This window comes from Salmo trutta, chromosome 9 (assembly GCF_901001165.1).
Source record: "Salmo trutta chromosome 9, fSalTru1.1, whole genome shotgun sequence".
NCBI lineage: Eukaryota > Metazoa > Chordata > Actinopteri > Salmoniformes > Salmonidae > Salmo > Salmo trutta.
The window spans coordinates 32,063,687-32,207,865 of record NC_042965.1 but is presented as its reverse complement, the minus strand read 5'-3'; the positions used below and the strand labels follow the sequence as shown (position 1 = coordinate 32,207,865).

General features: G+C 44.8%; 6 protein-coding genes across 9 annotated transcripts in view; 3 read left to right on the top strand and 3 right to left on the bottom strand.

The window, feature by feature from the left end:
• Positions 1-13,278, top strand: part of LOC115200409 (zinc finger SWIM domain-containing protein 6) — a gene marked incomplete in the record, with an annotated part of 70,223 nt that extends 56,945 nt beyond the window's left edge. Inside the window, 6 exon segments of the mRNA XM_029763471.1 lie at positions 552-812; positions 1,877-2,012; positions 5,949-6,106; positions 6,208-6,371; positions 6,440-6,521; positions 9,150-13,278. Of these exon segments, the coding sequence (XP_029619331.1) occupies positions 552-812; positions 1,877-2,012; positions 5,949-6,106; positions 6,208-6,371; positions 6,440-6,521; positions 9,150-10,015 (1,667 nt within the window).
• Positions 13,279-46,999: 33,721 nt separating this feature from the next.
• LOC115199639 (transmembrane protein 252-like) lies at positions 47,000-48,878 on the top strand. Its single transcript, XM_029761956.1, has 2 exons — positions 47,000-47,434; positions 48,067-48,878. Exons 1-2 carry the CDS (start codon positions 47,157-47,159, stop codon positions 48,368-48,370), a joined length of 582 nt encoding a protein of 193 aa, XP_029617816.1. The 5' UTR covers positions 47,000-47,156; the 3' UTR covers positions 48,371-48,878.
• A 10,534-nt stretch (positions 48,879-59,412) lies between these two features.
• LOC115200408 (phosphoglucomutase-like protein 5) lies at positions 59,413-109,457 on the bottom strand. Its single transcript, XM_029763470.1, has 11 exons — positions 108,727-109,457; positions 98,888-99,050; positions 96,232-96,378; positions 95,918-96,043; positions 95,617-95,807; positions 94,768-94,922; positions 76,849-76,964; positions 68,182-68,317; positions 67,414-67,597; positions 61,941-62,078; positions 59,413-60,424 (listed from the first exon to the last, which is right to left on the bottom strand). Exons 1-11 carry the CDS (start codon positions 108,982-108,984, stop codon positions 60,335-60,337), a joined length of 1,704 nt encoding a protein of 567 aa, XP_029619330.1. The 5' UTR covers positions 108,985-109,457; the 3' UTR covers positions 59,413-60,334.
• Positions 109,458-110,757: 1,300 nt separating this feature from the next.
• Positions 110,758-112,306, bottom strand: LOC115199638 (forkhead box protein D5-B-like). Its single transcript, XM_029761955.1, has one exon. It carries the CDS (start codon positions 112,233-112,235, stop codon positions 111,090-111,092), a length of 1,146 nt encoding a protein of 381 aa, XP_029617815.1. The 5' UTR covers positions 112,236-112,306; the 3' UTR covers positions 110,758-111,089.
• A 1,440-nt stretch (positions 112,307-113,746) lies between these two features.
• Positions 113,747-131,299, bottom strand: cbwd (COBW domain containing). The gene is made up of 16 exons (XM_029763469.1): positions 131,181-131,299; positions 130,701-130,842; positions 130,257-130,343; positions 127,062-127,158; positions 126,407-126,498; positions 124,583-124,642; positions 124,317-124,354; positions 122,940-122,986; positions 122,484-122,570; positions 122,269-122,313; positions 121,390-121,446; positions 117,022-117,073; positions 115,513-115,581; positions 115,212-115,277; positions 114,841-114,967; positions 113,747-114,713 (listed from the first exon to the last, which is right to left on the bottom strand). Exons 2-16 carry the CDS (start codon positions 130,813-130,815, stop codon positions 114,640-114,642), a joined length of 1,113 nt encoding a protein of 370 aa, XP_029619329.1. The 5' UTR covers positions 130,816-130,842; positions 131,181-131,299; the 3' UTR covers positions 113,747-114,639.
• A 3,594-nt stretch (positions 131,300-134,893) lies between these two features.
• Positions 134,894-144,179, top strand: part of LOC115200406 (dedicator of cytokinesis protein 8) — an 85,856-nt gene continuing 76,570 nt past the window's right edge. For 2 of the 4 annotated variants that reach the window (XM_029763463.1, XM_029763462.1), the window contains exon 1: positions 134,894-135,137. In XM_029763463.1, the coding sequence (XP_029619323.1) occupies positions 135,085-135,137 (53 nt within the window). In that variant the 5' untranslated portion in view covers positions 134,894-135,084. The remainder of the gene's footprint in view (positions 135,138-144,179) is intronic. The other 2 variants (XM_029763467.1, XM_029763466.1) reach the window with 1 other exon arrangement.

The following is a 144,179-nucleotide window of genomic DNA, read 5'->3' as shown; positions in this document are numbered from 1 at the left end:
CCTCACCATTCCTCCCCCTCTCACCCCTCACCATTCCTCCCCCTCTCACCCCTCACCATTCCTCCCCCTCTCACCCCTCACCATTCCTCCCCCTCTCACCCCTCACCATTCCCCCCCCTCTCACCCCTCACCATTCCCCCCCCTCTCACCCCTCACCATTCCCCCCTCGCCTGACCCTCAGTGGTGTGGAATAGGGTTCTATTTGGGACAGCCTGACCCTCAGGGGTGTGGAATAGGGTTCTATTTGGGACAGCCTGACCCTCAGGGGTGTGGAATAGGGTTCTATTTGGGACAGCCTGACCCTCAGGGGTGTGGAATAGGGTTCTATTTGGGACAGCCTGACCCTCAGGGGTGTGGAATAGGGTTCTATTTGGGACAGCCTGACCCTCAGGGGTGTGGAATAGGGTTCTATTTGGGACAGCCTGACCCTCAGGGGTGTGGAATAGGGTTCTATAGGAGGGAACCTCCAAACCTCAAAGAACCAGATAAACTGACTACTGGACATTGACCTCTCTCTCCTCTCTTTCTCTTGTTTTTCTCTTCTCTCTCAGACTGTTCCAGCGTGGTGAGTCGTGCGGAGCTGCAGCGGTTGCCAGTGCAGCGTTTGCTAGGTGAGGGGGAATCGTACGTGGCGCTGGCCGTGGAGACTGCTCTGATTGGCTTAGGCCAGCAGCGGGTGATGCCTGACGGGCTGTACGCCCAGGAGAAGGTGTGTCGCAATGAAGAGCAGCTATTAGCCAAGCTGCAGGAAGTGGAGCTGGATGACACGCTGGTCAAGATCTTCCGCAAGCAAGCCGTCTTCCTGTTAGAGAGTGAGGACACACTATTGGTTAAAGTGTAAAATAAGCTTCCGTAAGGTTGCGTTGGATATGTGTGTTACTGTAGCTGTGAAAGCAGAAAGGGCTTTTTCTCTTTCCTTCCTCTCTCTCCTAGTCTCTCCTTTCCTCTCTTCGAGTCTGTCTTCTTCTCTCTCCATAGCTTCTCCTTCCCTCTCTCCAAGTCTCTCTCCTCACTCCGTAGTCTCTCCTTCCCTCGCCTCACAAAGTAACACCGGGGACATTGTGTCGAGACAGACACAGACAGACTACTATAATCTTGTACTGGGACAGAATGTGACTGCTGTGGTTTGGTTATGGGAGTGGGAGAGATGGTGGCCATCTCGGAGACCCAGCACTCAAACTGCCAGTCCCACACTAACCCCTGCCTCTTCCCGAGGACAACCAACTACCTCTGTCCTGGTTGGTAATTGAGTCCCAGGCTGTAAGGGGTCGGGGGGCCTGTTCAGTGTAAAATAACCCAGTGGAGGCCTAGTCTTCCATTCAACACGTCATGGAGATGGCTTTGTGATGCGCGTGACCCTTTCTCGTCTGGACTAGGAGGAGGAAACTATGATAGCCACTGTCTAGCTACTTAAAAACACACAAATATATATATATATATATATATATATATATATATATATATATATATATATATAACCAGGTATGCCAGTTGAGAACAAGTTCTCATTTACAACGGCGACCTGACCAAGATAAAGCAAAGCAGTGCGACACAAACAACATCACAGATTTACACATGGAATATACAAACATACAGTCAATAGGGGGAACAAATCTATATACATTGTGTGCAAATGAGGTAAGATTAGGGAGGTAAGGCAATAAATAGGCTGTTGTGGCGAAGTAATTACAATTTAGTAATTAACACATTCTCCTTAACTCCACCAACGTTAAATGAAATGCATTTCCTGTTTTTGCAACTGATATTTCTGTCTTTGATTGTTCCATCAGCAAACTGTTTCACCCTGTCTTCCTGTCTGAACCACGTGTCTTCTGTCCCGTGTTAACATGTTCCTCTTCTCTCCCTGTACCTCCAGGTGGGCCGTACAGCGGCCACGGAGAGATTGTCCACAGAGAGAGTGTTCCCATGCACACCTTCACCCGCTACCTCTTCACCTCTCTCCTACCTCACGACGCTGAACTGGCATACAAGATTGCACTCAGAGCCATGCGGTGAGGCTCTCTTTTATCATTACTTGTGTGTGCGGAGTGGCTCTGTTTTGATATTGTTTTGGAAGGGGGAGCTGGATCAGTGAACATTAATGATGTTAATGAGATTTTAATGACTGTGTAATGAGTAGACTCTCACACACCTGGTCTACAGTGTCAGGACAGCTACATGGCTAACACCAAAACCTCTCTGCCATTGGCTTCTCATTGAGATGCTCTGTGAACACGGCTAACACTGGCAACACTTAATGATCGATAATGAATGAGTACTACGTCACGTATCATTGGGCACTGAAATATGCAATTCGAAAAACTTTGGCTTGAGTAGTGCCCAAACTGTACCTTAGTCAGGCCTCGCCTCCCGCCCTCCCAACCCACCTCTCTCCCCCCCAACCCACCTCTCTCCCCACCCAGCCCTGTGGAAGGAGAGGGTGCGGTGCAATATTGTGGCCACGTCTAGCTACTCCAGGGACCCGGGTGTCTGTCTGTCTGTCACATAGTGAATGTGTTAAATGTGGTGCTGGTGTAATATATCAGCGTATACCTTCCTACTCCCACGGGACAGGGGCTGCTGGTTAAATATACAGGCCAGGTAAAAGGACTGGCTTTTATCAACCCATTAGAACATGATCATAGTCTTACACAGCCTCTCCTTATTCACACCACTGCTTAGTGCTAAGGAGTTCTATTCAGCTCAAGGAAGTAGTGTGTATGTACTGAACACTGATTTCACTAGTGCAGGGGTTGGTATATCACAGGAATTTATGAAGATTGGTATCCAGCTAATGTGAAATGACTGTTCCATGTGGCCTCGACTGATAGTCTGCAGTGGCTTGGGGAGCTTTTGTATATAAGGAAGATGTCTTGAGTAGAGGTCTTCCAGCGGCTGCTGTGATGGATAGATTGGGGAAGTGAAATTATGTTTGTGAAGTGTTTACTTTGTCTGAGGGTGAAAACCAGGAGGTAAAGAGTTCAGTAGTCTCACTGATGTTCACCAGAATCCAGGACCAGACTATGAAATAACTGGATATATAGTTACTCTCTTTCACTTCTATTTTGCATTCGGAAAGTATTCAGACCCCCTCCCCTTTTCCACATTTTGTTACGTTACAGCCTTATTCTAAAATAGATTAAATACATGTTTTTCCTCATCAATCTACTCACAATACCCCATAATGACATCACAATACCCCATAATGACATCACAATACCCCATAATGACATCACAATATCCCATAATGACAAAGCAAAAACAGTTTTTTTAAACATTTTTGCTAATGTAAAAAACAGAAATACCCTATTTACATAACTATTCAGACCCTTTGCTATGAGACTCGAAATTGAGCTCAGGTGCATCCTGTTTCTACTGATCATCCTTGAGATGTTCCTACAACTTGTTTGGAATCCACCTGTGGTAAATTACGTTGTTTGGACATGGTTTGGAAAGGCACACACCTGTCTATATAAGGTCCCACAGTTGACAGTGCATGTCAGAGCAAAAACCAAGCCATGAGGTTGAAGGAATCGTCCGTAGAGCTCCGAGACAGGATTGTCGGCACAGATATGGGGAAAGGTAACAAAGAATGTTTGCAGCAATGAAGGTCAGCAAGAACACAGTGGCCTCCATCATTCTTAAACGGAAGAAGTTTGGAACCACCAAGACTCTTCCTAGAGCTGGCCGCCTGGCCAAACTGAGAAATCAGGGGGGTGGTCACGTGTGCTAGCAAGGCAGAGGTCCCAAGTTTGCTCTCGGTATGGGAGGAAGTGAGCAGTACTTTACACTAGCAATGTTTTTATGTGGAATAGATGATGCTGCTTCTGTGTCATTACATTGAACAACAATATATCAATTTTTTTTATTTAACCTTTATTTAACTTGGCAAGTCAGTTAAGAACAAATTCTTATTTACAATGACGGCCTACCAAAAAGCAAAAGGCCTCCTGCGGGGACGGAGGCCTGGGATTAAAATAAATGTAATACAATATAAATATAGGACAAAACACCGAAGACAACATAGCAAGGCAGCAACACATGACAGCACAGCATGGTAGCAACACAACATGACAACAACATGGTAGCAACACAACATGGTAGCAGCACAAAACAGGGAACAAACATTGTTGGGCACAGACGGCAGTGCAAATAGCAAGAAGGTAGAGACAACAATACATCACACAAAGCAGTCACAACTGTCAGTAAGTGTCTTTGAATGAAGAGATTGACATAAAACAGTCCAGTTTGAGTGTTTGTTGCAGCTCGTTCCAGTCGCTAGCTGCAGCGAATTGAAAAGAGGAGCGACCCAGGGATGTGTGTGCTTTGGGGACCTTTAACAGAATGTGACTGGCAGAACGGGTGTTGTATGTGGAGGATGAGGGCTGCAGTAGATATCTCAGATAGGGGGAGTGAGGCCTAAGGGTTTTCTAAATAAGCATCAACTAGTGGGTCTTGCGACGGGTATACAGAGATGACCAGTTTACAGAGGAGTGTAGAGTGCAGTGATGTGTCCTATAAGGAGCATTGGTGGCAAATATGATGGCCTATAGCCCAGACAGTTAGGATCTTCACTCAAACATTGAGTACTTTCCAAGCTTGGCTTATAAAATGTCCACAATCAGTCCCCACCAGTGGTTCTCTGTAAGTCACACAAAGGTAGGAATGTTGACGAGGATTCCATCTTTAGGGAGAGACTTTTTGCTTAGTTCCACCACAGCAATGGTCCAGAATCCCCCAGTGTTTTAGCAGATCTTTAGATGTGTTTGGAACGAAACCCTTGTCGCTATTGCATCGGCACGTCTCCATTTCACACCAAGTCTCGTCTTGCTTTCTCTCCCCTTTATCTAGTCAGACTTTTGGCCAGGCCTTCCCTTTTACCTTGTCTGGGCCCGACACACTTCAGTTAATAATCAACGTTAGAGCCCGACTTGGTGTTCCTCACATAGCTATAGTGTCTCTGGCCCTTTTCTCTGAAATCAAACTGCCATTTAGCATAGCCTTGTAACATTGCTTTTATGTGTGTGGGTGGGTGGGTGGGTGTGTGGGTGGGTGGGTGGGTGCGTGGGTGGGTGGGTGGGTGGGTGGGTGTGTGTGTGGGTGGGTGGGTGCGTGGGTGGGTGCGTATGGGTTTGATGTGTGTCCAGGCATCGAAGGCCGGAAGGTGAATCCGCTCATTTCCCCATGGACTCAATTAGCTTTGTGATTGGTTGAGATCTGCCCAGGTTCTCTTCTCTTTCAACGGCAGCGAGAGAGACCTTTGCAACTGGGCTGGAAGATGAGGTTTGAATTTGAGATGAGCTGCCCACAGTAGCAGACACAAGGAGAAGAATACTGTGTACTCCAATGTCTGTCTGTCTGCAGATGCGTAAGACCTATAAAGCCTGTTTACACTAGGGCTGGGTGATGCGTCGTCTTTTAATGTACACCGGTATGGATCTTTACAATACTGTCTAACGGTATTTGTGTACAGTGCTAAGTAATTGAAAAGTTCTACAAATTGGACTACTTAACTGTCAGTTTGGTTGAGTATAAAACCATCAGAATAGAGAAAGACATTAAACAACTTATAATTAATTTACTGCCTTCCTAGGGTCATGCACTACTCATAAAGCATATTTAGACTTTTATTATTCAGAAACAGAAAATACCATCAAAAAGAAGAAAAATATTGTGATATATTTTGGCCATTTCGCCCTGCACTATTCTACACCAGCAGGTGTAACAGGCCTATGTTCTTAATTACCAGTAACTCAAGTCAAGAAAACAGTCATCATACTACTGTTGCTTCAGGTCTGTAATGAAGGACTTGGTTGGAAGTAAATTGCAGTAGGCCAACACCTTTAATGTACTCCAGAACACTGACAAAATCTTGCTGATTATACTTTGTGCTTGTGTTTGTGTGTGTGTGATCCAAATCAGCCTTGTGGTTTTTCTGTGCTCCTCAGGTTGCCTGTGTTGGAGTCCACAGCCTCGTCAGTTGACCTGTCGCGACCCCATCACATGGTGTCTGTGGTCCCTAACCGTTACCCACGCTGGTTCACACTCACCCACATAGAGTCCCAGCAGTGTGAACTGGCCTCCACCATGCTCACCGCAGCCAAAGGTACACACACACACACACACACACACACACACACACACACACACACACATACATTTTGGTCCCTTTGTCATTGTACTGTATGTGTTGTTCTGTTGGTCCAGGTGATAGTCGTAAGCTGGAGACTGTACTAGAGTCCATCCAGAAGAACATCCATTCCTCATCTCACATCTTTAAACTGGGCCAGGATGCCTTCAAGATCGCTACTCTGATGGACAGCCTGCCAGACATCACACTGCTGAAAGTCTCACTGGAGCTGGGGCTACAGGTACACCCACACACACACAAACACACACACACACACCTCTGTACCATCCCTAACTGTCTCATTCCCAGGTGATGAGGATAACCCTGTCTACGTTGAACTGGAGGAGGAGGGAGATGGTACGGTGGTTAGTTACCTGTGCCACTGAAGTAGGTAAGTCTACACCGTTTTCCCTTCCTATGATATACCACTTACAGTGAGCTCCAGAAGAACCAGCACAGTGACACAAGTTGGATTGTTTTGGCTCTCTACGCCAGCACTTTGGATTTGAAATAATACATAATAAATATCATACCCCCAAAAAATGCTAACCTCCCCTGTTATTGAAATGGTGAGAGGTTAGCATGTCTTGGGGGTATGATATAAAATGCTAACCTCTCCTGTTATTGTAATGGTGCGAGGTTAGCATGTCTTGGGGGTATGATATAAAATGCTAACCTCCACTGTTATTGTAATGGTGCGAGGTTAGCATGTCTTGGGGGTATGATATAAAATGCTAACCTCTCCTGTTATTGTAATGGTGCGAGGTTAGCATGTCTTGGGGGTATGATATAAAATGCTAACCTCCACTGTTATTGTAATGGTGCGAGGTTAGCATGTCTTGGGGGTATGATATAAAATGCTAACCTCCCCTGTTATTGTAATGGTGAGAGGTTAGCATGTCTTGGGGGTATGATATAAAATGCTAACCTCCCCTGTTATTGTAATGGTGAGAGGTTAGCATGTCTTGGAGGTATGATATAAAATGCTAACCTCCCCTGTTATTGTAATGGTGAGAGGTTAGCATGTCTTGGGGGTATGATATAAAATACTAACCTCCCCTGTTATTGTAATGGTGCGAGGTTAGCATGTCTTGGGGGTATGATATAAAATGCTAACTTCTCCTGTTATTGTAATGGTGCGAGGTTAGCATGTCTTGGGGGTATGATATAAAATGCTAACCTCCCCTGTTATTGTAATGGTGAGAGGTTAGCATGTCTTGGGGGTATGATATAAAATGCTAACCTCTCCTGTTATTGTAATGGTGAGAGGTTAGCATGTCTTGGGGGTATGATATAAAATACTAACCTCCCCTGTTATTGTAATGGTGAGAGGTTAGCATGTCTTGGGGGTATGATATAAAATGCTAACCTCTCCTGTTATTGTAATGGTGCGAGGTTAGCATGTCTTGGGGGTATGATATAAAATGCTAACCTCCACTGTTATTGTAATGGTGCGAGGTTAGCATGTCTTGGGGGTATGATATAAAATGCTAACCTCCACTGTTATTGTAATGGTGCGAGGTTAGCATGTCTTGGGTTATGATATTTGTGCCTCTAACTTTCTCCCTCATCATTATTCACAATTCATTCAGGATTATCTGTAATCATGGTAATATCCACATTAATGTAGAAGTGTCAAACATGTTCTATTCTTATTTACAATAAAAGTGACTTCAAAATGACACAATACATTATTTACCATTCATTTCTATTGGGCGTAAAAAATAATCTGAAACACAACCAAAACAAACCTGACAAATTTGTGGAGTCACAAGGTTGATGTAATTATTGTGTGCTATGAATATGGGACCAAATATGAGACTTTACTTTTTTTTTTAATACACAAGTGAATTTGTCCCATTTTTAGTTTTGGTCCCCTAAAATGGGGGACTATGTACAAAAAGTGCTTTCATTTCTAAACGGTTCACCCGATATGGATAAAAATACCCTCAAATTAAAGCTGACAATTTCCCTGGCCCCGCGGAAATCGAATTAACTTAATAGAAAAATCCCCATGAACACCCGTCTGTTTAAGCTAGAGATATCTGCTATTTTGCATGGGCTCAATCTACTGCATCCGCCGATATCGCCCTTCCGCATCTGTGGTAAAAGGTGGCAGAGCTAGAGCGGTGTTTGTCAGACCATGAGACGTCCTGAAAATCTGTCTTCTCACGAAAATGTCTGTAGTATCCGAACGGTTTGGCCTACAAAGATGAAACTCTCGCGAACTTGATGGTATTCTCCGTTTTGCTCTACGACCCCTACAAGCGTCTTGGGACTGGTCTGAAGTCGGTACAGCCAATCTGCCAACTTCTGTCTGTAGTGTTTGAGCTACACACTAATATGACCCCTCTGAGGAAAGGTGAGTCTCTCAAGAACACGTACATGTTGGTTGTTTTGCTCTACAAGCCCGCAAGACTCGTCTAATGGTCCCCGGTACCAGTTTTTAAAAAATTATGGAAGAATATAGGGATATAGTTTAGTGCCTAAAATAAGGGGTTAAATGTAAATTTTATATATATATACAGTGAGGGAAAAAAGTATTTGATCCCCTATATCCCCTATATATATATATATATAAAATAGAATGTTTCCTGATCTTTCTTATACTGTGTCACTTCAGAACAAACTTCTTTTAGATTTTTTGTGGGACTATCTTGTTCCATGTAGTGAATCTGTTAATAGCAGTGATGCCAAATTCAATGTTTCATCAAATAAACCCCTTAAGGGGTCTTACATTTCAAAATCAAATAGCTAAATGATACTTGCTATGGCCATCTTAAAACAATTCCGTACATTAGTTTAGTAGAACCCCCTTGTATTATTTCAAATCCAAAGTGCTGGAGTACAGAGCCAAAACAACATAATGTGTCACTGTCCCAATACTTTGAGCTCACTGTATTTAGTTCATATTTAGTTAAGTATATATTTAGTTCAGTATGAGGGCTTCAAAATAAATATTATTATTCAAATTACTCTGCTAATCCTCTGACTTCTCGATCTTGTGTGTGTGTCCCAGGGGTGTATGCGTTGGACAGCATCATGCAGAGTTGGTACACCCTCTTCACCCCGACCGAGGCCACCAGCATCGTGGCCACCACCGTTATGTCCAACACCACCATCGTTCGGCTGCACCTGGACTGTCACCAGCAGGAGAACCTGGCCTCCTCCGCCCGGACCCTGGCCCTGCAGTGTGCCATGAAGGACCCCCAGAACTGTGCCCTCTCCGCCCTCACGCTCTGCGAGAAGGACCACATCGCCTTCGAGACGGCCTACCAGATCGTTCTGGATGCGGCCGCCACGGGGATGAGCTACACACAGCTGTTCACGATAGCCAGGTACATGGAGCACAGGGGGTACCCTATGAGGGCATACAAGCTAGCCACGCTAGCCATGGCTCATCTAAACCTTAGCTACAACCAGGATACCCACCCAGCCATCAATGACGTGCTGTGGGCCTGCGCTCTGAGTCACTCGCTGGGAAAGAACGAGCTGGCTGCCGTCATCCCCCTGGTGGTGAAGAGCGTGAAGTGCGCCACGGTGCTGTCGGATATTTTGCGGCGGTGCACACTGACCACGCCGGGGCTGGTGTCAGTGCTGCACAGCCGCAGGAACTCTGGGAAGCTGATGTCACTGGACAAAGCTCCTCTCAGGCAGCTGCTAGATGCTACCATCGGGGCCTACATCAACACCACGCACTCTCGCCTCACGCACATCAGCCCACGCCACTACAGCGAGTTCATAGAGTTCCTGGGGAAGACCCGGGAGACGTTCCTCATGGCCCAGGACGGACACATCCAGTTTACCCAGTTCATAGACAACCTCAAACAGATCTACAAGGGAAAGAAGAAACTCATGATGCTGGTGAGGGAGAGGTTCGGCTGACCAGGGTCGGCCCCTAGGGGGAGGTTCGGCTGACCAGGGTCGGCCCCTAGGGGGAGGTTCGGCTGACCAGGGTCGGCCCCTAGGGGGAGGTTCGGCTGACCAGGGTCGGCCCCTAGGGGGAGGTTCGGCTGACCAGGGTCGGCCCCTAGGGGGAGGTTCGGCTGACCAGGGTCGGCCCCTAGGGGGAGGTTCGGCTGACCAGGGTCGGCCCCTAGGGGGAGGTTCGGCTGACCAGGGTCGGCCCCGAGGGGGAGATTTGGCTGACCAGGGTCGGCCCCTAGGGGGAGATTCGGCTGACCAGGGTCGGCCCCTAGGGGGAGGTTCGGCTGACCAGGGTCGGCCCCTAGGGGGAGGTTCGGCTGACCAGGGTCGGCCCCGAGGGGGAGGTTCGGCTGACCAGGGTCGGCCCCTAGGGGGAGGTTCGGCTGACCAGGGTCGGCCCCTAGTACTTTTATATTAACTTGAGTCTGCCTTTTAAACTTCTTTGGACTTAAACATGGACAAGTAAAGAGTTGGAAGACAAAACAAAAGAAGGAAAAAAATCTTTCCAGAGCCACACAGTATTATCGTTCTTGCTGTTGTTATTGTTATAAACATTATTACTGTTATTATTATTACTGTGTACAGTACTATGTGTGTTTTATTTTCAGAAGAGGAAATGTCATGTAGTGAATGTTGTGTGTGTTTTTCTTTGTGTGTGCGAGAGGAAAAAGCAGATAACAGAAATCTTTATTATTATTAGCATCTCCCTGTTTTATATCTTGGTTTTATACTGAGTATATGTCAACTGGCTTAAAGTCCCTTGTGCGAAAGCGCTCGTGTAAAAACACATTGGCAGCCTCAAGAGACCCTATGGCTTTAAAACCACACATACCTGACTATTGGAAGCACTGCACAGCTCGGCTTCATGAGAAAACCACCATTAGCATTTCTGTTGACTCGTCACTTGTGTTTTCTCTGAGTCATAGGTATTAGTTAGATTCTAGTTTTGGAATAATTGTCTTAACAGACTGGTGTTGTTTCAGATGCAGTAATCATAACTATCTGTGTTAGATTAAGGTCAACAATGCAGGACTACAGTAATGGCACATGGACCATAAGATGAGGATATGGAGTATTATCAAAGAGTACCAGCATTTGATGTATTATGCCAGAAATATCCCACACTGTAAAAACAAATCCTGTTTACAGTAAAGTTTAGAGTAATGTACTGTTAAACAAAAGTATTTTTTTGAATTTACGGTAACTTTTTTTTTTTTTTTTTACAGTAACTTACAGGTAACTAACTGGCTGCCAGTAAGTTACCGTAAAAACAACAGGATATTTTTTTTTTTACAGTGCACAATGTACTTAGAACCAACAAACTTGTAATTGTGGGTTAGTTACTGGTTCAAGTCTTACGATGAACAGTTGCTGGAGACTAGCCTGGTTACCTGACTGTTTCTGTATTCACAAGACTAGCCGGGTTACCTGACTGTTTATGTATTCACAAAACTAAACTGGTGACCTTGCTGTTTCTGTGTTCACAAGAATACAGGCTGGGTAACTAATTACAGTGCCAAAGTTACCAGGGTTCTAGTTGTACAGATGTAGGATCTTAATTGGATCACCTGCAATACAGGAAATGTTTTACTTGTATTTTGAGGTTTAAAGTTGTTTAATTTCCACTTTTCCACAATTTCGGACTTGATTTTCCCTTAAGAAAAATGTATCAACCCCTACAAAAAGGTCAATTTATTTTATACATAGTTCATATTTCCTGTTGCTGCAGGATTATTTTCCTGCTGTAGCAAACAGGCTCAAATTAGGATCTCACATCTGTAGAATCGGTGAGTGTAGCTCCAGAATGGGCCAGTGTCAATGCTTCTGTGCATGTGGAACCATAGGATAATTAGAATCCCATTATAATACTGTTTTAATAGGCCTATTCTATGTGTATAACCTTCAGCAACTTTCAAGACGTTCTCAGGGATTTCTCTAAAACTAACAGGAAGAAGGAACGAGTACAGGAAACAATTATACGAGCAAGCATGTATTGTACTGTGTATATATACGATAGTGTAAGTCTGAGTATGGAGGATTCAAAAGTATATGTTAACTAATTTACACAGAGTATTCTATGTAATGTGAAATACTTGAAGCCGCTGTAGCTTGCTCTTTTTCTCTTTAGTGTTTTTTCTTTCTATTTTTTTTATACCACAGAACACATCAGAAACTGAATTGGCCTTGCTAATGGTGGGTTACTGTAGGCTGACAAGGGTAGTGTCAGTACTAAGACATTGGTTCAGATTATTGAACTGCTATCAGTTTGATTTGGTATCTATTCAAGGTATTGGAGCACAGTGAAAATATTATCTTGTTCTCTCAAGGGTCACTTTTCACAATGAACAGATTTATGTATTTAACTGATGTACAGTATTCCATTGATATGTCATATGATAACCTGAGCATTGATTTTTCATTACGTGGTATCATAACATTGATCAGCTATTGAGAAATGACCAACATGCAGTTGTGTATAACTCTGGTCCTCGAAGGCCACGGGGTCTGCTGGTTCTCTTTACCTGGAAATCCCAGACTTTAGCGTTATACCTGGCTAATCAGGGGTGTGAAAGCTAGGTCGGTCAGTGATACTAATTGATCTATTAAAACCAGCAGGGCTGTCACCCTTCAGGAAGAGTTGTGCTCAGCTGAAATGTCCGCTTGCATCTGAACACGCCACAGACCAGTGTGTCTCTTCCTGTACGAGGTCCGGCTATTGTACTAATAACTTGTCTTGTTTCTTTATTTTTCTGGTTTTTGTTGAAGTGCTTTCTCTTTTGTTCTTTAAAGAATAAATAGCCTTTTCTCTTGCCTTGTTTTGAAGTAACCAAGCAGGAGTTCTAACAACCAAACACGTTCCAAGAAGTGAAAGCCAAGCCACCTTGGTCCCAGCTTTAGTGTCCTTAATTAGTAACTGAATGGCTCTGTAAACGCTGTGCTTTTAACGAAGCATTTCCTCGTGTGTTTGATGGAAAACTTTGCCCCGTGTGTCTCGTCCTCTAATGAATGGATTTCCTCTGTTTCTTTCTAGCTGGTTTTTTTCTGTTCGTGTAGGAAATGGAATCTTCTGTTTTCCCACTTTATTTATTACACTGATCCATGTATACATGCTTATGGAATTAAGATTTGATACACCGATATCAATTTATTTATGTAACTAAAATCACTGTTTTATAATCTTTTTTTGTTGTTTTAATTAAAGTTCGTTTTTTTTAAAGGTACAGTTTGGGCTCCTTGGTTTTGTATTGGATGGTTACAGTACATCTCATTCTGATACACAAGGTTGCTCGAAAGGATGGTCGGCATAGAAACAGACCAGCAAGTGGAGCTCGATCAGGAAAATCACTAAGAATCACTCACTGAATCCAGTTGTTCTGTATGCAGTTTTCAACTCTATCACAATAGTATTCAATGACATCCATAGTTTGTGAATCAAATTTGGACCAGTCTATATACCACATACCTGTTTACAGGTATGTAGCATTGACAATGTTGCCACAGCATCCCCAATTCCCCACAGTGTTGAGAGAACATGGTTTATTAGTTAGTGTGTGTGTGTGTTTGGGGGATTGGGAACAGGTGGTACCTCCAGACAGACTCCTGACAGCCGTGGGGTCCCCAGACTCCCGTCCCTCATTAAATATTGACACAAACACTGAAACTGTCTGTGTGTGAACAGTAATAAGGCACAAACACACAGAGGTGGGTACAGCAACACAGCAGCACAAACTGTGTGTGTGTGTGTCTGTGTCTGTGTCTGTGAGTGTGTGTAACCAGTGCATTTGGAAAGTATTCAGATCGCTTCATTTTTTTCCACATTGTTACGATACAGCCTTATTCTCTTATTCTTATTCTCGATACAGCCTTATTCCCCTCATCAATAATGACAAAGCAAGAACAGTTTAAGTATTCAGACCTTTTACTTATTACTTTGTTGAAGCACCTTTAGTAGCGATTACAGCCTCTAGTCTTCTGGGGTATGATGCTACAAGCTTGGCACACCTGTATTTGGGGAGTTTCTTCCATTCTTCTCTGCAGATCCTCTCAAGTTCTATTAGGTTGGATGGGGAGCGTCGCTGCATAGCTATTTTCAGATCTATCCAGAGATGTTTGATAAGGTTCATGTCTGGGCTCTGGCTGGGCCACTCAAGGACATTCAGAGACTTTGGCCGATGCCACTCCTTCAGTGTCTTGGCTGTGAGCTTAGCGTCGTTGTCCTGTTGGAAGGTGAACCTTCGCCCCAGTCTGAGGTCCTGATTGCTCTGGAGCAAGTTTTCATCAAGGATCTCTCTGTACTTTGCTCCGTTCCTCTTTCCCTTGATCCTGACTAGTCTCCCAGTCCCTGCCGCTGAAAAACATCCCCAATGAATGATGCTGCCACCACCATGCTTGGGATGGTATTGGCCAGGTGATGAGCGGTGCCTGGTTTCCGCCAGATGTGACGCTTGGCATTCAGGCCAAAGAGTTCAATCTTAGTTTCATCAGACCAGAGAATTGTATTTCTCATGGTCTGAGAGTCCTTTTAGCTACCTTTTTGGCAAACTCCAAGCATGCTGTCATGTGCCTTTTACTGAGGAGTGGCTTCCGTCTGGCCACTACCATAAAGGCCTGATTGGTAGAGTGCTGCAGAGAGGGTTGTCCTTCTGGATGGTTCTCCCATCTCCACAGAGGAACTTTGGAGCTCTGTCAGAGTGACCATTGGGTTCTTGGTCACCTCCCTGACCAAGGCCCTTCTCCCTCAATTGCTCAGTTTGGCCGGGCGGCCAGCTCTAGGAAGAGTCTTGGTGGTTCCAAACTTCTTCCATTTAAGAATGATGGAGGCCACTGTGTTCTTGGGGACCTTCAATGCTGCAGAAATGTTTTGGTACCCTTCCCCAGATCTGTGCCTCGACACCATCCTGTCTCGGAGCTCTACAGACAATTCCTTCAACCTCATGGCTTGGTTTTTGCTCTGATATGTACTGTCAACTGTGGGACCTTATATAGACAGGTGTGTGCCTTTCCAAATCATGTCCAAACAACGTAATTTACCACAGGTGGACTCCAAACAAGTTGTAGAAACATCTCAAGGATGATCAATGGAAACAGGATGCGCCTGAGCTCAATTTCAAGTTTCATAGCGAAGGGTCTGAATAGTTATGTAAATATGGTACATTTCTAAAAACCTGTTTTCGCTTTGTCATTATGGGGAATTGTGTGTAGATTGAATCCATTTTAGAGTAAAGCTGTAACGTAACAATGTGGAAAATGTGAAGGGGTCTGAATACTTTCCAAATGTAGGCCTACTGTGTGTGTGTGTGTGTGTGTGTGTGTGTGTGTGTGTGTGTGTGTGTGTGTGTTGGTACTATAATTAGGTTAATTTGTTGGCAGTGCACATGGATACTCAGAATGTATATCTTCCTGATTAATTATTATCGCTCACCGACAATAACATTGTCACGTATACTCCCTCCCTGGTGCTCTAGGTCACCAGGCTGCTCATTATTACGCACACCTGTCACCATCGTTACACGCACCAGCGCCTCACCAGACTCACCTGGACTCCACCACCTTGATTACCTTCCCTAAATATGTCACTCCCTTTGGTTCCTTCCCCAGACGTTGTTTCTGTTTGTGTTTCATGTCTGTGCATTGCGTGTGTTTTTTTGTTTTGTCCATGTTTGTTTATTCATTAAATATTCACTCCCTGAAGGTGCTTCCCGACTCCCAGCGTACACGTTACAAACATCAGTCAAAGAGAAGTTAGACCTGTCCATTGGTTGTTATCTTGATGCATGTAACATTGACGGCGCTGAGAGAAAGTGGCTTGTCAGTTAGCTGTGTTCTTGTGTCTGTGCGTATGTCCATGTGTGTATGTGGTACTGACCATAGCATAGGACCCTGTTCAGTAACAGGTGTTAATGACGTCCCTACAGTACGGCAGCCTGAACAAACCGGTCACACTATATCTCTAATGACATTATCACACATGGCCCTCTTGTGCCAAAAGTCCTTTTCCTCCCCATCACCATCAACTCACACATGTCACTCACTCACTCACTCAAACATCCGCCAAATCACTTTCAGATTTCACCCGAATCCTACATGTCTAGTGGGGAGAAAACCATTAGTTCTACACTAGAAACATTTTGCAGAGACAGACATACCTAATGCATCTTGTCACAGGTGTCAGGGTGAAATCAAGGATACTACATTAGAAAGGGTAAAGGTATATGGTGAGTCTTGATGCATGTCTTTGAGTCTATCCTCTCTGGAAATGAGTGACACCTTGTACAATGACTTTGTAATATGACGACCTGTTAATTCGGGGGACTCCGAAAGAGGTGTCGATGGTTTCAAGGTGGCATCAGTTTTTCCTGGTCCTTTGATCCAGATTTAAAACCAGGAACCTACCCAAGGACAGCATACAACAACCTCTGAAAAGCTAGTGTGCATGCTCACTAGGGCTACTCCACAGCAGTGCGTATTGTTCTGGTCACCAGTGGGATCTCCTCCTCTTCTCTGGCTGTTTAAATTTGATAGACCTTTATATTAGGTCTGGATCTTTATGGCACAAGAGATTAGTTACCTAGCCTTTGTACTAATCTAAACCACCATACACAAGGAGAGATCATAGGCCTCTTCATGATATGCTAGTGATCAGTGCTCCCAGCTGTTTGGTCACCAGTGGGACTGTCTTCTTCCTCTTCTATGGCTGTTACAGTTTGATCTTCTCCTCTCCCCTCCAACGGCCCCGGGGCGTCTGATTAAATGCTAATTAAAGCCGTTAGCCGTGCTATCACTGGCGCTAACTCCTCTCCCTGTCATGGAGATTAATGCCCCTCGTTTATCATTCCACCTCTTCGGCCCGGGGTACCTGCCCACAAAACTCGATCAAGACATCCGCTCCCCACTCTCCACACCCCACCTGCCTCACGGAGATCGAGAAGGGTTTTGAAAATTTAATTTGAAAATTGCCCTCAATTACATTTGCGGAGAGCGACCACTTGCTAGAGCGCTCTCTCTGGTTGAGTGGGAAGGGGCGAGACGGGTCAGTGAGCGCGATGAGCGATAAGGGGACATTAATAAAAGCGAGAAGTTAATTTCAAGCCGAAGGGGGGACTTCAGGGCGGGAGCAGCTCTCATTATTTAACTCCAGCTTTATTTAAAGGACTTTATTTAAGGGTACCAAATGAAGATGTCCTCCAGGACAGCGAGTTAAAGCACCTGACACAGTGAGAAAGTTATGTCCATAAGTTATACCCCGTGGAAACACAACAGAGTCATATTTTTATTCCTTTGACAAATAAACCTTTCAAATAGCCAGGATAACATTTTAGAGGCCTATAAACTTGATAGAACAGCGTTACATGTTGCATTTATTTTTATACTTTCACAATCATTGGGTCACAAAGGTCAAACCTGTTCCATTAAAGCTAGTCAGAATGGGTAGGCCTAGATGCTATGCATAGTAACAGGGCAGCCAAGTGCAGTTTCAACATCCCCAGGATGGTCATTTGGACAAGAGGACCTTGTCCTTCAAAGTAATGTGATGAATCTCAATTTCTGTTTCTCACATTCGTTCTGTGAGTTGCTATGACATGGTTTCCAAGGACAATTAACAAATATACTGTAAGGAGATATATGCTGCAGTGACCTGTTCCCTGTAACAGTTTCTCACTTTAACACTGTCAGTGCCAGGACACTCCTGATCTCCGTTCAAGCCTCCAAATCTCTCCTAGATACCCATACATTTTGGTATTTTATTAGGATCCCCATTACCTGTTGCAAAAGCAGCAGCTTCTCTTCCTGGGGTCCACACAAAACATGAAACATAATACAGAATGACATAATACAGAACATCAATACACAATAGCACAGTTCAAGAACAGAACTACAAATTGTATTAAAAAGGCACACGTAGACTACATATCCATTCCAATACATGCACACAAACTATCTGGGTCAAATAGGGGAGAGGCGTTGTGCCGCGAGGTGTTGCTTTTTCTGTTTTTTTAAACCAGGTTTGCTGTTTATTTGAGCAATATGAGATGGAAGGAAGTTCCATGCAATAAGGGCTCCATATTATACTGTATGTTTTCTTGAATTTGTTCTGGATCTGGGGACTGTGAAAAGACCCCTGGTGGCATGTCTGGTGGGATAAGTGTGTGTGTCAGAGCTGTGTGTAAGTTGACTACGCAAACAATTTGGGATTTTCAACACGTTAATGTTTCTTATAAAAAGAAGAAGTGATGCAGTCAGTCTCTCCTCAACTCTTAGCCAAGAGAGACTGGCATGCATAGTATTTATATCAGCCCTCTGATTACAGTGAAGAGCAAGACATGCAGCTCTGTTCTGGGCCAGCTGCAGCTTAACTAGGTCTTTCCTTGCAGCCCTGGACCACACGACTGGACAATAATCAAGATAAGACTAAACTAGAGCCTGAAGGACTTTCTTTTTAGAATGTGGTGTCAAAAAAGAATCATGTTATATGATAATCGTGTTATATGATAATCGTGTTATATGATAATCGTGTTATATGAAAAGGGAGAAATAGAGGAAAAACACTCCTCGCTCCTCAATGCCTTTCTGCCACTTGGCCCTAACAGTCCTATTGCTCACAGTAAAGGACCACAGTAAAGATTCTTTTTTTTTTTTAAATGTATAGAAGTTACGCTGTGTTCAGTTATTGACTAGATGGATTTTTATTAGAAAATGTGTGATACAAACGCTGAGTTGCAGAGGTGATATCTAGAACCTAAAAGTGTTCTTCGGCTGTCCCCATAGGAGAACCCTTTGAAGAACCCTTTTGGTTCTAGGTAAAACCCTTTTGGCTTCCATGTAGAACCCTTTCCACAGAGGGTTCTATATGGAACCCAAAAGGGTTTTCTATGGGGACAGCCGAAGAACCCTTTAGGAACCATTTTTTGTAATAGTGTAGATAAGAGAAGTCAGACTTTATACTGTACATGTATTCAGGGTATGGTGATTGGCCAAAGGCATGATAAATAACACAGTGAATAATACACTGAGTATACCAAACATTATGAACACCTTCCTAATATTGAGTTGCACCCCATTTGCCCTCAGAACAGCCTCAAATCGTCAGGGCATGGAGTCTACAAGGTGTTGAAAGCTTCCACAGAGATGCTGGCCCATGTTGAATCCAATGCTTCCCAAAGGTGTGTCCTTTGGGAGTGGATGTCCTTTTGGTGGCGGACCACTCTAGATACACACGGGAACTGTTGAGCGTGAAAAACCCAGCAGTGTTGCAGTTCTTGACACAAACTGGTGCACCTGGAACCTCCTACCCAGTGGTGGAAAAAGTACTCAATTGTCATACTTGAGTAAAAGTAAAGATACCTTAATAGAAAATGACTCAAGTAAAAGTCACCCAGTAAAATACTACTTGAGTAAAAGTCTAAAACGATTTGGTTTTAAATATACTTACGTATCAAAAGTATATGTAACTGCTAAAATATACTTAAGTTTCAAAAGTAAAAGTATAAATAATTGCAAATTCCTTATAATAAGAAACCAGATGGCAACATTATCTTGTTTTATTTTATATACGGATAGCCAGGGGAACACTCCAACATCTTTACAAACAAAGCATTTGTGTTTAGTGAGTCCGCCAGATCAGAGGCAGTAGGGATGACCAGGGATGTCCTCTTGATAAGTGCGTGAATTTGACAATTTCCCTGTCCTGTTAAGCATTCAAAATGTCTTCTAATTTTAAAAATGAATCTCTCCAGAAATAAGTCTCTCACTGCTGCCGGCTGTTATAGACCCCCCTCAGCTCCCAGCTGTGCCCTGGACACCATATGTGAATTGATTGCCCCTCATCTATCTTCAGAGTTTGTTCTGTTAGGTGACCTAAACTGGGATATGCTTAACACCTTGGCAGTCCTACAATCTAAGCTAGATGCCCTCAATCTCACACAAATCATCAAGGAACCCACCAGGTACAACCCTAAATCCATAAACATAGGCACCCTCATAGATATTATCCTGACCAACTTGCCCTCCAAATACATCTCTGCTGTTTTCAATTAGGATCTCAGTGATCACTGCCTCATTGCCAGCATCCGCTATGGGTCCGCGGTCAAACGACCACCCCTCATCACTGTCAAACGCTCCCTAAAACACTTCTGCAAGCAGCCCTTTCTAATTGACCTGGCCCGGGTATCCTGGAAGGATATTGACCTCATCCCGTCAGTCGAGGATGCCTGGTCTCGTTCTTTAAAAGTAATTTCCTCACCATCTTAAATAAGCATGCCTCTTTCAAAAAATGTAGAACTAAGAACAGATATAGCCCTTGGTTCACTCCAGACCTGACTGCCCTTGACCAGCACAAAAACATCCTGTGGCAGACTGCAATTGCATCGAATAGTCCCCGCGATATGCAACTGTTCAGGGAAGTCAGGAACCAATACACACAGTCAGTCAGGAAAGCAAAGGCTAGCTTTTTCAAACAGAAATTTGCATCCTGTAGCTCTAACTCCAAAAGGTTTTGGGACACTGTAAATTCCATGAAGAACAAGAGCACCTCCTCCCAGCTGCCCACTGCTCTGAGGCTAGGGAACACTGTCACCACCGATAAATCCATGATAATCAAAATTTCAATAAGCATTTCGCTACGGCTGGCCATGCTTTCCTCCTGGCTACTCCAACCCTTGCCAACAGCCCCCCCCCCCCCCCCCCCCCCCCCCCCCGCAGCTACTTGCCCGAGCCTCCCCAGCTTCTCCTTCACCCAAATCCAGATAGCAGATGTTCTGAAAGAGCTGCAAAATCTGGACCCGTACAAATCAGCTGGGCTAGACAATCTGGACCCTCTCTTTCTAAAACTATCTGCCGCCATTGTTGCAACCCCTTTTACCAGTCTGTTCAACCTCTTTCGTATCGTCCGAAATTCCTAAAGATTGGAAAGCTGCCGTGGTCATCCACCTCTTCAAAGGGGGTGACACTCTAGACCCAAACTGTTATAGACCTATATCCATCCTGCCCTGCCTCTCTAAAGTCTTCGAAAGCCAAGTTAATAAACAGATCACTGACCATTTCGAATCCCACCGTACCTTCTCCGCTGTGTCATCCGGTTTCCGAGCTGGTCACAGGTGCACCTCAGCCACTCTCAAAGTACCCAACGATATCATAACTGCCATCGATAAAAAACAATACTGTGCAGCCGTCTTCATCGACCTGGCCAAGGCTTTCGACTCTGTCAATCACCACATTCTTATTGGCAGACTCAACAGCCTTGGTTTCTCAAATGACTGCCTCGCCTGGTTCACCAACTACTTTGCAGACAGAGTTCAGTGTGTAAAATTGGAGGGCCTGTTGTCTGGGCCTCTGGCAGTCTCTATGGGGGTACCACAGGGTTCAATTCTTGGGCCGACTCTTTTCTCTGTATATATCAATGATGTCGCTCTTGCTGTGGGTAATTCCCTGATCCACCTCTATGCAGACGACACCATTCTGTATACATCTGGCCCTTCTTTGGACACTGTGTTAACTAACCTCCAAATGAGCTTCAATGCCATACAACACTCCTTCCGTGGCCTCCAACGGCTCTTAAATGCTAGTAAAACCGAATGCATGCTTTTCAACCCGCTGCCCGCACCCGCCCGCCGGACTAGCACCACCACCCTGGACGGTTCTGACTTAGAATATGTGGACCACTACAAATACCTAGGTGTCTGGCTAGACTGTAAACTCTCCTTCCAGACTCATATCAAACATCTCCAATCCAAAATCAAATCTAGAATCGGCTTCCTATTTTGCAACAAAGCCTCCTTCACTCACGCCGCCAAATTCACCCTAGTAAAACTGACTATCCTACCGATCCTCGAGTTCGGCGACGTCATCTGTAAAATAGCTTCCAATACTCTACTCAGCAAACTGGATGCAGTCTATCACAGTGCCATCCATTTTGTTACCAAGCCCCATATACCACCCACCACTGCGACCTGTATGCTCTAGTCGGCTGGCCCTCGCTACATATTCGTCGCCAGACCCACTGGCTCCAGGTCATCTATAAGTCTATGCTAGGTAAAGCTCTGCCTTATCTCAGTTCACTGGTCACGATAACAACACCCAGCCGTAGCACGCTCTCCAGCAGGTATATCTCACTGGTCATCCCCAAAGCCAACACCTACTTTGGCCGCCTTTCCTTCCTTGTCTCTGCTGCCAGAGGCCCAGAACGAACTTCAAATATCGCTGAAGCTGGAGACTTATATTTCCCTCACTAACTTTAAACATCAGCTATCTGAGCAGCTAACCGATCGCTGCAGCTGTACATAGTCCATCTGTAAATAGACCACCCAATCTATCTACCTCATCCCCATATTGTTTTTATTAACTTTTCTGCTCTTTTGCACACCAGTATTTCTACTTGCACATCATCATCTGCTCATTTATCACTCCAGTGTTAATCTGCTATATTGTAATTAGTTCGCTACTATGGCCTATTTATTGCCTACCTCCTCACGCCATTTGCATACACTGTATATAGACTCTTTTTTATATTGTGTTCTTGACTTGTTTATTGTGTTATTGACTGTACGCTTGTTTATTCCATGTGTAACTCTGTGTTGTTGTTTGTGTCGCACTGCTTTGCTTTATCTTGGCCAGGTCGCAGTTGTAAATGATAACCAGGTGGGCTAGTTGAAAACAAGTTAAATAAAGGTGAAAAAAGGCACTTAAATCTTTTGTCTTGCTCATTCACTCTCTGAATGGCACACATAGTACATAATCCATGTCTCAAGGCTTAAAAATCCTTCTTTAACCTGTTGGGGCTAGGGGGCAGTATTTGCACGGCCGGATAAAAAACGTACCCGATTTAATCTGGTTACTACTCCTGCCCAGTATCTAGAATATGCATATAATTGTTTGATTTGGATAGAAAACACCCTAAAGTTTCTAAAACTGTTTGAATGGTGTCTGTGAGTATAACAGAACTCATTTGGCAGGCCAAAACCTGAGAAGATTCCAAACAGGAAGCGCTCTCTCTGACCATTTCATGGCCTTCTTGATCATCTCTAACCAAAACAGGGGATCTCTGGCATGACGTGACATTTTCTAACGCTCCCATAGGCTCTCAGAAGGCGCCAGAAAGCTGAATGGTGGCTTTGCAGGCCCTGGCTGAAAAACATTAGCACATTTTGTAAGTGGTCGATCTGAGAACAATGAGACTGGGGCGCGCGTGCCCGAGCTGACACCATGTTTACTTTCTCTCTCTTTGAACGAAAACAACGACTCCCGGTCGGAATATTATCGCTTTTTTTTACGAGAAAAATAGCATAAAAATTGATTTTAAACAGCGGTTGACATGCTTCGAAGTACGGTAATGGAATATTTAGAATTTTTTTGTCACGAAACGCGTAGGGCGCGTCACCCTTCTGAGTTCTGTTATACTCACAGACACCATTCAAACAGTTTTAGAACCTTTAGGGTGTTTTCTATCCAAATCAAACAATTATGTGCATATTCTAGTTACTGGGCAGGAGTAGTAACCAGATTAAATCGGGTACGTTTTTTATCCGGCCGTGCAAATACTGCCCCCTAGCCCCAACAGGTTAAGGCAAGGGCTGATTTCAAGGTTTTACTGCTAACCTACAAAGCATTACATGGGCTTGCTCCTACCTATCTTTCCGATTTGGTCCTGCCGTACATACCTACACGTACGCTACGGTCAAAAGACACGGGCCTCCTAATTGTTCCTAGAATTTCTAAGCAAACAGCTGGAGGCAGGGCTTTCTCCTATAGAGCTCCATTTTTATGGAATAGTCTGCCTACCCATGTGAGAGACGCAAACTCAGTCGCAACCTTTAAGTCTTTATTGAAGACACATCTCTTCAGTAGGTCCTATGATTAAGTGTAGTCTGGCCCAGGGGTGTGAAGGTGAACGGAAAGGCTGGAGCAATGAACCACCCTTGCTGTCTCTGCCTGGCCGGTTTCCCCTCTTTCCACTGGGATTCTCTGCCTCTACCCCTATTACGGGGGCTGAGTCACTGGCTTCTGGTGTTCTTCCATGCCGTCCCTGGGAGGGGTGCGTCACTTGAGTGGGTTGAGTCACTGACGTGGTCTTCCTGTCTGGGTTGGCGCCCCCCCTTGGGCTGTGCCGTGGCGGAGATCTTTGTGGGCTATACTCGGCCTTGTCCCGGGATGGTATGTTGGTGGTTGGAGATATCCCTCCAGTGGTGTGGAGGCTGTGCTTTGGCAAAGTGGGTGGGGTTATATCCTACCTGTTTGGCCCTGTCCGGGGGTTTCATCGGATGGGGCCACAGTGTCTCCTGACCCCTCCTGTCTCAGCCTCCAGTATTTATGCTGCAGTAGTTTATGTGTCGGGGGGCTAGGGTCAGTCTGTCACATCTGGAGTATTTCTCTTGTCTTTTCCAGTGTCCTGTGTGAATTTAAATATGCTCTCTCTAATTCTCTCTTTCTCTTTCTTTCTCTCTCTCGGGAGCCCTAGGACCATGCCTCAGGACTACCTGGCTTGATGACTCCTTGCTGTCCCCAGTTCACCTGGCCGTGCTGCTGCTCCAGTTCCAACTGCTCTGCCTGCAGCTATGGAACCCTGACCTGTTCGCCGGACGTGCTACCTGTCCCAGACCTGCTGTCCCAGACCTGCTGGAACCCTGACCTATTCACCGCAGGTCTGGGACAGCAGGTCTGGGACAGGTAGGTCTGGGACAGCAGGTCTGGGACAGGTTATGTGCTACCTGTCCCAGACCTGCTGTTTTCAACTCTCTAGAGACAGCAGGAGCGGTAGAGATGCTCTCAAAGATCGGCTATGAAAAAGCCAACTGACACTTACTCTTGTGTTACTGACTTGTTGCACCCTCGACAACTACTATGATTATTATTATTTGACCATGCTGGTCATTTATGAACATTTGAACATCTAGGCCATGTGCTGTTATAATCTCCACCCGGCACAGCCAGAAGAGGACTGGCCACCCCTCATAGCCTGGTTCCTCTCTAGGTTTCTTCCTAGGTTTTGGCCTTTCTAGGGAGTTTTTCCTAGCCACCGTGCTTCTACACCTACATTGCTTGCTGTTTGGGGTTTTAGGCTGGGTTTCTGTACAGCACTTTGAGATATCAGCTGATGTAAGAAGGGCTATATAAATAAATGTGATTTGATTTGATTATAGTTATTTGTATGAAATGCATGGGCTTGTTGCTGTTCCACAGATATGACACATAGTAAAGAATTTAGAACTTGCATGGTTCACACGCTTTTCACACTACCGTACCAACCCAAATTTGGATATCCTATACCGCTGACATGCTGTGCCTCCCTACCAGTCACCGTCTTCTCTTGCTCTGCTGTACAGAGATACGGAGTCAAAGGGATGCAAATTTCATCACTACCCCATTCCCTCTCCCACCCGCAAACGCAGATGGCCCCAGGCTAGTCCCATGCTTCTCTATTATGCAGAACCAGTGACAGGACTTACACACCATTTCCCCCCACGGTTAAAAACTGTTCCCCTTAACAAGCTGCCACTGTGTCCCTCTGGAAGTCACTCACTCAGTATGGAGGGTTGTGATTGGACCAGGCACCCTGATGAAGGCTTTTAATGAGGAAACATGTAGTTTTTTAATGGTGGCTGAATATTTCCTGTACTTTCAGTCTGTCATTCAATTAATGGACATTTATTGACTGTGAGGAAACAAAAGTATAATGTTTCATTTAGCCACAGCATAAGAATGTAACAATGCTCTACTTGTACTCTCTGTGGGTGCGTAAATTCTCTCTGGCTATCTACTCCGATTTCAGAGCACTCATCTGAGTGTGCCAGCTAGCAGAATAACTGATGAATTTAAGAACGAACGCTCAACACAAGTTGAATATGGCTGGTGTCAGTAAATGTCTGCAAAAAAACATAATTAAATAGTTGCCAATAGCACAGTTACAGTCACCAACGCTCTACATAACATGAAAAGAGCCAGCTCTGCTAGGGCGAGTAAAATAGTCAGAGTGAGGATTCTGTAATTTGTGTCTGGAAGTAGCTACATAGCAAGCTATCCAAATTTAGCCAGTTAGCTTGGGTGCTTGACTGCCATTGTGAGGTCAAAACGCTCTGATCAACCCTACTCCTCGGCCAGAGCGTCCAGTGTGCGCTCTGAACGCTCTGAGAGCAAAACACTCTGAATTTATGAACAATGCTCTGAATTAATGAAGGCCCAGAGCGCACTCTGGCACTCCAGAGTGAATTTACGAACACACCCTATATGTAGATACTGCATTTCATTTCTACTCCTCCCTTTAATTCTCCTTGATTCTCTATCACTAATTCCTATTTTTAAACTTCCCTATCCTCTTCTCCTCTCCTTTTATTTTCACTGAGAGATAAGGTGACCATGTGTTTGTGTGAATGAGTGTGTCGACGCAAGCTTGTGCCAGTGTACGTGTGTGTGAGTGCGCCTGGTGCCAGATCCAGGTTTATTACTTTAGATTGTCTCTGGGACAGGTGATAATCCATGTCTTCTACAGGAAGATATCCAAACGTACTAATTCAATCCTAGGCGGGAGATGGAAAGAAAAGGACAAGTAGGTTAAGAGAGGGAAGGGGAAAGAAAAGGACAAGTAGGATGAGAGAGGGAAGGGGAAAGAAAAGGACAAGTAGGATGAGAGAGGGAAGGGGAAAGAAAAGGACAAGTAGGATGAGAGAGGGAAGGGGAAAGAAAAGGACAAGTAGATTGAGAGAGGGAAGGGGGAAGAAAAGGACAGGAAAAGGGAGAAAGAGAGAGGGTGGAGGAAGTGAATAGAGGAAAAGGAAAAAGATGAGAACTAGAGAGAGAGAACATAAAGTGGGGTATTGAATAGAGGAGGAGAACATAAAGTGGGGTATTGAATAGAAGAGGAGAACATAAAGTGGGGTATTGAATAGAGGAGAACATAAAGTGGGGTATTGAATAGAGGAGAGAGAGAAGAGGAGAACATAAAGTGGGGTATTGAATAGAGGAGAGAGAGAAGAGGAGAACATAAAGTGGGGTATTGAATAGAGGAGGAGAACATAAAGTGGGGTATTGAATAGAGGAGAGAGAGAAGAGGAGAACATAAAGTGGGGTATTGAATAGAAGAGGAGAACATAAAGTGGGGTATTGAATAGAGGAGAGAGAGAAGAGGAGAACATAAAGTGGGGTATTGAATAGAAGAGGAGAACATAAAGTGGGGTATTGAATAGAGGAGAGAGAAGAGGAGAACATAAAGTGGGGTATTGAATAGAGGAGAGAGAAGAGGAGAACAAAGTGGGGTATTGAATAGAGGAGAGAGAGAAGAGGAGAACATAAAGTGGGGTATTGAATAGAAGAGGAGAACATAAAGTGGGGTATTGAATAGAGGAGAGAGAGAAGAAGAGAACAAAGTGGGGTATTGAATAGAGGAGGAGAACATAAAGTGGGGTATTGAATAGAGGAGAGAGAGAAGAGGAGAACAACGTGGGGTATTGAATAAAGGAGGAGAACATAAAGTGGGGTATTGAATAGAGGAGGAGAACATAAAGTGGGGTATTGAATAGAGGAGAGAGAGAAGAGGAGAACATAAAGTGGGGTATTGAATAGAGGAGAGAGAGAAGAGGAGAACATAAAGTGGGGTATTGAATAGAGGAGAGAGAGAAGAGGAGAACATAAAGTGGGGTATTGAATAGAGGAGAGAGAGAAGAGGAGAACATAAAGTGGGGTATTGAATAGAGGAGAGAGAGAAGAGGAGAACAAAGTGGGGTATTGAATAGAGGAGGAGAACATAAAGTGGGGTATTGAATAGAGGAGAGAGAGAAGAGGAGAACATAAAGTGAGGTATTGAATAGAGGAGAGAGAGAAGAGGAGAACATAAAGTGGGGTATTGAATAGAGGAGAGAGAGAAGAGGAGAACAAAGTGGGGTATTGAATAGAGGAGGAGAACATAAAGTGGGGTATTGAATAGAGGAGAGAGAGAAGAGGAGAACAAAGTGGGGTATTGAATAGAGGAGGAGAACATAAAGTGGGGTATTGAATAGAGGAGGAGAACATAAAGTGGGGTATTGAATAGAGGAGGAGAACATAAAGTGGGGTATTGAATAGAGGAGAGAGAGAAGAGGAGAACAAAGTGGGGTATTGAATAGAGGAGGAGAACATAAAGTGGGGTATTGAATAGAGGAGGAGAACATAAAGTGGGGTATTGAATAGAGGAGGAGAACATAAAGGGGGGTATTGAATAGAGGAGAGAGAGAAGAGGAGAACAAAGTGGGGTATTGAATAGAGGAGGAGAACATAAAGTGGGGTATTGAATAGAGGAGGAGAACATAAAGTGGGGTATTGAATAGAGGAGAGAGAGAGGAGGAGAACATAAAGTGGGGTATTGAATAGAGGAGAGAGAGAAGAGGAGAACATAAAGTGGGGTATTGAATAGAGGAGAGAGAGAAGAGGAGAACATAAAGTGGGGTATTGAATAGAGGAGAGAGAGAAGAGGAGAACAAAGTGGGGTATTGAATAGAGGAGAAGAACATAAAGTGGGGTATTGAATAGAGGAGAGAGAGAAGATGATAACATAAAGTGGGGTATTGAATAGAGGAGGAGAACATAAAGTGGGGTATTGAGGAGAGAGAGAAGAGGAGAACATAAAGTGGGGTATTGAGGAGAGAGAGGAGGATAACATAAAGTGGGGTATTGAATAGAGGAGAGAGGGCAGAGTAAACAGAGAAATCGAGACAGCGTCGGCTTTCTCCAGTGTCTGTGCTCTCTGACACATTAGTCTTGACTTGAATAGGACTCAGGCCCAGAGCCATTCTCCGTCAGGGATGCACTCGCCCCTGGGATTGGATTAGGGTAACCCCATTATACTGTTGCCATGGTGTCCCTGACACCTCCACTGATGAAGTGAGTGTTTGAGAGCAATAACAAGAATGAGTTGCAGAGGTCTGTGTGTGTGTGTGTGTTCATGCAACTCAATTATCCAAACTTAAAACATTTGAGTTGATAGTATTATATTTCAGATAATTTTGATTTCAATCCCCTCAATGACCTTTCTTTGACTATTGAAATGTGGCCAATACAGTAAAACCGTTCACAGAAGAACAATGATCTTCAATCATGCCTGGTCCTGGGGAATTCAGCTAATCAAGGGCTTGATAATTCGTTGACTAGTTGAATCTGGTTTGTTATGGCTGGGCTAGAACAAAACCCTGCACAGCCTGTCTTTGGATGGCTGGAAAAGAGATGCCACCCAATGCACCATCTGGCTAATGCAAGAATAAAATATACAATATCCCCTAGTTTTAATGGATGGTATTTATCCAGTACCTTTCCTTTAGCTTTGACATGGATTTGCATTGTGTGAGGAGGGTGAATAACTCACCCGCCCACCATTGATGTGTTAGATAGCATCCTGGTCTGGTGAAGCATCACAAACAACAGCCATTTTGTGCAAGAACCCAGACCACCCAGACCTGAAAGTGCTTTACATTGGAAAGAGGAGTAACTCACCTCACCGATCCGTTATGTGTAGCACCCACCTGGAGGACGCACGGCAGCCATTTTGTGGCGGAACGTTCTCCGCATCACGTGTGAGTGAGCCATTGTTAGCTATCGCAATGGACCACAGTGAGGTATCTCATCTGTCTATTTCTCCATACATCCCAGTGTTACTGGTAATAAAGACTGGGCTCCCTCAGTGAGTGACTGGGGGATAGAGAAGCCCAATAGGGAGAGATGTGGACAGGAGAACTGGTCTGTTTTTGAATTCACTACATTGTTCTGTGGCCAGGCAGATGGGGGAGGTGGAGGTGAGGATAAAACATGCACGAGTCGTCTGCAGCCCAGGAAAAGAATTACTGTCATTTAGCAGACATGTAGAGGGAGCAGAACAGCAAGACCCTGCCTGCATACCGATGAACAGAGAGCGAGGGGGAGAGAGAATAGCCACTCAATAGGAGAACAATGGAGTTACACGTGTGTGTGCTTCCGTCTGTGTGTGTGTGCTTCCGTCTGTGTGTGTGTGTGTGTGTGTGTGTGTGCTTCCGTGTGCTTGTTACCCTGTAGAGGAATAAAGTGTACTGTTTTTATCCTAGTGGAAATACTGATAATACCAAGCCAAATGCACTAGATTTAATCCTAATTCTCAACTCCAATTCTATGACGGCATGTACTCATCACCTGAGAAAATCACTCTCACTCACTCACTCACTCACTCACTCACTCACTCACTCACTCACTCACTCACTCACTCACTCACACTCTCTCTCTCAGCCTGAACCTGAGTCACTACAGATTTATACTACATGGAGTCCTGCCAACGTAGGTCAAATTCATGAGCTGGTTCCTAGTGACTCCCTATCATTCTTTATGGTTGATCAACTGGTCCTGTGTTCATTAACCTGAGTTATACAATGTGATTATTACCTTCCCCAGCCATCGCCTCAGCCATCCCCTCAGCCCCAGCCTCAGCCATCCCCTAGCCTAAGCCATCACCCCAGCCTCAGCCATCCCCCCAGCCTCAGCCATCCGCCTCAGCCCCAGCCTCAGCCATCCCCCCAGCCTCAGCCAGCCCCAGCCTCAGCCATCCCCCCTGCCCAGCACCAGCCATCCCTTCAGCACAAGCCTCAGCCATCAATGTGATTATTGATCACATGCCCTAGCCATCCCCCAGCCTCATCCTTAGCTTCAGCCTCAGCCCCAGCCATCCCCCAGCCTTAGCTTCAGTCTCAACCCCTGCCAGGTCTGTCTCTCAGATGGCACCATATTCTCTAAATAGTGCACTGTACAGGGAATAGGGTGACATTTAGGAAGCAGCCCAGGTGTAGTAACTATACATCTCTTCACCTCCATGGTATGTATGACTGATCAGAGAACATCCAAGGATACTTTTTTGAGATACGTAGCTGAGTAAGGAGCAACAGACTTAAAGCATTGGCAACAAACAGTTAGACTTTAATACCCTACCCTTACAAATGCACATGTTAATGTAAACCACTGTGGTATAGAATGTTGCAGGGTGTCATGAAAAGTGTCAATAGAGAACCCAGTGTGTGTGACATCTGTCTGCCGAGCCCCCTGCTGAGTGTGTGTGTGTGTGTGTGTGTGTGTGTGTGTGTGTGTGTGTGTGTGTGTGTGTGTGTGTGTGTGTGTGTGTGTGTGTGTGTGTGTGTGTGTGTGTATGTTTGTGTATGGACCAGCTGGAAAGCAGTAGCAGGACTATTAGGACTCCCTGGGATTCCATCGATCTCCACATTGATCCTCTACTGCTCCTGCCTCCACCTAACAGGGACCATCTAGATCAGTGGGGTGTTGAATGGGGACCATAGATTTTTTGAGGGAGAACCACTGATTCTCCCTCAAAAAAAACTCCTGTGGCTTATTTTTCAAATTGCCGTGTTTTGTTTCTAAATGTCTGCGCAAGAGTGAAGGTTTCATTGAGTTGTGAGATAGTACTTTTGCACATATAACACACTGTGGCTGAGGAAAGGCACTACTCCCAATATAAGTGAAACCCAAATCAATGTAGTTCTCATCATATTTGTGCCTCTTCGATGGCTGAACGTCCCTGTCTGTTGTTTGGTGCTTTGCCGGGTAAGAGGGCATTAGCTCTTCGGCTTCATCAGATTCACAACTGTCAGTGTCTATGCTAGCTGGGCTAACAACAAATGTAGAATTACTGATGCTAGCAATGGATGTGCTCGTGGAAGCAGAACAGTAGCAGTACTACCAGTAGATCTGGTATGTGTCTCTATGGACGCGGGCCTTACTTTTTAACCATTAATCAATTTTCAAGCAAACAGAATGAGCCGCAGCTACGTTTGGCTACATACGGCCTTTGGTGGAATTCCCGTGAGAGAGTAACAGTTAATGTGATTGGATGTTAATTATTTGACTAGGCTACCTGTATTTGACACTAGATGGTTTCATTTGATTTTTGGCAGTGAAATGAGGCTACTCAGGCAAGGAAAAACCCTCACCCAAATGTATAGCCCGTTGGATTATATAAATGGGCTGTTTGAAAATGTGGAGATTTTTTGTTGTAAAAAAATATAAAATAATATTTTAAAAAAATGTGAATCACAATTGTATTTGCCATACCCCTGACGGCATTGCTCATAACTCAGTTTGGGAATACCTGGTCTAGATAACTAAAAGCCTGGATATCCTCCACTGCTAGAGGGGGAAGCAATGTTCCACAATACCATGGTCCCCATTCAACACCCTACACACAATACCATGGTCCCCATTCAACACCCTACACACAATACCATGGTCACCATTCAACACCCTACACACAATACCATGGTCCCCATTCAACACCATGGTCCCCATTCAACACCCTCCACACAATACCATGGTCCCCATTCAACACCCTACACACAATACCATGGTCCCCATTCAACACCATGGTCCCCATTCAACACCCTCCACACAATACCATGGTCCCCATTCAACACCCTACACATAATACCATGGTCCCCATTCAACACCCTACACATAATACCATGGTCCCCATTCAACACCCTACACACAACACCATGGTCCCCATTCAACACCCTCCACACAATACCATGGTCCCCATTCAACACCCTACACATAATACCATGGTCCCCATTCAACACCCTACACATAATACCATGGTCCCCATTCAACACCCTACACACAACACCATGGTCCCCATTCAACACCCTACACACAACACCATGGTCCCCATTCAATACCATGGTCCCCATTCAACACCCTACACACAATACCATGGTCCCCATTCAATACCATGGTCCCCATTCAACACCCTACACACAACACCATGGTCCCCATTCAACACACTACACACAATACCATGGTCCCCATTCAATACCACGGTCCCCATTCAACACCCTACACACAACACCATGGTCCCCATTCAACACCCTACACACAATACCATGGTCCCCATTCAACACCCTACACACAATACCATGGTCCCCATTCAACACCCTACACACAATACCATGGTCCCCATTCAACACCCTACACACAATACCATGGTCCCCATTCAACACCCTACACACAATACCATGGTCCCCATTCAACACCCTCCACACAATACCATGGTCCCCATTCAACACACTCCACACAATACCATGGTCCCCATTCAATACCATGGTCCCCATTCAACACCCTACACACAATACCATGGTCCCCATTCAACACCCTACACACAATACCATGGTCCCCATTCAACACCCTCCACACAATACCATGGTCCCAATTCAATACCATGGTCCCAATTCAACACCCTACACACAATACCATGGTCCCCATTCAACACCCTACACACAATACCATGGTCCCCATTCAATACCATGGTCCCCATTCAACACCCTACACACAATACCATGGTCCCCATTCAACACACTACACAATACCATGGTCCCCATTCAATACCACGGTCCCCATTCAACACCCTACACTCAACACCATGGTCCCCATTCAACACCCTACACACAATACCATGGTCCCCATTCGACACCCTACACACAATACCATGGTCCCCATTCAACACCCTACACACAATACCATGGTCCCCATTCAACACCCTACACACAATACCATGGTCCCCATTCAACACCCTACACACAATACCATGGTCCCCATTCAACACCCTCCACACAATACCATGGTCCCCATTCAACACCCTCCACACAATACCATGGTCCCCATTCAATACCATGGTCCCCATTCAACACCCTACACACAATACCACGGTCCCCATTCAACACCCTACACATAATACCATGGTCCCCTTTCAACACCCTACACACAATACCATGGTCCCCATTCAACACCCTCCACACAATACCATGGTCCCCATTCAATACCATGGTCCCCATTCAACACCCTACACACAATACCATGGTCCCCATTCAACACCCTACACACAATACCATGGTCCCCATTCAACACCCTACACACAATACCATGGTCCCCATTCAACACCCTACACACAATACCATGGTCCCCATTCAACACCCTACACACAATACCATGGTCCCCATTCAACACCATGGTCCCCATTCAACACCCTCCACACAATACCATGGTCCCCATTCAATACCATGGTCCCCATTCAACACCCTACACACAATACCATGGTCCCCATTCAACACCCTACACACAATACCATGGTCCCCATTCAACACCCTACACACAATACCATGGTCCCCATTCAACACCCTACACACAATACCATGGTCCCCATTCAACACCCTACACACAATACCATGGTCCCCATTCAACACCCTCCACACAATACCATGGTCCCCATTCAACACCCTACACACAATACCATGGTCCCCATTCAACACCCTACACACAATACCATGGTCCCCGTTCAACACCCTACACACAATTCCATGGTCCGAAATTCAACACCCTACACACAATACCATGGTCCCCATTCAACACCCTCCACACAATACCATGGTCCCCATTCAACACACTCCACACAATACCATGGTCCCCATTCAATACCATGGTCCCCATTCAACACCCTACACACAATACCATGGTCCCCATTCAACACCCTACACACAATACCATGGTCCCCATTCAACACCCTACACACAATACCATGGTCCCCATTCAATACCATGGTCCCCATTCAACACCCTCCACACAATACCATGGTCCCAATTCAATACCATGGTCCCAATTCAACACCCTACACACAATACCATGGTCCCCATTCAACACCCTACACACAATACCATGGTCCCCATTCAATACCATGGTCCCCATTCAACACCCTACACACAATACCATGGTCCCCCATTCAACACACTACACAATACCATGGTCCCCATTCAATACCACGGTCCCCATTCAACACCCTACACTCAACACCATGGTCCCCATTCAACACCCTACACACAATACCATGGTCCCCATTCGACACCCTACACACAATACCATGGTCCCCATTCAACACCCTACACACAATACCATGGTCCCCATTCAACACCCTACACACAATACCATGGTCCCCATTCAACACCCTCCACACAATACCATGGTCCCCATTCAACACCCTCCACACAATACCATGGTCCCCATTCAATACCATGGTCCCCATTCAACACCCTACACACAATACCACGGTCCCCATTCAACACCCTACACATAATACCATGGTCCCCTTTCAACACCCTACACACAATACCATGGTCCCCATTCAACACCCTCCACACAATACCATGGTCCCCATTCAATACCATGGTCCCCATTCAACACCCTACACACAATACCATGGTCCCCATTCAACACCCTACACACAATACCATGGTCCCCATTCAACACCCTACACACAATACCATGGTCCCCATTCAACACCCTACACACAATACCATGGTCCCCATTCAACACCATGGTCCCCATTCAACACCCTCCACACAATACCATGGTCCCCATTCAATACCATGGTCCCCATTCAACACCCTACACACAATACCATGGTCCCCATTCAACACACTACACACAATACCATGGTCCCCATTCAACACCCTACACACAATACCACGGTCCCCATTCAACACCCTACACATAATACCATGGTCCCCTTTCAACACCCTACACACAATACCATGGTCCCCATTCAACACCCTCCACACAATACCATGGTCCCCATTCAATACCATGGTCCCCATTCAACACCCTACACACAATACCATGGTCCCCATTCAACACCCTACACACAATACCATGGTCCCCATTCAACACCCTACACACAATACCATGGTCCCCATTCAACACCCTACACACAATACCATGGTCCCCATTCAACACCATGGTCCCCATTCAACACCCTCCACACAATACCATGGTCCCCATTCAATACCATGGTCCCCATTCAACACCCTACACACAATACCATGGTCCCCATTCAACACACTACACACAATACCATGGTCCCCATTCAATACCACGGTCCCCATTCAACACCCTACACACAACACCATGGTCCCCATTCAACACCCTACACACAATACCATGGTCCCCATTCAACACCCTACACACAATACCATGGTCCCCATTCAACACCCTACACACAATACCATGGTCCCCATTCAACACCCTACACACAATACCATGGTCCCCATTCAATACCATGGTCCCCATTCAACACCATGGTCCCCATTCAACACCCTACACACAATACCATGGTCCCCATTCAACACCCTCCACACAATACCATGGTCCCCATTCAACACCATGGTCCCCATTCAACACCCTACACACAATACCATGGTCCCCATTCAACACCCTACACACAATACCATGGTCCCCATTCAACACCCTACACACAATACCATGGTCCCCATTCAACACCATGGTCCCCATTCAACACCCTACACACAATACCATGGTCCCCATTCAACACACTACACACAATAACATGGTCCCCATTCAACACCCTACACACAATACCATGGTCCCCATTCAACACCCTACACACAATACCATGGTCCTCATTCAACACCCTACACACAATACCATGGCACATGAGGGGTAGCCTAATAGAAAAAGTGCATTGTGTGGACACAGCGCCTCAGTGTTTGAGAGTGCGACAATATTTCAAGTTGCTTGTGACAGGGATAATGCAAACATATCCAGAGTGTTGATATCTTATTGTTGAAAAAATATTTACTTATACTACAAATCTGCCACACAAACTGTCAAGAAACATTATGATCATTCTGTGTCACTTTACTTGAACTAAGAAAATACACTTTAAGACACCATCAACAAGCATCATGACCATCATAATCATATCAGCCAGATAGGCCCATCACGTACATGCCCTTATATCAGTTGCATAATGACATCATCCTCGCCTCCCATGTTCATGGTTGAGTGATAAGACATTTCTCCATGGTAATAAAGAATCACAGGTCTGTAAACCAAGTGCATAGTTTCTGACAGACGTTATCTGGAAGCTGGAACCCAATAAACTGAACCACAATGTGTTGGACATTAGCTAGCTGTTAAAACCAGATTGACAGCGTCCACCACATGCTCTCGAATGGTTCTGATTTGTCCCATAGAACTTAAGGTGTCATTACATTGACAGTTATGAAGATCATCTTTTGGTTTGCTTGTAATTTAGTTGATAAGAGACAGTAGGCTACTTTGGTATGGATGCAACACAATCGTGACACTGCTTCCAGCAGATCATGAATGCTTGATGGTTATAGTTGATCACACATATATATTGCACACCCCCCTGACCAAACGGGCCTTGCAGTAGAAGTCACAAGTTTGTCTAATATTGCCCCCTATGGAGCTCTGTAGGTAACTGCAGGTATTGCAGGAACCTGATGTAGGCCCTTCTCCACTCATCTCTTCTCCACTCATTGTGTGTGTGTGTGTGTGTGCACGTTGTGTGTACAGTATGTGACTGCCTCTATGTGACATCCATGTATACTGTACTACAGTACTGTCTAGCACTGGATATGTCTGGTCTGTCTGTGTTCCCACAACAGTCTCTGTGCTGTGTCTCCGTATCACTGCCGCGTCTCTGTGCCGCGTCTCAGTGCCGCGTCTCGGCGTCTCTGTGCCGCGTCTCGGCGTCTCTGTGCCGCGTCTCGGCGTCTCTGTGCCACGTCTGTGCCGCGTCTCTGTTCCGCGTCTCGGCGTCTCTGTGCCGCGTCTCTGTGCCGCGTCTCGGCGTCTCTGTTCCGCGTCTCGGCGTCTCTGTGCCGCGTCTCTGCGTCTCTGTTCCGCGTCTCGGCGTCTCTGTGCCGCGTCTCGGCGTCTCTGTGCCGCGTCTCGGCGTCTCTGTGCCACGTCTGTGCCGCGTCTCTGTTCCGCGTCTCGGCGTCTCTGTGCCGCGTCTCGGCGTCTCTGTTCCGCGTCTCGGCGTCTCTGTGCCGCGTCTCTGCGTCTCTGTTCCGCGTCTCGGCGTCTCTGTTCCGCGTCTCGGCGTCTCTGTGCCGCGTCTCGGCGTCTCTGTGCCGCGTCTCGGCGTCTCTGTGCCGCGTCTCGGCGTCTCTGTGCCGCGTCTCGGCGTCTCTGTGCCGCGTCTCTGTGCCGCGTCTCTGTGCCGCGTCTCTGTGCCGCGTCTCTGTGCCGCATCGTGCCATGTCATGATGTGTGTACGACAGTATAACAGATGAGTACTATAAATATATATATATGGCTGAGTGTGCATGAGTGACTGTCATGTGTATTAATGACATTGGGAGGGATAGAGGAAGGGCAGGTCTTCATCACGGTCCAGCTGATTAATGAACAGTCCTTCAGCTCTGTCCCTGTCCCCAACACTAATGGGACTGGCTGCCTGATGGATCTCCATACATCTATAATTATAACTCAATAATCAGCCCTACATCAACTTCTGAAGACTGGCGCTGAGCTCACACCAATGTTGTGTAGTGATTGTGTGTCTAGATGTTTGTTTAAGTTGTTGTAATTTTCATCCTGGTTGTAATCAGGGGTTGAATTGGGGATTTGGAGGCAGGGGAGCTCTATTTGGAGGGGTTAGAGATATGGCTAGGGTAAAGGTTGAACCGGGGTGTGGACATAGGGTTACGGTTAGGGCTAGGGTAAAGGTTGAACCGGGGTGTGGACATAGGGTTACGGTTAGGGCTAGGGTAAAGGTTGAACCGGGGTGTGGACATAGGGTTACGGTTAGGGCTAGGGTAAAGGTTGAACCGGGGTGTGGACATACGGTTACGGCTAGGGTTACGGTTAGGGCTAGGGTTAGGACTAGGGTTACGGCTACATTTAGTCAAACCAGTGAACAGGGTTAGGGTTAGAGTTGAGGCTACATTTAGTCAAACCAGGGTTAGGATTAGTCAAACCAGGGAACAGGCCAGAGTATTGCAACTGTTAGGGTTGGGGGGGGGGGGGGACGACGACGACGACTAGGGTTAGTCATTAGAGATAAATAGTCTGCTCCACTGATAAAGAGCCTCATTATCAGTTACTTTATTGACCACTAATCACTAGCTACAGGTCAAAACTGTCTCATTTCAACCGATAGGCTAAAGTCAAAATGATTGAGATTTGAAATGGATGTTTATTGGTTTAGAGCTAAACCGTGGTTGATATGTCTATGGTCGAGGCTATAGGATGCATTTGAGGTGCAGGACAACATTGCTTGTTGAATACTAGGCCTTGGACCTGCTGTTCAAATCAGCAATAAACACAGGTCATTGAATTTTATTCTGTGATCATTCCATCTTCTTCCAGCAGGTCCAATAATATCCAGTTCACTGTTTCTTTTATAATGCCCTTATTAATTAGCCTTATCTATCAGTCTCCACACCTTACATTCATTGCTAATACACTCAGAAAAAAGGGTTCCAAAAGGGTTCTTCGGCTGTCCCAATAGGATAACCGTTTTTGGTTCTAGGGAGAAACCTTTGTGGATCCACGTAGAGCCCTTTTGCGTTCCATATAGAACCCTCTGTGGTTCTACATGGAACCCAAAATGGTTCTAACTGGAAGCAAAAAAAAGGTTCTCCTATGGGGACTGCCGAAGAACCATTTTAGGTCCTAGATAAAAATAAAAAAAGATGCTAAGAGTGCAGAACATTCAAGTTATCTTATTATAATCATTGAGTAAAGTTCTACCAAGGCTACACTTCAGGTTCCTTCGAACAAATTAATTGATTAAAGTCATTTGATTATTCATTCACAACATTGCCGGTGTAAACTAAACTCAACGAATCAGGGGTGAGTAAAAGCTTGAAGTAACACTACAGTATTGAAACATTGAAAATGTACACTGAGTGTACAAAACATTAAGAACCCCCCTGATAAGAGCAGGTCTTATAAAGCCTCTCACTGGGCACAAACTGGTTAAATCAACGTTGTTTCAACGTATTTTGTGAACGTATTGTGAAGTGGAATCTACATGGAAAATACATTGGATTTGAAAAAGTAATCAACGTAAAAGTGCTTTTAGATGGTTTATGGGTTGTTCACTCTTACAGGCATCGGGACCAAAGTATATGGTTCAAGGTCATCACAACATGCCTTCAAACATCCAAATATATGATTCAAGACTCAACACTGCCACATTCTTAGAATTGTATGTAACACAAACTCTAATAATAAACCCTTTCCCCCAAAAAAGTATACAAAACAATTGCAAAAGCGAAGCCACTCTGTCCTGAAGGGAGATAAAAGAAAGACTGATACAGTTCATAAGTGTGACATACCTGGAATACACCCTCAATGGCTGATTCAGTAATATGTTTTGATGACACTATTAAGTAACACTGTTACATATTAAATCACATTTTGTCATGAAACGCTTGCTTACGAGCCCTTTCCAACGATGCAGAGTAAAACAATAAATATATACATATTGTCGGAACTAGAAGCACAAGCATTTCACTACACTCGCATTAACATCTGCTAACCATGTGTATGTGACAAATTTGATTTGATTTGATTACAGTACCATTCAAAGTTTGGACACACCTGTCACATGGAATGACGTTGGAGAGACAAAGCAGGTACGGGGAGTCAAACATTTAATAAAGAACTGCCATGGAACAAGACAGGAACAGCATCAGCAAACTAGTAACAAACAAAAAAGCTATTAATGCAGAAGCGGGGAACAGAGCTGGGGAACTGACAAATATAGGGAGGTAATAACAGGTGATGAGTGAGACCAGGTGAGTCCAATATTACTGATGCGCGTGATGAGGGTAGGCAGGTGTGTGTAATGGATGATAGGAGTGCGTGATGCAGTGCAGCCTGGCGCCCTCAAGCACCAGGGGGGGGAGAGCGGGAGCAGACATGGCAACACCTACTCATTCAAGGGTTTTTCTTTATTTTTTACTATTTTCTACATTGTAGAATAATAATGGAAACATCAAAACTATGAAATAACACACATGGAGTAACCAAAAAAGTGTTAAACAAATCTAAATATATTTTATCTTTGAGATTCTTTAAAGTTGCCACCCTTTTCCTTGATGACTGCTTTGCACTCTTGGCATTCTCTCAACCAGCTTCATGGGGTAGTCACCTGGAATGCATTTCAATTAACAGGTGTGCCTTGTTAAAAGTTAATTTGTGGAATTTCTTTCCTTCTTAATGCGTTTGAGCCAATCAGTTGTGTTGTGACAAGGTAAGGTTGGCATACAGAAGATAGCCCTATTTGGTAAAAGACCAAGTCCATATTATAGCAAGAACAGCTGAAATAAGCAAAGAGAAATGACAGTCCATCATTACTTTAAGACATGAAGGTCAGTCAATATGGAACATTTCAAGAACTTTGAAAGTTTCTTCAAGCGCAGTCGCAAAAACAATCAAGCGCTATGATGAAACTGGCTCTCATGAGGACCGCCACAGGAAAGGAAGACCCAGAGTTACCTCTGCTGCAGAGGATACGTTCATGAGAGTTACCAGCCTCAGATATTGCAGCCCAAATAAATGCTTCACAGAGTTCAAGTAACAGACACATCTCAACATCAACTGTTCAGAGGAGACTGCGTGAATCAGGCCTTCATGGTCGAATTGCTGCAAAGAAACCACTACTGAAGGACACCAATAAGAAGAAGAGACTTGCTTTGTGAGACACAGAGTAGGTGAACAGATGAATTGCCGATAGTGTGGTTGCCACCGTGAAGCATGGAGTAGGAGGTGTGATGGTGTGGGGGTGCTTTGCTGGTGACACTGTCGGTGATTTATTCAAATTCAAGGTACACTTAACCAGTATGGCTACCACAGAATTCTGCAGCGATACGTCATCCAATCTGGTTTGCGCTTAGTGGGACTATCATTTGTTTTTCAACAGGTCGATGACCTAAAACACACCTCCAGGCTTTTTAAGGGCTATTTGACCAACGAGAGTGATGGAGTGTTGCATCAGATGACCTGGCCTCCACAATCACCCAACCTTAACCCAATTGAGATGGTTTGGGATGAGTTGGACCGCAGTGTGAAAGAAAAGCAGCCAACAAGTGCTCAGCATATGTGGGAACTCTTTCAAGCTGTCATCAAGGCTAAGGGTGGCTACTTTGAAGAATCTCAAATATAACATATATTTTGGTTTGTTTAACACTTTTTTGGTTACTACGTGATTCCATATGTATTATTTCATAGTTTTGTTGTCTTCACTATTATTCTACAATGTAGAAAATAGCAAAAATAAAGAAAAACCCTTGAATGAGTAGGTGTGTCTAAACTTGTGACTGGTACTGTACATATAAAAAAAGTATAATTCAAGAGGAATGATGGGCAAAAAGGTTTATTGACTTTTTGGACAATTATTGAGTCTTATCTCCTTGGTATTCATGATCATTTTCAATCTCTCCTTGTCCCAGTCTGTAATCCCCACATTTTAAGATGACCACAATCCTCCCTGTTCCTAAGAACTCTAAGGCTTCACGCCACAATGATTACTGCCCTGTAACAGTCACTTCTGTAATCAAGTGCTTTGAGAGGCTGGTTATGGCACACATTAACTCCACCATCCCAGACACCCTGGACACACTCCAATTTGCATACCGCCCCAACAGATCCTTAGATGACGCAATCGCAATTGCTCTCCACACAGCCCTCACCCACCTAGAAAAGTGGAATACCTATGTGAGAATGCTGTTAATTGACTACAGCTCAGCGTTCAACACCATTATCCTTTCAAACACCTCCCTCTGCAACTGGATCCTGGACTTCCTTACGGGCCGACCACAGGTGGTGAGGGTGGGTAACATCACCTCCACCACGCTGCCCCTCAACACAGGGGCCCCACAGGTGTGTGTGCTTAGTCCCCTCCTGTACTCCCAGTTCACCCACGACTGTGTGGCCACACACGACTCCAACACCATTATCAAGTTCGCTGACGACACGACAGTGGTAGGCCTAATCACCAGCGGCAATGAGTCAGCCTACAGGGAGGTGGTCAGTGACCTGGCAGTGTGGTATTGGAACAACAACCTCTCCCTCAAAGTCAGCAAGACTAAGGAGCTGATCTACCAAGGGCAGTGGAGCAGGTAGACAGCTTCAAGTTCCTCAGTGTCCAAATAAATCACAATGGTCCAAACACACACACACACAGTCGGTTGAAAAAGTTTGGCATGGGCAATGAAATCCTGAAAAGGTTCTACAGCTGTTCCATTGAGAGCATATTGACTGGCTGCTTGGTATGGCAATAGCACCGCCCTCGATCGCATGGCGCTAGAGATGGTTGTGCGGACAGCCCAGTACATCACTGGGGCCGAGCTCCTTGCCATCAAGAAGGCTCGGAAAATTGTGAAAGACCCCAACCACCCAAGCCATAAACGATTTTATTTGCTGCCACACTGCAAGAGGTAACGAAATCTGGCACCAACAGCCTATTGAACAGCTTCTATCCCTTCTAAATTCGACTGATAAATAGCTAACAAAATAGTTACACTGACCAAGTTTACCTTGTATCTTTATTGACCTTTTATTTTCTCTATGTACTCTCACAGGCCCTACACACTCACACACACACTCACTCCATCATCTGCTCAGTTTGCTCACTCACACATACATTTACACTCACATACAAGCTGCTGCTACTCTGTTTAACTTATATCCTGTTGCCTAATCACCTTACCCCTATACATATCTACCTCCATCCCTCCAGTATCCCTGCACATGTAAATATGGTATTGGAACTGACTTTTTAAATATTTCCTGTATATTGTATGCTTACTTACATACTTTATTGTGTATTTCATATTTCTTATTCTTATTTCTCTTGTGTTTTTTTCTAGTAATACTTTGCTTTTGATTATTGCATTGTTGCGTTTAGAGTTAGCCAGAAAAGCATTTCACTGTACTTGTTCATGTGACATTAAAACTCATAACTTGAAACTTTCATTATTCATGATCTGTAAAAAAAACTTTTGGTCCCACAAAATGGGGAACTACAGTTGAAGTCGTAAGTTTACATACACTTAGTCATTAAAACTTGTTTTTCAACCACTCCACAAATTTCTTGTTAACAAACTATAGTTTTGGCAAGTCGGTTAGGACATCTACTTTGAGCATGACACAAGTAATTTTTCCAACAATTGTTTACAGACAGATTATTTCACTTATATTCACTGTATCACAATTCCAGTGGGTCAGAAGTGTACATACACTAAGTTGACTGTGCCTTTAAACAGCTAGGCTAATTGACATAATTTGAGTTAATTGGAGATGTACCTGTGGATGTATTTCAAGGCCAACCTTCAAATTCAGTGCCTCTTTGCTTGACATCATGAGAAAATTTTTAAAAATCAGCCAAGACCTCCACAACTGTGGTTCATCCTTGAGAGCAAAAGCCTGAAGGTACCACGTTCATCTGTACAAACAATAGTACGCAAGTATAAACTGTCATATTCGTGTATGTAGGTGGCAGGGAAGTCAGGCGCAGGAGAAACCAAGTTGGTTAATATGGAGTATTTAATGAAAAACAAACTCCAAAACCAAAGTACAAAATAAAATGGGTAAAGGATATTCGTCGCACACCGATACACAAACCCACATAACATAACATACAAACATTCCCCGACAAGGACATGAGGGAGGGTTAAATACACAAGTAATTAATGGGATTGGAAACAGGTGTAATGGAAGACAAGACAAAACCAATGGAACATGCCTGTGCCATTAAACCCCTACAACTCATCCAGAAAGCTGCAGCCCGTCTGGTGTTCAACCTTCCCAAGTTCTCTCACGTCACCCCGCTCCTCCGCACACTCCACTGGCTTCCAGTTGAAGCTCGCATCTGCCACAAGACCATGGTGCTCGCCTACGGAGCTGTGAGGGGAACGGCACCTCCGTACCTTCAGGCTCTGATCAGGCCCTACACCCAAAGAAGGGCACTGCGTTCATCCACCTCTGGCCTGCTCGCCTCCCTACCTCTGCGGAAGCACAGTTCCCGCTCAGCCCAGTCAAAACTGTTCGCTGCTCTGGCACCCCAATGGTGGAACAAGCTCCCTCATGACGCCAGGACAGCGGAGTCAATCCCCACCTTCCGGAGACACCTGAAACCCCACCTCTTTAAGGAATACCTGGGATAGGATTAAGTAATCCTTCTAACCCCCCCCTTAAAAGATTTAGATGCACTATTGTAAAGTGGTTGTTCCACTGGATATCATAAGGTGAATGCTCCAATTTGTAAGTCGCTCTGGATAAGAGTGTCTGCTAAATGACGTAAATGTAATGTAAATGAAAATGAAAAACTGATCAATGACGGCTAGAAGACCGGTGACGTCAACCGCCGAGCACCACCCGTGCAAGGAGGGGCATCGACTTCGGCAGAAGTCGTGACAATAAACACCATGGGACCACGCAGCCGTCATACCGCTCAGGAAGGAGACGCGTTCTGTCTTCTAGAGATGAATGTACTTTGGTGCGAAAAGTGCAAATCAATCCCAGAACAACAGCAAAGGACGTGAAGATGCTGGAGGAAACAGGTAGAAAAGTATCCATATCCACAGTAAAATGAGTCCTATATCGACATAACCTGAAAGGCTGCTCAGCAAGGAAGAAGCCACTGCTCCAAAACCGCCATAAAAAAGGCAGACTATGGTTTGCAACTGGACATGGGGACAAAGATCGTACTTTTTGGAGAAATGTCCTCTGGTCTGATGAAACAAAAATAGCCATAATGGCCATAATGACCATCGTTATGTTTGGAGGAAAAAGGGGGAGGATTGCAAGCCGAAGAACACCATCCGAAACGTGAAGCATGGGGGTGGCAGCATCATGTTGTGGGTGTGCTTTGCTGCAGGAGGGACTGGTGCACTTCACAAAATAGATGGCATTATTATGAAGGAAAATTAGGTGGATATATTGAAGCAACTTCAAAAGACATCAGTCAGGAAGTTAAAGCTTGGTCGCAAATGGGTCTTCTAAATGGACAATGACCCCAAACACACTTCCAAAGTTGTGGCAAAATGGCTTAAGGACAACAAAGTCAAGGTGGCCATCACAAAGACCTCAATCCCATGGAAAATTTGTGTACAGAACTGAAAAAGTGTGTGCGAGCAAGGAGGCCTACAAACCTGACTCCGTTGCACCAGCTCTGTCAAGAAGAATGGGACAAAATTCACCCAACTTATTGTGGGAAGGTTGTGGAAGGCTACCCGAAACGTTTGACCCAAGTTAAACAATATAAAGGCAAAGCTACCAAATACTAATTGAGTGTATTTAAACTTCTGACCCACTGGGAATGTGATGAAAGAAATAAAAGCTGAAATAAATCATTCTCTCTACTATTATTCTGACATTTCACATTCTTAAATAAAGTGGTGATCCTAACTGACATAAGACAGGGAAATTTTACTAAGATTAAAAATTAGGAATTGTGAAAAACTGAGTTTAAATGTATTTGGCTAAGGTGTATGTAAACTTCCGACTTCAACTGTGTGTACAAGAAGCGGTGTAATTTCTAAATGGTTCACCTGGTATGAATGAAAATACCCTCAAATTAAAGCTGGCAGTCAGCACTTTAACCTCATAGTCATTGTATCATTTAAATTCCAAAGTGCTGGAGTATAGAGCCAAAAGAACAACAAAATTGTATCTGGGCAATATAACTTTTTTTATATCTTTAGAAAGAAATCACATAATACCATATTTGACAGCAAAATTATTTGTATCTGATATTTGAATATTATTCGTCCAAATACATTAGTCTGTAATTTTCGCAATATTGTTTTTAAATACTTTCATTTTCATAAATAAATATTGCTTAATTTTACCGTGCTGTTTCATCAGGTATTTCTCTATTCACTAAGTCAGACATAATCACTTTTACCATGTAACCTCATAAATACCCGGTAAACAGACTGTAAACTGAGTCATCCTGATTTTACACAGTCATCTCCTTAAGTCTCCACCCCTTCCCCTTTGTCTGACAGCATAAAGAGGGAAGGAACCAGTGTACCTGCATCACCAAAGTGGGACAACGTGACAACAGAACCTTCCTCCTTTTAGCAGTCATACTGTAGTAGAACGACAGTAAATGCTTGGTTTCTTATGCACCCTATTGCTTCAGTAGGTGTACTGATATCACCCTACCATCTACTAAACCTGCCAACCAACCTTCAGTTCACATCACCTCTCCTTCCACCTGCAGAGAGAGAGAGAAAAAAGAGAAAAAGAAATCACATTAAGAAAGGGAGAGAAGGCAGTTATCATGGATACGAGGAAGCACCTGTGTTCCCTGGCCCGTATGTTGCTGCCTGCCCTGGGCTTTGTCCTCATCTGTGTGGGGGCCTACCTGATGTCCCACCACAATGCCTACAACAGCTCCCTGCGTTACATCCTGGACTACTTCCTCATTGCCTGTGGCTTATGGTGCCTCCTCACCGGGGTCTTCTGGACCATCTGCCATGGCATGAAGAGGAAGAGGCAGCACCAGAGGAGCAGGCGCCACCACACCGCTGCACACATCCATGTCTACACCGTCGACAGGTACGCCTCTGCTCTCTCACTCACCTGGGGACAGATTCAATTAATGCCTGAATTACTTATATACTGAACAAAAAATATATAAATGCAACATGCAACAATTTCAAAGATTGTACTGAGTAACAGTTCATATGAGGAAATCAGTCAATTGAAACACATTAATTAGTCCCTAATCTATGGATTTCACAACTGGGAATACAGATATGCATCTGTTGGGAAACAGATACCTAAAAAAAAAGTGGCCTCACAGTGTGCCTCAGGACAATACCTTGGATCTTTTATTTCAGCTCATGAAACGTTGGACCAACACTTTACATGATGCGTTTAGATTTTTTCTCATTGTTTATCATTCATATTTACCATTTTCCATTTATTGAATAATTAATTTGAGACTTTTACAGAGACTGATACAGTGATAGTACATTGAATTATCAACAGTCAGGTGCATTGCATCTATATATTCCTATTATGTACACAAGACTATGGGTTAGTGCATTATCGGATAGCTGTCAAAATGTTTATAAACTGAACTCATAATACACATAGGCACTTACATATGATATTTGTTGTAAAATGTACTGTACGCCTCATTCCTTTCAACAACACACCTGGAATGTGTCTGTTGTTCTCTCCAGACCCAGCTTCCACCTTCCTTCATATGAGGAGTCTCAGCAGAACCACACCTCTGCCTTCTCTGCTACTGCAGCTGCAGATTACTCTGTGCTGGGGCTCTCTGAAGACGACCTGAGGTTCAACCTGGCCCCCCCTCTGTACACCCAGGACATCTCGGAGGCCCCAGACGACACCTTCAACCATGAAGAACCACCTGCTTACTCTGAGATGGCCATGCAGCCGCACAGGGAGCCACAGGGGCTTCCACAGCAACCAGAACATTCCCGCTTGGACAGAGTTCCATGTCCTGAGCTGGACGGTCGATAGGTGGTGGACTCTGGAAGGTGATGATATCACCTTTGTGTACTGTTTAAAACGAGTGTCTCCCTGCCTGACCTTTGACCTCTGACCTTTCAGGAGATGTAAACAACATGGCCCTTTCAGCTCAGAGAGAGGTACGGCAGCAAAGCCTGCTGCTCCTGGCATCATGGTTGTCTGGAGAACGGAGACAGGTGGGAGTGATAGCTAGAAATGAGACTGTCTTGAGCTTTTGCTGAGACCTGAAATACTATGTGACTGAAACATCTTTGCTGTTTCACATGTGGCTGAACGGTAGTAAGCTATAGCAACAGGTAGTACAGTGAGCTACAGGTTGATCAAGACAAATGTCTATAGAATGCTAGTGAAGGATGACAGTCTAGGTATGGATGTCTCTATACATCTGATGCATTTTAAAAAACATAGACCAGCTTGTTTTTGCTCGTTGTTGGATGTGACTCTGAGTGCAGTATTGGTACACTATATATACAAAAGTATGTGGACACACCTTCAAGTTAGTGGATTTGACTATTTCAGCCACACTCGTTTCTGACAGGTGGATAAAATCAAGCACACAGCCATAGGATGTCACCTTTCCAACAAGTCAGCTGGTCAAATTTCTACCCTGCTAGAGCTTCCCCAGTTAAATGTAAGTGCTGTTATTGGGAAGTGGAAACGTCTAGGAGCAACAATGGCTCAGCCGCAAAGTGGTAGGCCACACAAGTTCACAGAATGGGACCACCAAGTGCTGAAATGCATAGCTACCAAGTTCCAAACTGCCTCTGGAAGTAACATCAGCACAATAACTGCTCATCGGGGGCTTCATGAAATGGCTTTCCATGGCCGAGCAGCCGCTCACAAGCCTAAGATCACCATGCGCAATGCCAAGCGTCGGCTGGAGTGGTGTAAAGCTCACCGCCTTTGGACTCTGGAGCAGTGGAAACGTGTTCTTTGGAGTGATGAATCACGCTTAACCGTCTGGTAGTCTAACGGACGAATCTGGGTTTGTGGATGCCAGGAGAACGCTACCTGCCCCAAAGCACAGTGCCAACTGTAAAGTTTGGTGGAGGAGGAATAATGGTCTGGGGCTGTTATCATGGTTCTCGCTAAGCCCCCTAGTTCCAGTAAAGGGAAATCTTAACGCTACAGCATACAATGACATTCTAGACGATTCTGTGCTTCCAACTTTGTGGCAACAGTTTGGGGAAGGCCCTTTCCTGTTTCAGCATGACAATGCCCCCGTGCACAAAGTGAGGTACATACAGAAATGGTTTGTCGAGATCAGTGTGGCGGAACTTGACTGGCCTCCACAGAGCCCTAACCTTAACCCCACTGAACACCTTTGGGATGAATTGGAACGTCGACTGCGAGCCAGGCCTAATCGCCCAACATCAGTGCCCAACCTCACTAATGCTTGTCTGAATAGAAGCAAGTCCCCGCAGAAATGTTCCAACATCTAGTGGAAAGCCTTCCCAGAAGAGTGGAGGCTGTTATAGCAGCAATGGGGGAACCAACTCCATATTAATGCCCATAATTTTGGAATGAGATGTTCGACAAGCAGGTGTCCACATACTTTTGGTCATGTAGTGTATCTGTTTACCAAGAACACTGTACAGTACGTTAACATCAAAACGTTGTACATGGAGTTGTATTATACGCGTATATTGTCTGTGTTCTGCAGCCACTGAGAGCTTTTATAAGCAAAGAATGTTTATCAAAAATAAAATATATTTTATCATAAAATCTGTGAGTCTCAGTGAATCTGTTAAATCTGCCCAGCTGAAACTTTCTCCACATTCATGTACTTTTCACAACAATCAAACTCATCAATAAAAGAGGGGCTGAAGATTTAAGTCTCAGATTACGTAACTTGATAAACATACACACACACACCCAGCCTCTAGCTGGCTCATTCAAACCCTCTGCTCTCCACTGCAACACACCCAGCCTCTAGCTGGCTCATTCAAACCCTCTGTTCTCCACTGCAACACACCCAGCCTCTAGCCGGCTCATTCAAACCCTCTGCTCTCCACTGCAACACACCCAGCCTCTAGTCGGCTCATTCAAACACTCTGCTCTCCACTGCAACACACCCAGCCTCTAGCTGGCTCATTCAAACCCTCTGTTCTCCACTGCAACACACCCAGCCTCTAGCCGGCTCATTCAAACCCTCTGCTCTCCACTGCAACACACCCAGCCTCTAGTCGGCTCATTCAAACACTCTGCTCTCCACTGCAACACACCCAGCCTCTAGTCGGCTCATTCAAACCCTCTGCTCTCCACTGCAACACACCCAGCCTCTAGTCGGCTCATTCAAACCCTCTGCTCTCCACTGCAACACACCCAGCCTCTAGCCGGCTCATTCAAACCCTCTGCTCTCCACTGCAACACACCCAGCCTCTAGACGGCTCATTCAAACCCTCTGCTCTCCACTGCAACACACCCAGCCTCTAGCTGGCTCATTCAAACCCTCTGCTCTCCAGTGCAACACACCCAGCCTCTAGCCGGCTCATTCAAACCCTCTGCTCTCCACTGCAACACACCCAGCCTCTAGTCGGCTCATTCAAACCCTCTGCTCTCCACTGCAACACACCCAGCCTCTAGCTGGCTCATTCAAACCCTCTGCTCTCCACTGCAACACACCCAGCCTCTCGTCGGCTCATTCAAACCCTCTGCTCTCCACTGCAACACACCCAGTCTCTAGCCGGCTCATTCAAACCCTCTGCTCTCCACTGCAACACACCCAGCCTCTAGTCGGCTCATTCAAACCCTCTGCTCTCCACTGCAACACACCCAGCCTCTAGCCGGCTCATTTAAAACCCTCTGCTCTCCACTGCAACACACCCAGCCTCTAGTCGGCTCATTCAAACCCTCTGCTCTCCACTGCAACACACCCAGCCTCTAGTCGGCTCATTCAAACCCTCTGCTCTCCACTGCAACACACCCAGCCTCTAGTCGTCTCATTCAAACCCTCTGCGCTCCACTGCAACACACCCAGCCTCTCGTCGGCTCATTCAAACCCTCTGCTCTCCACTGCAACACACCCAGCCTCTAGCCGGCTCATTTAAAACCCTCTGCTCTCCACTGCAACACACCCAGCCTCTAGTCGGCTCATTCAAACACTCTGCTCTCCACTGCAACACACCCAGCCTCTAGTCGGCTCATTCAAACCCTCTGCTCTCCACTGCAACACACCCAGCCTCTAGTCGGCTCATTCAAACCCTCTGCTCTCCACTGCAACACACCCAGCCTCTAGCCGGCTCATTTAAAACCCTCTGCTCTCCACTGCAACACACCCAGTCTCTAGCCGGCTCATTTAAAACCCTCTGCTCTCCACTGCAACACACCCAGCCTCTAGCCGGCTCATTTAAAACCCTCTGCTCTCCACTGCAACACACCCAGCCTCTAGTCGGCTCATTCAAACACTCTGCTCTCCACTGCAACACACCCAGCCTCTAGTCGGCTCATTCAAACCCTCTGCTCTCCACTGCAACCCACCCAGCCTCTCGTCGGCTCATTCAAACCCTCTGCTCTCCACTGCAACACACCCAGCCTCTAGTCGGCTCATTCAAACCCTCTGCTCTCCACTGCAACACACCCAGCCTCTAGTCGGCTCATTCAAACCCTCTGCTCTCCACTGCAACACACCCAGCCTCTAGTCGGCTCATTCAAACCCTCTGCTCTCCACTGCAACACACCCAGCCTCTAGCTGGCTCATTCAAACCCTCTGCTCTCCACTGCAACACACCCAGCCTCTAGTCGGCTCATTCAAACCCTCTGCTCTCCAATGCAACACACCCAGCCTCTAGCCGGCTCATTCAAAACCCTCTGCTCTCCACTGCAACACACCCAGCCTCTAGCTGGCTCATTCAAACCCTCTGCTCTCCACTGCAACACACCCAGCCTCTAGCTGGCTCATTCAAACCCTCTGTTCTGCAACTCATCCCAACATTGTTGTTGTTGTTGTAATGAGACTCCTTCAGTCAACCTCAGTCCACTTGGTAACATAAAGGTTGTTGAACACTGTTGTGAACACACACCTGAGGTTAAGGTAGGTCTTATTCCTGAGCTCAAAGCGTAATGACTGCTGTTTACTGGCCACCAGTGTCTTTTAAACCTGCTATGTTAGGTACCTGGCCACAGACAGGTCAAGTGTCCAGAGTTCATGAAAGGGAATCAGCCTTTTACAATCTTATGTCTGTCTGTATCCGAAAGGAAACAATGCCATGTACTCACATTTAATGACTGCAATAAAAGCCATTATGCAATCAAAGTCTAGTCTTTTTTTCTGAGGCTGTATAACAATCTACTGTAACACGGCACACACACACTCAAGACTATCACCACAATAACTTCACAATTGTCCTTTTCCCTGTTACAAACAAAGAGCATTTGAACAGGGCATGAGGAAACCAATACACTAACCATATACATATGAACAGGGCATGAGGAAACCAATACTCTAACCATATAAAGATGTAGCCTGAGGTAGATAACTACTGATTTTGGTTATGACAGTCTTGTACAGAGCAGGAATTCAGAATGGATACAGAGCAGGAATCCAGAATGGTTACAGAGCAGGAATCCAGAATGGATACAGAGCAGGAATCCAGAATGGATACAGAGCAGGAATCCAGAATGGATACAGAGAAGGAATCCAGAATGGATACAGAGAAGGAATCCAGAATGGTTACAGAGCAGGAATCCAGAATGGTTACAGAGCAGCAATCCAGAATGGTTACAAAGCAGGAATCCAGAAAGGATACAGTGAAGGAATTCCAGAATGGATACAGAGCAGGAATCCAGAATGGATACAGAGAAGGTATCCAGAATGGATACAGAGAAGGAATCCAGAATGGATACAGAGAGGGAATCCAGAATGGATACAGAGAAGGAATCCAGAATGGATACAGAGCAGGAATCCAGAATGGTTACAGAGCAGGAATCCAGAATGGATACAGAGCAGGAGTTATAGACATCAGCCTTGTTACATTTAATTTACATTTAAGTCATTTAGCAGACGCTCTTATCCAGAGCGACTTACAAATTGGTGCATTCACCTTAAGATATCCAGTGGAAAAACCACTTTACAATAGTGCATCTAAATCTTTTTTTGGGGGGGGTAGAAGGATACTTTATCCTGTCCCAGGTATTCCTTAAAGAGGTGGGGTTTCAGGTGTCTCCGGAAGGTGGTGATTGACTCCGCTGTCCTGGCGTCGTGAGGGAGCTTGTTCCACCATTGGGGTGCCAGAGCAGCGAACAGTTTTGACTGGGCTGAGCGGGAGCTGTGCTTCCTCAGAGGTAGGGAGGCGAGCAGGCCAGAGGTGGATGAACGCAGTGCCCTTGTTTGGGTGTAGGGCCTGATCAGAGCCTGAAGGTACGGAGGTGCCGTTCCCCTCACAGCTCCGTAGGCGAGCACCATGGACTTGTAGCGGATGCGAGCTTCAACTGGAAGCCAGTGGAGAGAGCGGAGGAGCGGGGTGACGTGAGAGAACTTGGGAAGGTTGAACACCAGACGGGCTGCGGCGTTCTGGATGAGATGTAGGGGTTTAATGGCATAGGCAGGGAGCCCAGCCAACAGCGAGTTGCAGTAATCCAGGCGGGAGATGACAAGTGCCTGGACTAGGACCTGCGCCGCTTCCTGTGTGAGGCAGGGTCGTACTCTGCGAATGTTGTAGAGCATGAACCTACAGGATCGGGTCACCGCCTTGATGTTAGTGGAGAACGACAGGGTGTTGTCCAGGGTCACGCCAAGGTTCTTAGCACTCTGGGAGGAGGACACAAGGGAGTTGTCAACCGTGATGGCGAGATCATGGAACGGGCAGTCCTTCCCTGGGAGGAGGAGCAGCTCCGTCTTGCCGAGGTTCAGCTTGAGGTGGTGAGCCGTCATCCACACTGATATGTCTGCCAGACATGCAGAGATGCGATTCGCCACCTGGTTATCAGAAGGGGGAAAGGAGAAGATTAATTGTGTGTCGTCTGCGTAGCAATGATAGGAGAGACCATGTGAGGATATGACCGAGCCAAGTGACTTGGTGTATAGTGAGAATAGGAGAGGGCCTAGAACAGAGCCCTGGGGGACACCAGTGGTGAGAGCACGTGGTGCGGAGACAGATTCTCGCCACGCCACCTGGTAGGAGCGACCTGTCAGGTAGGACGCAATCCAAGCGTGGGCCGCGCCGGAGATGCCCAGCTCGGAGAGGGTGGAGAGGAGGATCTGATGGTTCACGGTATCAAAGGCAGCAGATAGGTCTAGAAGGATGAGCGCAGAGGAGAGAGAGTTAGCTTTAGCAGTGCGGAGAGCCTCCGTGACACAGAGAAGAGCAGTCTCAGTTGAATGCCCAGTCTTGAAACCTGACTGATTAGGATCAAGAAGGTCATTCTGAGAGAGATAGCAGGAGAGCTGGCCAAGGACGGCACGTTCAAGAGTTTTGGAGAGAAAAGAAAGAAGGGATACTGGCCTGTAGTTGTTGATGTCGGAGGGATCGAGTGTAGGTTTTTTCAGAAGGGGTGCAACTCTCGCTCTCTTGAAGACGGAAGGGACGTAGCCAGCGGTCAAGGATGAGTTGATGAGCGAGGTGAGGTAGGGGAGAAGGTCTCCGGAAATGGTCTGGAGAAGAGAGGAGGGGATAGGGTCAAGTGGGCAGGTTGTTGGGCGGCCGGCCGTCACGAGACGCGAGATTTCATCTGGAGAGAGAGGGGAGAAAGAGGTCAAAGCACAGGGTAGGGCAGTGTGAGCAGGACCAGCGGTGTCGTTTGGCTTAGCAAACGAGGATCGGATGTCATCAGCCTTCTTTTCAAAATGGTTGACGAAGTCATCCGCAGAGAGAGAGGAGGGGGGGAGGGGGAGGAGGATTCAGGAGGGAGGAGAAGGTAGCAAAGAGCTTCCTAGGGTTAGAGGCAGATGCTTGGAATTTAGAGTGGTAGAAAGTGGCTTTAGCAGCAGAGACAGAAGAGGAAAATGTAGAGAGGAGGGCGTGAAAGGATGCCAGGTCCGCAGGGAGGCGAGTTTTCCTCCATTTCCGCTCGGCTGCCCGGAGCCCTGTTCTGTGAGCTCGCAGTGAGTCGTCGAGCCACGGCGCAGGAGTGGAGGACCGAGCCGGCCTGGAGGATAGGGGACAGAGAAAATCGAAGGATGCAGAAAGGGAGGAGAGGACGGTTGAGGAGGCAGAATCAGGAGATAGGTTGGAGAAGGTTTGAGCAGAGGGAAGAGATGATAGGATGGAAGAGGAGAGAGAGAGCGAAGGTTGGGACGGCGCAATGCCATCCGAGTAGGGGCAGAGTGAGAAGTGTTGGATGAGAGCGAGAGGGAAAAGGATACAAGGTAGTGGTCGGAGACTTGGAGGGGAGTTGCAATGAGATTAGTGGAAGAACAGCATCTAGTAAAGATGAGGTCAAGCGTATTGCCTGCATTGTGAGTAGGGGGGGAAGGTGAGAGGGTGAGGTCAAAGGAGGAGAGGAGTGGAAAGAAGGAGGCAGAGAGGAATGAGTCAAAGGTAGACGTGGGGAGGTTAAAGTCACCCAGAACTGTGAGAGGTGAGCCATCCTCAGGGAAGGAACTTATCAAGGCATCAAGCTCATTGATGAACTCTCCAAGGGAACCTGGAGGGCGATAAATGATAAGGATGTTAAGCTTGAAAGGGCTGGTAACTGTGACAGCATGGAATTCAAATGAGGAGATAGACAGATGGGACAGGGGAGAAAGAGAGAATGTCCACTTGGGAGAGATGAGGATTCCAGTGCCACCACCCCGCTGGCTCGATGCTCTAGGGGTATGCGAGAACACGTAGGCAGACGAGGAGAGAGCAGTAGGAGTAGCAGTGTTATCTGTAGTAATCCATGTTTCCGTCAGCGCCAGGAAGTCTAGGGACTGGAGGGTAGCATAGGCTGAGATGAACTCAGTCTTGTTGGCCGCAGACCGGCAGTTCCAGAGGCTGCCGGAGACCTGGAACTCCACGTGGGTCGTGCGCGCTCGGACCACCAGGTTAGAGTGGCAGCGGCCACGCGGTGTGAAGCGTTTGTATGGCCTGTGCAGAGGGGAGAGAACAGGGATAGCCAGACACATAGTTGACAAGCTACAGAAGAGGCTACGCTAATGCAAAGGAGATTGGAATGACAAGTGGACTACACGTCTCGAATGTTCAGAAAGTTAAGCTTACGTTGCGAAAATCTTATTGACTAAAATGACAAATGCTAGCTAACTAACACAACGCTGCACTTATCAAGTCGTTCCGTTGTAATGTAATAGTTTCTACAGTGCTGCTAGTCGGTAGAGGTTGGCTATTATACAAAAGCAAAGCAACTTTGTAGCTAGCTAACATAACATAACACTAATCAAGACGTTCCTGTGTAATGTATTTAGTTTCTACAATGCTGCTCGTCGGTAATAGTTGGCTGGGTATGGAACAATGGCGTCGCGGGGGACGGAAATAGCTGGCTAGCTAACCTAGCTAACCTAGCTATCCTCGATAATTACTAAACTACACAATTATCAAGCTATGACAAAGACAGCTATGTAGCTAGCTAGCTAACACTGCACTAGTCAAATCGTTCCGTTGTAATGTAATAGTTTCTACAGTGCTGCTAGTCGGTAGAGGTTGGCTATTATACAAAAGCAACTTTGTAGCTAGCTAACATAACATAACACTAATCAAGACGTTCCTTTGTAACGTATTTAGTTTCTACAATGCTGCTCGTCGGTAATAGTTGGCTGGGTATGGAACAATGGCGTCGCGGGGGACGGAAATAGCTGGCTGGCTAACCTAGCTATTACTAAACTACACAATTATCAAGCTATGACAAAGACAGCTATGTCTTGTTCTAATGCAGTTATTGACATCACCTTGTTCTAATGCAGTTATTGACATCAGCCTTGTTCTAATGCAGTTATAGACATCAGCCTTGTTCTAATGCAGTTATTGATATCAGCCTTGTTCTAATGCAGTTATAGACATCAGCCTTGTTCTAATGCAGTTATTGACATCAGCCTTGTTCTAATGAAGTTATTGACATCAGCCTTGTTCTAATGCAGTTATTGACATCAGCCTTGTTCTAATGTAGTTATTGACATCAGCCAGCCTTGTTCTAATGCAGTTATTGACATCACCTTGTTCTAATGCAGTTATTGACATCAGCCTTGTTCTAATGCAGTTATAGACATCAGCCTTGTTCTAATGCAGTTATTGATATCAGCCTTGTTCTAATGCAGTTATAGACATCAGCCTTGTTCTAATGCAGTTATTGACATCAGCCTTGTTCTAATGAAGTTATTGACATCAGCCTTGTTCTAATGCAGTTATTGACATCAGCCTTGTTCTAATGTAGTTATTGACATCAGCCTTGTTCTAATGCAGTTATTGACATCACCTTGTTCAAATGCAGTTATAGACATCAGCCTTGTTCTAATGCAGTTATTGACATCAGCCTTGTTCTAATGCAGTTATTGACATCAGCCTTGTTCTAATGCAGTTATTGACATCAGCCTTGTTCTAATGTAGTTATTCACGTCAGCCTTGTTCTAATGTAGTTATTGACATCAGCCTTGTTCTAATGCAGTTATTGACATCAGCCTTGTTCTAATGTAGTTATTGACATCAGCCTTGTTCTAATGCAGTTATTGACATCAGCCTTGTTCTAATGCAGTTATTGACATCAGCCTTGTTCTAATGCAGTTATTGACATCAGCCTTGTTCTAATGTAGTTATTCACGTCAGCCTTGTTCTAATGTAGTTATTGACATCAGCCTTGTTCTAATGCAGTTATTGACATCAGCCTTGTTCTAATGTAGTTATTGACATCAGCCTTGTTCTAATGCAGTTATTGACATCAGCCTTGTTCTAATGCAGTTATTGACATCAGCCTTGTTCTAATGCAGTTATTTACATCAGCCTTGTTCTAATGCAGTTATAGACATCAGCCTTGTTCTAATGCAGTTATTGACATCAGCCTTGTTCTAATGCAGTTATAGACATCAGCCTTGTTCTAATGCAGTTATAGACATCAGCCTTGTTCTAAAGTAGTTATTGACATCAGCCTTGTTCTAATGCAGTTATTGACATCAGCCTTGTTCTGTTCAATGTTCTCTACCTATATAGCACTCTAAATACCTCAATTCATGTTACGTTATTCAGACCAATGAGAATTAGGAACTTTAAAGCCAATTATTTAAGAATAATATTTTTGCAGATAGAACATTATAATTTGAAGGTCACACAGTTGTAAATACAGCTGATCTGGGCAGGGTCAGGAGAATACATGTCATAATCTGAATAAATAAAACCTAAATAAATAAGTCTGAAAGTGATACAGGTGGATGGATATTTCTCTGGTCACAAGTAAGGATACACACTATACACATGTATTACACAATTCCATATGAAAGCCCACTAAAGATGAAGGAAAAGAACCCTATTTTAGCCACAAGCCAGTCTTTCTTTGGACCCAACAACCCTTTTCACACTATCCTGTCTACCCGAACCATACTGTGATTGTCACGTCCTGAACACTGAAAGAGGTCATTTGCCATAGTAGAATGGTCAGGGCGTGGCAGGGGGGTTTGTTTTGTATGTATTTTGGGTTTTCTGTTTCTATGTGGGTTTGTTCTAGTTATCTATTTCTATGTGTTGGTTTTCATGTTCGGCTGGGTATGGTTTCCAATCAGAGGCAGGTGTCTTTCGTTGTCTCTGATTGGAAGCCATACTTAGGCAGCCTGTTTTTCCTTTGGGGTTGTGGGTAGTTGTTTTCCGTTTAGTCTAAGTGTACCTGACGGGACTGTGTTGGTCGTTTTGTTATTTTGTCAAGTGTCTTCATTAAAGCATTGAAAATGAGCACTATCCACGCTGCGTCTTGGTCCCCATTTCACGACCCTTGTGACAGTGATTGCTCAGATATTTTCTCTTCACAATGTCCTTTCCAGCATCATGGTTCCAGCGACTAAGCGGATGCATAACCCAGTACAGATCGGCTCAGCAGGATGAGAAGGCTACTAAAAGGAGGCGAATAGCACTGCCTACTAATATTCCCAGCAACAGAAGGGACTAAGTAAAAAGACATTACACACAAAAGATATGAATTTATTTGGATAAAAAAACAAAAACAAATGAAATACATCTATGGCTTACTCCGATCACAAAGGGCAAAAACAGGCTGTCTAATGAAGAGCAGAAAAACAAAAAGTGGTGGTAGCCCCTTTGGAACAAGAAGTTCTTAACAGATACCGCCTCGACAACCTGTAGCCCCACACATTAACTCTGTACCGGTACCCCTGGTTATAGCCTCGTTATTGTTATTTTACTGTGTTACTTAAAATATATATAGAAATAAATATATATATTTATTGAACTGCAATGTTGGTTAAGGGCTTGTAAGTAAGCATTTCACGGTAAGGTCTACACCTGTTGTATTCGGCGAATGTATGGTGTATGAAAAATGTACTTCTCCCTTTTAATTCCATCTGTCAACTTTATAATGATCAGGCACGCACGCACACACACACACACACACACACACACACACACACACACACACACACACACACACACACACACACACACACACACACACACACACACACACACACACACACACACACACACACACACACACACACACAGGCACATGCTTTGTAGCTGTACAGTGGTAATTTCATGCATCCAGAAAATACAACTTTCATAACAGAAGCCTTATATGAACAAATGTTGTTTATCAACCGCTGAAAGAAACAGTTTGCTTCTTTTTTTTGCAGACTACATAATATCTTACATTCTGAGAGAGAGAGAGAGAGAGAGAGAGAGAGAGAGAGAGAGAGAGAGAGAGAGAGAGAGAGAGAGAATACATGTAGCTCTTGCTTACTATTGGCCCCAGGTGTGGCAACAAACAGGATGGTGTGGCCTTAGGGACTTGGCCATAGATGTTTGTGTGTGTTTGTGGGGGGAGCACTCAGGTGGTGTGTGTGTGTGGGCAGTGGAGCAGAGCTCAGGTGATGACGGTGGGGCCGCGGTGTCCTGTCCTCTCGTGGATGTCAGAGATCTTCAGGGCAATGGCGATGAGGGGACCCAGCACCGCCTGGGACACAGAACACACACTGCTTTATACACACTTCACACAATACACACATACTGGCGATGAGGGGACCCAGCACCGCCTGGGACACAGAACACACACTGCTTTATACACACTTCACACAATACACACATTACTGACGAAGCTTCAGGCTTTCTTTTCTAATGTGGGATGACTGTAGAGACTCTGAAAGGATGCACATGTTCAAGTAAGTGTTGATACAATGTGAGAGTTGTATTGGTATACTAGCAACAGAGTAACACAGCACACTCCAAACGCAGTTTCCTGCAATGCAAGACATTTTAAACTTGTAGCGTATTTGAGGTTTAAAAAGGCTTCTGAAGTTTGTCATTCCCACTTTGAAAACACAACAAACATAAATTATAATCCACATAATAACTCACATTTCCTGTTGCTGCAGGATTATTTTGCTGCAATAGCAAACTGGCTCAATTGAAGATCCTATATCGGTAACCATCATAGAGGCCACTATAAACTAATACAGAGAGTATCCAAGGAAACAACAAGTGTCATGAATCAAGACCAATAAACAGTTTACTACCAAGTCCCTTCTCTTCACTTTGGACTTTCTGTCTGATGTCCTGGTTAGAAAGGACCTCTGCAAAGCCAGTCAACTCCAGGCTAACTTTATACTGTCCAGCCGCACCTTAGTATCCACTGACAGTTCAACTGGGGTTGGGTTAAATGCGGAAGACACATTTCAATTGAGTACATTCAGTTGGACAACTGACTAGGTGTCCCCCTCTCCTTTCCCTTTCTCTATTGTGTTGGTGCAACTCACAACCTGAAGTTGCCTGTTAAGTCAGGTAACCATGGTAACCATAGAGATAAGCCACAGCTTGCGTCATGACTACAGATCCAATGGTATTGTGGTTTCCTGGCTCAGTTCAAAGTGGTTTGTGAGAGAATGTTTACATGGAACTGATCAATCTAATCAAGGCCAGCGGTGTTTCATCATAACGGATCACTGATAACTAAGCCTTGGCATCAAAACAGCACACACCTCTATACTGACTAATACTGTGAACCACAATATGATACTGATTAATACTGTGGCATGGTTAAAGTACACTACCAGTCAAACACAATATGGCCACACCAACAGCAATAGAAGACACTCACTCCAAAGTCTACCGAGCTGCTAAAACTACTATCACATGTCATGTCACCATGTCACATGTTGTTCAGACACCCAGTTGGAGGTGGATTGTGTTATAGGATAATGTTGCATGCAACCACTGTGAACCAAACCCTTTTGTTAACAATGTCCTTGTGGTTGAATAATATATCAAATGGATCAATGAAATGTATAATGTTTTGTTGATCCTCTCTTTAGTTTATGGGCCTGAAAGTTCATACAAGGAAACAATGATGACACACACACACACACACACACACACACACACACACACACACACACACACACACACACACACACACACACACACACACGTAGTGTACTAGTACCTATCAGAATGGATTCCAGTGTACTCCTTACCTGAGTTTCTCTGTTATGTCTCTCAGGGTCTCTCTCGAAGCTCTCTGCGTAGATCCGGACTGTGGCCCCGGCCCCTCCCCCACTCCCGCTCAGACGGAAGACCAGACGGGATGCATCTGTGAAGACGATCCGTAGACCCTGTATGCAGACAGAGCAGAGACAGTGAGACAGGTATGCAGACAGAACAGAGACAGTGAGACAGGTATGCAGACAGAGCAGAAACAGTGAGACAGGTATGCAGACAGAACAGAGATAGTGAGACAGGTATGCAGACAGAGCAGAGACAGTGAGACAGGTATGCAGACAGAGCAGAGACAGTGAGACAGGTATGCAGACAGAACAGAGACAGTGATACAGGTATGCAGACAGAGAAGAGACAGTGAGACAGGTATGCAGACAGAACAGAGATAGTGAGACAGGTATGCAGACAGAGAAGAGACAGTGAGACAGATATGCAGACAGACACGAGGCAGTGAGACAGGTATACAGACAGACCAGAGACAGTGAGACAGGTACACAGACAGACCAGAGACAGTGAGACAGGTACGCAGACAGAACAGAGATAGTGAGACAGGTATGCAGACAGACCAGAGACAGTAAGACAGGTATGCAGACAGACCAGAGACAGTGAGACAGGTATGCAGACAGAACAGAGATAGTGAGACAGTTATGCAGACAGAAAAGAGACAGTGAGACAGGTATGCAGACAGAGCAGAGACAGTGAGACAGGTATGCAGACAGAACAGAGACAGTGATACAGGTATGCAGACAGAGAAGAGACAGTGAGACAGGTATGCAGACAGACACGAGGCAGTGAGACAGGGATGCAGACAGAACAGAGATAGTGAGACAGGTGCGCAGACAGAGAAGAGACAGTGAGACAGGTATGCAGACAGAGCAGAGACAGTGAGACAGGTATGCAGACAGAAAAGAGACAGTGATACAGGTATGCAGACAGAGCAGAGACAGTGAGATTGGTATGCAGACAGACACGAGGCAGTGAGACAGGTATGCAGACAGACAAGAGACAGTGAGACAGGTATGCAGACAGACCAGAGACAGTAAGACAGGTATGCAGACAGACCAGAGGCAGTGAGAGAAACTGACTAGAGGCATTGAGACAGGTATGCAGACAGAACAGAGGCAGTGAGACTGGTTTGCAGGCAGACCCAAGGCAGTGAGACAGGTATGCAGACAGACCAGAGGCAGTGAGAAGAACTGACTAGAGGCAGTGAGACAGGTATTTAGACAGACCAGAGGCAGTGAGACAGGTAGACAGAAATACTAGTGGCAGTGAGACAGGTAGAAAGACAGACCAGAGACAGTGAGACAGGTAGAAAGAAAGACCAGAGGCAGTGAGACAGGTAGAAAGACAGACCAGAGGCAGTGAGACAGGTAGACAGAAATACTAGCGACAGTGAGACAGGTAGACAGAAATACTAGCGGCAGTGAGACAGGCAAAAAGACAGACCAGAGACAGTGAGACATGTAGAAAGACAGACCAGAGGCAGTGAGACAGGTAGACAGAAATACTAGCGGCAGTGAGACAGGTAGACAGAATTACTAGTGGCAGTGAGACAGGTAGAAAGACAGACAGGTAGACAGACTGACCAGAGACAGTGAGACAGGTAGAAAGACAGATCAGAGGCAGTGAGACAGGTAGAAAGACAGACCAGAGGCAGTGAGACAGGTAGAAAGACAGACCAGAGACAGTGAGACAACTAGACAGAAATACTAGCAGCAGTGAGACAGGTAGACAGAAATACTAGCAGCAGTGAGACAGGTAGAAAGACAGACCAGAGACAGTGAGACATGTAGAAAGACAGACCAGAGGCAGTGAGACAGGTAGACAGAAATACTAGCGGCAGTGGGACAGGTAGACAGAATTACTAGTGGCAGTGAGACAGGTAGAAAGACAGACAGGTAGACAGACTGACCAGAGACAGTGAGACAGGTAGAAAGACAGACCAGAGGCAGTGAGACAGGTAGAAAGACAGACCAGAGGCAGTGAGACAGGTAGAAAGACAGACCAGAGACAGTGAGACAGGTAGAAATACAGACCAGAGGCAGTGAGACAGAGGAGTCAGTGTTGTTAATGCAGTATCAACTGACGTCCCCTAGATGCCACTGTAGTCATATGCATGTGTGTGTGTGTGTGTGTGTGTGTGTGTGTGTGTGTGTGTGTGTGTGTGTGTGTGCATTTAATATGTTTACCTAGAGTACATCCCTGTATGTCTATATGTAGGTGTTTGAGTCAGAGAGAGAGGGTCACTGTACAGTAGTATGTGTGTAGTCTTTCCCTGTCGGAACAATTCAGTAGCAGGCTACAGAGGCAACCTAGGCATAGCTCTGTAAAGCCTCTCTCAACTTGTCATCACAGCCAGTCTGTCTGTCTGTGTGTGTGTGTGTGTGTGTGTGTATATCTGTGAGCATGTGTCTCTGTTTATAAATGGGACGACATAAATAATTTTTTTAAAAGAAAAGAAGACTGAACACAATGAACATGAGGGAGTACTATCAAGCACTATCAACTATCAAGTGGTTAAGAATGTTAGGCCAATAACTGAAAGGTTGCTAGTTCAAATCCCTGAGCCAACTAGGTGAAAAATATGTTGATGTACCCTTGAGCAAGGCACTTACCGTAAATTCCGGACTATAAGCCGCAACTTTTTTACCACGCTTCAATGAAGTGGCTAATATATGGATTTTTCCCGCTTTCAATTTTTTTTTCTCCAAAAAAACACATTCTGTGACGTGCTCAGTTTTTTGGCGGCATGAAGCTTTCATTAGACCAATGAAATTGCCGAACGGGTTAAGGTCAAACAACTTTTTTGTTTACTGTTTAGATTAAATCGAGCGCTCTCAAACTTCCCATCATTCTGATTACGGTAGTCATTTTGTCACCCTCATCATGGCAAAGACACGGAGAAATGCATATGATGCAGCTTTCAAGTTGAAGGCGATTGATCTGGCTGTTGGAAAAGGAAATAGAGCTGCTGCACGGGAGCTTGGTCTTAATGAGTCGATGATAAGACGTTGGAAACAGCAGCGTGAGGAATTGACTCAGTGCAAAAAGGCAACTAAAGCTTACAACTAATTTTTTTGTTGTTGTTACAAGCCGTGTTTCGTTAAAGCCGTGTTTCGTTAAAGCCTTTGTAAAGTTCATTTGTTTCAATGTACCGGTAGGCACCTGCGGCTTATAGACATGTGCGCCTTATTTATGTTCAAAAAAAAAAAAGTTTAATTCAGTGGGTGCGGCTTAAATTCAGGTGCGCTTAATAGTCCGGAAATTACAGTAACCCTCATTTATTCTGTAAGTCTTTCTGGATAAGAGTGTCTGCTAAATGAATATATGGAGTGTGTATGCATACAACAGACAGCGCATCCCCCTCTTACAGGCAGAGTGGAGAGACGACAGCTGACACAACGCTGTGGAATGTCCTGTACATACACAGAGGAGTAGGTTTACTGGTGAGAGAGAAGCTGTCACACCTTTTGGTGAGTGACTAACTAGCTGTAACCGCTGTGGAGCTGGCCGAGAGGTCTGATCCGGCTACTGTGACAGGCCCGATTGGGAGGGTGACTGACTAAAACCAAACCACACACCATCTCTTATGACATCATGCATCCCAGGCCAAGACACCTGACACCAGTGGGATTTACGTGTGGGGGTGTAGTATGAGCTGAAAAGTGTCGACGCCAGGAGATATTCCAGGGTTTGTGGGGAGGAGGGTGTGTGTGTGTGTGTTTACATTTCCCAACAGTAGACTGTGTAACGCTCATCATCTTTACGGACGCTGACACACTCTTACTCATCAGTCTTTACACCAATCACAATAAAGGCCAAGCCAAAACATCATACATTAGCCACTGTGACATCGCTGCTCTATACATCACTTGTTCCTAAACCTTTTAGCCCTGTGACCCGCCTAAAGCTTTGGGAGTCTTCTCATGACTCAACATGTCACCAGAACCAATGCCATAGACTCGATTGTGACTAGCAGGTCACCTCTCACCCATCGGGAAACAGTGAAGTAAGCATCGGGAAACAGTGAAGTAAGCATTGGGAAACAGTGAAGTAAGCATTGGGAAACAGTGAAGTAAGCATCGGGAAACAGTGAAGTAAGCATCGGGAAACAGTGAAGTAAGCATTGGGAAACAGTGAAGTAAGCATTGGGAAACAGTGAAGTAAGCATCGGGAAACAGTGAAGTAAGCATTGGGAAACAGTGAAGTAAGCATTGGGAAACAGTGAAGTAAGCATTGGGAAACAGTGAAGTAAGCATTGGGAAACAGTGAAGTAAGCATTGGGAAACAGTGAGGTAAGCATTGGGAAACAGTGAAGTAAGCATTGGGAAACAGTGAAGTAAGCATCGGGAAACAGTGAAGTAAGCATTGGGAAACAGTGAAGTAAGCATTGGGAAACAGTGAAGTAAGCATCGGGAAACAGTGAGGTAAGCATTGGGAAACAGTGAAGTAAGCATTGGGAAACAGTGAAGTAAGCATTGGGAAACAGTGAAGTAAGCATTGGGAAACAGTAGAGTAAGCATTGGGAAACAGTGAAGTAAGCATTGGGAAACAGTGAAGTAAGCATTGGGAAACAGTGAAGTAAGCATTGGGAAACAGTGAAGTAAGCATTGGGAAACAGTGAAGTAAGCATTGGGAAACAGTGAAGTAAGCATTGGGAAAAGCATTGGGAAACAGTGAAGTAAGCATTGGGAAACAGTGAAGTAAGCATTGGGAAACAGTGAAGTAAGCATTGGGAAACAGTGAAGTAAGCATTGGGAAACAGTGAAGTAAGCATTGGGAAACAGTGAAGTAAGCATTGGGAAACAGTGAAGTAAGCATCGGGAAACAGTGAAGTAAGCATTGGGAAACAGTGAAGTAAGCATTGGGAAACAGTGAAGTAAGCATCGGGAAACAGTGAAGTAAGCATTGCAGAGGTGTTTACCGTCAACAGCAGGCCAACTGTTCCTAAGCAACAGGTTGTACATCACACCATTATTACACTACTGTTCCTCTGCCTGTCCTGTTTCTGTCTTTTACTAAAGCAAAGCAGGACTCTGCTGTGTGTGTGTGTGTGTGTGTGTGTCTGCACACTGGCTGAGGAGGAGGGTTAGAGACAGCTATGCCCAAACATGGAACCTCAGCCTGAACACATGGCTACCTGGGTGGTCTGGGGCAGAGAGGGGTAGGAGGATACAAGTAGAGATGGATAGAGAGAAGAGGAATATGTGCTGACTTTCAGATGGTATTTAATCGGCTAATAAAGTCAACAGTTATATGGACCTCATCATAGACAACCTCCCCCCCATCTTGCCCCCCCTCTCATCTCCTCCTCTCCCCCTCTCCCCCTCTCATCTCCTCTCCCCTCCCCCTCTCATCTCCTCCTCTCCCCCTCTCATCTCCTCCTCTCCCCCTCTCCCATCCCCCTCTCATCTCCTCCTCTAAGAGCCATGTTTTAGTTATACAGACCTGGTTGCGGACCACAGTTCCGTCCACAGGGTCGATGTACTCAAAGTTATCAGCCCGCTCCACACAGTAGACATTAGTCCCCACAGCAAACTTCTGGGTTAGAAAGGCCTTGTCTGTGATCACCCCCTCCAAGTCTCTCATCAGGTAGAATGCAGCTCTGGGGTCCACGCCTTCATAGTCAAACCTGGGAACACACACACAGGTGTGAACACATGGGCGCTCACATACACACACAAGCATGAATGTGGCATAAAGACACACTCCTAGAAACCACAAGCATAGAGACAAACACAGAGAGAAGCATCCCCGTCTATTCAAGTCTATTAGATCAGGACATGACATCTTCAATGTGTCTTTCTGTGTTCACTACACATGTATTGCAATCCACTGATTGATTTATTGGTTGATTGGTTGATTGATGTTGATTGATGTATTGGTTGTTTCAGTGATTGATTGATTGTTTGATCGGTTGATTGGTTGAGTGAGTGCTTGATTGATTTATTGATTGGTTGGTTGAGTGATTGAATTATTGATTGGTTGAGTGATTTACATTTACATTTACATTTTAGTCATTTAGCAGACGCTCTTATCCAGAGCGACTTACAGTAGTGAATGCATACATTTCATTTTCATTTCATACATTATTTTTTTTTTTCTTCGTACTTGGCCCCCCGTGGGATTGATTTATTGATTGGTTGAGTGATTGAATTATTGATTGGTTGGTTGGTTGAGTGATTGATTGGTTGATTGATTGCATAGCAGAGTGACCTGCAGAAGTAGTTGCGTCCGAGCTTGGCCCAGTGGTCCTTGACGATTTCCTCCACGCCCTGTTTCCTGACAGCCATGATGGACAGCCACACCAGCACCGACCACAGACCGTCCTTCTCACGGATGTGGTCTGAACCTGAACAAGAGACACAAGGGGACACAAGTTTGCCCAGGAAACCATAAACCTTTATAACCATGTTATAACCCTGTTTTACACCTTCATAACCCTGACATAGACATATGGAGCAGAGTGGGATGATAGACTAACATGGGATATTTAGAAAGGGATGTTATCCTGGAGGATAACAAGATGAGGCTAGGTCTATATCATAGGCATTTTAACAGACATTCTAACAGGCATTCTAACAGGCATTCTGACAGGCATTCTGACAAGACCTCTTCAGTTCAACTCTGAGCCATAAAATTGAACAGCCGCTAGTTTTATCTGACACTCACACAAACACTGAACGCCTCTCCTGGGTGGCTGATGGCTATGCGTAGATATCCACACCGAGGATATTGTGGACATATCATGTGGACATGATTTTCGCATGTCCACATGTGCTGAATGTATGTGTTATATTTGTACATTTGATTCATTTAGCAGACAGTCTTATCTAGTAAGTGTTAAGCAAGGTATTTGGATAGTAGGGTCAACAATATACTGAGTATACCAAACGTTAGGAACACCTTTTAAAAAAAAAAATTATTTCACCTTTATTTAACCAGGTAGGCTAGTTGAGAACAAGTTATCATTTACAACTGCGACCTGGCCAAGATAAAGCACAGCACTGCGTCACAAACAACAACACAGAGTTCCACATGGAATAAACAAACGTACAGTCAATAATACAGTCTAAGTGTAAAAATGAGGTAGGATAAGGGAGGTAAGGCAATAAATAGGCCATAGTGGCAAAATAATTACAATATAGCAATTAAACACTGGAATGATAGATGTGCAGAAGATGAATGTGCAAGTAGAGATACTGGGGTGCAAAGGAGCAAAATAAATAAAATAAATAACAGTATGGTGATGAGGTAGTTGGATGGGCTATTTACAGATTGGCTATGTACAGGTGCAGTGATCTGTGAGCTGCTCTGACAGCTGGTGCTTAAAGTTAGTGAGGGAGATATGAGTCTCCAGCTTCAGTGATTTTTGCAGTTCGTTCCAGTCATTGGCAGCAGAGAACTGGAAGGAAACGCGGCCAATGAGGCATTGGCTTTGGGGGTGACCAGTGAGATATACCTGCTGGAGCGCATGCTACGGGTGGGTGCTGCTATGGTGACCAGTGAGCTGAGATAAGGCGGGGCTTTACCTAGCAAAGACTTATAGATGACCTGGAGCTAGTGGGTTTGGCGACGAATATGAAGCGAGGGCCAGCCAACGAGAGCATACAGGTCGCAGTGGTAGGTGGTATATGGGGCTTTGGTGACAAAACAGAAGGCACTGTGATAGACTGCATCCAATTTGCTGAGTAGAGTGTTGGAGGCTATTTTGTAAATGACATCACCGAAGTCAAGGATCGGTAGGATAGTCAGTTTTACGAGGGTATGTTTGGCAGCATGAGTGAAGGATGCTTTATTGCGAAATAGGACGCCGATTCTAGAATTAATTTTGGATTGGAGATGCTTAATGTGAGTCTGGAAGGAGAGTTTACAGTCTAACCAGACACCTAGGTATTTGTAGTTGTCCAAGTATTCTAAGTCAGAACCGTCCAGAGTAGTGATGCTGGACGGGCGGGCAGGTGTGGGCAGCGATCGGTTGAAGAGCATGCATTTAGTTTAACTTGCATTTAAGAGCAGTTGGTGGCCACGGAAGGAGAGTTGTATGGCATTGAAGCTCGTCTGGAGGTTAGTTAACACAGTGTCCAAAGAAGGGCCAGAAGTATACAGAATGGTGTCGTCTGCGTAGAGGTGGATCAGAGAATCACCACCAGCAAGAGCGACATCATTGATGTATACAGAGAAGAGAGTCGGCCCAAGAATTGAACCCTGTTGCACCCCCATAGACTGCCAGAGGTTCGGACAACAGGCCCTCCGATTTGACACACTGAACTCTATCTGAGAAATAGTTGGTGAACCAGGCGAGGCAATCATTTGAGAAACCAAGGCTGTCGAGTCTGCCGATAAGAATGTGGTGATTGACAGAGTTGAAAGCCTTGGTCAGGTCGATGAATACAGCTGCACAGTATTGTCTCTGAACGATGGCGGTTATGATATTGTTTAGGACCTTGAGCGTGGCTGAGGTGCACCCATGATCAGCTCGGAAACCAGATTGCACAGCGGAGAAGGTACAGTGGGATTCAAAATAGTCGGTGATCTGTTTGTTACCTTGGCTTTCGAAGACCTTAGAAAGGCAGGGTAGGATAGATATAGGTCTGTAGCAGTTTGGGTCTAGAGTGTCTCCCCCTTTGAAGAGGGGGATGACCGTGGCAGCTTTCCAATCTTTGGGGATCTCAGACGATACGAAAGAGAAGTTGAACAGTCTAGTAATAGGGGTTGCAACAATTTCAGTGGATAATTTTAGAAAGAGAGGGTCCAGATTGTCTAGCCTGATGTCTGTCTGATTTGTAGGGGTCCAGATTTTGCAGCCCTTTCAGAACATCAGCTATCTGGATTTGGGTGAAGGAAAAATGGGGGGAGTCTTGGGAAAGTTGCTGTGGGGGGTGCAGGGCTGTTGACCGGGGCAGGGGTAGCCAGGTGCAAAGCATGGCCAGCCGTAGAAAAATGCTTAATGAAATTCTCAATTATTGTGGATTTATTGTTGGTGACAATGTTTCCTAACCTCAGTGCAGTGGGCAGCTGGGACAAGGTGCTCTTATTCTCCATGGACTTTACAGGTGTCCCAGAACTTTTTGGAGTTTGTACTACTGGATGCAAATTTCTGTTTGAAAAAGCTAGCCTTTGTTTTCCTAACTGCCTGTGTATATTGGTTCCTAACTTCCCTGAAAAGTTGCATATCGCGGGGGCTATTCAATGCTAATGCAATACGCCACAGGATGTTTTTGTGCTGGTCAAGGGCAGTCAGGTCTGGAGTGAACCAAGGGCTATATCTGTTCCTGGTTCTAAATTGTTTGAATGGGGCGTGCTTATTTAAGATGGTGAGGAAAGCACTTTTAAAGAATAACCAGGCATCCTCTACTGACGGAATGAGGTCAATATCCTTCCAGAATACCCGGGCCAGGTCGATTAGAAACGCCTGCTCGCTGAAGTGTTTTAGGGAGCGTTTGACAGTGATGAGGGGTGGTCGTTTGACCACAGACCCATTACAGACGCAGGCAATGAGGCAGTGATTGCTGAGATCCTGGTTGAAGACAGCAAAGGTGTATTTGGAGGGCAGGTTGGTCAGGATGATATCTATGAGGGTGCCAGTGTTTATGGATTTTGGATTGTACCTGGTAGGTTCATTGATAATTTGTTTGAGATTGAGGGCATCAAGCTTAGATTGTAGGACGGCCGGGGTGTTAAGCATGTCCCAGTTTAGGTCACCTAACAGCACGAGCTCTGAAGATAGATGGGGGGCAATCAATTCACATATGTTGTCGAGGGCACAGCTGGGGGCAGAGGGTGGTCTATAGCAAGCGGCAACGGTGAGAGACTTGTTTCTGGAAAGGTGGATTTTTAAAAGTAGAAGCTCGAATTGTTTGGGTACAGACTTGGATAGTAATACAGAACTCTGCAGGCTATCTCTGCAGTAGATTGCAACTCCGCCCCCTTTGGCAATTCTATCTTGTCAGAAAATGTTAAAGTTAGGGATGGAAATTTAAGGATTTTTGGTGGTCTTCCTAAGCCAGGATTCAGACACGGCTAGGACATCCGGGTTGGCACAGTGTGCTAAAGCAGTGAATAAAACAAATTTAGGGAGGAGGCTTCTAATGTTAACATGCATGAAACCAAGGCTTTTACGGTTACAGAGGTCAACAAATGAGAGCGCCTGGGGAATAGGAGTGGAGCTAAACACTGCAGGACCTGGATTAACCTCTACATCACCAGAGGAACAGAGGAGGACTAGGATAAGGGTACGGCAAAAGGCTATAAGAAATGTTTGTCTGCTTCTTTCACATGCATTGCTTGCTATTTGGGGTTTTAGGCTGGGTTTCTGTACAGCGCTTTGAGATATCAGCTGATGTACGAAGGGCTATATATAAATACATTTGATTAGTACGTTTGGAACAGAGAGTAAAAGGAGCAGGTTTCTGGTCACGATAGAATAGATTCAAGGCATAAAGTACAGACAAGGGTGTGGTAGGATGTGAATACAGTGGAGGTAAACCTAGCCTATGCATTGAGTGACCATGAGAGAGATATTGTCTCTAGAAATATAATTTAAACCAGGTGAGGTCACCGCATGTGTGGGAGGTGGAACTAAAGGGTTAGCTAAGGCGTATTGAGCAAGGTTAGAGGCTCTACAGTGAAATAAGGCAATAATCACTAACCAAAACAGAAATGGACAAGGCATATTGACATTAGGGAGAGGCATGCGTAGCCGAGTGATCACAGGGGTCCAGTGAGTACCTAGGCGGGCTGGAGACACAGCGTTTCAGACAGCTAGCGGGCCGGGGCTAGCAAGCTAGCAGTAGGGCCTTAGAGGGCCGTTGTGACGGAATTAGTCTGTTGTAGCCCCCTCGTGTGGTTACGTTGGCAGACCAGTCGTGATGGATCAGCAGGGCTCCGTGTAGTAAAAGGGCCCAGGCCAATTGGCAAAATAGGTATAATTGGCCGATGGGCCTCTTCAGCTAACCGTCCGATATGCTCTAGACAAGCTAGCGGGCCACGGCTAGCAGGCTAGCAGATGGGCATTCAGGGGACGTCGAGATGGAGGAGCCAGTTGAAAAACCCCCTCGGGCAGATTACGTCAGTAGTCCAGTCGTGATGGATCGGCGGGGCTCCCTATCGGCAGTAAAAGGGGTCCAGACCAATTAGCAAAATAGATATTGTAGCCAAAGTAGTGGCTGATGGACCTCTTCAGCTAGCCGGGAGATGGGCCTAGCATAGGCTAGCTCCAGGCTAGTTGGTGATTGCTTCGGGACAGAGACGTTAGCCAGGAATGGCCACTCGGATAGCAGCTAACTAGCTACGATGATCCAGGTGAAAAGGTTCAGATCTTGCGGTTGGAATCCTAAGATATGGAGAAAAATAAGTCCGATATGCCCTGGTTTGAATTGCGATGTGCAGACTGGCAAGAGTTGTCCGGGCTAAGGTTAGCTGATGACCGCTAGCAGTGGCTAATTGACTGGTAGCTAGTTAGCAGCTAGTTAGCTGGCTAGCTTCTGTTGGGGGTTCCAGTTCAAAAGTAAAGAAAATAACAGATCCATACCCCATTGGGTGAGGCGGATTGCAGGAGAATATGTTGAAGCTGAGGTTAAGAAAAATAGAAAAAAATATATGGAAGAAAAAATATATAGAAAGATATATACACAGGAAACGACAAGACGAAGACAAAGATGTCTGACTGCTACACCATCTTGGACCTTCTCATATTGGAGTTGCTACCCCCCTTTTTGCCCTTAGAACAGCCTCAATTCGATGCGGCATGGACTCTACAAGGTGTCGAAAGTGTTCCACAGAGATGCTGGCCCATGTTGACTCCAATGCTTCCCACAGTTGGCTGGATGTCCTTTGGGTGGTGGACCATTATTGATACACACGGGAAACTGTTGAGCGTGAAAACCCCAGCAGCGTTGCAGTTCTTGACACACTCAAACCGGTGCGCCTGGCACCTACTACCATAACCCATTAAAAGGCACTTAAATCTTGTGTCTTGCCCATTCACCCTCTGAATGGCACAGCTACATAATCCATGTCTGAATTATCTCAAGGCTTAAAAACCCTCTTTAACCTGTCTCCTCCCCTTCATCTACACGGATTGAAGTGGTTTAACAAGTGACTTCAATAAATCAAATCAAAATCAAATCAAATTTATTTGATTTGATTTGAATAAGGGATCATAGCTTTCACCTGGATTCACCTGGTCAGTCTGTCATGGAAAGAGCAGCTGTTCCTAATGTTCTGTATACTAGTGTATGACATCAGCTACAGAGACCACATGCGTCAGGGAAAGAGGAGTATAACGCAGACAGACTGGTATCTCTCTAAGTGGAGAGATCAGTCTGTTCACACTGCCAATGGTCTCTAACTGGGGTGGGCTATTGTTATTCTACACTAAGGACCAGATGTAAGTGTGAGTCACAGTGTCAAGTCCACACCTGTTAGTTTTAGATGAGAATAAAAGACACACATAAAAAGCTAAGTATATGGAATAAAAAGACTTAAAGTCTAAATCGTTCCTCACATAGTACCTTTAGATCAGAATCTTTGTCTTATTTATATAAACTTTTCTTATGCTCTGTGTTGTATTTCCTGTGTTTATGCTCCATGTTGTATTTCCTGTGTTTATGCTCCATGTTGTATTTCCTGTGTTTATGCTCCATGTTGTATTTCCTGTGTTTATGCTCCATGTTGTATTTCCTGTGTTTATGCTCCATGTTGTATTTCCTGTGTTTATGCTCCATGTTGTATTTCCTATTTATGCTCCATGTTGTATTTCTTGTGTTTATGCTCCATGTTGTATTTCCTGTGTTTATGCTCCATGTTGTATTTCCTGTGATTATGCTCCATGTTGTATTTCTTGTGTTTATGCTCCATGTTGTATTTCCTGTGTTTATGCTCCATGTTGTATTTCCTGTGTTTATGCTCCATGTTGTATTTCCTATTTATGCTCCATGTTGTATTTCTTGTGTTTATGCTCCATGTTGTATTTCCTGTGTTTATGCTCCATGTTGTATTTCCTGTGTTTATGCTCCATGTTGTATTTCCTGTGTTTATGCTCCATGTTGTATTTCTTGTGTTTATGCTCCATGTTGTATTTCCTGTGTTTATGCTCCATGTTGTATTTCCTGTGTTTATGCTCCATGTTGTATTTCCTGTGTTTATGCTCCATGTTGTATTTCCTGTGTTTATGCTCCATGTTGTATTTCCTATTTATGCTCCATGTTGTATTTCTTGTGTTTATGCTCCATGTTGTATTTCCTGTGTTTATGCTCCATGTTGTATTTCCTCTGGAAACTAACAGGTGTAGACTTTGTTGTGGTAGAAATCCTTAGTAATTGTGTCCCTAGCAGCTGTTGGGAAACTGACAGTTGCCAATTTCTGCTGAGTCGCCGCTGCCTCTCTCCACCTCCTCTTTGTCTTTCCGATTCAATTGAAGTTAAATTTGGTGTGGACACATGCCCACCCACGCACACAAATACACACACACCCGCGCAGGTCTTTACAAGCTGTCGTATAAAACTACCAGATCTAATTTTTCTGTCGTCAGATCAGAACACCAGTCCAGTCTCCATCTGCATCACATCACTCTCTATATCTCCTGACCTGAATATCTTTCAGCTGCAAGCCACCAATGTTATTCTCTGCCAATTTAAAGATAATGACCAATAATAATGTATTGGATTTATTAAGCACTTTAACGAGATCTGAAAGCTCAAATGATGTAATATATTAAATGAATGGAGGTGAGAAAGTGAGTGTCATACTTAATGGAGCAGAATGTACATTATGTAGAAATGATACATCAACCATGACACTGGACTCTATGGATTTCAATTAGAATGGACAAAAAAAGCGGAATAATGTTCATAACGTGACATGAATGAAAGCTCCAGCCAACAGGAAGAGAGAGATAGGATCGAACCCCGAGCTCTGAGTGGTGAGCATAGTCCTGATTTACTGCTGCTTAGCTCCATTTAGATGTTTGGCCTTAAAGCAGAAACTCACACAGCACTCTGTCCATCTCTTTCTCTTCTCTTTTCTCCCCTGCTCTCATCCTCCTCTTCTGTACTTCACTTAATTCTTAATTACCTGCTGTTGTACTGTCCCCCTGTTTCTGTCTCTCCTTTCAGCTCTCTCTCTCTTGCTCACTTCAACCTGCTCTCTTTCTTTATCCTGTTCCCTCTCACTTCGTTCTTTCTCTCTCCATACTCCTCTTTCCCTTTCCATCTCTCTCTCTCCATCTCAGATTCCTCTCACTCTCTCTCCGCCGAAGAGATTGACAGAGAGAAAGACATAAACAGAGATAGAAAAACAGAGATAGATAGATTGAGAGAGAAAGAAAGAAAGGTAATAAGAGTTAGCTGCAAGGAGAGAGTTTTTCCTGGTGGGCTGAGCAGCAGCAGCAGCTGCCGGCAGAGGCCCGTGGGTTCTGGTGGTTCACGGGGCTCCTCTCTCCTTTTATAGCAGAAGAATGGGGATTATTCACACACACAACACACGGCCCCTCAAATCTATTAGGCTGGGATGACTACGACCAGAGGCAGGCCTCTATTTAGGGATGTGATGTACTGTATACGGATCAGAGGAGGCTGGTGGGAGGAGCTATACAAGGACGGGCTCATTGTAATGGCTGGAATGGAATACATGGAATGGTATCAAACACATGAAACATATGGAAACCAAATGTTTGGTTCCATTCCATTGATTCCAGTCCAGCCATTGCAATGAGCCCATTCTTCTAGAGCTCATCCCACCAGCCTCCTCTGATATGGCTGTCTAGGAACAGACTGGCTTTTACTGAAAGGTGAGCAAACTCAGCTGCTGACAAGCGGCAGTACAACTCAGGTGAATGTGAATGTCAAACAGGAAGAGAGAGAAACGGTCAGTAACACTCACTTGTCCCGAAGCTCTCCTCTCCGCAGAGCGAGCAGCTCCCAGAGTCCATCAGGTTCCCAAAGAACCTCCAGCCTGTAGGAGTCTCATACAACGTCACCTTCAGGGCTTTGGCCACCCTGCACACACACACAGGCACGCACGCACGCACGCACGCACGCACGCACGCACGCACGCACGCACACACACACACACACACACACACACACACACACACACACACACACACACACATACAGGGAGAGAGCCCAGATTAGTTTGTTACATTATGTTACTTACATTATTTAACAGACACACAGTGTGTTCAGGAAATAATTTGAATTATACAACACACCTCTGGAGAACATCATCAACACTAACCTTTCTCCAATGTGTGAGCAGCATTCTCAAGTTAAGACAGTGAGAGCTAACAAACTACAAACTTACCTTCCAGGCTGCTGGCCTGAAAAAGTAGCCATCTACTCATCCAATGTCTTAATAACAAAGCTAGATAACCTTTCAAATAATGTTAGTTTTGAGAATGAGCCATGTACTCTCTCTCTCAGTCACAAACAGAGAGAGAGAGAGGGAAAAGGAGAGAGAGAGGGAGAGGGGAAGGGAAGGAGAGAGGGAGAGAGAGGGGGAGTTAGAGATAAGGGCAGATAGATAGGGAGAAAGGGAGCGAGTTAGAGGTAAAGGGCAGATAGACAGGGAGAAAGGGAGAGAGTTAGAGGTAAAGGGGAAGATAGACAGGGAGAAAGGGAGAGAGTTAGAGGTAAAGGGCAGATAGACAGGGAGAAAGGGAGAGAGTTAGAGGTAAAGGGCAGATAGACAGGGAGAAAGGGAGAGAGTTAGAGGTAAAGGGCAGATAGACAGGGAGAAAGGGAGAGAGTTAGAAGTAAAGAGGAAGATAGACAGGGAGAAAGGGAGAGAGTTAGAGGTAAAGGGCAGATAGACAGGGAGAAAGGGAGAGAGTTAGAGGTAAAGAGGAAGATAGACAGGGAGAAAGGGAGAGAGTTAGAGGTAAAGGGCAGATAGACAGGGAGAAAGGGAGAGAGTTAGAGGTAAAGAGGAAGATAGACAGGGAGAAAGGGAGAGAGTTAGAGGTAAAGGGCAGATAGAAAGGGAGAGAGTTAGCGGTAAAGAGGAAGATAGACAGGGAGAAAGTTAGAGGTAAAGGGCAGATAGACAGGGAGAAAGAGGGGGAGTTAGAGGTAAAGAGGAAGATACACAGGGAGAAAGGGAGAGAGTTAGAGGAAAAGAGGAAGATAGACAGGGAGAAAGAGAGAGAGTTAGAGGTAAAGGGCAGATAGACAGGGAGAAAGAGAGAGGGTTAGAGGTAAAGGGCAGATAGACAGGGAGAAAGAGAGAGGGTTAGAGGTAAAGGGCAGATAGACAGGGAGAAAGAGAGAGAGTTAGAGGTAAAGGGCAGATAGACAGGGAGAAAGAGAGAGAGTTAGAGGTAAAGGGCAGATAGACAGGGAGAGAGTTAGAGGTAAAGGGCAGATAGACAGGGAGAAAGGGAGAGAGTTAGAGGTAAATGGGAAGATAGACACAGAGAAAGAGAGAGAGTTAGATGTAAAGGGCAAATAGACAGGGAGAAAGGGAGAGAGTTAGAGGTAAAGAGGAAGATAGACAGGGAGAAAGGGAGAGAGTTAGAGGTAAAGGGCAGATAGACAGGGAGAGAGTTAGAGGTAAAGGGGAAGATAGACAGGGGGAAAGGGAGAGAGTTAGAGGTAAAGGGCAGATAGACAGGGAGAAAGGGAGAGAGTTAGAGGTAAAGGGCAGATAGACAGGGAGAAAGGGAGAGAGTTAGAGGTAAAGAGGAAGATAGACAGGGAGAAAGGGAGAGAGTTAGAAGTAAAGAGGAAGATAGACAGGGAGAAAGGGAGAGAGTTAGAGGTAAAGAGGAAGATAGACAGGGAGAAAGGGAGAGAGTTAGAGGTAAAGGGCAGATAGAAAGGGAGAGAGTTAGCGGTAAAGAGGAAGATAGACAGGGAGAAAGTTAGAGGTAAAGGGCAGATAGACAGGGAGAAAGAGGGGGAGTTAGAGGTAAAGAGGAAGATACACAGGGAGAAAGGGAGAGAGTTAGAGGTAAAGAGGAAGATAGACAGGGAGAAAGAGAGAGAGTTAGAGGTAAAGGGCAGATAGACAGGGAGAAAGGGAGAGAGTTAGAAGTAAAGAGGAAGATAGACAGGGAGAAAGGGAGAGAGTTAGAGGTAAAGAGGAAGATAGACAGGGAGAAAGGGAGAGAGTTAGAAGTAAAGAGGAAGATAGACAGGGAGAAAGGGAGAAAGTTAGAGGTAAAGGGCAGATAGACAGGGAGAAAGGGAGAGAGTTAGAGGTAAAGAGGAAGATAGACAGGGAGAAAGGGAGAGAGTTAGAGGTAAAGGGCAGATAGACAGGGAGAAAGGGAGAGAGTTAGAGGTAAGAGGAAGATAGACAGGGAGAAAGGGAGAGAGTTAGAGGTAAAGGGCAGATAGAAAGGGAGAGAGTTAGCGGTAAAGAGGAAGATAGACAGGGAGAAAGTTAGAGGTAAAGGGCAGATAGACAGGGAGAAAGAGGGGGAGTTAGAGGTAAAGAGGAAGATACACAGGGAGAAAGGGAGAGAGTTAGAGGTAAAGAGGAAGATAGACAGGGAGAAAGAGAGAGAGTTAGAGGTAAAGGGCAGATAGACAGGGAGAAAGAGAGAGGGTTAGAGGTAAAGGGCAGATAGACAGGGAGAAAGAGAGAGGGTTAGAGGTAAAGGGCAGATAGACAGGGAGAAAGAGAGAGAGTTAGAGGTAAAGGGCAGATAGACAGGGAGAAAGAGAGAGAGTTAGAGGTAAAGGGCAGATAGACAGGGAGAGAGTTAGAGGTAAAGGGCAGATAGACAGGGAGAAAGGGAGAGAGTTAGAGGTAAAGGGGAAGATAGACACAGAGAAAGAGAGAGAGTTAGAGGTAAAGGGCAGATAGACAGGGAGAAAGGGAGAGAGTTAGAGGTAAAGAGGAAGATAGACAGGGAGAAAGGGAGAGAGTTAGAGGTAAAGGGCAGATAGACAGGGAGAGAGTTAGAGGTAAAGGGGAAGATAGACAGGGGGAAAGGGAGAGAGTTAGAGGTAAAGGGCAGATAGACAGGGAGAAAGGGAGAGAGTTAGAGGTAAAGGGCAGATAGACAGGGAGAAAGGGAGAGAGTTAGAGGTAAAGAGGAAGATAGACAGGGAGAAAGGGAGAGAGTTAGAAGTAAAGAGGAAGATAGACAGGGAGAAAGGGAGAGAGTTAGAGGTAAAGAGGAAGATAGACAGGGAGAAAGGGAGAGAGTTAGAGGTAAAGGGCAGATAGAAAGGGAGAGAGTTAGCGGTAAAGAGGAAGATAGACAGGGAGAAAGTTAGAGGTAAGGGCAGATAGACAGGGAGAAAGAGGGGGGAGTTAGAGGTAAAGAGGAAGATACACAGGGAGAAAGGGAGAGAGTTAGAGGTAAAGAGGAAGATAGACAGGGAGAAAGAGAGAGAGTTAGAGGTAAAGGGCAGATAGACAGGGAGAAAGAGAGAGGGTTAGAGGTAAAGGGCAGATAGACAGGGAGAAAGAGAGAGGGTTAGAGGTAAAGGGCAGATAGACAGGGAGAAAGAGAGAGAGTTAGAGGTAAAGGGCAGATAGACAGGGAGAAAGAGAGAGAGTTAGAGGTAAAGGGCAGATAGACAGGGAGAGAGTTAGAGGTAAAGGGCAGATAGACAGGGAGAAAGGGAGAGAGTTAGAGGTAAAGGGGAAGATAGACACAGAGAAAGAGAGAGAGTTAGAGGTAAAGGGCAGATAGACAGGGAGAAAGGGAGAGAGTTAGAGGTAAAGAGGAAGATAGACAGGGAGAAAGGGAGAGAGTTAGAGGTAAAGGGCAGATAGACAGGGAGAGAGTTAGAGGTAAAGGGGAAGATAGACAGGGGGAAAGGGAGAGAGTTAGAGGTAAAGGGCAGATAGACAGGGAGAAAGAGAGAGAGTTAGAGGTAAAGGGCAGATAGACAGGGAGAAAGGGAGAGAGTTAGAGGTAAAGAGGAAGATAGACAGGGAGAAAGAGAGAGAGTTAGAGGTAAAGGGCAGATAGACAGGGATAAAGAGAGAGAGTTAGAGGTAAAGGGCAGATAGACAGGGAGAGAGTTAGAGGTAAAGGGCAGATAGACAGGGAGAAAGAGAGAGAGTTAGAGGTAAAGGGCAGATAGACAGGGAGAAAGGGAGAGAGTTAGAGGTAAAGAGGAAGATAGACAGGGAGAAAGAGAGAGAGTTAGAGGTAAAGGGCAGATAGACAGGGATAAAGAGAGAGAGTTAGAGGTAAAGGGCAGATAGACAGGGAGAAAGGGAGAGAGTTAGAGGTAAAGAGGAAGATAGACAGGGAGAAAGAGGGGGAGTTAGAGGTAAAGGGGAAGATAGACAGGGAGAAAGAGAGAGAGTTAGAGGTAAAGGGCAGATAGACAGGGAGAGAGTTAGAGGTAAAGAGGAAGATAGACAGGGAGAAAGGGAGAGAGTTAGAAGTAAAGAGGAAGATAGACAGGGAGAAAGGGAGAGAGTTAGATGTAAAGGGCAGATAGACAGGGAGAGAGTTAGAGGTAAAGGGCAGATAGACAAGGAGAAAGAGAGAGAGTTAGAGGTAAAGGGGAAGATAGACAGGGAGAAAGGGAGAGAGTTAGAGGTAAAGGGCAGATAGACAGGGAGAAAGGGAGAGAGTTAGAGGTAAAGAGGAAGATAGACAGGGAGAAAGGGAGAGAGTTAGAGGTAAAGGGCAGATAGACAGGCAGAAAGGGAGAGAGTTAGAGGTAAAGAGGAAGATAGACATGGAGAGAGTTAGAGGTAAAGAGGAAGATAGACAGGGAGAAAGGGAGAGAGTTAGAGGTAAAGGGCAGATAGACAGGGAGAAAGGGAGAGAGTTAGAGGTAAAGGGCAGATAGACAGGGAGAAAGGGAGAGAGTTAGAGGTAAAGGGCAGATAGACAGGGAGAAAGGGAGAGAGTTAGAGGTAAAGGGCAGATAGACAGGGAGAAAGGGAGAGAGTTAGAGGTAAAGGGCAGATAGACAGGGAGAAAAAGTAGGAGACAAGGGCTGGGAGAGAGAAAGAGAAAACTTGTCCGGTATTTACTTGTAGGGTACTCATTTGTAGGGTACTAACTTGTAGGGTACTAATTTGTAGGGTACTTATTTGTAGGGTACTAAATTGTAGGGTACTTCCTCTCTGATAGAGAAGTGAGCTTGCCAAAGTTTTGGTAAAACCCCTCCCTAACGCTCATAACTTTTAGTAAAAACTTAAAAAGCATCTGAAAGGGCGACAACCATTCCTTCCCCTCTCACAATCTAGTATGACCCCAAAAATGAGTCGTTCAATAGAACATGTAACTAACAGAACTCTTTTGCTGCTCTTGGAAACACGGCTGATCACTTCAATTCAAGATTGTGAAATCTGGATTGTGGAATTCTGTTGGAATTCTGAGAGGGGGTCAGACATTGAGATGTTGTCATAAACCCACAGTAACATACTGCAGCTGTGTGTATGTGTGTGTGTGTGTGTGTATGTGTGTGTGTGTGTGTGTGTGTGTGTGTGTATGTGTGTGTGTGTGGGGGGGGGCTAATTACCAAATAAGAGTAAGGCCTTTTTTTTCCCCTCTGAGGGAAGGGCTCTGGAGCAGAAAGCCTGGCAATCCTACAAGAAAACGGAAACTCTGACCATTTAACTCACTGTTGACATTTCAATCACATGTCTGCAGCCAACACAAGCATCCGGCACGGTCCTGGTCAGGCAGAACGTTGCTCCAACGTTAAGGGGATGTTGGGACAGGGTTGTTTATTTTGGACGGCATCATAACAATGCTGAGGGAATGTGGTGCATTTCTAGGGCTTTAATGCTTGCACCAGCTGTGCCCTGACCAGAGCATAGCATAAACACCAGGCCCCTTCAGAGCTGTCACACACACATACATACACACACCACACACACACACACACACACACACACACACACACACACACACACACACACACACACACATACAAACACACAGTCGTACACACACACACACACACACACACACACACACACACACACACACACACACCACACACACATTCACACACATACACACACATACACACACACACACACACACACGTACATACACGTACACACACATACAGTCACACACACACACACGCACACACACACACACATACACACACACACACACAGACACACACACACACACGCACACACACACACACACACACACACACACACACACACACACACACAGTCACACACACACACACACACACACACACACACACACACACACACACACACACACACACAAACACACACACATGCACACACACACACACATACACACACACACACACACATACCACACACGCACATATCACACACACACATACCACATACCACGCATATGCTCGTCCCCAAGCTTAGGACTCTGGGTCTGAACACCTCCCTCTGCAACTGGATCCTAGACTTCCTTACGGGTCGACTACAGGTGGTGAGGGTGGGCAACATCACCTCCACCACGCTGCCCCTCAACACAGGGGCCCCACAGGTGTGTGTGCTTTGTCCCCTCCTTTTCACCCACAACTGTGTGGCCACGCATGACTCCAACACCATCATTAAGTTTGCTGACGCCACAACAGCGGTAGGCCTGATCACCGACAACGATGAGACAGCCTGAAGAGAGGAGGTCAGAGACAACAACCTCTCCAACGTCAGCAAGACCAAGGAGCTGATCGTGGATGGAGGGGGGGGTTGCAGTGGAGCAGGTCAAGAGTTTCAAGTTCCTCAGTGTCCAAATCACTAAATACTTAAAATGGTCCAAACACACGTGCACAGTCGTGGAGAAGGCAACACAACGCCTCTTCCCCCTCAGGAGGTAGAAACAGTTTGGTATGGGCCCTCAAATCCTCAAACTGTTCTACAGCTGTACCATTGAGAGCATCTTGTTAAAGACTCCAACCACCCAAGCCATACAATATTTTCTCTGCTTCCGCATGGCAAGCGGTACCGGTACATCAAGTCTAGAACCAACAGCCTTTTGAACAGCTTACAATATATCCCCAAATTCCCAAGCAATAAGTCTGATAAATAGCTAACAAAATAGCTACATGGACTATCTGAGTAAACCTTGTATCTTTATTGACCTTTCAGTTTCATTTTTGCACTGTCTCTGTGCACACTCACAGACCCTACACACTCACAGACCCTACACACTCACAGGGCCCTACACACTCACAGGGCCCTACACACTCACAGACCCTACACACTCACAGACCCTACACACTCACAGGGCCCTACACACTCACAGGGCCCTACACACTCACAGACCCTACACACTCACAGGGCCCTACACACTCACAGACCCTACACACTCACAGGGCCCTACACACTCACAGACCCTACACACTCACAGACCCTACACACTCACAGACCCTACACACTCACAGACCCTACACACTCACAGGGCCCTACACACTCACAGACCATACACACTCACAGACACAACACACTCACAGACCATACACACTCACAGACCCTACACACTCACAGACCTTACACACTCACAGACCCTACACACTCACAGACCATACACACTCACAGACCCTACACACTCACAGACCCTACACACTCACAGGGCCCTACACACTCACATACCCTACACACTCACAGACCCTACACACTCACAGACCCTACACACTCACAGGGCCCTACACACTCACAGGGCCCTACACACTCACAGACCCAACACACTCACAGGCCCTACACACTCACAGGCCCTACACACTCACAGGCCCTACACACTCACAGGGCCCTACACACTCACAGACACTACACGCTCACAGGGCCCTACACACTCACAGGGCCCTACACACTCACAGGGCCCTACACACTCACAGACCCTACACACTCACAGGCCTTAGACACTCACAGACCCTACACACTCACAGACACTACACACTCACAGACCCTACACACTCACAGGGCCCTACACACTCACAGGGCCTTACACACTCACAGACCCTGCACACTCACAGGCCCTAAACACTCACAGACCCTACACACTCACAGGCCCTACACACTCACAGGGCCCTACACACTCACAGGGCCCTACACACTCACAGACCCAACACACTCACAGGCCCTACACACTCACAGGCCCTACACACTCACAGGCCCTACACACTCACAGACACTACACACTCACAGGGCCCTACACACTCACAGGGCCCAACACACTCACAGACCCTACACACTCACAGACCCTACACACTCACAGGGCCCTACACACTCACAGGGCCCTACACACTCACAGACCCTACACACTCACAGGGCCCTACACACTCACAGACCCTACACACTCACAGGGCCCTACACACTCACAGACCCTACACACTCACAGACCCTACACACTCACAGACCCTACACACTCACAGACCCTACACACTCACAGGGCCCTACACACTCACAGACCATACACACTCACAGACCCTACACACTCACAGACCATACACACTCACAGACCCTACACACTCACAGACCTTACACACTCACAGACCCTACACACTCACAGACCATACACACTCACAGACCCTACACACTCACAGACCCTACACACTCACAGGGCCCTACACACTCACATACCCTACACACTCACAGACCCTACACACTCACAGACCCTACACACTCACAGGGCCCTACACACTCACAGGGCCCTACACACTCACAGACCCAACACACTCACAGGCCCTACACACTCACAGGCCCTACACACTCACAGGCCCTACACACTCACAGGGCCCTACACACTCACAGACACTACACGCTCACAGGGCCCTACACACTCACAGGGCCCTACACACTCACAGGGCCCTACACACTCACAGACCCTACACACTCACAGGCCTTACACACTCACAGACCCTACACACTCACAGACACTACACACTCACAGACCCTACACACTCACAGGGCCCTACACACTCACAGGGCCTTACACACTCACAGACCCTGCACACTCACAGGCCCTAAACACTCACAGACCCTACACACTCACAGGCCCTACACACTCACAGGGCCCTACACACTCACAGGGCCCTACACACTCACAGACCCAACACACTCACAGGCCCTACACACTCACAGGCCCTACACACTCACAGGCCCTACACACTCACAGACACTACACACTCACAGGGCCCTACACACTCACAGGGCCCTACACACTCACAGACACTACACACTCACAGGGCCCTACACACTCACAGGGCCCTACACACTCACAGGGCCCTACACACTCACAGACCCTACACACTCACTGACCCTACACACTCACAGGGCCCTACACACTCACAGACCCTACACACTCACAGACACTACACACTCACAGACCCTACACAGTCTTAGGGCCCTACACACTCACAGACCCTACACACTCACAGACCCTTCACACTCACAGGGCCCTACACACTCACAGACCATACACACTCACAGGGCCCTACACACTCACAGGGCCCTACACACTCACAGACACTACACACTCACAGACCCTACACACTCACAGACCATACACACTCACAGACCCTACACACTCACAGACCCTACACACTCACAGGGCCCTACACACTCACAGGGCCCTACACACTCACAGACCCTACACACTCACAGGGCCCTACACACTCACAGACCCTACACACTCACAGGGCCCTACACACTCACAGACCCTACACACTCACAGACCCTACACACTCACAGACCCTACACACTCACAGACCCTACACACTCACAGGGCCCTACACACTCACAGACCATACACACTCACAGACCCTACACACTCACAGACCATACACACTCACAGACCCTACACACTCACAGACCTTACACACTCACAGACCCTACACACTCACAGACCATACACACTCACAGACCCTACACACTCACAGACCCTACACACTCACAGGGCCCTACACACTCACATACCCTACACACTCACAGACCCTACACACTCACAGACCCTACACACTCACAGGGCCCTACACACTCACAGGGCCCTACACACTCACAGACCCAACACACTCACAGGCCCTACACACTCACAGGCCCTACACACTCACAGGCCCTACACACTCACAGGGCCCTACACACTCACAGACACTACACGCTCACAGGGCCCTACACACTCACAGGGCCCTACACACTCACAGGGCCCTACACACTCACAGACCCTACACACTCACAGGCCTTACACACTCACAGACCCTACACACTCACAGACACTACACACTCACAGACCCTACACACTCACAGGGCCCTACACACTCACAGGGCCTTACACACTCACAGACCCTGCACACTCACAGGCCCTAAACACTCACAGACCCTACACACTCACAGGCCCTACACACTCACAGGGCCCTACACACTCACAGGGCCCTACACACTCACAGACCCAACACACTCACAGGCCCTACACACTCACAGGCCCTACACACTCACAGGCCCTACACACTCACAGACACTACACACTCACAGGGCCCTACACACTCACAGGGCCCTACACACTCACAGACACTACACACTCACAGGGCCCTACACACTCACAGGGCCCTACACACTCACAGGGCCCTACACACTCACAGACCCTACACACTCACTGACCCTACACACTCACAGGGCCCTACACACTCACAGACCCTACACACTCACAGACACTACACACTCACAGACCCTACACAGTCTTAGGGCCCTACACACTCACAGACCCTACACACTCACAGACCCTACACACTCACAGGGCCCTACACACTCACAGACCATACACACTCACAGGGCCCTACACACTCACAGGGCCCTACACACTCACAGACACTACACACTCACAGACCCTACACACTCACAGACCATACACACTCACAGACCCTACACACTCACAGACCCTACACACTCACAGACCCTACACACTCACAGGGCCCTACACACTCACAGACCCTACACACTCACAGGGCCCTACACACTCACAGACCCTACACACTCACAGACCCTACACACTCACAGACCCTACACACTCACAGACCATACACACTCACAGACACTACACACTCACAGACCCTACACACTCACAGGGCCCTACACACTCACAGGGCCCTACACACTCACAGACACAACACACTCACAGGCCCTACACACTCACAGGCCTTACACACTCACAGGCCCTACACACTCACAGGGCCCTACACACTCACAGGGCCCTACACACTCACAGACACTACACGCTCACAGGGCCCTACACACTCACAGGGCCCTACACACTCACAGGGCCCTATACACTCACAGACCCTACACACTCACAGGCCCTACACACTCACAGACCCTACACACTCACAGACACTACACACTCACAGACCCTACACACTCACAGGGCCGTACACACTCACAGGGCCTTACACACTCACAGACACTGCACACTCACAGGCCCTACACACTCACAGACCCTACACACTCACAGGCCCTACACACTCACAGGGCCCTACACACTCACAGGGCCCTACACACTCACAGACCCAACACACTCACAGGCCCTACACACTCACAGGCCCTACACACTCACAGGCCCTACACATTCACAGACACTACACACTCACAGGCCCTACACACTCACAGGGCCCTACACACTCACAGGGCCCTACACACTCACAGACACTACACACTCATAGGGCCCTACACACTCACAGGGCCCTACACACTCACAGGGCCCTACACACTCACAGACCCTACACACTCACTGACCCTACACACTCACAGGGCCCTACACACTCACAGACCCTACACACTCACAGACACTACACACTCACAGACCCTACACACTCTTAGGGCCCTACACACTCACAGACCCTACACACTCACAGACCCTACACACTCACAGACCCTACACACTCACAGGGCCCTACACACTCACAGACCATACACACTCACAGGGCCCTACACACTCACAGGGCCCTACACACTCACAGACACTACACACTCACAGACCCTACACACTCACAGACCATACACACTCACAGACCCTACACACTCACAGACCCTACACACTCACAGACCCTACACACTCACAGGGCCCTACACACTCACAGACCCTACACACTCACAGGGCCCTACACACTCACAGACCCTACACACTCACAGACCCTACACACTCACAGACCCTACACACTCACAGACCATACACACTCACAGACCCTACACACTCACAGACCATACACACTCACAGGGCCCTACACACTCACAGGGCCCCTACACACTCACAGACCATACACACTCACAGACCCTACACACTCACAGACCCTACACACTCACAGACCATACACACTCACAGGGCCCTACACACTCACAGACCCTACACACTCACAGACCATACACACTCACAGACCCTACACACTCACAGACCCTACACATTCACAGACCATACACACTCACAGGGCCCTACACACTCACAGACACTACACACTCACAGACACTACACACTCACAGACCCTACACACTCACAGACCCTACACACTCACAGACCCTACACACTCACAGACCCCTACACACTCACAGACCCTACACACTCACAGACACTACACACTCACAGACACTACACACTCACAGACCCTACACACTCACAGACCCTACACACTCACAGACCCTACACACTCACAGACCCCTACACACTCACAGACCCTACACACTCACAGACCCACTCACATACAAGCTGTTGCTACTCTGTTTATCTTATATCATGTTGCCTAATCACCTTAACCCTATACTGTACATATTTACCTCCATCACTTGTGTCCCTGCACATTGTAAATATGGTATTGGAACTGACCCTGTGTATAATATGCTTACTTACTTATTGTGTTCTTCATATTTCTCGTGTTTTTTTTTTAATAGTATGACATTACTATTGATTATTGCATTGTTGGGTTTTGAGTTTACAATAAATAAATTTCACTGTACTTGTGCATGTGCCATTAAAACTTGAAACACACACACACACACACACAAACCAACACATTAAACAGGGCCTCCTCACAGCTGACATAACCTTCCTCAAACATTCTATCAATGCTTTGGCAACATTGAGTTTTCTTAATAAAGTTCCACAAAAGGGAAGGGGACAGTTGCTGCTTGGCTGGGTTGAGTACCTTCATGCTGGTAGTTAAACGCAACCTGGGAAAATATATCTCTTTTTCAAAAATAGACAAAACAGACAAATACTTCAGTGATGATAGCAGATATGGGCACAGAGAGTTTTTCACACCAGTATTACTCATCCCATGGCTGGGTCCTGATTCAAAGACTTGGAAGTCGAATACAGAGATAAAAGATTCATTGTCATTTAATTAACATGATGCAATAATGATGCATTTTACTCAATAACACAAAGATTTATCGTTTATCTCCTCTTATAAATCTAATTACAAAAACCTGTTCTATGTTCAGTGTGATTCTGTTTCCATAAAGTTGTTGACTAGGAGAAGTCAGTTAGTATTCTGGCTCTGATAAGTATGCTCATGTCCAAATGTGAATCAAATGATTAATGGCTGACATTTCTCTGCTCATTAAATCTCTCCCCAATATAAAGAGACATGTTAGAAATAAACACTTGGATGAGCACTACTTCTCTCTCTCTCTCTCTCTCTCTCTCTCTCTCCTTCCTCTCTCTGCCTCCCTCCATCTCTCTTCACAATGAAATCTGTCTCTTTCCCAGCGGTCTTTGCCAGAAAGTAGGGACGCTGGCAGACAAGTGTTGCTTGAGACGTGTGTGTGTCTCCTCTCTCCTCCATCCTCCTCCTCGCTCTCTCCTCCCCTCTTCCTGCTCCCTCTCTCCTCCATCCTCCTCCTCCCTCTCTCCTCCATCCTCCTCCCTCTCTCCTCCACCCTCCTCCTCCACCCTCCTCCTCGCTCTCTCCTCCCCTCTTCCTGCTCCCTCTCTCCACTCCTCTTCCTCCTCCCTCTCTCCTCCATCTTCCTCCTCCCTCTCTCCACTCCTCTTCCTCCTCCCTCTCTCCTCCCCTCTTCCTCCTCCCTCTCTCCACTCCTCTTCCTAACTCCCTCTCTCCTCCCCTCTACCTGCTCCCTCTCTCCTCCCCTCTTCCTCCTCCCTCTCTGCTCCCTTCTTCCTGCTCCCTCTCTACTCCCATCCTCCCATCCCTGGAGTAGCCAAAGGAGAGGCAGATGTTTCCTCTCCCACCTTCCCTTCCCTGACTGGAACAACATAGGGCTTCCCTCGCTTGCATATGCACACACACACACACACACACACACACACACACACACACACACACACACACACACACACACACACACACACACACACACACACACACACACACACACACACACACACACACACACACACATGTCCCTGAAATGCTGGCCAGCCGGGGTGAGAGACTTAGCGCCTCTCTGTCGGATGCTTGCCCTGCCATGGTCAAACCTAAGCTTCCTGCTCTACAAAACACATCCTCTAACTGCCTTCACACACGCACGTACGCACAGACACACACACGCACGCACACGCACGCACGCACGCACGCACGCACGCACGCACGCACACACACACACACACACACACACACACACACACACACACACACACACACACACACACACACACACAGAGGCACAGGGAGACACACACACAGGCACAGGGAGGCACGCACACACACATACACAGGGTTTCTCTCACACTCCTAAAAAGATTACTTCTGGGCTGAGCCCATTATACAATTCTACAGCACCCCACCACTCACCACGGGCAGTGGGACTCGTGACAATCACCTTTCATGTGTGAGTATGTGTTGGAAGAGGACATGCAGTCAAAGGAAACTGAGGCAATGCTATCAGTGTGGCCGTTTCTACAGCATAAGACATAGCCCCAGGTAACGAGCTGTGTGACGCAAGTGTGTATGTGCATGTGTTCGTGTGTGTGTTCATGCCAGCGTACATGTGTGTGTGTGACCAGCTCCAAGACGGGCCATTAATGATGTGACATCACCTCAACCTCACATGTCCACCCAGGGTTAGTGCCAGCGGCCGGCCTCAGCACCCTGAGAGATGGGCTGGGGAGTGATCTCATTTCCTCCATGGCTGCCAGCGCTAACAGGACCCCCACTGAGTCCACCAACCCTCACAGGAGGAGAGAGGGTCAGAGGCCAGGGTGACACACACCCACACACACACACAATGTTAATGTACATGACTGACCTCGTGATCACACCTTTCACGCCACTGCTCTGCTCCGGAACAGCCTTTTTGGTTAGGTCCCAGTGTGTGGTCCCCTGGGCCATGTTTATAGGCAGTGAATACTCTTTGTGTGTGTCAGCGTTCATTTTGTACATAACTATGACAAAAAGTATCTGTCAACGACCTATTTTTCCTGACAAAACCTAATGACGATAACAAGTCGAGATGCCATGAAAAAGAGCATACCTGTGACAAATGAGTTTTCATTTTAGTTGACTGTCACGCCCTGACCTTTTGGGGGGGGGGGGGGTACTGTCACGCCCTGACCATAGAGAGCCCTTGGTTCTCTATGGGGAAGTAGGTCAGGGCGTGACTAGGGGGTGTTCTAGTCTTTTCATTTCTATGTTGGTGTTTTGTATGGTTCCCAATTGGAGGCAGCTGGTAATCGTTGCCTCTGATTGGGGATCATATTTAGGTAGCCATTTTTCCCACCTGTGTTTGTGGGATATTGTTTGTATTGGTGCTTGTGTCACCACGTAGTCACGTTGTGTTGCTTGTTTATTGTTTTGGTTAAAGAAGTTTCACTTTAAATAAATATGTGGAACTCAACAAACGCTGCGCCTTGGTCCATCTCTTACAACAACCGTGACATTGACGAATGTGACGAGACTAGAATTCCACATGAGATTAATACACATTCAATTTGACATGGAGATCCTTTTCATCTGTTTTGTCCAGTCATAAGCAAACATGCCTTTGCAGAATATTTAATGCTATCCTCTCATTGTCAGAATGAACGTCTTTCAGTTGCGTGATCTGATTGAGTTGGGCCTCATTTCCCTGAGCCTTCGTAGCATTAAGCTCATCGTTAGAACCAGATCTAGACCACTCTTAGAGCAGCCACAGTGCATCGTTAGAACCAGATATAGACCACTCTTAGAGCAGCCACAGTGCATCGTTAGAACCAGATCTAGACCACTCTTAGAGCAGCCACAGTGCATCGTTAGAACCAGATCTAGACCACTCTTAGAGCAGCCACAGGTGCATCGTTAGAACCAGATCTAGACCACTCTTAGAGCAGCCACAGTGCATCGTTAGAACCAGATCTAGACCACTCTTAGAGCAGCCACAGTGCATCGTTAGAACCAGATCTAGACCACTCTTAGAGCAGCCACAGTGCATCGTTAGAACCAGATCTAGAGCACTCTTAGAGCAGCCACAGTGCATCGTTAGAACCAGATCTAGACCACTCTTAGAGCAGCCACAGTGCATCGTTAGAACCAGATCTAGACCACTCTTAGAGCAGCCACAGTGCATCGTTAGAACCAGATCTAGACCACTCTTAGAGCAGCCACAGTGCATCGTTAGAACCAGATCTAGACCACTCTTAGAGCAGCCACAGTGCATCGTTAGAACCAGATCTAGACCACTCTTAGAGCAGCCACAGTGCATCGTTAGAACCAGATCTAGACCACTCTTAGAGCAGCCACAGTGCATCGTTAGAACCAGATCTAGACCACTCTTAGAGCAGCCACAGTGCATCGTTAGAACCAGATCTAGACCACTCTTAGAGCAGCCACAGTGCATCGTTAGAACCAGATCTAGACCACTCTTAGAGCAGCCACAGTGCATCGTTAGAACCAGATCTAGACCACTCTTAGAGCAGCCACAGTGCATCGTTAGATGTATTTTGACCTTCCGTGTAACTTTCTTCACCAAAGATCTCCGCTAAACATAGAATCAAGATGTTTAGGCTACGTATTTTAGTCATAAAGACTAAAACTAAATCTAAAATATCTGCCGAAATTAACACTGCTATGTGTGTGTGTGTGTGTATTTGTGTGCGCGTGTGTACGACTGTGTGTGTTTGTGTGTGTACAACTGTTCTATGTGTTTATAAAATCGATCATACAGAGACATAAAACACAGATGTATAAATTTGAGGTGTGTGTGTGTGTGTGTGTGTGTGTGTGTGTGTGTGTGTGTGTGTGTGTGTGTGTGTGTGTGTGTGTGTGTGTGTGTGTGTGTGTGTGAGCTCACAACGCTATTCATAGAGGGTGATTCTCCACTCTGAGGCATCCAATCTCTTCAGAGAATTGACCAGGGCAGGTATTTGTGGATTGGGGTCGCAAGAGTGAGGGAGAGAGGGAGGAAATAGAGAGGTAGAGGGAGGGAGAAAGAGAGAGGGAGAAAGAGAGAGGGAGAAAGAGAGCGAGAGAGGGATAAAGAGAGCAAGAGAGGGAGAGAGAGAGGGAGAGAGACAGAGAGAGACGAATGAGAATGGACCAGGTCAGGTATTTGTGGATTGGGTTCATAAGAGTGGGGGGGAGGGGGAGGAAATAGAGAGAGAGAGAGAGAGAGAGAGAGAGAGAGAGAGAGAGAGAGGAGAGAGAGAGAGAGAGAGAGAGAGGAGAGAGAGAGAGAGAGAGAGAGAGAGAGAGAGAGAGAGAGAGAGAGAGAGAGAGAGAGGAGAGAGAGAGGAGAGAGAGAGAGAGAGAGAGAGAGAGGGGGGGGGTGAGGGTGATGAGCAGGGGGTGCAGGGTTAGGTGTTGATGAGAAATATGGTAGTTGATAAAATGATAAAGTCCTGTGGAGCATTTCCCCCAGCAGCCATCCACACCTGATGATATTTTTCCCTTTGAACCCAAAGACAAAAAGGTCACAGGGTAAAGGGGACAGTGGTGTCTGTGCGTGTCCTACCTGTCTAGGGCAGTGCTGGTTGCCATACTCCTAGCGAAGCCCCTAAGCCCCAGCTGTCTGAAGTAGGGGATACAGGAGAGGTTTGCAGCCATGACAGCCAAGGAGTCTGACGGGTTCACAAAGAAACCATTCTCACCCAAGATCATATACCGGTCCTGCGAATACACACACCAATACATACCCTCTTCAACCATACAACAATCCATGAAGACCTAACCAATACATCATTGATAAAAACATCATCTAATCCTCCAATAAAGAAAGTATGTTAAAGATGAATATCGTTGTTACTCTCATCCCTACCAGTTGATAAACTGTTGTTTTAATTACATCTGTCACGATCAAATCAAATGTCTGGGACACCTACTTCCTACTAACATGCATCACTGTGAGCACTGGGGGAGGGCTCCAATAGTACACAATACAGTAACATAATTCTCCTGATGCTAGGCTAGGTAATTGAGTTAGGCTAATGTGCGTGAGCATGGCGCTGCTAGAAATTACTATGTGAAAATGTTGTGGAAAAAATGTGACGTTTGTTTTGTCACAGGTATTAGCTAGTTCCCTTGCTTAACATCCTGTTATTGACCAGCATATAAATACAGACAAAAACATGGCAATTCCAAGTTCCCATTACATAGCAGACCTGGGTCCACATAGGTCCAGTGCTTGATTTGGCTTGCTGTCATGGAACCAAAGGAATAGTCCCAAAAGTGTAAACCCTGCCCATTTTAGCAGATTCAAACATGCTCCTCAAACATGCTCATCAGCTCTCCAGAATGTGTATTCTAGTGCTTTGCATTATTACATCCACTGTTTCTCTCCTCCTCTCAGTTTCAGCTGTCTCACCCCGTCTGCATCGAGCGCAGCTCCGAAACCAAAGTCTCCACCCTTCATGGCATCGACCAATGGGGCTGCATATGTGAGGCTGGGCTCTGGAGGCCGGCCCCCAAAGTCCTCCAGGGGGACACAGTTGACGGCAGCGTTGGCAGGAGCCCCCAGCTCATCACACAGAATACGCCGCACATACGGACCCATCACTGACAATAGAATAGAAAATCATAAAATAGAAGAGAACACCATGAACATACAGTACAGCAGTATTGATACAATACTGTTACCAATTTGGTCTTTGCGAGTGTTGTCTTACCTCCATTCATGGCGTCTACGCGTATCTTCAGCTGTTCAGGTCCTGTCAGAAGGCTCTTGATGGCGCTGAAGTCAAAGATGGTTCTCAGCATGTTGAGGTAGACATCCACTGAGTCCACTATCTCAACTACCAACACACAGGACAGGAGAGGAGTCTAGTGTGTATATCCACCCAATAGTACATATGCTACTTTGCATGCAAGAACAGAGTGTATGTGTGGTGAGACTGAGTGTAGCATGGCGTGTGTGTGTGCGCTGTGTGTGTGCTCTGTGTGTGTGCTCTGTGTGTGTGCTCTGTGTGGGTGTGTCCAGTACCTCTGAAGGGTTTGAACTTGTTCTCCAGGTCAAAGTCGTGGCGTCCCAGTCTGGCCAGGTCAATGCGGAGGTCAGGACAGATGGTGTACTCCTCCAGGGTCCTGCTCACCTGGGCAATCTTCTCCATCACTGTGTCCGGAGACGGGCCTATCGGGGGAGAGGACACAGTTACCATGGAAACCATTGTTTTCAAATGAAGTGGCCTATTGCTGGTCTATTGTTGTTGTTATACCTGTTTATCAAGAGTGATAGAAGTCTATGGTGTGTGTTAGAAATAAGGCACTACCGTTGAGTATTCATAAGAAGTTAAATAACATTTTTCTCTATATTGAGAAGTCATATTACTTAGAAGTCATATTATATATACTATACATACAAAAGTATGTGGACAGGACACCCCTTCAAATTAGTGGATTCAGCTATTTCAACCACACCCGTTGCTGACAGGCGTATAAAATTGAGCACACCGCCATGCAATCTCCATAGACAAACACTGGCAGTTACTTCAAAGCAAAAACATTACAACAAATGTAGACTATCTGCAAATAATATTCACATCTGGAATGGGGGAGGATAATCGATTGCTCTGAATTGCTCTGTGACTTTCAACGTGGCACCATCATTGGATGTCACCTTTCCAACTTGTCAGTTCATCAAATTTCTGCCCTGCTAGAGCTGCCCCGGTCAACTGTAAGTGCTGTTATTATGAACTGGAAACGTCTAGGAGCAACAACGGCTCAGCCGCAAAGTGGTAGGCCACACGAGCTCACAGAACGGGACCGCCGACTGCTGAAGTGCGTAGAACGTAAAAATAGTCTGTCCTCGGTTGCAAAACTCACTACCGAGATCCAAACTGCCTCTGGAAGCAACGTCAGCACAAGAACTGTTCGTCAGGAGCTTCATGAAATGGGTTTCTATGGCCGAGCAGCCGCACAGAGGCCTAAGATCACCATGCGCAATAGGAAGCGTCAGCTGGAGTGGTGGAAAACTCGCTGCCATTGGACTCTATAGCAGTGGAAAAGCGTTCTCTGGAGTGATGAATCATGCTTCACCATCTGGCAATCCGACGGACGAATTTGGGTTTGGCGGATGCCAGGAGAACACTACCTGCCCCAATGCATTGTGCCAACTGAAAAGTTTGGTGGAGGAGGAATAATGGTCTGGGGCTGTTTTTCATGGTTCTGGCATGGCCCGTTAGTTCCAGTGAAGGGAAACCTTAACGCTACAGCATACAATGATATTCTAGACGATTCTGTGCTTCCAACTTTGTGGCAACATTTTAGGGAAGGCCCTTTCCTGTTTCAGCATGACAATGCCCCCATGCACAAAGCGAGGTCCATACAGAAATGGTTTGTCGCGATCGGTGTGGACCTCAACCCCATCGAACACCTTTGGGATGAATTGGAATGCTGACAGAGCCAGGCCTAATCGCCCAACATCAGTCCCCGACCTCACTAATGCTCTTCAGGCTGAATGGAAGCAAGTCCCTGCAGCAATGTTCCAACATCTAGTGGAAAGCCTTCCCAGAAGAGCGGAGGCTGTTAGAGCAGCAAAGGGGGGACCAACTCCATATGAATATAGTGTATTAGCAATATAGTGTATTAGCAATGCATAATATGCTATACAATGTGTGATATTGTAAGAAGCTACTGGAATCATGTAGACATTGATAAAGAAGACAAAGTGTAGAGTCCTTTCGAAAGACAAAGTGAAAAAATTCACAATCACAGAGTCACAGTCACAGAGCCATAGTCACAGAGTCACAGAGCCACAGTCACAGAGTCACAGAGCCACAGTCACAGAGTCACAGAGCCACAGTCACAGAGTTACAGAGCCACAGTCACAGTCACAGAGCCACAGTCACAGAGCCACAATCACAGAGTCACAGTCACAGAGCCATAGTCACAGAGTCACAGAGCCACAGTCACAGAGCCATAGTCACAGAGTCACAGAGCCACAGTCACAGAGCCACAGTCACAGAGTCACAGAGCCACAGTCACAGTCACAGAGCCACAATCACAGTCACAGTCACAGAGCCATAGTCACAGAGTCACAGAGTCACAGAGCCACAGTCACAGAGCCACAGTCACAGAGTCACAGAGCCACAGTCACAGAGCCACAGTCACAGAGTTACAGTCACTGAGCCAAAGTCACAGGGCCACAGAGATAACTGGTGTGAGATGAGGAGAGCAACACCACTTTGATCTATGTATATGACTGGAAGATGACTGACATTTTAAGCATTTCACTGAAAGTTCTACAGCTGTTGTATTCTGTGCACGTGACAAATAAACTTTGATTTGATTTGATTCCACAGCAAAGCTCTGGGGACTTGGGAGGAAGGCCGGTCCATGATGGCACTCCGGGAATATGTGAGTCTTCCTTTTTTAAAGAAAACATGGATAGCTGCTGGGGCTATTGAAAGGACTATGGTGCCAACTCCCTCACCTCAGTTAATAAATCACCAATCTTGTATTTGTATAGCACCTTTAACAAATGCAGATATCTCAAAGTGCTCAATTACAACCTAAAGCCAAGAAGAGCAAGCAGAAGTATCTGGGGCAAGAAAAATTACCTAGGCAGGAAGACATCCATCAATCCTTTAACTTACTGACAGCTGGCAGATTGACAGCAATCAGTCAAATAATCGCCTCACCTCCATTGGCCACGTTGAATTTGACCCCAAAGTCTCCTCCGGGGCCTCCTGGGTTGTGACTGGCTGTCAGGATGATTCCACCAATGGCCTTGATCTTCCTGATGATGCAGGACACAGCAGGGGTGGACAGGAGGCCATTGTGGCCAATCACCAGACGGCCAATCTGACAGACACACAGACAGAGAGAGAGTTGAAGGAACTTCAGCTGAATGAATCTCATTCTGGGACCTATCTCCATATAGAGGTGATTACTTTACTTTAACATGTAGGGATATAGTACATACAGTAATTGTACAATTTATTATTATTCAACAGTAAAGCATGTACAAAAATTGCAACTCAGTAATAAAAAAGCCTATTATTGTAGACTAGCTCAGTGTAGCTTCAGCCTACAGAATGATTTCATTCACATTTCTTTATTGTAATGACCTTCATGTCTTTTGTCAAGTGTTGTTTTTTAGAACTGGTCACATGGCTCCTGTCATGACGCTCAGGGCGTCATATTCCCAGAAGCGCCCAGAAGCTGGCACCGATGAAGGGAAGGATGCAGACGTATTACCACCCTCAGACTAGGTTACATTCCAGATGTTTTGGCCCTAGGCTAGCCTTTCAACTACTCTAAATAAAAGTGTCCTGATTCACGGGGAATTCATTTTTATCACGTCGGAGCAATCTCCTCACTTCTTGACTCAGAGAGAGAGAGAGAGAGAGAGAGAGAGAGAGAGAGAGAGAGAGGAGAGAGAGACAGAGAGAGATAGAGAGGGAGAGAGAGAGACAGAGAGAGAGAGAGATAGAGAGAGAGGGAGAGAGACAGAGAGAGAGAGAGAGAGGGGAGAGAGGGAGAGAGAGAGACAGAGAGAGAGAGAGAGAGAGAGAGACAGAGAGAGACAGAGAGAGAGAGAGAAGATAGAGAGAGGGAAAGAGAGAGACAGAGAGAGAGAGAGAGACAGAGAGAGAGACAGAGAGAGAGAGAGAGAGAGAGAGAGAGAGAGAGAGAGAGAGAGAGAGAGAGAGAGAGAGAGAGGGAGAGAGAGAGAGAGCTATATTTATCTTTATTTATTTTCCCTTTTGTAGTTTAACTATTTGCACATCATTACAACACGGTATATATATATACATAATATGACATTTGAAATGTCTTTATTCTTTTGGAACTTCTGTGAGTGTAATGTTTACTGTTCATTTTTATTGTTTATTACACTTTTGTTTATCATCTATTTTACTTGCTTTGGCAATGTTAACATATGTTTCCCATACCAATAAAGCCCCCATACCAATCTATGTGTTACTAATTTTAAGGTGGAATAAAGTAATATTGAATTGTGTCTGGTTGACAATGAAACCAAATATTTAAAGGACATGTATAGTGCCTTCAGAAAGTATTCACACCTTTGACTTATTCCACATTTTGTTGTGTTACAGCCTGAATTCAAAATGGATTAAATATATTGTTTTTCTCACCCATCAACACACAATACCCCATAATAACAAAGTGAAAAAAATGTATATAAATGTTTGCAAATTGATTGAAAATGAAATACAGAAACATCTCATTTACATAAGTATTCACACCCCTGAGCCAATACCTTGTAGAAGCACATTTGGCAGACACCGCTTTGGATCAATAGGGCCCTTTACACTTTACATCTGCCATGCCCTGTCAGCAACCCTGTTATAGGCCTATCATCATTCCATAGTCTGCCCCCAGCATTTCACAAATATTTGTTCAAGGTCTTCCCAGCGTTTATATCCTGAGTTTGGCTTGTGGCCACTAAACTGACTGGGTATCCCCCAAGCCTTGAGTGAGGCAGGGAGGGAGGCGAATGGCGCGTTGGCAGGAAAGGAGCGGACGAGGGATGGAACAGCCGATAAGGCAGGCAGGAGACATTTGGCTGGGCCAGCAAAAAACAGACCCATCTCAAAACAAATACATTCCCCTCAGATTTTCCTTTGGCACTTCACCAAACTTGATATCGCATAGATCTGAGAACACTGTCCTTTCCAAGCGCTCTGCGGAATTGGGTAACGGCCTAACGGGTAACGGCCAGTCAAGCAGACATGCGCACACACACGCTGACACTTGGATAGGCTTTAGGACCTACAGTGCCTTCAGACAGTATTCATACCCCTTGACTTATTCCACATTTGTTGTGTTACAGCCTGAATTCAAAAAGGATTACATCAACAACAACAAAATCACCAGTCTACAAATTTTGCAAATGTATTTAAAATGAAATATATAAATATTTATTTTACATAAGTATTCACTGTGACTGTGCCTGTGGCTCTGTTACTGTGGCACTGTGACTGTGGCTCTGTGACTATGGCTCTGTGACTGTGAATCTGTGACTGTGGCTCTGTGACTGTAACTCTGTGACTATGGCTCTGTGACTGTGAATCTGTGACTGTGGCTCTGTGACTGTAACTCTGTGACTATGGCTCTGTGACTGTGAATCTGTGACTGTGGCTCTGTGACTGTGAATCTGTGACTGTGGCTTTGTGACTGTAACTCTGTGACTGTGGCTCTGTGACTATAGCTCTGTGACTCTGTGACTCTGTGACTGTGAATCTGTGACTGTGGCTCTCAAAAGGACTCTGCACAATGTCCTCTTTATCAATGTGTACATGACCCCCTGAGTCAATACGTTGTAGAAGAACCTTTGGCAGTGATTACAGCTGTGAGATGTCCTGGGTAAGTCTCTAAGAGCTTTCCACACCCGGATTGTGCAATATTTACCCATTATTCTTTTTAGAAATCTTTAACCTCTGGCTAATTGGTTGTTTATAATTGATCGACAACGATTATCAGGTCTTGCCATATATTTTCAAGTAGATTTAGGTTAAAACTGTGACTTAGCCACTCAGGAACATTCTCTGTCTTCTTGGTAAGCAACTCCAGTGTAGATTTGGCCTTGTGTTTTAAGGTATTGTCCTGCTGAAAGTAATCTCCCAGTGTCTGGGGGAAAGCAGAATGAACCAGGTTTTCCTCTAGGATTTTGACTGTGGTTAGCGCCATTCAGTTTATTTTTTATCCTGAAAAACTCCTCAGTCCTTAACAATTACAAGCATACTCATAACATGATGCAGCCACCACTATGCTTGAAAGTATGGAGACTGTTACGCAGTGATGTGTTATATAGGATTTGTTCCAAACATAACATGTTGTATTCAGGACAATAAGTTATTTGCTTTGCCACATTTTTGCTGTTTAACTTCAGTGCCTTGTTGCAAACAATATTTTATTCTGTACAGGCTTCCTTATTTTCACTCTGTCAATTAGGTTAGTATTGTGGAGTAACTACAATGTAGTTGAACCATCCTCAGTTTTCTCCTATCACAGCCATTAAACTCTGCAACTGTTTTATAGTCAACCAGTGGCCTCATGGTGAAATCCCTGAGCTGTTTCCTTCCTCTCTGGCAACTGAGTTAGGAAGGACGTCTGTATCTTTGTAGTAACTGGGTGTATTGATACACCGTCCAAATTGTAATTAATAACTTCAGCATTCTCAAAGGGATATTCAATGTCTGCTTTTATTTTTTTTTACCCATCTACAAATAGGTCCCCTTCTTTGCAAGGCACTGAAAACCTCCCTAGTCTTTGTGTTTGAATCTGTGCTTGAAATTCACTGGTCAACTGAGGGACCTTACAGATAATTGTATGTGTGGGGTACAGAGATGAGGTAGTCATAAAAAAATCATGTTAAACCCTATTATTGCACACAGAGCGAGTCCATGCAACTTATTATGTAACTTGTTAAGCAAATTTTTACTCCTGAACTTATTTATGTTTGTCATAACAAAGGGTTGAATACTTATTGACTCAAGACATTTCAGCTTTTCATTTTTAATTAATTTGCAAACATATTGTGTGTAGGCCAGTGAAACAACATCTCAATTTAATCTATTATAAATTCAGGCTGTAACACAACAACATGTGGAAAAAGTCAAGGGGTGTGAATACTTTCTGAAGGGACTCTAAATCATATTGAAATCATATTGTGATTATTATTATTATTGACCCTGTTGGTCATCTATGAATGTTTGAACATCTTGGCCATGTACTGTTATAATCTCCACCTGGCACAGCCAGAAGAGGACTGGCCACCCCAGCCTGGTTCCTCTCTAGGGTTCTTCCTAGGTTCCTGCCTTTCCAGGGAGTTTTTCCTAGCCACCGTGCTTCTACATCTGCATTGGTTGCTGTTTGGATTTTAGGCTGGGTTTCTGTATACCACTTCGTGACATTGGCTGATGTAAAAATGACTTTAATAATCAATTTGATTGATATTGAGTTTTATTTTGCCACTAGGCTACTACTCCCTTCACAGAACAGAGCAAACTGGCTCTAACCAGATTAGAAAGAGGAGTGGGAGGCCCACTCCTCCTCTGCACAACTGAGCAAGAGGACAAGTACATTAGAGTGTCTAGTTTGCGAAACAGACACCTCACAAGTCCTCAACTGGCAGCTTCATTAAATAGTAGCAGCAAAACACCAGTCTCAACGTCAACAGTGAAGAGGCAACTCTGGGATGCTGGCCTTCTAGGCAGAGTTTCTCGGTCCAGTGTCTGTGTTATTTTGCCCATCTTAATCTTTTCTTTTTACTGGCCTATCTGAGATATGGCTTTTTCTTTGCAACTCTGCCTAGAAGGCCAGCATCCCAGAATCGCCTCTTCACTGTTGGCATTGGTGTTTTGCAGGTACTATTTAAGGAAGCTGCCAGTTGAGGACTTGTCAGGCGTCACTTTCTCAAAGCCATTTTACTGGTTGAAGTTGAAGTGTTTTTTAATGCAGTTGATTTGCAATGAGGAAAACAAACATTATATTAAGCAGGACATTCATACAAACCTTAAAATCCAATTATAATCCAAAGGTAGTGTGAAATGACCTCACAAGCAACACGTAAATAGAGGCTGGCGTTCTGGCGTTCTATAGGAACTCCCCCTTGTTCTGCCACCAACTTGCTAGCATCACCCTCGTGCGCCAATGTTTGCAAACACAGAAAGGGGTCTATAAGATAGAAGGTTACTTAAGGCAAAAATGAAAGGAGGGTGGTTGGGTAGGCGTATAACGCGAACGTCTAGCAACCCAAAGTTTAGATGTTCAAATCTCATCACGGACAATTTTAGCTAATTAGCAACTATTTTGTTAGCTAACCCTTCCCCTAACCCTAACCTTAACCCTTTTAGCTAACGTTTCCCCTAACCCTAACCTAACTTCTAAGCTTAACCCTAACCTTAACCCAACCCTAACCCCTAGAGATAGCTAATGATAGCATCAGTCACCTAGCCACCTAGCTAACAATAGCAACAACAAATTGGAATTCGTAACATAGCATACGTTTTTGCAAATACGTAACCTATTCTATGAATTGCAATTCATAACATATCATACGAATATGATGATGGATTAATACATACAATACGAAACGTATTCATCATACATCATATCATACTAAATGGAGTGTCAGATTTACATAGAGTATAGTACCAAATTCTCTTGAGACTACTTTGATATTTATTCTGTTGTTGGAGTACGCTCAGACCAAATATGATTTTTAACATAGTTAATTACCATTTTTTGGAAGGAAAACAATTTCACTCATATTGTAATTAATTATAGGTCATATTTCATAGACGTCTGGAAACACTGGACAGTTACTTTAAAATCAGGGATTTCTGTTCTCTAAATGCCACAGGGCCTACACACAACCAAGGCCATACTGTTGATCTGGTACTGTCCTATCGTCTGAATATTTTTAAAATGCTTTCTGCCAAAGTCTCACTTTAAATAATCTGCCAGAGTCTCACTTTAAATAATCTGCCAGAGTCTCACTTTAAATAATCTGCCAGAGTCTCACTTTAAATAATCTGCCAGAGTCTCACTTTAAATAATCTACCAGAGTCTCACTTTAAATAATCTGCCAGTCTCACTTTAAATAATCTGCTAGAGTCTCACTTTAAATAATCTGCCAGAGTCTCACTTTAAATAATCTGCCAGAGTCTCACTTTAAATAATCTGCCAGTCTCACTTTAAATAATCTGCCAGTCTCACTTTAAATAATCTGCCAGAGTCTCACTTTAAATAATCTGCCAGAGTCTCACTTTAAATAATCTGCCAGTCTCACATTAAATAATCTGCCAGAGTCTCACTTTAAATAATCTGCCAGTCTCACTTTAAATAATCTGCCAGAGTCTCACTTTAAATAATCTGCCAGAGTCTCATCTTAAATGATCACACTCGTGCTTTAAAAAGGGAATTTAGAAAGGCTGGAAGCAAATGGAAGACCTGACAACTTTAAGTATTCTATGAGATAATGAAGGATTGATGATAAATTACAATGTTGAGGTTAAGGATGCAAGAGTGAACTACTTCTCTACCCTGATCTCTGAGAAAATTCTGTTTAAGACAATTCTGTTGTTCTTGGATGTGGTCCCTAGTAGACTACTAAAATATGTTATGCATACTGTTACATTATGTCTATTGTAAATAGCTCCCTGACCTCTGGCTACTTTCCAGACTATTTGAAACTGCTCTGGTTCAACCTCTCCTTAAAAAGCCCAATCTAGACCCTTCCTCACTGAGTAATTATAGTCTTATCTCTAAACTTCCTTTGTATCCAAGATTTTAGAAAAAGTTGTTTTTAAGCAATTGGTGGCTCATTTGAGTATGTACAATTTATTTGCTAAATTCCAGTTGGCCCCCGCTCACTTCACAGCACGGAAACTTCTTTATTGAACGTTAGTAATGACCTTCTGTTGACTGCCGAATCCGGTGAATGATCTATCATAGTTGTTTTGGAACTCAGTTTGATAACATTCTTGTCGACCGGCGGGAGAGGTGGGTGGGAATCTCCGGCGTTGCCCTCGATTGGTTTAGGTCAGATTTGAGTTGCAGACGTTTCTCGGTGAGCATGGGTGGTGTCTAGCTGACATTGAATGTTGGATGTCTGACAACTTTCTCCAGCTCAATGATAAGAAATCCTTTTTTTTTTAAATCCCCCACCTTGATAGAACCCAGATTGAAAATAGCCTTGGTCCTATATCCACCAATGTAAAGCTGACTGACAGAACCCTTGGTGTCTTCGTTGAACCTGATCTGAACTTTGAGCTACATGTTGTCCCGTGTGGCTCAGTTGCTAGGGCATTATCCTTGGGTTGTGGGTTTGAGTCCCATGGGTGACCAGTATGAAAATGTATACACTCACTACTGTAATTCGATATGGATAAGATTGTTGACGTAAATGTAATGTCAAGAAGGTTGTCCAGTCCTGCTTTTATCATTTAAGAAATATAGCTAAAGTCAAGTCATTTGTTTCAGTCACTGATCTGGAGAAAGTTATACATGCTTCTATTTCCTCACGTCTACAGTATATTACTGTAACTCGTTGTATAGGCCTATCTGTCTCAGTCAGAAGTCACTCCATTGTCTACAGTTCATATAAAATGCTACAGCTCGACTCTTAACCCAATGAGTCCCACCGTGATGCAGGCGAGATTTGCACTTCTAACCCCTTTTAAACACTGTGTGTTTGAGCTACAGACTTCTTGTTGTACCATTGGATTCTTCAATTTCTTCTGCATCCGTCGGTACAAACCATTAGTCTGTGTGATTAAAGGGGACTGAGCTAAAACGGTGTTTGTGAGACAAGGACAGATTCCAAAGGGGCCCGGGCCGGGTCTTTTTACAAAAACGGATGTAGAGTCCAAATGGTTTGAGCTACAACTATTAAAAGCCATCTATAAAAAGCTGAGACTCTCACAAACACATACATGTAACATGTTCTATAACATGTTCTATAACGCTCACAAGCTACACAAGAGTCCTTAAGAAAACAAACACATACATGTAACATGTTTTATGACGCTCACAAGCTACACAAGAGTCATTAAGAAGGTAAGGGTTCTTCTACATAGAAGATCATAGGAAACCCCAGGACATAGTGTCTATAATACCGTAAGGGGTTCTTCTACATAGAGATCATAGGAAACCCCAGGACATAGTGTCTATAATACTGTAAGGGGTTCTTCTACATAGAAGATCATAGGAAACCCCAGGACATAGTGTCTATAATACTGTAAGGGGTTCTTCTACATAGAAGATCATAGGAAACCCCAGGACATAGTGTCTATAATACTGTAAGGGGTTCTTCTACATAGAAGATCATAGGAAACCCCAGGACATAGTGTCTATAATACTGTAAGGGGTTCTTCTACATAGAGATCATAGGAAACCCCAGGACTTAGTGTCTATAATACTGTAAGGGGTTCTTCTACATAGAAGATCATAGGAAACCCCAGGACATAGTGTCTATAATACTGTAAGGGGTTCTTCTACATAGAAAATCATAGGAAACCCCAGGACATAGTGTCTATAATACTGTAAGGGGTTCTTCTACATAGAAGATCATAGGAAACCCCAGGACATAGTGTCTATAATACTGTAAGGGGTTCTTCTACATAGAAGACCATAGGAAACCCCAGGTCATAGTGTCTATAATACTGTAAGGGGTTCTTCTACATAGAATATCATAGGAAACCCCAGGACATAGTGTCTATAATACTGTAAGGTGTTCTTCTACATAGAAGATCATAGGAAACCCCAGGACATAGTGTCTATAATACTGTAAGGGGTTCTTCTACATAGAAGATCATAGGAAACCCCAGGACATAGTGTCTATAATACTGTAAGGTGTTCTTCTACATAGAAGATCATAGGAAACCCCAGGACATAGTGTCTAAAATACTGTAAGGGGTTCTTCTACATAGAAGATCATAGGAAACCCCAGGACATAGTGTCTATAATACTGTAAGGGGTTCTTCTACATAGAGATCATAGGAAACCCCAGGACATAGTGTCTATAATACTGTAAGGTGTTCTTCTACATAGAAGATCATAGGAAACCCCAGGACATAGTGTCTATAATACTGTAAGGGGTTCTTCTACATAGAAGATCATAGGAAACCCCAGGACATAGTATTGTAATAAATCACATAGCAACCTGGACGTGTAGAAGTAACATAGTAAACTTAGATCCGGGACCCTCCAATTAGTATGTTACATTTCGTATGGTATATATTAATTTGTGGATGTCCATCATCCATTGAGTATGATATGTTACGAATTACAATTCATATGATATGTTACAAATTGTAATTTGTACAATATGTTATGAATTTTCTAAATGTAAGATATGTTACGAATTCCAAATGGTTGTGGCTAACGTTAGCTAGGTTGCTAACGTTAGCTAGGCTTGGAGTTAGGGTTAGGGATTAAGGTTAGGGTTAGGAGTTAACATTTTAGAATTAGGGGAAGGGTTAGCTAACATGCTAAGTAGTTGCAAAGTAGCTAAAAAGTTATAAGTAGTTGCAATTTGCAAATGATCTGAAATGCTAAAGTTGTCCATGATGAGGTTGGAACGTCCAACCTTTGGGCTACTAGACATTTGTTTTATATGCCCATCCTCCTGAAAACCTACTTTTATAAAACAGTTTTTAAAGTAGGATTTTATATTGCTATTTTGTTTTCCTACTCCATTTTTCTGTCTATATCTTTGTAGAACTGTATTTGTTTTTATTTTGCACTTGATGTGAAGCACCTTGTTAACTTATTTTAAAAGCACTCAATAAATAGGTATTCTTATTATTATTCCCTTTTATCCACCTGACTAGAGTTTCAGCCTTATAAACCCTAGCCTATACAACCCACAGGCATATGGAGGAACCGTTGTTAATCATGCTATTTTTCTGTGCTTAGTTTATCATAATCTTTATTAGCATCATCATCATCATCATCACCAACCCTGAACCTTTCCAAACTTTCTGACATGACATTATTGTGTTACCCCGTTGGCGGCGGCCATCTGCACAATAACCTCGGTGGCTGCTCGGCTGAAGTAGCGTCCGTCGCTGCCCACCACCATGGTACATCCCTGGCGGTCCCTCAGGTCGATGGACGACAGTAAGCTCTGGATGTAGTTCTGCAGGTAGTTCTTCTTGCCTTCGAACACCTCCGTCTTCCGCCGCAGCCCGTTGGTACCGGGCCGCTGGTCATCGAACGGGCTCGTTTGGACCGTAACCACGGGAATGGGGTTCGTCTCCATCCTCCTCACAAGTACACACTGGGAGGGACGCTTCAGCTGGCTATACTGGGGACGCCTCTGTCTTTCACAGAAATTGCAGGTCAGAAGCCTTACTGTCTGCCGGATAGAGGTGGAGAGCCAAACATATGCTGTGGAGACGGACGGTGTTAGAGAGGTGATGTGAGGTCCAGTGATGTCCGCTCTAGTCCTCCAGAAGTAGGCCCAGCAATTGCGAGGAGAAAAGTGCGCTGACGCAATGACAGCACTCCAGCGCTTTCCTGAGGGATGGCTATTATGCTGATAGGCTAACTTCCCGTCAACAAATTCCTTGTCTTGTCAGCTCGGTTTTAGATAGGCTAGTTATACTGTACTTTTAACACATGCCTACAGTAAACTTACAGCGAGAGCTTCGGATTTTAAAGTTCAAGTAGGCTAATGTAATGTTAAGCCAAGTGTTCTCTTCCGCCTGGCAACTCCCTCTTTTCCAAATAAGTCCGACTTTCCACAAGGACAAGCGCCTGCCAAAATCAAGGAGGGCCAAAAGCCCCTACAATCAGCTGCGCCTCTGGCCAAAAATAGCCGGCTGGAGTGAGGGGAGAATTGTGTCGGGTCGGGGCTGTAACCTGACGCTACTTCTGTCCACTTGTCGGTTTGAGTCAAAGCACTAAGCACTGTCAGTGTGCGAGCATAAGCAGTTACCGACCGATCAATGACAATTAACTTTACATATGCGTAAAAGTGATGAGGCAGGACCTGAGGGCGAACTGTTGGATATTGGCATGGCCAAGCAGAACTCTCCTCTGTAGACAACAGGCAATACAGCTCATGGTAAAGTAAAACACCCTAGTTGGTTTTATTGTGATACTTTAAGCTAATGGACTAGATAAGATGAAATCCACCCCCTTTCCAAAATAACTTGGGAATAACTGGGAAAAAAGGAGTGCGTCTTATTCAATGGCACTTCTCTCACTCTCTGTGTATGTATAAGAGAGAGACATTGCTTTACATTGCTTTGACAATGTAAACATATGTTTCACATGCCAGTAAAGCCCCTTGAATTGAAATGAATTGAGAGAGAAAGAGAGAGAGAGGGGCATTATGTGCTGGTTCACTGATGCATAACTTGGTGGACAGCGCAACCATGAGCGAAATAAACTATTAAAACCGTGCATTGCTAAATGTAAAAAGACCTAGTGGTCCCATAAGCCTAAAAGTAATTGTATGTATTTGGAATGCATTTATTTCATGCAATAACGTGAAATAAACGATACAAAATATGCAAACACAAAACAGCCTATCTACAGGTAGTAAACTTGTTCTATGCAATGCTGCCACACGGTGGCAGCATTGCATATTGAACTGGCCTATGGCTTGATGCAGATCCAATTCATTTTAATAGGTATTTTTATATGTATTTAACAACAATTAAATTAAATATTGCAAAAAATGTATTTGCAATAAAACTAAATAGGGAACGAAATTCACACTGACTGACCGGTTTTAGTGAAAAACAAGAGTTCTGTTTCGCTAATTACAGCAAGGACTAACCAAATTGATAACAATAAATATAGCCTTATAATAATTCACAATGACAAGATATTAAGTAATTAATATATGTTGCTGGTCAGAGGCCTATTTAGCTTATTTACGAAGTAAGTCTGCTTGGAAATCTTTAGGTGCAATTATTTCCTCAGGCTATTTTGTTCTAATATAATACATATTTCGCAGTTAATTTTAAGGTGTAAATAAATGTGTTGAAGGAAATAAGTAATCAAAGACAGCAAAAACAAAATCTGACGGTATGGTCAAACATATTTATTGTTTCATTTCAATGTCGACATTCGGAAAATCACAATACAACGTAGGCCTATTTTCTTTACAATTGGCAAAAGTGTTTCCAGTTTTATTTCCATTTTCACATTGACACCATATTTTAACAAATATATTATCAGCCTTCTTATTTACATTACCTTCTTTTGACATATTCAACATGGGAATGAACACAAATAACATGCAGTTTAGATCATTTCTCTGAGAAATGCGCAAACGTGCCTCCATTAGGCCTATATAATTGTATCACTTAGACACAGATATTTCTTTGGTTATAGCTACTACAAACAAACACTTTAACAACGAGGATAAGACATTTGGATACTCTCTGTTATTAAAGGAGGTGCGCTCAACATTGCACTTGGGCAGAATGGAGTCCTGGGAGCTGGACGCAGGCTCGGAACGAAGCAACTAGCGGGGCCCGTGAGGAGATTACCATAGTCAATAGAACAAGGAGGGTTGGAGTTCTGTGGATTTGTGTTCTGTGATATAGAAGGAGAGGTTTTACTCATAATGCTGTCAATACTGAATGGACACTTTGTCTGGGTATCGCGCGCAGGCTTCTGTTCCGCAGGTGTTGCTGCGTAAAGTTGCATTCTGAAGTCTCCGGGGGCAACAAACTTACCGCTGCTGCTTATACTCGGGTACGGTAAGTAGGAGGAAGGTGGCATCACGAGGCCGTCCTGAACGGGCATATACGGGAGAGGGGCAGTCGGTGCGCTCACTTGGCCTTGGACGCAGTAAGGTCGCACGTAAGGCCGGTAACAGCTGAAGTTTGGGTAAAACATGAGTCCATCTTTCACACACTCCGGCTGGTTTCTCTTAAACCTCTTCCTGCGCCGGAGAAAGCTGCCGTTGTCAAACATGTCCTCAGATGCGGGGTCCAGAGACCAGTAGTTGCCTTTGCCTGGGTTTCCAGGCTCCCTCGGAATCTTGATAAAGCAGTCGTTGAGTGACAGGTTGTGCCTGATGGAGTTCTGCCACGCCGGAAACTTCTCCCGGTAGTAGCGGAACTTGTTGCTAATGAAGTCGCAGATGCCACTCAGTGTCAGTTTCTTCAGAGGACTCTGTAGGATCGCCATGGTGATGAGAGCGATGTAGGAATACGGGGGCTTTACAGAACCGTTCTGTGGTCTCCCCGATGAAGGCGCGTCTGCACAGAAACTGTTCTCGCTTTCCCCGGACGAGTCGAACTCAGAGCAGTCCAGTTCGGCGCTGGACTCGGCGGAGGAGCTAGGTTCGGTGGTGTTCTCGGTCCGATAGAGACGAAGCTGGCCATGGAGAGGCTCGTCATCTCCAACAACGTCTACCTCATTTGCGTCCAGGGGCAAGCCAGTCTGCTGGGACGCTTCATACTCTTTGGAGAGGGTCATGACGGAGACCACAATGTCCACACACGCGTAAAAGCTCAACTCGACCACCTTATCATTAATTCTTAACATGCATAAAAGCGCAATCACCGATGCCTAACAGCGCACACAGATATGTCTTCTCTGACTTTCTCGGCCCCTCCTGTGCCTGTGCTCCTGGTCAGCCTGTCTGTGGTGACCATGGACGTTTGGGGGTTTTATTAGAGCTGGGCTGTTACCCCCCCTCAGCTCAGTCCCATTCCCACTCAGACCTATGACAGTAGCCCCTCGCTGCGGGGTGTTAGATGAACCAAGGAGAAAGCTAATGGGGAGGAGAAACCTTACATGCTAATTGGTCTTGTATGCAGACACCACAAAGTTCATGGAGTGAAGCTTCGGAATTAAGAGTGTTCAATGAAATACAATAATAAAATGTATCGACTATAGTTAGCAAAAAGCATTTATTTTTTGGGGGGTATATTCAGAATGGTGCTTTCAGCAAGATCCACCATGCTTACGCAGGTCTGTCTATCAAATATCGAGTTCCAGACATGGCACATTATTGGTTCTACAAAAAATTGCTATTATCTCGAGTAGGCTATATAAAGTAGCCTACACTTGAGGCAAATGCATTGTGGTCAACTTTATAACCTTAATTGGTATGCAGTATGGTCAACCTTTATTCACAGGGTTTACTTTGAACCGTGGCACATTTCCTGTTCAATTAGGCCTACTAAAAGCAGCACAGTAGCTCGACTGGAAGCGGGGATGCAATGGGAAATCTGAACACCACACCTAACCCCTGATAAGAAACGCAGCGTTCTACCCCCCAGACCCCCGTGGTTTCGTTTAGTTTGCCACCTTGGGATGCCCGCAGGTGATGTGGCCATGAAAATGGCCGTGGGACGGCTCCCCGTGGTCGGGAGAGAAAAGCAGCAGTCGAGGCATCTTAACGAGCAAATCAGCATTAGAATCGGGTAGAACACAGCGCAGCTGTGGCCTACGGGACATGGCTGGGGTTTATGGTCGGAGTGAATGGCCACAGCCATCCTCAAAGCAAACCCCGGGCATGTGCGAGGATATGTGTTAAAACCTTCTTCGGGAAACCAATCTCAATTGCAAATGCAAAGTTGCGAATACCCCACCTATTTCTTCACCTGTATGTGTGCGGGTCCAGAGGACGTGAGAAAATACCTGTAAACTCGCTAATATCGGTAATTAAACCTAAAATAAACACAACCAACTCAAACCATCCAACAAATTAGACGCACATGTAGATGTATACCAGACAATGAGTTAGAAAATTACATTTAAAATCTAAAGTTTAACAGTTTATATCTAGGGTCCATTTAAAACGTACACTATAAGCCAACATGTGTATTTGACTTAAGACAAAAGCATCCGATTTGATAGGGCCAATATCCGTTTAAATCGTTTTAATTTGTTTTATTTTTATACATGGCCCCCCCCCCCCAAAACGGCACTACTATTGCAAATTCCTTGACCAAGACTTGTCTGCATACTTCTTGGCGATTCAGAAAATGAATGGGGACCCCATGCAACTCTGTCACTTCAAAACAATAAAACCAAGGCGTTAGTTAATATGTTTGAAGCATTTTAAGCACGTTGTGGAATATTGCATTGGATTTATGCACCTTCCTCAAACACCTTCAGACAAGACCACTCGAGTTTCAAAGTTTATATCAATTCGTAGTTCACAATTATTGAAGAAGCGAATGACAAGAAAATGACAGGCAATACTTTTTGTAATAATAGCGAAATATAAACATAAAATATTGTAAACTCAAAATATTAAATCAGATTACTTAATAATTTTTCTTTATTTCAATAATTGAAACAGCCCATCTAGTAGTCAAGCATGTGGACATTTACAGACAGCCTAATTTTGTGCTGCACCAGTTTTGAGAAGATGTGATAAAAGTCTTAGCCTGTCCAAAACCTTAACTTCACAAACAACTTACAGATTTTAAACACAGCGAAACTATTGATGAATACACTCACGATTTCAATTAATAGGTTATGGGTGTTAGGAGTTTCCAAAGTTAAACATCATTTACAAGGAAAATGATAGTAAGGGCACTATTTACTTCTCTATTTTCCAATTGTCTTTTTATCTCGATTGAGTGGAGTGTATGACTGGGTAATGGTGTTGATGATGGATTGAGTCCACTCACACACTAATCTAATGTTTCCTCGTAGCATTTGCCTCATCAGGAAGTGACCCAATCACACCCAAGAGTTAAGAGGCTACACACTGTATAGCCTGACTGTACTGTTGTCAATTAGATGCTTGCACTGTGAAGGTTTGGCCTGTAATCATGGTTAATAGTAAATCCCATAACGTTGAGGTACTCCTGGCCTGGACACTCCACAGTGATGAGGATTACTGCAGGTACAGTAGGTGTTTCATTGTGTGGAGGGTATCAGAAATAAATAGTAATAGTTCACTGTGAGGAGAGAGGGGTGGGGTTCTTGTTTAGTTCCTGTCCCCCACTTTCAGTACCGTTGAGATGAACTGTTCCTGTAGGATCTCTCTGTCCAGGTTTCTCCCTGTAGAGGTGAGGGGGATGACTTGGTCAGGTTTTATTGAGTAAAGCATTGAATGCATTAACACACACACGCACGCACACACACACACACACACACACGCACGCACGCACACACACACACAGCTGACCTATGAAGACAAGGCGGTTGACCCTAGGCTCCTCCCCCCACACCTGTGGGGTCTCATCCAGCTCGTAGAGTTCATGGACCCCCTGCAACATCACTTGGTTGGCTTTACCTGCGATGGACACGATCCCCTAGGATAGCCAACACACACACTATCATTCAGACTGAGACATACCTAAAGTGTCCAGAAATCAATACACACAAAGGACTAAATCCTAACTTGAAATCTGCTGCCATATTAAATGTTTTTCCAATAACATCTCCATCAATGAATGCATGCTTTACATGGAAGGCGTACTGTAAATACATGAACACTGTATTACCACAGGGATGCCTATTGAAAACCCCTGACAGAGGATGAACTGTGTGTTTCACCTTCAAGCGAATGACCTTCATGGGAAGTCCGGCTTGGTTCTGGAATGCTTTCTCCCACAGAAGATCCTGGAAAGAAGCAATCTTTTGTAAAACGGAATGTTTCTGATGTGAAAAGACAAGGTTTCTTTTATGGACTTTATAGTGTTCATGAGAATAACCGGCTTTAAAAACAATGAAAGAGATGTGTCCCCATCTTCTGATGAACCAGTGATTTTAGGTGGCATGTCAAACTCATGTTGGCAGAAAATAAACGTCCATTGTAATGAACATGCTGAATAACAGTGTTAATGTGTATGCTAACCTGGATGAAGACATTCAAAACGTCCTCTGACAGACTCCCAGCTACTTCAAATGTCACTGTCAGAATACTCTGGAGAGGAAGAACCCGTACAGCCCAGGGTTAATATTGTTGCATTTTTTGAAGCGTAAAAGTAACTAAACGTAAACTAGCTTTTGTGCTTGAAATGATTGCTCTGAAACAGACTCTTTTATGATTGAAATCAAACCTCTTTGAAAAACAAAATCTTTGCATGCATACTGCTAAATAAAATAAAAATCCTTTGACTAATATCATATAAACTGCTTAAGGAAAGTGCATCATAGCTAAATGGAACCAGCATATTTTTAACCATTCAACCCAATGCCATTGTCACACCACATTTAGAGTGCTGCTGATGACTGTCAATGAACGCGTCAAAAAGCTCAACTGTATCGAACACCGTAAACCAGCTGACAGCCTTCTTTACCCCCCCACCCACCCTCCCTCCTCTGTATACTTCCTTACAGCATAACAAGGGCACTTTGCAGACATTTAGGGCATTGTGTGGAAGTGTTAAGGTTACACACTTCCTTTTTTTATTTGGTATAACAACAGAAAAACAGCGCTCTTATTAGCATGAAAAGAGCAACTTGGAGGGGGGGTTGGACCTACGGGGGAAGAAGGGGGGTACAAGGGCGGTTCAGCTTCATGCGGGAAAGGAGACCTGGCAAAAACAGATGACAATGCAGCCATTAACCCCCCCGTGAGGTGCAAACAACATGACTGAAGAGTGAAGACCATGAGCAGCCAACCCCAGTGTTTCCCCTAGTGATCCCCTTTTGGGTAACAGACTAAAAATGTATCCTGGTTTACCAATGGGCTCACGAGTGGCGCAGTGGTCTGAGGCACTGCATCTCAGTGCAAGAGGCACCACTACAGTCCCTGGTTCGAATCAAGGCTGTATCACATTCGGCCGTGATTGGGAGTCCCATAGGGCGGCGCACAATTGGCCCAGCGTCGTCCGGGTTTGGCCGGGGTAGGCCGTCATTGTAAATAAGAGTTTGTTCTTAACTGACTTTCCTAGTTAAATAAAGGTTAAATAAAAAAGCCGACTTCAAAAGATTTAAATGGGCCTCAGCACAAAAACAGTAGAGCAGGGTAGGGACTTTTCACTAGTGTGTCATCCCCTGAAGGCATTAGGGACCACACTCTGCCCCAGAACTGTCTCCCTGGCTCACTACATACACAGCAAGCCTGGGGCCTGGAGTCGATTCCATTAAAATATAGGGAGTGAACAGAAATTCAATAAATACATAGAAAAATCACCCATTATTTTCTACTTTTCACCTGAATTGAAATAATATTGACCCCAACCCTGTGGTTGTTGATTACACAACGATTGCTCATTCCTTTTCTATAAACGCCTGATTGTGGGCAGTCGATGAAAAAAACAAGACCAAAAACATATTGTTCAAGATACGGATAGAGCAGACATAATCAAAGCTCAGTATTACTTTCAGGAATCAGCGATGACACTCAGTACATCCTTACCTTATCCAGATGTGGTCTTGTTGTTTTCACAAGCTGTAGCTTCTCTACCAAGCTGTGAGATAAAGAACAACAGGTTTTAAGTGTTTCTGTAGTATCTTTGTTTACATGACAACTAACCATGCAGACGCATGGCTTATTCTACAATCTGGAAGCATCTACCTGTGAAATTAATATGGTATTCCTAGAGTTTGTTAACCATTCTGTGGTTTTATATGTCTACATGAAGAAAGGTATTTTCCGATGTCAAGGCGTACAGCAATGAAAAGTTGTAGTGTCCACGCTTACAAAATAGGTTGTATACATTATTGGTTTGTGTGTACAGTGAGGGAAAAAAGTATCTGATCCCCTGCTGATTTTGTACGTTTGCCCACTGACAACGAAATGATCAGTCTATAATTTTAAAGTAGGTTTATTTGAACAGTGAGAGACAGAATAACCACAAAAAAAATCCAGAAAAACGCATGTCAAAAATGTTATAAATTGAATTGCATTTTAATGATGGAAATAAGTATTTGACACCCTCTCAATCAGAAAGATTTTTGGCTCCCAGGTGTCTTTTATACAGGTAACGAGCTGAGATTAGGAGCACACTCTTAAAGGGAGAGCTCCTAATCTCAGTTTGTTACCTGTATAAAAGACACCTGTCCACAGAAGCAATCAATCAGATTCCAAACTCTCCACCATGGCCAAGACCAAAGAGCTCTCCAAGGATGTCAGGGACAAGATTGTAGACAAGGCTGGAATGGGCTACAAGACCAGAGAAGGTGACAACAGTTGGTGCGATTATTCGCAAATGGAAGAAACACAAAAGAACTGTCAATCTCCCTCGGCCTGGGGCTCCATGCAAGATCTCACCTCGTGGAGTTGCAATAATCATGAGAACGGTGAGGAATCAACCCAGAACTACATGGGAGGATCTTGTCAATGATCTCAAGGCAGCTGGGACCATAGTCACCCAGAAAACAATTGGTAACACACTACACCGTGAAGGACTGAAATCCTGCAGCGCCCGCAAGGTCCCCCTGCTCAAGAAAGCACATATACATGCCCGTCTGAAGTTTGCCAATGAACATCTGAATGATTCAGAGGACAACTGGGTGAAAGTGTCGTGGTCAGATGAGACCAAAATGGAGCTCTTTGGCATCAACTCAACTCGCCGTGTTTGGAGGAGGAGGAATGCTGCCTATGACCCAAGAACACCATCACCACCGTCAAACATGGAGGTGAAAACATTATACTTTGGGGGTGTTTTTCTGCTAAGGGGACAGGACAACTTCACCGCATCAAAGGGACGATGGACAGGGCCATGTACCGTCAAATCTTGGGTGACAACCTCCTTCCCTCAGCCAGGGCATTGAAAATGGGTCGTGGATGGGTATTCCAGCATGACAATGACCCAAAACACACGGCCAAGGCAACAAAGGAGTGGCTCAAGAAGAAGAACATAAGGTCCTGGAGTGGCCTAGTCAGTCTCCAGACCTTAATCCCATAGAAAATCTGTGGAGGGAGCTGAAGGTTCGAGTTGCCAAACGTCAGCCTCGAAACCTTAATGACTTGGAGAAGATCTGCAAAGAGGAGTGGGACAAAATCCATCCTGAGATGTGTACAAACCTCGTGGCCAACTACAAGAAACGTCTGACCTCTGTGATTGCCAAAAAGGGTTTTGCCACCAAGTACTAAGTCATGTTTTGCAGAGGGGTCAAATACTTATTTCCCTCATTAAAATGCAAATCATTTTATAACATTTTTGACATGGGTTTTTTTGGATTTTGTTGTTGTTATTCTGTCTCTCACTGTTCAAATAAACCTACCATTAAAAGTATAGACTGATCATTTCTTTGTCAGTGGGCAAACGTACAAAATCAGCAGGGGATCAAATACTTTTTTCCCTCACTGTATGTGTGTTGGGACATTTGAAGAGAGAGGAGATCGGCTGTAGACCCTGAAAACACATGACCCCAGATCCCATCCCGTTGTTCCTCCACCTAGCCCCCTTGACCCCACAAGGAGGACAAACGATGTTGAGCAGCTTTAGCCCTCTCTGCTGCTAGTGCCACACGTGGACCGGTGGGGGGTCACTTCAAACAGCCAGCGTGTGCTGGGGGGGGGGGGGTCAGGGAGGGGAGGAAGGCAGAGGAAAGGGGCTATCTGTGTACTTAGATGACTCTCCTCAGGGACCATCACACACACACACACACACACACACACACACACACACACACACACACACACACACACACACACACACACACACACACACACACACACACACACACACACACACACACACACACACACACACACACACACACACAGAGAGAGAGAGCTCTAATCCTCTGCAGCTGGATGGGAGAAGAGAAAACACCAGTGACTGCATTCATGTGAAGAGAGGTTTACCACCAATGACTCCATTCATGTGTTGGAGCTTTTACTGCTGTTTTAATGTGGTAACAATGAGGAACCCCCCATGGTCCTACAATTCACCAACCCCTCTATAGCCTGGGCCCTTCATTACAGGGAAACATGGTCAACAACAGCCCCTCTGTACAGGCTGCTGCACTGCCATGTTTAGAAGGGTAACAACTATAAATATTCACTGCTCATAACTACTGTCCCCTTAGAAACCTTTTTGGAGTAGAGAATGGTTGAGAATGAAGTTGAGAGTGGTTTCGAACGGGGTTGAGAGTGGTTTCGAACGGGGTTGAGAGTGGTTTAGAACGGGGTTGAGAGTGGTTTAGAACGGGGGGGGTGGTTTCGAATGGGGTTGAGAGTGGTTTCGAATGGGGTTGAGAGTGGTTTCGAATGGGGTTGAGAGTGGTTTCGAATGGGGTTGAGAGTGGTTTCGAATGGGGTTGAGAGTGGTTTCGAATGAGTTGAGAGTGGTTTAGAACGGGGTTGAGAGTGGTTTCGAATGAGTTGAGATTGGTTTCGAATGGGGTTGAGAGTGGTTTCGAATGGGGTTTAGAGTGGTTTAGAACGGGGTTGAGAGTGGTTTAGAATATGGTTGAGAGTGGTTTAGAATATGGTTGAGAGTGGTTTAGAATATGGTTGAGAGTGGTTTAGAATGGGGTTGAGAGTGGTTTAGAACGGGGTTGAGAGTGGTTTAGAACGGGGGGGTGGTTTAGAACGGGGTTGAGAGTGGTTTAGAACGGGGTTGAGAGTGGTTTAGAACGGGGTTGAGAGTGGTTTAGAACGGGGTTGAGAGTGGTTTAGAACGGGGTTGAGAGTGGTTTAGAATATGGTTGAGAGTGGTTTAGAATATGGTTGAGAGTGGTTTAGAATATGGTTGAGAGTGGTTTAGAATATGGTTGAGAGTGGTTTAGAATGGGGTTGAGAGTGGTTTAGAATGGGGTTGAGAGTGGTTTAGAATGGGGTTGAGAGTGGTTTAGAATGGGGTTGAGAGTGGTTTAGAATGGGGTTGAGAGTGGTTTAGAACGGGGTTGAGAGTGGTTTAGAACGGGGTTGAGAGTGGTTTAGAACGGGGTTGAGAGTGGTTTAGAACGGGGTTGAGAGTGGTTTAGAACGGGGGTTGAGAGTGGTTTAGAACGGGGTTCAGAGTGGTTTAGAATATGGTTGAGAGTGGTTTAGAATATGGTTGAGAGTGGTTTAGAATATGGTTGAGAGTGGTTTAGAATGGGGTTGAGAGTGGTTTAGAATGGGGTTGAGAGTGGTTTAGAATATGGTTGAGAGTGGTTTAGAATGTGGTTGAGAGTGGTTAATAATGGGGTTGAGAGCGGTTAATAATGGGGTTGAGAGCGGTTTGGAACGGGGTTGAGAGCGGTTTGGAACGGGGTTGAGAGTGGTTAATAATGGGGTTGAGAGTGGTTAATAATGGGGTTGAGAGTGGTTAATAATGGGGTTGAGAGTGGTTAATAATGGGGTTGAGAGTGGTTAATAATGGGGTTGAGAGTGATTTAGAATGGGGTTGAGAGCGGTTTAGAATGGGGTTGAGAGCGGTTTAGAATGGGGTTGAGAGCTGTTTAGAATGTGGTTGAGAGCTGTTTAGAATGTGGTTGAGAGTGGTTAATAATGTGGTTGAGAGTGGTTAATAATGGGGTTGAGAGTGGTTAATAATGGGGTTGAGAATGGTTTAGAATGGGGTTGAGAGTGGTTTAGAATGGGGTTGAAAGTGGTTTAGAATGGGGTTGAAAGTGGTTTAGAATGGGGTTGAAAGTGGTTTAGAATGGGGTTGAGAGTGGTTTAGAATGGGGTTGAAAGTGGTTTAGAATGGGGTTGAAAGTGGTTTAGAATGGGGTTGAAAGTGGTTTAGAATGGGGTTGAGAGTGGTTTAGAATGGGGTTGAAAGTGGTTTAGAATGGGGTTGAGAGTGCTATTGATTCAAAGCCACACTGTACTGAAGACACTTACTTAACTCCATCCTTGTTGTCAAAGGAATGCAGATCCAGAACTTGAGATAGGTCCACCCTAGAGAAACAAGTAAGATAAACAGGTCAACAAGTAAAACATGGCTAATTTCTGGTTTCATTATAACACTGTGGGTCAACTAAGAGGTGCACACTACACTTTGATTTTAACATGCATATGTAATGAAAGCATCAATGTTGATGTCACAATACCACTGGACTGGATAGGACTCATCTGTTTTGTTATTAACCATTTAATGGGCAATCTGCAACTTATACCTCCATTTGTTATTGTTTTAATCACAGATTACCCCTTTAATATCCAGTCCACAGAGAACCATTGACACATGGAGGACAGGAGTTGTGGGAATGTTGTTCTGGTTAGCCCCCCTATCTGTTTTGGGCTTTCATGTTCTCTGTAGTATCTCTGGGGTGCAGAGTGGATCTGAGAGAGACATCCTGCCTTTGATACATGCAGAGCAGCACTGATTTCATTACCCAGCCAGCACCTACTTGTGTCTTATAACTCACACACACAGAATGGGTGGTGCCTGGTTGGGCGTCAGAGGGGTCAGAGAGCAAGGGTTTGTGGGTAACGGGAAACCCTAGGATTGGGGGTTGTGTCTGTGTACGGGGGGTGGGGGGCTCAAATACAACTCATTCATGGCTGATACGTTTCATCTGTTTCAAGAACAAAGCTGGAAAAACATGCAAAGGGATAAGTGTGTGTGTGAGTTTTATGTGTTTAAAAATAGTCCTAGTGAAACCCCTGTAACATGAAGCAGGACTGTGTCTCCATGCCGGGTTATGGCTCCAGGTCAGAGTAGGGCTACAGTAGACAATCACCATCCACCGTTCATAGAGGCCAAATGAACCAACCCACCTTGACTTCTGACATTCCAGAATCTTGACCAGACCATTTATAGACCTTTAGAGGGAAGATGTTTATGATTACGTTACAATACATAAGGGAATCACACATCTGACCTGAACAATGGAAAAGCACAACTACAAATGGAAACAGATCCTCACTTGAATATTCTTTAAAACAGGACAGTGTATTAGTAAAAAGGTCTGTAAAAAGCAACTAGTGGTCACCTGACGGTGTCTCTGAGGTGGTTGAGCTCTTCTCCATTCACCAGGTCAGTCTTATTGATGATGGTCAGGTCTGCCAGGGCGATCTGCCTGCACATACAACAGTAGAACATACAACAGTAGAACCAATATAGTAACCTTTACAAAGCTGTATGGCGTTCCACTGGTGTTCCCAAGCCCTCCTGAGGTGTGTGTGTGTGGCATTGTAAAGGACGTGCCACACTCAAATAGGACCCCTATTATGTTGGAGAGGAAAACAGCAGTAGAAACAGAGAGCAGTGTATAGACATTCCTCTCTGTAGGATCACCAACACCACCAGGCAACCAGAGGACTGATGGGACAGCATGTAAGGGGTGAGAAATTCCAAACCTTTATGGAATTTAAACTGTCAAAAACTGTGTGTATAAAACATGTTTCCTTCCTGTACTGAGACAGACAGACAGACAGACATAGCATACCTAGCTGCTTCATTGACCAGTCCCTCTGGTTTCTCTTCTGTCAGATGCTGCAGGAAGATAATTCATTTACCAAAGTTAGTGAGACCAATTTTCTGTTCTGACACGTCACTATCCTCCAGTCCACTGATGCAAAAGAAAGTCTAAGCTAGTTTTCACCTTTAACTGTATTTCAAACTTGATTCAGCCCTGGGATTGAAGAGTAGATAAATGGACCAAAACTGACACAAAAAGTGACATCCCCAAAATGAAGAGAAGAACATGAACGACCCTCATCAATCCAACCTGTGATACAGGAAATCCCCTGCTCAAACCAGGAGATAAATCAGATCCATTTTCTATTTGTGTCCTGCCCCTGCAACGGGGATGGAGCCAGCGCTGGTTTCATCTCCTGAGTGAAATATGTAATAACAGAGGGACTAGGGATCGTAACCTCTTCTCCTGACCCCTAAACATCAACCTGTCAGCGGATGTCCCTCAGCTCTGGCCTAGCGAGTGATGGAAATCAAAAACTAAATACAATGACCACCACTATTAAATCACCATCCTCCATCACCATACCCCTGAGTCTGGGGCCTGATGGTGAGTGAGAGGCCTGGGACTTGAGTTCTCATCTGTCCCCAGTCAGAAGAGTATTTCAGGAGCAGAGGAGTGGAGAAAGGGGGGTTAGGGGGTGTGACAGTCCCATTAGAGTGATCTGCTCTGATATCAATTACCCCTTCAGTTTCAATCATCCTCTCTCTCTCTCTCTCTCTCTCTCTCTCTCTCTCTCTCCTCTTCCCCCTCTTCCTCTTTGTGAGGGCTGTGGGGGCACCTAGGCTGTGAACGTGTTGACTGGCCAAGCACGACACCCTCAGATTACAGCCTATTATCCAGGTGTCATTTGACCTGTTCCTCTTCAAAGTGTTTAAAGGCTTTTGAGTTTGGGAGGGTGGTGTGTGTGTGTGTGTGTGTGTGTGTGTGTGTGTGTGTGCATGCGTGTACAGGGTTTGGAACTTTCTATAGCCTCTACAACTTGCGGACAAGATTGTTTAACAGATTCTGAGGATTGTTATGTGATGTCAACATTTCAATTTTACAATAAACTGGAAATTACTTCAGCTGTGGCTTTTTCGTTCAAAACAACTGGGAAGTCGGAAATCTCTGACTCCGGCTGGGAGAAACAGTTTTAAACAGTCATCCAACTTGGAATTCCAAGTCAGAAACTCTGGCATCTTACTCGAGCTCTGACTTTCCGACCTGAAGAACACAGACGTCATGATTTGACCTCATCTTTTTCCGAGTTCCCAGTTGTCTTGAAAGCCCCATTTCTTTCAGGAGAATGTAGAGTAAATGTACACAAATGAACCCGGACTCAGCCATGTCTGAATTAGCTTTTACCTGCATTGCGTATTTAGCATCAATGACTGTGACAATACCTGTAAACAAAATCAGAAAAGACAATAAGAAGGCTTGCACACACTATTCAATGAACTCTGACCCTGCAGCCTTTTGGTGTATGGTCCAGCCTGTTTGTTCAAGTCACTTTCTATGTCCACTTGTGCTCCCCCCCCACCCCTCAATGAACACCACATGGAATACACACCGACAGCTCCTAAACACACCAATTGGAACACACACATTTAGCACAAAATAGATTGTTTTACCGTCTAGATAGATGTCACTCCCTAGTTCTGCATCAACCCAGAACATGGAGGCCACAGCACCTGAGAGGGTGAATTAGAGAGAGATTTAGATAGCATACTGCAACATTAAAGAAGTATTAAGAACATTACAGAAGTAAAACAACATTATCAGGAGACATTTACTAACCATTACAGTTTGCCTCTTCCCCAAGCACAGCCACATTCATCCTGCTAGAACTCAGTGGACCAGATAAAACTAATTTGAGCAGCTTTCAATTGTTTTTTTCTCCCCATAGGTACATTTAGATTGCTTCCAGGCATTTCCATTTCTCCGTGGGGGAAGTTATTCCAGTGCCATGTCACCGCAGCAGGCCTAGCTTGTTCACATAATGCACTTTTGTCAAACCGTCAGGCGGGAATAAGAAAGCATGGTAAATATTTGATAGAAGAGTAATGAAAACACTGTTTGTGAGTGGCATCCCACGCACCACCCGTCCAGCTTCTTCCTCAATGGGAGGTGCCAGCCTCCTGGGACCTCTCTGATTGACAGGCCTTTCTGGGCCAATGACAGCCCTGTCTCAATCAATAACCAGCCTGTCTCAGCCAATGACAGAGTGGAGAGGTGAGGAGAGTCCCGGTCGGAGCGTGCTCTGTCAGTCCCATGTGTGGACCAGTGGTATGTAGCTGGCTGTGTCTCTAGACCACTGACACCTGTCACTTATTGACACACTCCAGTGGTCACAGGGCTCGCCCCGTAATGGCCTCCTATTGATTTCCTTTCCCCCCCCTGGCTAAACGTTTACGGCCTGATGGCTTCCCTGTCCTGATGGAAATAGGCTGTTCAGATATCACCCCCCTGCCGCACCCCAATAATCCCAATAGTCTTATTGGTCTTAAGTAAGAAGAAGTTCAACTAGCTGGACTGTTCTAGAAGTGGACGTCTGGAGTCAAAGTAAGGCCAACAACGCAAAGCTTTGGTTAAGCATGCTGGAACCGTGAGGTCAAGAATAGTATTGACTGTCGACACAAAATACGAGGGCATCTACTTGCATAGCAGACGGAATAGCACTCAGGCTTCAAAAATCATCCTGATGAAGTGAAATGCTATTTAAATACATTACACTTGCTGTCGAAACTTGCCTGTGTATACTTGTGAACCTGTTGTTGCTATAACGTACAGCTGTATTCTAACCAAATAAGAGAGTAAACAGATTTGAGTTGACAGAGAGTGAAGCGTTCCTCTAGAACAGCGATTGTAAAACTGGGGTTTGCATGTCACAGGAGGTTTTGAACTGGTCGCAGGAGGTTTTGAATTGGTCGCAGGTGTTTTTGATGGGATTAAAAATACTCCAGTCTGAACCTAAACTACTAAAACCAGGTAGAAAGTGTGTAGAAATGATGATGAACCTATATATTTAAAAACATTTTTTTTAACCTTTTTCTTTAATCACAGTATCTTCAATATAGAGCTATTAGCAGAGCTATTTAGAGGATTTGGTTGATTTTGTGGTCTCAAACCAGTGAGCTTAACATTCTTCATCAATGGCCAGGTCGCAGTTGTAAATGAGAACTTGTTCTCAACTAGCTTACCTGGTTAAATAAAGGTGAAATAAAATAAAATAAAAAGAATATAGGCAAAATGGATTATTGACAATTGAAAAGGTGGGTATGTTGTTCTCTTGCCATATAAATTGCTACATTAACTATAAATATAGCATTAAAAATACCTTTCCAGGCGGAATTTTTTTTCACAATGCAAATATTGGGTAGTTATTCACAGTCCACTTTAATTCAACTGTGAGCGTTTGTGATGTTATTTGGCTTTGCACAACGTCCGTAACTTACCTGGATCTGCAAGTCCTGTCGTTTCTAGAAGAATATAATCAAACTTTCCTTTCTTCTGCATGAGATTTTCTATGGCTTTCAGGCCATTGTCTCTACAAGAGGGAATTATTGTTGAGATTAGGAATGGTAGGTATTGTCAATTGACATCAGGGAATGATGTCCATCCAGATTTTAAACATAATGCAATGAAAGGGGATGTATTATCTAAGACTAAGTGGCAGTGTTTCAACCAGTTGAATGAATGGGCAGAATTTAGATGTCCGCCTAAATAGATATACCCAAACGTAATTATTTTTCATGGGTTGGCCATAAACAATAACTGGTAATGTTGCATAGTTTAAGAAATGTCTGGAACTCATCTTTCTGGTAAAAAAATACTTATAAATTGCTGAGGTGTACTCACTTTTTAGTACACAAGCTGAAGTATATAGTACAAATATGACGAAAATGCATGTATGAAAAATAATATGATTTTTTCCCTATTCAATAAAAGTGGGGCAATAGGGTTTGAAATGACTATAACTACTTACTATGAGATTTTACATTTCTTAACTATAAAATACATTTGTTCATACTTAGTGACAGTAAAATATTGGTAAAACATTTTCTGGATATGCCATATGGGGGACTTAACATCGAAGTTAAACATACATACTTGACAGAGCAGCAGAGGCAGCCGTTCCTGAGCTCCAGCCATTCCTCATACAGCTCTCCTGCCTGGCTCACAGCTAGAGACTTCTCCAGAGCACTACCTACAGGACAGTTGAGGGACAACAATCATTATCAGAGCAGTAAATATCTGGATTTTCTGCTGACTGGACTCTCAAAGTTTGTGCAAAAATGTGTTATATCCCTTTTAGTGAGCATTTATTTTTTGCCAAGATAATCCCTCCACCTGACAGGTGTGGCATATCAATAAGCTGATTAAAAAGCATGATCATTACACAGGTGCACCTTGTGGTGGGGACAATCAAATTCCGGGTTCATCTGTACCGGGCAGATGGCGTCGTGTGGGCGGGCGGTTTGTTGATGTCAACTTTGTGAACAGAGTGCCCCATGGTGGCGGTGGGGTTATGGTATGGGCAGGCATAAGCTATGGACAACGAACACAATTGCATTTTATCGATGGCAATTTGAATGCACAGAGATACCGTGACGAGATCCTGAGGCCCATTGTTGTGTCATTCATCCACCGCTATCACCTCATGTTTCAGCATGATAATGCAAGGTCCCATGTCGCAAAGATCTGTACACAATTCCTGGAAGCTGAAAAATGTCCCAGTTCTTCCCTGGCCTGCATACTCACCAGACATGTCACCCATTGAGCTTGTTTGGGATGCTCTGGATCGACGTGTACGACAGCGTGTTCCAGTTTCCGCCAATATCCAGCAACTTCACACAGCCATTGAAGAGGAGTGGGACAACATTCCACAGGCCACAATCAACATCCTGATCATCTCTATGCGAAGCAGATGTGTCGTGCTGCATGAGGCAAATGGTGGTCACACCAGATACTGACTGGTTCTCTGATCCACACCCCTACCTTTTTTTTAAAGATATCTGTGACAAACAGATGCATATCTGTATTCCCAGTCATGTGAAATCCATAGATTTCTAAGGCCTAATGAATTGTAACTCAGTAAAATATACTGCTCAAAAAAATAAAGGGAACACTTAAACAACACAATGTAACTCCAAGTCAATCACACTTCTGTGAAATCAAACTGTCCACTTAGGAAGCAACACTGATTGACAATAAATGTCACATGCTGTTGTGCAAATGGGATAGATAACAGGTGGAAATTATAGGCAATTAGCAAGACACCCCCAATAAAGGAGTGGTTCTGCAGGTGGTGACCACAGACCAAGATTGGCAAATTCGCCACTGGCGCCCTGTGCACTTCACAGATGAAAGCAGGTTCACACTGAGCACATGTGACAGACGTGACAGTCTGGAGACGCCGTGGAGAATGTTCTGCTGCCTGCAACATCCTCCAGCATGACTGGTTTGGCGGTGGGTCAGTCATGGTGTGGGGGGGCATTTCTTTGGGGGGCCGCACAGCCCTCCATGTGCTCGCCAGAGGTAGCCTGACTGCCATTAGGTACCGAGATGAGATCCTCAGACCCCTTGTGAGACCATATGCTGGTGCGGTTGGCCCTGGGTTCCTCCTAATGCAAGACAATGCTAGACCTCATGTGGCTGGAGTGTGTCAGCAGTTCCTGCAAGAGGAAGGCATTGACGCTATGGACTGGCCCGCCCGTTCCCCAGACCTGAATCCAATTGAGCACATCTGGGACATCATGTCTCGCTCCATCCACCAACGCCACGTTGCACCACAGACTGTCCAGGAGTTGGCGGATGCTTTAGTCCAGGTCTGGGAGGAGATCCCTCAGGAGACCATCCGCCACCTCATCAGGAGCATGCCCAGGCGTTGTAGGGAGGTCATACAGGCACGTGGAGGCCACACACACTACTGAGCCTCATTTTGACTTGTTTTAAGGACATTACATCAAAGTTGTATCAGCCTGTAGTGTGGTTTTCCACTTTAATTTTGAGTGTGACTCCAAATCCAGACCTCCATGGGTTGATAAATTGGATTTCCATTGATTATTTTTGTGTGATTTTGTTGTCAGCACATTCAACTATGTAAAGAAAAAAATATTTAATAAGATTATTTCATTCATTCAGATCTAGGATGTGTTATTTTAGTGTTCCCTTTATTTTTTTGAGCAGTGTATTTAAAATTGTTGCATGTTGTGTTTATATTTTTGTTCAGTGTTGCATTCACAACACAGATATATTCTAGGCCTATTTCATGGTTAAAATAATTGACTTTGGCCAGACTAAACACTATTTCTCATGTCAGGCTGTAAAGGATCTTGCAGCATCTCAAGGGATTCATCTAGGTTTGAACAGAGCTCTTTGCTGCTCCCTAGTGCACTTAAAGTAAAGATTCACCTATTTTGAATGTTATATTGTTTTTGTGCATCTCTGAGTGGTGTTCTATCAATTCCCTGGGTCATTTCATGTTTTCATGTGTATCTGAGCTACTGCAGATCAAGCAGGCAAAGATTTGGCCCGAATGACGTAGCATTGCAATAAAGCCGCTCTCACTATACTAGAAGTTAATTGGAATATGACTTTAAGATCGCGAAAACGTCTATCATACATGTCAGATTTCAATACTGGCCGATGTCATAACGTAGGAGGTTGTGTTCTCTCGAATGAGTCATTGATAATATTTGAGCAATCTTTTTTTATTTAAGAGGGTCTAACACATTTCTCCTATTTGTCTGACTCTTCATTCAAAGGTGCATTGCTTGGTGCTGTTGCAAATGTCAGACTCCACTCTGAGGCACAATGATCTGCAGGTTGAACATGGTGAGATTGTTGACTCCTAAATTGACAGTGCAGTTTGTTTAGATGATTTTACAGCTAACCAGCTACTTTAAATAACTAGCCAGCCAGCCAGCCAGCCAGTCCATAGAGAGCATTGCAATGTGGGTTTTGTAGTCGACTTGAGCTGCAAAAATGTCCACAAAGATGTTCACGTTGTGCTGTTTCTAGTGCTAGGCTAGCTCCCAACCTTATTACAACAACACAATTAAACATTTGTTCCCAAAAAATATTGTTCTCACATATTAGTGTAATCTAACACTCTAAATTATGGCAATGAGTGATTTTGGGTGCATTTTTCCTTTAACCCTGTGGTACAACCAACAAGAAAACATTCACACCATCGAATACAATGTTGTTACAAAACAGCTGTAATGAAGCAATAAGTAATTTTGTACCTTTATGAAAAAATAGAGATAGTGCAACCTATATAGACCACAAAAATGAACATACCTTCTCCAAATTCATTGAGTATGACAGCGATTCTCTTATTGTGTTGCTCAGTTAAAATGTAGTTCAACAGTGTCGTCTTCCCAGCACCTATATGGGTTATAAATGAACGGTTAGTCTGCGGAAGAGGAATGATTTCAATTAATAGCACACTGTAATTACTATAGATTTCTATCCCAGTGGTCAGTCACTAACCCTGACCATGGGGGAGCTACTGGGTGGGCAGGCTTTTGTTCCAGCCTGACAATAACACATCTGATTCAACTAGGGCCTAATCAAAGTATTTGTGAGCTAGCTGAACCAGGTGTTTTAGTGCTATGCTTGAACAAAACCATGCACATTACGGATCTCTCGATGACCAAGATTGATGAGCACTACCTTCACGCATTTTCTGGCAACACAGCAGTATGCATGGGGGAGGGAACTAGACTTCACTGCCAGTCATACCGAGGTAGCCTGTGATGATGGTCACAGGTATCTGCTCGCCAGGTGAGAGAGGATTTCCTGCGATGGGGACCAACTCTGGGCAGTCATCATCCTCGTCCATTAAAACCTCATCCATGGCTGTGATGTGTGCGAACGGTACAGTCTGTATTGTATTGATAGCGTTATAACGTTAGCTTGCCTAGCATATAGCTAAAATAAACGTTAACATTCAATTTCAATCACGTGTGCAGATCTAAGTTAGCTCTAAGGTTGAATCTGGTATATATTGGTAAGATCGACAGATGTTATGTGGGACCGTTTCAAACGCATCCAGCAGTGTTGTGAAGTCAGCTAGCTATTTCTAGTGCTAGGCTAGCTAGCTAACTCTGCTGCTGTCCATTCATGCATTGGGAAACGCTAGAACACTGTTGCGTTTAAAACTGTCCCATCAATATGACAAGTGTCAGTGTGAAGCAGATCAAGGCGATGAATTACGTTTACCTGGTTTTATCTTTGATTACAGAGATTTTATAGATAGACAACTATTTTCATGCTGATGTTTATGTAATGTGTTCCTTTCAATTTTGTTGTAGCTGTGTGCAACGATATATACAATCCGTCTCAGAAAAGGGATTGCTAGTTAAAGTGTTCCGCAAGACAGACCGAGATCTCCGAGACTTAGGTAAAATAAATATTGGTGAACAAATAAGTAGGCCTACGGTCATTTGAAGAAATTACACACCTTGAAATCATTACGACGTATTAACTAAGCATTGTTGCACCATGAACTAACAACGTGCAGCTGAGCTGTCACGTCAACAAAAAGTTATTGTTTTACGGTAGAGGGCGCGCGCACCTTGCTGTTCGATGCGGGTTCATTCACTCGCTGGGCCCCCAAGCTATAGGCCCCTGGAACGTTGGGTAATCATCTCATTGTGCCCCTGCCCATTGACCTCATAGCATATTTTTGGTCATGATAGAAAGGCTAGAGGTTTTGTCAAAAGTTGTTGTTTTTTTGTGCATTTTAGCTAACCTTAACTTAATTATCACACACAGACAGTGTGGTGAAGGAGGTGCAACAGCGCCTCTTCAACCTCAAGAGGCTGAAGAAATTTGGCTTGTCACCTAAAACCCTCACAAACTTTTACAGATGCACAATTGAGAGCATCCTATCGGGCTGCAGCACCGCCTGGTACGGCAACTGCACCGCCCAAAACTGCAGGGCTCTCCAGAGGGTGGTGCGGTCTGCACAACACATCACCGGGTGCAAATTACCTGCCCTCCAGGACACCTACAACACCTGATGTCACAGAATGCCAAAAAAGATAATCAAGGAAAACAACCACCCGAGCCACTACCTTTTCATCCCGCTACCATCCAGAAGGCGAGACAGGTGCATCAAAGCTGGGACCGAGAGACTGAAAAATATATTCTCTCTCAAGGCCATCAGACTGTTAAACAGCCATCACTAACACAGTGAGGCTGCTGCCTACATACAGAATTGAAATCATTGGCCACTTTAACACATTTATCACTAGTCACTTTAATGTTTACATTTCTTGCATTACTCATCGCATATGTATATACTGTATGTTTTGAGATGTTGCTTCAATATATCTACATAATTTTCCTCACTCATAATGCCATCTATTTTGTGAAGTGCACCAGTCCCTCCTGCAGCAAAGCACCCCCACAACATGATGCTGCCACCCCCATGCTTCACAATCGGGATGGTGTTCTTCGACTTGCAAGCCTCCCCCTTTTTCCTCCAAACATAACGATGGTCATTATGGCCAAACAGTTCTATTTTTGTTTCATCTGACCAGAGGACATTTCTCCAAAAAGTATGATCTTTGTCCCCATGTGCAGTTGCAAACCGTAGTCTGGCTTTTTTATGGCAGTTTTGGAGCAGTGGCTTCTTCCTTGCTGAGCGTCCTTTCAGGTTATGTCGATATAAGACTCGTTTTACTGTGGATATAGATACTTTTGTACCTGTTTCCTCCAGCATCTTCACAAGGTCCTTTGATGTTGTTCTGGGATTGATTTGCACTTTTCGCACCAAAGTACGTTCATCTCTAGGAGACAGAACGCGTCTCCTTCCTGAGCGGTATGATGGCTGCGTGGTCCCATGGTGTTTATACTTGCATACTATTGTTTGTACAGATGAACGTGGTACCTTCAGGCATTTGGAAATTGCTCCTAAGGATGAATCAGACTTGTTGAGGTCTACAATTGTTTTGGCTGATTTCTTTTGATTTTCCTATGATGTCAAGCAAAGAGGCACAGAGTTTGAAGGTAGGCCTTGAAATACATCCACAGATACACCTCCAATTGACTCAAATTATGTCAATTAGCAGATCAGAAGCTTCTAAAGCCATGACATAATTTTCTGGAATTTTCCAAGCTGTTTAAAGGCACAGTCAACTTAGTGTATGTAAACTTCTGATCCACTGGAATTGTGATACAGTGAATTATAAATGAAATAATCTGTCTGTAAACAATTGTTGTTAAAATTACTTGTGACATGCACAAAGTAGATGTCCTAACCGATTTGCCAAAACTATAGTTTGTTAACAAGAAATTTGTGGAGTGGTTGAAAAACGAGTTTTAATGACTCCAACCTAAGTGTATGTAAACTTCCGACTGTATTTATATGTATATATTCTTATTCCATTCCTTTACTTAGATTTGTGTGTACTAGGTAGTTGTTGTGGTATTGTTAGATTACTTGTTAGTTATTGCTGCACTGTCAGAAATAGTAGCACAAGCGTTTCACTACACTAGCAATACCATCTGCTAACCATGTGTATGTGACCAATAAAATTACATTTTATTTGATATGCTGCTACGTTAATTCTCCTAACCTGCTGCGTAAGTTCTCCTAACCTAATAAAGCTAATTGGTTATTTGGTTACAAACAATAGTATGCAAGTATAATGTGTAAGTACTGTATTATTGACAAATCTCATCCATATAACTACTGCTGTACCTTTTTCCTGCTTATACTGTATATTGTCAATAGTGTCTATACACATCACATATTTATATTCTGGACTCTGACATTGCTCGTTCAGATATTGTTCGTTCTGATATGATATTGCTCGTTCTGATATTGCTAGCTCCGATATTGTTCGTTCCGATATTTCTTAATTTCTTCTTTCTTCTTTTATTTTATTATTTGTGTGTTATTAATTGTACAGTTAGATATTTACGGTACTGCTGGAGCAAGAAACACAATAATTTCACTGCACCTGCTTTAACATGTGCTAATCTGTGTATGCAACAAATCAACTTTGAATTGATAACCTGCTACAAAAAGTCAAATCTGACAAAAGCTGTATCCTTTCTAATAAATACCCATATATTTTGTTTTGCAGTGCATTCTGTTTTGAATCAAGCTACATTCATTTTTTTGTTGTTCACATATCCTCTCTGATGTACTTCATCCTTGATAGGCTACTTATATATGACCCCATCAAGTGAAGATCATACTCCCGTCAAATATAAACTACAGGAGGTTGGTGGCACATTAATTGGGGAGGACAGGCTTATGGCAATGGTTGGAGCAGAATCAGTGCAATGGTATCAAATACATCAAACACATGGTTTCAATGTGTTTGATGCAATTCCATTCGCTCCATTCCAGACATTATTATGAGCCGTCCTCCCCTCAGCAGCCTCCACTGATCTAAACCCTTGATGGTGCAGAGCGCATGTTTCCACAAATTACATTTCAAAAGCTGTTAGGATCAGAATAGATCAGAAACACATGGGTTTATGTCAATGTTAGCCGATTAAACTCAACTCCACGATTTACGACATAACATAAAAGTATGTTTTTATTAAAAAACTACTACATTTCAGCACCCAAAGAATAGCCTTTGAAACCTTCCCCATCCCAACCAACCTAATTGGCAATTCTTAGGGTGTTGAAATCAGTATCTTATTTTTTTTAAAGTGACGTCGGAGCTACTCTCAGAACAACAACAGTTTAGTCATCTATGTCAATTTGGACATTCCTAAACATCAATATCTCCTTCCCGATCGCAACCCTATCTCTCTTACAGACACACACGCGCGCGTCAGACTGCTTATTAAGCAAACCCAAGGGCGTGTCTAGCAGAGAGAGAGAGAGAGTGAGTGAGTGAGTGAGTGAGTGAGTGAGTGAGTGAGTGAGTGTGTGTGTGTGTGTGTGTGTGTGTGTGTGTGTGAGATCCCCTCCCACTCCGCAGCCGGTGTCTGGCTGGTTGGGATGTGAAGCTTTCAAATGCGGAAGTTTCCACCCAGAACGCTGCCACAGCGAAGATGAGGCTTGTGATGACATTTGTGCTAGCAGCGCGGTAGGAGAAGTTACCACTCCGCAGGGAAACTGTAGTTACCACCGCAGAACTGGAGTAAACTTCTCATGTCGTCTTTGGCGAGCGCGGAGCGACGTGCTTTCGCTCTGAAAATCAACAGGTAATGTTCGTCTCTCTCACACACCTTTACGACTTTTCATGATCAGGTTTGTGAACTCAGAGTTCTCATAGGCTACTGATTTGCGCTGTTGTTACGTCAGGGAAAGGCGAGTGGATTCCTATACACGCAGCTACATGTGGGCAATTCCATATAACGGAATTACGCTGAGTCCTAGATTTTTCTCTTTCAAATGTATACCAAACCAAAACTATTGATTTCAAAGTTTAACAAACCATAGAACTCTATGCTGAAGGAATCATTTCAACAATTTCAACAGATAAAAAAATAATAATTTTACAGTAGGAACTGTGCAGATACAAGTTTTTACAGTAGGCCTAGGCTAAATGTTTTTATTATTATTATTTATTATGTGAATTGTTCAAAGTTGTATGTATGTTAAACTTTGAAATCAATGGTTTTTGTTCTGCATACATTTTAAATCAGAGACTCAGCATATTTCCATTATCGTGGAATTGCCCATGTTGTGACTGTAGGGTACTCTGTCATGGGTGGGTTGCAGTCCTTCAGTTAAATTAGGATATTTGCTTTAATAACTCCATAGTTATTTCTTAAGAGTAAGGATATTAAACATTTATTTATTTCATTCAATTACCTAGCACACATTTAGTTCTAACATCTTTAAAGTAGTTGACTAATATTCATGAAAGAAATCCTATTCTATCTATATTAGAGCCTACCAATATTTCCCCCAAAAGACCAATGAACAAGAAGAAATATTTTCAGTCTACCGGTAGGCCTACTTACATCACAAAGAGCTTATTGAGCTGACGCCAACAGTCTTTTGTATATGTAGTGTATGCGAACACCCCTTCAAATTAGACGATTCTGTGCTTCCAACTTTGTGGCAACAGTTTGGGGAAGGCCCATTCCTGTTTCAACATGATAATGCCCCCATGCACAAATCGAGGTCCATACAGAAATAGTTTGTTGAGATCGGTGTGGAAGAACTTGACTGGCCTGCACAGAGCCCTGACCTCAACCCCATCGAACACCTTTGGGATGAATTGGAGCGCCGACTGGGAGCCAGGCCTAATCGCCCAACATCAGTGCCCGACCTCACTAATGCTCGTGGCTAAATGGAAAAGAGTCCCCACAGTAATGTTCCAACATCTAGTGGAAAGCCTTCCCAGAAGAGCGGAGGCTGTTATAGCAGCAAAGGGGGGACCGACTCCATATGAATATAGTGTATTAGCAATATAGTGTATTAGCAATGCATAATATGTTATACAATGTGTGAGATTGTAAGAAGCTACTGGGGGGATGACCAATTCCGTATCAGTGCCCATGATTTTGGAATGAGATGTTCGACATGCAGGTGTCCACATACTTTTGGTCATGTAGTGTATTTTTGTTGGCTTCATTTCCTAATCATTGGGTTGCCTAAACATCAGACTGTTACTCCATGGATATCAGTCTGAAAAGAAGTCACTGTAAAAAATACTAAATAGTCTCTACATAGCAGAATGTTATGAAATGTACACTTTACCTGTTTTACGTGCTGTTGGTCCATTTGGCAGTAGGAGGTGGAGATAGGGTATCCACAGGAAGTGTTGTTTACCTGACTTTTTGTGGCTCCTGTAGGTTCCGTCGCTTGTATTTGAAGTCTGTAAACACATTGCACGTGATACACAATATTTAAACAATAGCGGACTATAATCGAATGTTGTCTACCGATGCATGTTTCCTCAGCAATCAGCTGGAAGTGTTTGCCGTCCGGTTAGGCACAGCCATATTGTGCAAGTGTTTGTCACGTGTGAATTGCATCAGTATTTAAAATAAATAAAAAAACGGAAATACAAACAATATACAGACCAGCATACTGTCGGTCTGGTTGATAACACTAATCTGTGAATATTTTGTCTCAAATTCCTACCTGCAGAAGGACCAACCAGCATTTTGGCTTGTAGGAAACTTTCCTGATCCAAATGCTAATTTCTGCCTGACATAGAATTCTATGCAATTCAACGTCAGGTCTTCAGCCTACTCATTGGGGTATGTTTCTATATCTGTCAGGGCTCTACAGTGCCACCATTTTACTCGCTTATATACGCAGAAATATTTTACTGTGCGCCCTGGAATTTAAATTTAGGAGCACCAGTGCGCCTAGAAAAATAAAAGATTCTAGCTTTATTACCTTAAATATTTTTCATTGTGTTCCAAAATGTATGTGTGCGCACACGTGCTCCTTGTAAACTGAAGGTCCGCGTAGGGCCCTGTGTGGTGTGCTGTGTTTGATCATTTCCCCTCTGCATGTTGTGTACAGTGCCTTCAGAAAGTATTCACAACCCTTGACTTTTTCCACATTTTGTTAAATTGATTAAATTGTGATTTCTTTTTTTTGTCACTGCCCAATACATACCCCATAATGTCAAAGTGCAATTATGGTTTTTGAAATTTGCACAAATTAATACAAAATCAAAAGCTGAAATGTCTTTAGTCAATAAGTATTCAACCCCTTTGTTATGGCAAGCCTAAATAAGTTCAGGAGTAAAAATGTGCTTCACTAGTCACATAAGTTGCATGGACGCACTCTGTGTGCAATAATAGAGTTTATCATGATTTCTGAATGACTACCTCATATATGTACCCCACACATACAATTATCTGTAAAGTCCCTCAGTCAAGCAGTGAATTTCAAACACAGATTCAACCACAAAGATCAGGTTTTCCAATGCCTCACAAAGAAGGGCACCTATTAGTAGGTGGGTAAAAACTAAAAAAAGCAGACATTGAATATCTCTTTGAGCAAGATGAAGTTATTAATTACACTTTGTATGGTGTATCAATACACCCAGTCACTACAAAGATACAGGTGTCCTTCCTAAAAGTTGCTGGAGTTGAAGGAAACCTCTCAGGGATTTCACCATGAAATCATCCAAATGGTGACTTTAAAACAGTTAAAATTCAATGGCTGTGATAGGAGAACTGAGGATGGATCAACAACATTGTAGTTACTCCACAATACTAACCTTATTGACAGAGTGAAAAGAAGGAAGCCTGAACAGAATAAAATATTCAGAAACATGCAATTCACTTTTTGTCCTGAATATGAAGTGTTATGTTTGGGGAAAATACAACACATTACTGAGTATCACTCTCCATATTTTCAAGCATAGTGGTGGCTACATTATGGTATGGGTATGCTTGTTATCGTTAAGGACTGGGGAGTTTTTCAGGATAAAAAATAAATGGAATAGAGCTAAGCACAGGCAAAATCCTAGAGGAAAACCTGGTTCAGTCTGCTTTCCAACAGACACTGGGAGATGGCCAAATCTAGGCCAAATCTACACGGGAGTAGCTTACCAAGAAGACAGTGAATGTTCCTGATTGGCCTGGCTACAGTTTTGACTTAAATCGACTTGGAAATCCATGGCAAGACCTGGAAATGGTTGTCTAGCAATGATTAACAAACAATTTGACAGCGCTTGAAGAATTCTGAAAAGAATAATGGTCAAATGTTGCACAATCCAGTTGTGGAAAGCTCTTAGAGACTTACCCAGAAAGACTCAACTGTAATTGCTGCCAAAGGTGATTCTAACATGTATTAACTCAGGGGGTTGAATAGTTATCTAGTCAAGATATATTATTGTTTTATTTTTCATAATTTTATTACAAATGTAAAATTTTCTTCAACTTTTACATTTCAAAGTATTTTGTGTAAATCGTTGACAATTAAATCCATTTTAATCCCACTTTGTAACACAAGAAAATGTGGAAAAAGTCAAGGGGTGTGAACTTTCTGAAGGCACTGTGTATATAGCCCATCTAGCTGCCCAGTCAGAGAGGATATACATGAGAGGGATGTAGTTATTGTTCCTCCTCCTACACACTGACCAGGTGGAGAGGAAGTAGTCTACATGAGACCATTGTGTGTCATGCCTTTAGTTCACTGATACAACAAATGTATCTCTCTCATGACCTTACAGACATCTTTAGCTTTACACTATAGACATGAGTTGTAACTATTGAGCTGTTACAGTGGTTATGCAAGCCCTTGTATTGAGAGACCCACACCTTGTTCTTGCTCTTTTGGGAACACTTTGTGACATTCTAAAATGTATTGTATCCAAATGAGCAACCTAGCCCCAGCTATAAGCTACATTACACGTTTATAATTGTGTGTCTTGTTTATGTTAGGCCAGTCCCACCCTACCTGTAGTTAATTAACGAGACAGGCCGTATAGTTGACAGTTTGATTGAAGGGGAGAAGATGGGGCAGAGTCTCTTGTGTAATAGGGCCGGGACTATACCAGTATCGCGATACTCGTTAGTATCGTGGCAAGGAAACATAACACCAAGCAGATTTGATTTCTTTAGGAAAACAGCCCTGATGTTGGAAACAAACATCATTATGTTGTCATCCAGAGTCACACGTATTTATTTTCCAAGCTATAGCACACCATATTTTATATACAGCAGGTTTTTAAAGGACCAAAGAGTTTTGTTTGCTTTGTGTTTTCATTTTTGCAATGGATAAAATATTGCGATCCTGGTATCGTCACCTACTGTGTAACAGGGCTGAGGTCAGTTGCTGAAAGGGAGAGCATCTTCAGTTGTGTCTTGAATCAACTGCTGAGCCAGCTAATGGGCTCGGTCTCTACAGCCTATACTGTCCACATGGGGTTTTGTTGCTGATCGTAGGACTGGCTGGTCACCAACCTGTGAAAGGTTAGGATCGTGTGCATGTGCATGGTTCACTTCCAGCAACAGTAATTACTCACTGAATTTGACACATTTCTGTTGTTGTCGTGATGAAAAGCTATTGTTTACATTCTTGACTGACAATTTATCAGCCATTTGTATTCTTCAAAATGTTAACAAACGGGTCTCAATTTCAGTAAGCTTGAATTAAGTAGGCAGGCAGTTTGGAAATGTACAACAAATCCAGTCAACCCCTTTGGCTCTTCACTGTTTCTCACACGTAAGCAGTTCTACGCATGCACAGATCAGTACATTCCTCTTTCTCTATCAAGATGAAATTAGAAGGAAATTCTACTATGACACAGACAGCATTTGGTTCACTTCTCTTTTCATTTCATGACAGTTTTAAAACAGGAAATACTTGTTTCTTACCCCAGATAAAGCAGGAGGAATTAAAGAGAAGTGCAAATATTTTCTCTCTAGAAAGAAATTCCTGACTCTAAATGTTGTGCTCTCTACTGAAGCTAATTGATTAATCAATTAAAATGTCAACTTCACATATAAACAGTGTGTCACGCCTTGACCTGAGAGAGACGGTTTATTTCTCTATTTTGTTAGGTCAGGGTGTGGGGTGGGCATTCTATGGTTTATATTTCTATGTTTTGGCCAGGTATGGTTTCCAATCAGAGGCTATCGTTGTCTCTGATTGGGAACCATACTTAGGCAGCCCTTTTCCCTCCTTGAGTTGTGGGATCTTATTTTTGTACTGCTTTGTAAAGCCTGCAAGACGTGCCGGTCGTTTTTCCATTGTTTATTATTGTGTTTAAGTGTTCAGATTTAAAATAAATATCAAGATGAACACATACCACGCTGCACCTTGGTCTACTCCTTTTGACGAGCGTTACAGAATATCCCACCACCAAAGGACCAAGCAGCGTGGGCAGGATGACTGGACCTGGGAGGAAATCCTGGATGGGGCAGGACCCTGGACAAGGCCTGGGGAGTATCGCCGTCCGCAAGAGGAGATGGAGGCAGCGAAAGAGGAACGGCGATACTGGGAGGAACAGGCAAGGCAACAATGGGAGCCCGAGAGGCAGCGGCAAACATTTTTTTTGGGGGGGGCACACGGGGAGATTGGCGAAGTCGGGGTTGAGACCTGAGCCAACTCCCCGTGCTTACCGTGGAGAGCGAGTGACCGAGCAAGCACCGTGTTATGCGGTGATGCGCACTGATCCCCAGTGCGCACTCACAGCCCGGTGCGCTCGGTGCAAGCTCCTCACCATTGCCATGCTAGAGTTGGCCGTCAGCCAGGAAGAAGTGCGCCGGCTCAGCGTTCCTGGTCTACAGTGCGTCTCTTCGGCCCAGGTTATCCTGCGCCAGCTCTACGCACCGTACCCCCCGTTCACCAGCACAGCCCAGTTCGTCCTGTGCCAGCGCTCCGCCCTTGCTGGGCTAAAATAACCATCCAGCCAGGACGGGTTGTGCCAGCCCTGAGCTCCAGACCTCCAGTGCACCTCCACGGCCCAGTATACCCTGTGTCTGCTCTGCGCACCCTGCTCTGCGCAATCTCCTGTGCGTCTCCCCAGTCCGGTGAAACCGGTTCCAGCTCCATGTAGGAAGCCTCCAGTGATGATCTATGGTCCGAAGCCTCCAGTGATGATCCAGGGCACGAAGCCTCCAGTGATGATCCATGGCCCGGAGCCTGTAGTGATAATCCATGGCACGAAGCCTCCAGTGATGATCCATGGCCCGGAGCCTGTAGTGATAATCCATGGCACGAAGCCTCCAGTGATGATCCATGGCCCGGAGCCTGTAGGGATGATCCATGGCAAGAAGCCTGTAGAGATGATCCATGGCACGAAGCCTCCAGTGATGATCCATGGCCCGGAGCCTATAGGGATGATCCATGGCACGAAGCCTCCAGTGATAATCCATGGCCCAGAGCCTGTAGGGATATTCCATGGCCCGGAGCCTGTAGGGATGATCCATGGCCCGGAGCCTCCAGTGATGATCCATGGCCCGGGGCCTCCAGTGATGATCCATAGCACGGAGCCTGCAGCGGCGCTCCCCAGTCCGGAGCCTGCAGCGACGCTCCCCAGTCCGGAGCCTCCAGCGACGCTCCCCAGTCCGGAGTCTTCAGCGGCGGCCTGCAGTTCAGAGCCTCCGGCGATGATCCACGGTCTGGTTCTTCCGGCGACACAGAAGCAGGGGGGATCAGCGGGCGGTGTGGGGGCTACGCCCCGAACCAGAGCTGCCGCCAAGTATAGATGCCCACCCGGACCCTCCCCTATAGGTTCAGGTTTGCGGCCGGGAGTCTGCACATTTGGGGGGGGGGGGGGTAATGTCACGCCCTGACCTGAGAGAGATGGTTTATTTCTCTATTTTGTTAGGTCAGGGTGTGGGGTGGGCATTCTATGGTTTATATTTCTATGTTTTGGCCAGGTATGGATCCAATCAGAGGCAGCTGCCTATCGTTGTCTCTGATTGGGAACCATACTTAGGCAGCCCTTTTCCCTCCTTGAGTTGTTGGATCTTATTTTTGTACTGCTTTGTAAAGCCTGCAAGACGTGACGGTCGTTTTTCCATTGTTTATTATTGTGTTTAAGTGTTCAGATTTAAAATAAATATCAAGATGAACACATACCACGCTGCACCTTGGTCTACTCCTTTTGACGAGCGTTACACACTGTTCTTAGTTCTACACCAGATGTTGTCAGTTAAACTGGGCATTTCCACGATAAAGGGATTACGATTAGATTTTTCACTTTAAAATGTATGTCAAACAAAAAACACAAATTTCAAAGTTTAACAAACCATACAACTCTATGCACAAGCACTACTTTGAACAATTTACACAGAAAATTTGACAAACACATTTACTGTAAGAACTGTGCAGATACAAAGTTTGTTAACAGAAGTAGGGTAAAATCTTCCTTAGTTTTTTATGTGATCACGTTTTTCACAAACTCTACTCAGAGTTAAGATTCAAAGATGTCTGCAGAAAGAATGGGGTGTCAGCTATAACATGATACCTTGAGTTTCAGAAAATGTATTTTGGTTATTAGACTACAGTAGGTGGAGTGGATTTATGTCCAATAACAGAATTACAGTAACCGTTACAGTAACGGAATTAGAGTAGCGGAATTTCATTATGGGTCCCTGATCTGTACTATTCAAAAATGCATAATTATGAATGTCATTCTCTTCATGGTGATGTATCCTAAATAAGTACACTAAGGTAGAAATATGCAATATCCTCCTTTTTCATATTTGGGTATTATTCTACACATAGGCTATTATTGTAATGAGCTCTGCCCCCAAACAAGACCACATTTGGTTGGTCCGGACCATACCAAAACTGAACCAATCAGACGTTCATGTTTCACAAGTTTGGACAGTACAGGACATTAAAGTACAGTACAGCAGAGTAAAGTAGAATGCAATGCATTATACTGTACTCTACGTTGCTCTACTGACTGACAAAATTTCAACTACTTTTCGATGTCCAGTGCCGGTTGGTGCTCAGTGGGTGAGGATGCTTGTTAAAGTAAATGGAAAGATGGTAGGTGTCAGTAAGAGGAGAGAGAGAGAGAGAGAGAGAGAGAGAGAGAGAGAGAGAGAGAGAGAGAGAGAGAGAGAGAGAGAGAGGAGAGAGAGAGAGAGAGAGAGAGAGAGAGAGAGAGAGAGAGAGAGAGAGAGAGAGAGAGAGAGAGAGAGAGGAGAGAGAGAGAGAGAGAGAGAGAGAGAGAGAGAGAGAGAGAGAGAGAGAGAGAGAGAGAGAGAGAGGAGAGAGAGAGAGAGAGGAGAGAGAGAGGAGAGAGAGAGAGAGAGAGAGAGAGAGGAGAGAGAGAGAGGAGAGAGAGAGAGAGAGAGAGAGAGAGAGAGAGAGACTGAGAGACTGAGAGACTGAGAGACTGAGAGACTGAGAGACTGAGAGACTGAGAGACTATGAGCTGAACATAACAGTATGTCAGTAGAAGGGAGGACGGTAGTACTGAACATAACAGTATGTCAGTAGAAGGGAGGACGGTAGTACTGAACATAACAGTATGTCAGTAGAAGGGAGGACGGTAGTACTGAACATAACAGTATGTCAGTAGAAGGGAGGACGGTAGTACTGAACATAACAGTATGTCAGTAGAAGGGAGGACGGTAGTACTGAACATAACAGTATGTTCAGTAGAAGGGAGGACGGTAGTACTGAACATAACAGTATGCCAGTAGAAGGGAGGACGGTAGTACTGAACATAACAGTATGCCAGTAGAAGGGAGGACGGTAGTACTGAACATAACAGTATGTCAGTAGAAGGGAGGACGGTAGTACTGAACATAACAGTATGCCAGTAGAAGGGAGGACGGTAGTACTGAACATAACAGTAT

What these genes read in the sequence shown, in the direction of transcription:
- LOC115199639 (XM_029761956.1), top strand. Translation starts at nt 47,157, where the DNA reads ATGGATACGAGGAAGCACCTGTGTTCCCTGGCCCGTATGTTGCTGCCT. An exon ending in CATGTCTACACCGTCGACAG is followed by an intron (nt 47,435 to 48,066) that starts GTACGCCTCTGC and finishes TGTTCTCTCCAG; the next exon opens with ACCCAGCTTCCACCTTCCTT.
- LOC115200408 (XM_029763470.1), bottom strand. Translation starts at nt 108,984, where the DNA reads ATGGAGACGAACCCCATTCCCGTGGTTACGGTCCAAACGAGCCCGTTC. An exon ending in ATTCAACGTGGCCAATGGAG is followed by an intron (nt 96,379 to 98,887) that starts GTGAGGCGATTA and finishes CTCCCCCGATAG; the next exon opens with GCCCGTCTCCGGACACAGTG. An exon ending in GGACGCAACTACTTCTGCAG is followed by an intron (nt 67,598 to 68,181) that starts GTCACTCTGCTA and finishes GTGTGTTCCCAG; the next exon opens with GTTTGACTATGAAGGCGTGG.
- LOC115199638 (XM_029761955.1), bottom strand. Translation starts at nt 112,235, where the DNA reads ATGTTAAGAATTAATGATAAGGTGGTCGAGTTGAGCTTTTACGCGTGT.
- cbwd (XM_029763469.1), bottom strand. Translation starts at nt 130,815, where the DNA reads ATGGATGAGGTTTTAATGGACGAGGATGATGACTGCCCAGAGTTGGTC. An exon ending in GAGTGACATCTATCTAGACG is followed by an intron (nt 124,355 to 124,582) that starts GTAAAACAATCT and finishes TTTTGTTTACAG; the next exon opens with GTATTGTCACAGTCATTGAT. An exon ending in TGAAGGTCATTCGCTTGAAG is followed by an intron (nt 114,968 to 115,211) that starts GTGAAACACACA and finishes TGGCTATCCTAG; the next exon opens with GGGATCGTGTCCATCGCAGG.